The sequence below is a fragment of the Gadus macrocephalus genome, chromosome 7 (assembly GCF_031168955.1).
Source record: "Gadus macrocephalus chromosome 7, ASM3116895v1".
Lineage (NCBI taxonomy): Eukaryota > Metazoa > Chordata > Actinopteri > Gadiformes > Gadidae > Gadus > Gadus macrocephalus.
Genome location: NC_082388.1, coordinates 7,258,703 through 7,400,997, shown reverse-complemented (window position 1 = coordinate 7,400,997; position 142,295 = coordinate 7,258,703). Strand labels below are relative to the sequence as shown.

Genomic DNA, 142,295 nt, shown 5'->3' with positions numbered 1-142,295 from the left:
AATAAACCATGGGTGAATAGTTCTGTTAAATCTTGTGTACAGAAAAAAAGGCTTGCTTTTAAGAGTGGAGCAGTCTGAGTTACATGTGGCTACTAAAGAGCTGAAAATTTAAATTCTTAAAGCAAAACAGAAATGTAAGACTGAACTGGAGAATAAAATGGCTGCCAATAATCTGGGCTCAGCCTGGTCCAGCATGAAAACCATTATGGGCCTCCAGAATCAGAGACACAGCAACCGTCTCTCTCCAGTGGACTTCAAGTCGGAGTTTGCTGATGCTCTTAACTGCTTTTATAATCGTTTGGATACCCTTGATTTTAGGCTCTGACGATAAGGCCCCCAACTACTTAAATCCTGTGCAATAGAGCTGAGCTCCATATTTCATTACATTTTTAATAAGTCCTTGCAGACAAAGCATGTCCCCCAAAGCATGCCCCATGTCCCGTCCCCAAATCGAGTGGTCCAAAAACCCTTAATGATTTTAGATCGGTGGCTCTCACATCAATTATAATGAAAAATTTGGAGATGTTGGTAAGGTCAGAAATCATACGAAAAACTGAGCATTAACTGGACCCCATGCAGATTGCCTACAAGCCACATAGGGGTGTAGAGGATGCCACTGTCCCTTTGCTCCATTTACTTTTTAAACACTTAGAGGGAAGTGGGTCTCATGCTCGACACCTTTTTGCTGACTTCTCATCTGCTTTCAACACAATCCAACCCCACATCCTGGTGAGCCGGCTTTTAGAACAATTCAACCTAGATTTGAATCTTGTGGGCTGGATTGTGGATTTTTTAACTGAAAGGCCACAGAGAGTAAGGGTAAATGGAGTACTCTCTAGTCTAGACAACTCTGCTCCTCTACTGGTTCACCACAGGGAGGGGTGCTGTCACCCTTACTTTTCATCCTTTACACCAACATGTGTCAAAGTAAATATGAAAACAGGCCCATAATTAAGTATGCAGATGACTCTGTTATGGTAACTCTCCTCCAGAAAAATTAGACTAGTCATGGCCCGATAATTGAGGATTTTGTGAAGTGGTTAGAGGAGTCACATCTTCAATTGAACATATCTAAAACAAAATATATTATCATTGATTTTAGAAAACATGCTTCCCCTGCCGATGTCACAACAATAAAAACACAACCAGTGCAATATGTGGATTTGTAGAAATACCTTGGAATAATAATTTATTTTAAACTGAATTTTGAAGAAAATTGTATTGCTGTGTGTAAAAAGGGACACCAGCGTCTTCACTGTCTGAGGAAACTGTTCTTCTTCCATGTGGATGAAACCATAATGACCTTGTTTCATCGTGCTTTTATCAATTCAATTGTATCCTTTTCTTTGGTTTCATGGTTTGGTCTTTGACTTCCAAACCATGTCGCTGATTGATTTGAAGTCGCTGATTGACTGAGTTCCAACAGGAACTCAGTCAATCAGGTGGTGAAATGGTCCAGTAAGCTAATTGGAGAAACTCAGCTGAACCCGGCCTCCCTGTACACTAGACAGGTACAACGGATAACCAACTCCATTTTAGATTACCGTTTGCATCCTTTGCGTAACTCATTTCAGCTTCTCCCTTCTGGAAAAAGGTTTTCAGTTCCAAGGTCTAAAACCAAGCGTTTTAAAAACAGTTTTGTTCAAGCTGCAATCACGCTGATGAACAAGCTGTAGAAACTGCTACACTTGCACACCATTTCATTTGTATGATTATTTATTTATTTGTTGATTTTTAGATAATTTTATCGGGTTTTTACTATATCTGAATTATGTTGGTCAGCTTTAAGTGTCCAAATTTGGATTAGCACTGGAGCACTTTAATTGTTTTACCTATGTAACTGTCCCACTTGTGTTTGTGTGTATGTGATGTCTTAAACTGTGCAATGGAAGCTCACTTTTAAAATGCGAAACAAGTTTACCTATGGGCTAGTGTGGAAAAGGGTTGGGATAAAGTATTTGGGTGTATTTGTCGGAAACAAGGATTATAAAAAAAAGTAATTGGGAAAACGCATTGGAAATAGTTGAGGGAGGGGTCAGGAAGTGGAGATGCTGTCTTATAAAGGCCGGGTGCTGGTTTTAAATAATCTGGTATCATCCATGTTGTGGCACAATGTTTGGTTGTAGTCTTTTCGCTCGGTTCTCCATATCAACAGTAGGGCTAGAACCGAGCGAAAAGACTACAACCAACCCCCCTTGCAATGAGCAATGAGTCTTCCAACCTAAATCAATAGATTTACAAAATGCCAAATAAAACACGACAGAAACTGTATTTCGCTACCATAGTTGATGAAAAAAAGAAGATGAGGATGTCTGCATTTCCTTGGGAGAGTGTAGATTCAAAACTCTCCCCAGGCTATGCAGACATCCTGAATTGTAAATCCAGGGTTAGGGATTATTTACTATCCATGTTAAAAAGAAGGAATAATGCCTCAGATTGCAATTTTTTTTAAATATTGACTAAAAGGAAGCAGGATTATTACCTAATTTTTCACTTTATTTAGTTTTTACACATTTGAAGATTTTATTTAAAGTCACATTTGTCTGGTTATCTTTATTGTTGTTGTTGATCCGAAAATGATCCGACCCGTGACTCAAAAACCGTGACACGATCCGAACCGTGAGTTTTGTAATCCGTTACACCCCTAGTCACACGTCATGAAAACCTTCGAGAGGATGGTCCTGGAGCACCTCAGGCCCTTGGTGCGTGACTGCCTGGACCCACTGCAGTTTGCGTACCAGACCGACATCGGCGTGGAGGACGCCATCATCTGCCTGCTTCACAGAGCTTACACACACTTGGAGAGGTCGCAGAGCATGGTGAGGATCATGTTCTTCGACTTCTCCAGTGCTTCAACACCGTCCAGCCAGTCAGGCTGGCGGAGAAGCTCCAAGTGATGCAGGTGGATCCTGACATGGTGGCATGGATTACAAACTACCTCACGGACAGGGCGCAGTATGTCAGGCTGCGACACTGCTTGTTAGACGTGGTGACCAGCAACGCCGGCACACCCCTGTACTATCACCGTTTTTGTTCTCCCTCTACACCTCGGATTTCTGCTACAACTCCCGAACATGCCATCTGCAGAAGTTGTCTGACGACTCCTCCATTGTTGGATGCATCACAGACAATCGGGAGGAGTACAGGAAACTAGTTGAGAACTTTGTGGGATGGTGTGACGGGAACCAGCTTCAGCTCAACACCGGGAAAACCAAGGAGCTGGTGGTGGACTTCCGGCGCACAAAGAGCACCCCAAACCTGTTTCCATAAACGGGGAGGAGGTGGAGATGGACTGGTCAATAAACTGGACAATAAATTAGACTGGTCAGACAACACTGAGGCCCTCTACAGGAAGGGACAGAGTAGGCTGTTCTTCCTGAGGAGGCTCAGGTCTTTCAATGTGTGCACTAGGCTACTACGGATGTTCTACCAGTCTGTGGTAGCCAGTGCCACCTTCTTTGCTGTAGTGTGCTGGGGAGGAGGCATCGGGAGCGGAGGTGCCAGCAAGCTGAATAAGCTGGTGAGGAAGGCGAGCTCTGTGGTTGGGATGAAGCTGGACTGTGTGAAGGCTGTGACAGAGAGGAGGATGAGGGGAAAGCTGGAGGTGATCATGGACAATTCCTCTCACCCTCTCTACGCCGAGCTGAGGCAACTCAGGAGCACATTCAGCAACAGACGCACTCAGCCACGTGCCTCAAAGCGCTTGGGGGGCTCTTTTATCCCATCAGACTTTATAACACCTCAACCCCCGCTCCCAACGTCTCCAAAGCCCCAACAGCTCCTTTTTTCCCCGACCTGATTAAAGACTAAACTCCACACCTCAGGACTGACTGATGTTAACCTTTTTTTTTTTTTTCATTACCTCAGGAACCCTGCACATTTGGCACATTTATATTTTTATTATACATCATACATCATATTTATTTATTTACTCAACACACAGGTCTCCTACAAACGGATATTTACATGTATATAGTATGTTTATTTTATCTTATTCAAATCGTTTTGTACTATAATTTTATTTTAAATGAGTAGATTTATTGTATATATACTGTTTTCGCACTTATCTTGCACCTGTGAATTTCTCCAAAGGGGGATTAATAAAGGAGTATCTTATCTTATCTTATCTTTGCCGAATGCAAGGCTTCAAGATCTCCCAGACTTTTCCGTGCTCGGTGGAGGACTGCTGTTTGGCAGTAGGAGAGGTGGTCGGGTATAGCAGCATTATGTCCGCTGCCCGGATGGATGGAGCATTCGTGATTTTTGTTGACAGCGCGGCGAAAGCAAACAAAGTAGTGGAGAACGGCATAGTGGTTAAGGATTCCTTTGTGTTAGTATTTCCGCTAACTACAACTGCGGCACGGGAAAATTGTGTCGGCTATAAGGAAGTTAACGTCAAGTTTCAAATCTCCCCTGATGAGATATGTTGTGGGTTACAGACGGCAAGTCCATAGGATTTTAAAGGTCCCATGACATGCTACTTTAAGGATGCTTCAATATAGATATCAGTGGGCCCCTAACAAAGTATTTGAAGACGTTCCCAAAATTCAGCCGTGTTGCAGAATTACAGCCACTACGAGCCAGTCGCACATTGAGCTTTTCCCAAATGCGCCGTTTCGGTGTCTGTAGCTTTAATGCAAGGAGGAGGAGAGATCAGGGCGGGTCAAGAAGGAGGGTGGGGGTGTTGCCCTGAGCAGCTTGCGGCCACGGTACCATGCACTCAGTTTACAGTGGATATATCGCAATGGCGAGGCGCATACAGCCTTTGGCCGTGTTCTGTATATATTCTAGAACACTCCGGGTGCCAAAAGCTGTGTGCGTCTCCAGACGATATTATGAACTCAAACGATTATGCGGGTTCTCCGACATCTCTGGTTCTTCCACTTCCTCATCAATCTGAGTAGACTGAAACGCGACATGGAGGAGAAAAGGATGATTGCCCGCGATTGTTGACAGCGATTGTCTCCTGCCGGCAGTGGTGGATAGTAACGCAAAGTTTCGGGTAACGAGTACTTTTCACGTTGCTTTTATAAGTATGTAATTTTACTCTTACTCAAGTAAATATTTGATTTAGAATTCTACTCTTTACTCAATTACATTTTCCATTGTGCCTTCATTAAAATTAGTATTTTGATAAACACATTATCTTCGTTGACTGTACAAGCGTACACGTAAGCGATGCGCCCTCCCTAGGTTGTAACATTGTTGCGATTCCATAGCTGAGGAGACGAGTCGATGCTGCGTTCACACCAAAAGACACATTTGTGGCCCATTCGCGTTGTCGCCCAAGTTTTGTCGCGGGACAAATCATAAACTGTCAGCGCAACTTTTATCAGGCGAATTTGTCGCGCCACATCTTTTGCCCACCAACGGTGCTTCATGCCAATTCATTCTCAACCATGGCCGAGATAAACACCATTGCATGTCTTTACCTGTTGTGGAAGAGGGAGAGACGTCAGAGAACGCAGTCTATTCATAATATTGTCATGACCATGGAAGAGGCAGTGAATGAAGTATGGATTAGACAGCGATTTATTAGATACCTAATAAACCGTTGGAACACACCAGACCAGTAACCATAGCAACGCCGGTAAACAAACCCCGCGAAGCCCAATCCCTAAGAGAGCACCCCGCGCTACGGCCATCCGGAGGCGCACAGAGCTTTTGGCCGTGATATTATGTATACAATTATATACTATTATATATAGAGCTCCGGGAGTCGCAAACAGCAACAATCACTTTCTCCATGCTGCGGTTCACCCCGGACTGCACTGCAGGGAATGGTTGGCCGGTTGAACGCTGATTGGCTGTTACGTTACACACGTCAGTGGCCACGCTGTTTAACGCTGGCTGTCATCACGCTGGCTGTCATCACGCTGGCTGTCTTCACGGGAATTTCGCGTCAAAGTTGAAATATTTCGACTCGAGCAAAAATGTCGCGCTGCAAATCCACGTGAACGCGCTCGCCCGTGCCGGGCAAAAGTGTTGTGCTGCAAATCAAATCTTGTCACGGGTTTTCTCTAGCGGAAAAATTTGCCCGATTCACGGCTCTACGTTGACTTTGTATGGAATCTTGTCGCCCTTTCGCGTTTGGTGTGAACGCACGACTAGAAACGCCGGGGGGGGAGTACGGTCCACATAAAGTTTATAGAATTCTAAAGATACAATGTTACATAGGATCTGTATTCTGCCGACCACTCTAGAACTTGTTCGTCGTTGTTGTGTATGGCTGTGAGTGTGCATGCATGCTATGCGTAGGCTGAATCACAATTGCGCCAAGACAAATCTGATTGGCCAATAAGCTAACCAAGCCATCCTGGGTAGTGTTCCTACAAAGCTCTTGCCTTTTGTCAAATGAACAGAGCTGAAATCAATTTACATTTTTAATGTGTCAATTTGTTTGAAAAGACACAAGTTTTATTGTATTTTATGTATTGTATGTTTAATGAACAATACACACAATGAAGAAATGTTTTAAGAGTACATCTTTCTCTCTCTCATTCATTAACTCACGCGCTATGTATTTTTCACTGATCCAAGCACTGCAATACAAAAATGTGAAGTAACTTGTAATTTGAGTAACTTTGTAACAAAATACTTTTTTACGCTTACTCAAGTAGGGTTTCCAATTGGAATATTTACTTTTACTTAGGTAGATTTTGAAGGAAGTAAATGTACTTTTACTTGAGTTTCAATTTTAAGCACTCTACCCACCACTGCCCACCGGAGCCTCGCTGCCCGCTGCCGAGGGACCACCGCCTCGGCAGCGGGTTTAGCGGGTTCAGTGGGAACCTTAACTTCCATTTTTTCCAAAGGCGAGCGGGATACTTACGGCTCGTTTTACACCAAACCAAAGTTTTTGCCACTGGGGGACCATAGGCGGGCTAGGGGAACTCATAAATAAACGTATAAAGTCAGGTGTTTATGCTATGGGACCTTTAAATAAGAAAGATGCTGAACTGAATATAGTTTTCAGTATAAAGGTGAATGATTTTGATTATGCATTGTTTGCCAACTCTGGCACTCTGAAATGTTTTGGATGCGGGAGGTAGGGGCATCTCGTGAGACTTCACCAGAGAAAACCCCTGGAAAACAAGCTGAGCCTTCTGAGGTGACAGCAGGGACCTCCACCAATGTTTAAACGGTGAGACAGAGGTTGGCAAATGTGGAAAATCACATTCAAAGTGCTAAAAATATTGAAGGAAAAAAACGAAATGTATGAGCAGTGTGGTGAAAATCCTAAGAAAGCAACTCAAAGTGTTGAAAACGTGGAAAATTAAAAGCAGTGTGGTAAAAATCCTGAAGATACAAACCTGGGTGTGAATGTATTGTTCAGGAGGAGGGGAATAATGCAGTCAGAGAGCCAGCAGAGAGTGTTGAGGTTGGGCCCATCCCTGCTGCAGCAGAGGAATGCAGTGACATTGAGGAAGGGTTGATGGAGGAGGAAGATACTGTGTGTAAAATCCCTCTCCTTAAGAGAAAACAGGCTAGAGAAACCTGTGGCTCCAAAGCCAAGAAATCAGCGGCTAGTGGAGGGCAGGGGGAGGAGACAGAGTAACTGTCTCGTGAGGAAGAGGAGGAGCGGGCAGTCAGTCTAGTGAGGAGGAGGAGATGAAGGACAGAGCAACAGACAGTCAGTCCCTCACACACTCACCGCTGCTTTCTGCTTCTCAGTTGGATGAGTTGTACACAGTACATAGTATAAAAATGTTCTCTGAGCAAGAAGTTTATAGATTGAAGAAAAGCAGTTGGCCTGCTGTTTCTCCTCATCTGTGTGTCTCTCCTCACCAGTGGCGTAACAAGGCAACGACGGGCCCGTATGCAGGATGTTCAAGGCGGGCCTTGTTGACGGAGGGGGGGGGGGGGGGGGGGGTTCGGAGCGATTGTTGACGGGGGGGAGGGGGGGGGGGGGATACGGAAGAACTGCACACCAAAGGACCAAAGACACAATACAAACTAAAAGGCAATACCCGATCATTTAAATAGATAAAAATGTGCTTACTTACATCATAGCTGCATTTTCCGGGCTTTCCTCTGAGCGAAGTTGTCAATTAAGTCCTTCACGTCCAGGTGACGCGCACGGGCATTCTCAATTGAGAGTATCGTAAGTGGAACATTTCGAAGACCGACGGGCGGGCCCCTGATTGGCCCGGGCCCGTACGCGCCCGCATACCCTGCTTACCGATAGTTACGCCACTGCTCCTCACATTAAAGGTAATGAGTTATTTTAAGGTTTCAACACTTAATTTAAACAGGGCTAGAGATATGAGGAAGAGGGCTTGCCTGCTTGAAACTTTTAAACTTGAGCCTCCAGTCCCTCCTCCAGACTGGAGGAGGGAGTTTGAGGGCCAAGTCATTTTAAGCCATTTTAGCAGCACGAGTGCAGGAGTGGCTCTTCTTTTCTCCAGAGATTTTTGTACCCTTATTTCAAGTGGTGGTAGAGCAGGTGAAGGGGAGACTGCTGGTAGTTAAGACAAAATATGAGCGTTTTAATATTATATTTATTAATGTGTACGCCCCAAATTCTGGCCCTGACAGAGTTCAGTTTTTAATTTAACTTAATTTCGTTTTAAATCAGTGTGTGTCAGAAGATTATTTGTTTTTGGAAGGTGATTTTAACTGCACAGCTGATGACTATAATAGGAATCATACAGAACCTCATGCAACCTCTCGGAAGACAATGCTTATCACTCATGGAGACTGTTACGGCTCCAGGATGGAAGCTTGCTACGTCTAGGGGGTGTAGGGGACCCATAACACATGTTGCCGTCGAACTGACTGGAGGAACACTAAAGCAAGGCACAACAGCAAACTGAATACACTGGTGTATTTATTTGGCAAGTATTGTGCCAAGGGGAATAGGAAACTATAAGCGGAGCCAAATCAAAGAAAGCAAAATAAAGTGACAACTTCTAGTGAACACACACAACCTAGCTTATACATACAGAGGGCGGCCCCGCTTCTACCCTGATGTGATAACAGAGAACAACTACGTGATGATAGTGTAAACCCAAGGGTATCTTACCTATTCACCTAAACCCCTACGGCGTATCAAACACAAAGGAAATAAGTGACCACGACACATTCAACAAACAGGCAGACAACAGAGTGTTACAATGGAGACAACAGGTGCAAGTTAAGAGCAAATCTGCATATTGGCATTTTAACACCACTTTGCTTTTAGATGTGCATTTTAGAGAGGTTTTTATTTAATTTTGGAAAGGTTTTAGAATGAGGAAGGGGGATTTTATGTGTTTAATTAACAATGTCGGGATCATGGCAAAGTACAGATAAAGCAGCTTTGTCAACAGTACACCCTCAATGCCTCTTGTGACATCACCAAGTCTATGAAAGATCTGGAGATAGATATAGTGGAGCTGCAGAGTACTGCACAGTCCACAGGAAATGGAGGCTGTGTTGAGAACCACATATCTAAAAAAGCCGTGCTGGCAGACCTGATGGACTCCAGAGCGCAGGGGGCGCTAGTCCGCTGACGTTTTCAGAGCGTTTTTTTGATGGATTCCCCGTCCAAGTTCTTTTTCAGTCTGGAGAAAATGAACGGCCAGAGAAGACAGATCCATGCGCTGCGGTCAGAGGACGGACACCAGCTCACAGACATAGCAGACATCAGGAACAGAGCGTTGGATTTCTATGTGAAGCTGTATACCAGTGAGTACCAAGAGGATGATGCTGCTTTGACTCGTTCTCTGAGAACCTGCCCACAGTGTCAGAGGAGACCAACAGGGAGCTGGAGGGGCCCCTGAGGAGGAGATGTTTGCTGCCTTGCAGAGTGTACAGGGGGGGTAAGGCCCCCGGCATCGATGGGTTGCCCTCTGAATTCTGGGCTGAACTTAAGGAGGACATGCTGGGGGTTTTCTCTGAGAGCTTTGAGGACTCCTCTCTCCCACAGAGCTGCAGGAGGGCTGTGCTCACTCTGCTGCCAAAGAAAGGAGACCTACAGGAGATCAAGAACTGGAGGCCCGTCTCACTTCTGTGAGTAGATTACAAGCTGCTTTCAAAAGTCCTGTCCAACCGGCTGAAGTAGGTGATGGACCAGTTCATTCACCGGTTACACATTGTTTCACTTATTATGGATATTTTGGAATACTCCGGTTGTTTGGGCTAAGATGCTGGTCTGGTTTCTTTAGACCAGGAGAAAGCTTTTGATCAGGTTGAGCACCGTTACCTTTGGAAAGTTTTACAAAGGTACGGCCTCAGCCCAGGTCTGATAGCTAAGATGAAGGTCCTGTATGAGGACATTGAGAGTGTGCTAAAGATAAATGGTGTGTTATGCAAACCTTTTAAAGCAGTAAGAGGTATTCGACAAGGCTGCTCAATGTCAGGTATGTTGTATTCACTGTCCATAAAACCCATGTTGCACAATGTTCGTGGTTTTATTGATGACCTATTTTTACCTGATATTAGTTCAAATTGTATTTCATCGGCCTACGCAGATGAAATCATCATTCTTATTAAAAATCAGGAGGACATTAATAAATTGGGCAAGATTGTTTGGGAAGATCTCAGCTGCCAAAGTGAACTGGACCAAGAGTGAAGCGCTGGCAGTTGGTAGGTGGTCTGCGGGTCTGCCCCAGCTGCCGGGGGGGCTGAGCTGGAAGCTGGAAGGGGGGAGTTAAATACCTGGGGGTTCATCTGGGGGATGAACAGACTGAAAGGAAAAACTGGGAGGGTGGAGAAGGTGGAGGGGAAGCTGGCTAAGTGGAGGTGGCTGCTTCCCCACATGTCCTAGAGAGGAAGGGTCCTCATTATTAATAATCTTGTAGCGTCCACCTTATGGCACAGACTGAAATGTTTAGAACCCCCTGCTGGGCTCTTGCAAAAAGTACAAATGGTAATTTAAAACTTTTTCTGTGATAAGTTGTATTGGGTTCCTCAGAGTGTACTATATCTTCCAAAAGAAGAGGGGGGGGGGGGGCAGGGGTGAGTTCACCTGGGGAGCAGAGTGGCGGCTTTCAGACTGCAGTTTATCCAGCAGTACCTCTTGGGTCATGATGTCACCTGGAGACAGGTAACAGGCATAATTTTAAGGAAGATAGCAGGCCTATTGTTAGACAAATCTTGAATTGTGTTTTATTTTGTGTGTGTAAGTTGCTTTGGTGTATTTAAAAGCATTGACTCTTTTTAAATGGGACAGACTTGGGCCCACAGCGTCCCTGTTCTGGCTCCAGGAGGAGCCCCTGGTGTGCGGGGCTCGGCTGGACGTGCAAGACGACAGCAGCCCTGCCCTCACCCAGCGCCTGCGCTCCACTGGGGTGGTCAAGCTGAGGCAGGTGGTGGAGGAGGCAGGGCCCGGGCTCCACAACACCTGGGTCTGAGGTCCAGCCGGCACAGCAGAGACATCATGAACCAATGGATTAGCAGACTGAACACTGAGGAGCAAGAGATGCTGCGGGACTACTTCAGCGGGGCGGATGTACCGGATGAAGGGGATCCGTTTCCAGAGCTCGGTCTGTCGTTGGACCAGACCGGACTGGTGAAACCCATGGGCCTTTCCAAGTCCAGGATGGAGCTACAGTTACTTTCAGGGAAAAGTATATATAAGTACTGTGTGGTGGCTACACACAAACACAAACTGAGCAATAGGAGGGATACGGTGTGGAAGGAGAGGCTGCAGGGCTGTGTGCCTGTGTGGATGCTCCTTTACAAGCCTCCCCTATAAGAGAACAGGAGACCTGCAGTGGAGGATCCTGCAGGGGGCTCTGGCTGTGAATAGTTTCATTGCAAAAATCAACCCTACAGTGTCCGAGAACTGCCCATTCTGTGACAAAATTTAGACTCTAGTCCATTGTTATTTGGACTGCCACAGACTGAGAGTCCTTTTCCTTATTTTAAAAACAGTGTTATTAAATTGTGGAGGGGTTTAGTCAGAGGTTGTTTTTATCTTTGGTGCTGGTTACGATAAGGAAAATTCAAAAAGATTGTGTTTGTTGAATTTTGTGGTCGGTCAAGCAAAAATGGCTGTTTATAAAATCAGGAAGAACCAGGTAGAGGGGGAAGCAGGCCTTGCGCTGGCAGAAATGTTTGTGATTCTGGTGAAGGCCAGAGTCAGGGTGGACTTCAGGTACCACTCACTGATGGGCACAAGAGAGGAGTTCAGAGACTTATGGTGCTTCACCTCAGCAGTGTGCTCTGTTCAGGGGGGGAAGCTCTTTTTTAACTCTGTGTAGCCCTTTACCGTGTCATCGGCACGACTTAGCCATCAAAACAAGGGATCACAACAACTGCACTGGTGGTTAGTGAGGTCCCCACTTCACTTTAGGCGTCTTTGAGTGTTATTAATTATTATTATTCTTCATGTTTAACCTCTGTTTTCCTTTTATTCCTAGTCTGTTTTACATAGTTTTGAATGATGACTATATGCTCTGTAAGGTGACCTTGGGTGTCTTGAAAGGCGCCTCTAAATTAAATGTATTATTATTATTATTATTATTATCTAGCAGCAAGTAGCTACAATCAAGCAGCTAGAATCTAGCATCTAGTAGCAATAATCTAGCAGGTAGCATCAAGTGGCTATAATCTAGCAGATAGCATCTAGCAGCTCGTAGCTAGATGTTATATAGTAGCTGGCGTCTAGCAGCTAGCATCGAGTAGCTCGATTTTAGCTAGTCGCTAGTTTCTAGCATGAGGGATCACAGTAGCTTCTGAATCGTAGTCTATTCTTGCAAACTGTCCTCAGTGGTCGGTCATTTAATGATATTTTACCCGAACCGACCAAAGCCGTTGTTCGGGAAAACACTGTGTGTGTGCCAGTTCAACTGTAGTTAGTCAATGCTAGCTAGTAGCTAGCAGCTAGATGCTAACTAGTAGCTATATGCTCGCTAGTAGCTAGCATCAATCCTAGCTACTATCTAGTTACTACAATAAGATGACATTTACATTACATTTAGGGCACTAGCTAGGATAAAGCATTTTCGGAACTTGACGTCATCGAACTCATCCGAGATTTATGGCGGCAAATCCACAAAAGGCCTATCTTACATATTTCTTTTTTGCGTAGCCTGTTTCTCGTCCCCCCTAGAAAAGACCTGACTAAAAATGCAAGAGCACAGGGTGTTCCCAAAGTGCCATCTCCTGTGTGTGCGTGCCCTGTGCTCACACACCCACGCACCACCATGGGTAAATATTGGTTTGAACGTCTGCCATCGTTCTTGGCGGAGAACTCGGTTTTCCCTACAGTGTTTACAGTCACTCATGTGGAAGTTATGCAGCCTAGCTTCGCCTGCATAACGGTTCACACACACACTGTAGTGGGTGAGAGTGGGTGCATATCTCAAAGAAAGCAAGGCAACTATATTGATACAGCACTTTTCATACACAGGGCAGACTCAAAGTGCTTCACATACGATAAAATGAAATAATAAAATAGATACGTAAAAGAAAACAAAGGCAACATAAAAAAATACAGAATAAAATACAGCATCAAAGACACATTTTAGGAAAACAAAGTCAAGGCAACATTGAGTATTGTGTTGTATGCCATCTATTTTCTTCTTATGGTCTTCCTAAATTTGACGAGGAGCTCTCTGTTCATCGTGCTGGAAGGTGCTGCTACGTAGACTAAAGCGATTGATATTGTGAATCTCTTTCAATTGTCAAAGGGGAGGCTTTGACAATTGGCTCAGGAGGTGGAGTGGGTTGGCTGGTAACCAGAAGGTTGCTGGTTCGATCGAGTGTCGAGGGGTTCCTGAGCAAGACACCTCAACCTTATTGCTCCTGACGAGCTGGCTGTCGCCCAGCGTGTTTGACTCTGCCATCGGTGTGTGAATGATGGGTGATTGTTAGGCCATATTGTAAAGTGCTTTGAGTGGCCCCTGGTTAGAAAAGAGCTGAATAAATGCAGTGCATTTCGCATTTGTGAGGGTCATACATTTTAAGTTTCTTTGGGATGTCATAATAACTCTGATTCAGCTCATGAGCATAATTCAAATCCTCTCTATAATTAAAAATCTCAAATTGAAGACAAATTGTCATTGTGGACAGTAAGTGTACATTTTCAGTGCTTTTAAGTGTATATTTCTAAAGAGAAATCAAAGTATTCTCAGGTGAGTTTAGGCGGTACTGTGATATTTTATATTTACATTGCGAAAAAGATTCACCATTAAAACTTTAAACAAAAATGACCTAAGCTCATTCCTTACTTGAAATCTCCAAAACTATAATTTAATTGTGTTTAAATTGTGTGTTTTGTGTATTGTCAGTTCAATGCAGCCTTCTTGGCTAGGTCTCTCTTGGAAAAGAGATTTTAATCTTAATGAGACATTTACCTGGTTAAAATAAAGCTTCAATAAAAAAATTCCAATTCAAAAGTTAAGCCCAATTTCGGTGTGAGATCTATGAAATGTCTTCATTTTCAAATTTCCAATTCTATCGCAATAAAGAAATAGGTGATTGATCACAGCATTTCGTACATTAGGTTCCAGGACGTACAAATGTACAATATGTGCGTACATTATGGGACAGGACGTACAACATACAATAAGTGCAGTAGCGTACCGTGGGGTTTAAGTCACCGCCTTCAGTAATGACCTCCACCAACGGCCAACCCCCAAACACTCAGACATGCACACAAATTTCATATCAGGTGGCAACACAGCCACAATATGCGCTACTGCATAACATCCACAACAAGACTGTTGATCTTCAGCAACAACAACAGCGCACACGCACACCACTTTGCATCACCGCAGAGCTAGAGTAATGCAGCAGCATCACCATCAGATCTGTCCTTATGTCACACGCACACCACTTTGCATCACCGCAGAGCTGGAGTAATGCAGCATCACCATCAGATCTTCCCTTATGTCACTCCGCAACCAGATTGCACATCACACACATGACCCAAAAACAAGTGTTCACAGTTATTGTTATTTTCACCGGATGCTTTCGCAACTTCAACGGATTCAATAAAGTAGCCTATAGCGACAATATTAAAAGTGCAACGCCAGTTCATTAACAAAAATGAAACATACAATTAGGCCTTTATGCCACATATTTTACAACAGCTATTCCAGCCAGAATATTAAGCCCAAAGGAGTAGTAGTGAACGGGTTAATTTAATATGCTTATTAAGCGGCATCCACACAAAGCATTACCATAAGCCTACTGCCCAAATTCCAGCAATATATTTGTGTTTCAAACCATTAAAAAAAAAAGCGTTATGAACTAAAGTACCACAACAACATTATCACTCCTACACAGTGCAAAGTAAAACTCACCCATCACTAGGGGTGGGAAAAATAATCTATTCTTCGATGCATCGCGATTCTCGCTACAACGATTCTGTCTCGATGCAGATCAATTAATAATCAGAATTATTATTATTATTATTTATTTATTTTTGCCTGCATGCTGCGGGATAATTTTTGTAATCTAAAAATTAGTGAATTTATCTTCAGTGTCTATTGGCCAATCTGATTTGTCTTGACACGATTGCGATTCAGCCTATGCATAGCATGCGCGCAAACTCACAGCCAGACACAAGAACTCCTTCTAATTCAAGAGCAGCTTTTTCTTTAATGACATAGAAAAGAAAGATTAGAAAGAAAATAAAACTGAAACTTGTATTATATTGTGTTATAATGCAAGCTGTATTGATTATTGCATTGTTCATAGAAAGTCATATTTGTGACAAAATCTTTCTCTCTTATAGAATATTAGATAAGGTAATTCATCTGTTGATCATCACAAAAGTAGGAAGTGATTAGCAAACTCTGAGTAGCAAACCCAGATGTATATATATATTTTTGAAAACCACGCATGGAAATGTAAATAAAAAAATTTGTTGCATCGATAATCGGAATCGAATCGAATCGTGAGGTGCCAAGAGATTCCCACCCAGGGGCGGACTGGGGGAAAAAAGTGGCCCGGGAGTTGCTGTCAGACCGGCCCACTCAATACACGGCGCGCGGCCCACTAAGTACACGCCGCGTTGCCCACTCAATGGATCGCGCGTATCGAACAGTCAGTGGCCTTCTGGGAAAAATACCCATACACTTAACATTATTTTGGATGATTACAAAGAAATTACATCATATATGTATGTTTGTTTTTTAATAACATTTGGATCCACCAATTTGCCTGGATGGACACATGGAATAAAATGATTATTGGCTATTGTAACACTCCAAGGTAGGTATAGTTTGCTAGATGAATATGCTTAACTCTTGGCTAGTATCAGATGGTTATACAAGTATAACTACAAAGCCTTAAGGAATGAATGTCAGCAGAGAAAGACCACACAATAAAGAAACTGGAATCAGAGGGTAGAATTAGCATGAACAATATATTAGAAATGAACAGAACAGAACATACGATGGGGTGTGAACATCAGTGGTATCAGTAGTGTTGCATGCTGGGTGTGTGATTGTTTGTGTGTGTAGGGGTGCCGAAGGTGCATAACAAAACAGTAAGTTACATAACGACGTTCCCGAAATTCAGCCGTGGTGCAGAGTTACAGCCACTCCGAGCCAGTCGCACATTGAGCTTCCCCCAAATGCGCTGTTTTGGTGGCTGTAGCTATAATGCAAATGAGGAGGAGCGAGGCGGGTCAAGGAGGAGGGTGGGGGTGTGGCCCTGAGCAGCTTGCAGCCACGGTACCATTCGCTCTGTTTACAGTGGATGTATCGCAATGGCGAGGCTCACACAGCCTTTAGCCTTTAGCCGTAAATATTCTAGAACACACGGGAGTCCTGGAGCTCTATATCAAAATATTATCATATAGCCTACATAGATATCTATATCATATAATATTATAACGGCCAAAAGATGTGTGAGCCGATATTATGAATCTCAAACGACCGCGTTGGGTTCTCCGACGTTCCTGGTTCTTCAACGTCCTCATCAATGTGAAGTAGACTGAACCACGACAAGGAGGAGAAAGGGATCGTTGCCGGGCAGCGCTTAGGCACCTCCGCCTCCGGCGGTGGTCCCTCAGCGGGTCTCAAGCTGGAGACATTCGCCGCTAACAATCCCTTTCTCCTCATGGGTTGAGCGCATGCGTAGAACTGGGTGCCGCGTTGCGTGTATGTATGCAAATCCAAATTCTCTACCTCAATCCGCACAGCTGAGAACACTTCGGCTGTGTAAGAACCAATTTAGAGGTGTTTATTAATAAGGTGGAGATCTTTTCTTACGTTGGACTTCCGAAGTCTGTAAAACACATATTAGAAGACACTTAAAAAAAAATCGAAAAATAGTCACCATGAGTGTGAAGACCGATTGCGAGTAGCAGTATAAAACTCAGTCAGTGCGATTCTGATTATATAGGTATAGCTCTTGGAGAAAATTACGCTTGTGCCGCTGTGATAACCATTATAGGGCTGATGCGATGATGGGCGTGGGCCGGTACATAATAGTATTTTCGGCCATCGGCCCACCGGGGATGTCCCCGGTATTCCCGATGGCCAGTCCGCCCCTGTTCCCACCCCTACCCATCACCCATGGCCTGATGTTTTAAATCTGCCTTGGTGAAGCTGTTAAGTCTGCTATATCTGGCGCTGTTCCATGTCCCCTCACTGATGTTGAACAGCAAACACGGCGAGTAGAATCGGTTGTTCTGAACGGTGCTAGCCGTTAGCCAGTCATAGCGGCCGTAGTTGCACTCTGTAAAGTGCCGCATAAAACCTTTACCGGCCTGGGTCAGCCCATCAGGTTTCGGTGTAGGTCTTCCTCTTGAAATTAAATCTGTCTTCTCTCCAAACGATCGCCTTGAAAAAGGCAAACCAAGGAGATCAGAAACAGGAACGCTAGGTGCTGTGAAGGCGGTGGCCATAGTAGTTCACTATCAACTCTGTACCACCAACGATTCAAAATTCGCTGATGACATCACCGGGGGCCAGCGCCAGCATATTGCTGGGCCCTGGGGTCGTTCTATTACTACACATCAACATTTGATTGCCTGATTACACACGTCAGTCAAATTTATTATCCAATGGGAGGTGGCAGCTTCAGCGAAAGGGTAGCAATATTTTTAGTGCTGGCCCCGCCGGTCCATGTAACCTAGCTGTGAGGCGTTATTCAGCTGAGCTCAGCCTAATAAAAACAAACCGTTTTCCTTCTGAAAAAATATGGAATTAAGATGCGTTCAGACACAAATAATGTCGTTTTGAAAAAAAAAAATATATATATATATAATTTCGATTTTGACAGGGCCAGCAGCGAAGGCCCTGCTGGCCCTGACGGCCCACCACTGAATAAGTGTGTACATCAAGTGCCAGGACATACAAACATACAATACGTGTGTATATTAAGTGCCAAAGTGATGCTGATCAACATTGTCCATTGTTGGCCGGGGTATCCCTTTAAGTTAGCATGTGTCCCCCTAAAAACTCCCCGTAGCAGCCAAGCTATATGGCTGGTGGTGGTCGGCTGTCTTGGCTCGGCTCCCGGTCAGCTGGTGCGTGCATTTGGACCGCTAGCCCTCATGAATTAAATATGAATCCCAGCCGGGGTCTGCCTGCCTGCGCAGAACAGAACGTCCTGTTCCTGTTTGTTGTTTTTCTGGGTTTGGAGGCACTCTGCACCGATCTGATGCGTTTCCACGGGCTCGGGGTTAAGACCATAGGGACACAGTCCACCTACTATCACTGTTGTATTCGGGGAATGGGTTAACCGATAGATTGTGAAAGCTTGGCCCTTCAATTCAATTAAATTGTATTTCTATTTCACCATTACAGTCTCGAAGGGCTTACTTGCGCACTTGTTTCTATGAATATTCTTGCTGTACTGACAGGGATATATTGTGGCGTCTCTCTTTCTTCTGACAAACATACTTACTGTAAGTCTCTTGGGATAAAAGCGTCTGCTAAACGCCCTGAAGGTCAATGTAAATCGTGAACCAAACAGAGTAACTATACAGCCACCAATGTGGTCATCCAAGATCCAGCAGTCCCTACTACGTTATTGTAGGTCGTTCAGGCTGATAGATATATATATACACAGACTAGATATCTCCTTAGCGGCGCTGTTCAGTGGAATGTATGTGTCAATGCAGTCGCCATATAGCCACGGTGTAACCACCGACCTGAATGACAGAACGTCGATGGTACAGAGGTCGTTTCACACTCCTAATCACTCTTAATGACCTTATTTTAAGGCAATCTTCAAGCAGGTTGGTTTCTGGTGTTCTTGGTAATGATAATAAAAATAAATAAAAATAGATAGTTTTTCTATCTTTTTATCTCTCTATTTTTTTTCCTATCAACACATGTCTGACGTATTTCAGAAACCAGCATGCGTCATTGTTGACGCATGCTTAAAGCCAAATGCGATATCTAGTCAGTATATACATCAATGGTTCAGGCTGGAAACCAAAACACAACAACGGGGTGGAGTCCTGCCTAGTTTCCTTTTTGGTTGTTTCCGAGTTATTCTACCGAGGAAGTGGACGTAAGGAATTTTAAATAGGTTTCACATTTTTTAATTTTAAATACCATTTCTTCAGCTGCTTGGTTACATTATGTTGATGTGAAACACATTACTGATAATGTTTTTTTACAGTTTACTAATGCCGGCCCAGTTTTTGTTAAACAATGAGGCACCAATTATGCGAACTTTAGCTCTGGTATCAAACTTTACAAGGCTAAATTACGTCACATTTAGGGCGTTTAGCAGACGCTTTTATCCAAAGCGACTTACAACAAGTAGCGGTACATTTGTCTTTAGAAAGAGAAACAAAAATATATCTGTCGGTACAGTAAGGATGTTCATAGAACCAAGGGCCAAGCACTAACAATCACTAGGTTAACCCATTCCCCGTATGCAACAAAGATAGCCGCCATCGCTAAGAGCTAGCAAAGGCCGTTCAGCAAAGTCACAACTTTTCTCGGTCTTGGTTCTATGAACATCCTTTCTGTACCGACAGCGATATAATGATGCACTTCTAATGACAAATGTACTTATTGTAAGTCGCTTTGGATAAAAACGTCTGCTAAATGCCCTAAATGTAAATGTAAATGTAGATAGCTAACGTAAGATGCTACACCATGCTAAGTGCTATTCTTATGAATCTAATGTCTTGTTTGGGAGGCTACGGTCAAGGGAGCTAAAGCTTATGTTCAAACTTGTTCAAATGTCTGCCCTCTCCATTCATCCGGTCACACCTGTGATACACCGAACCTCTGAATGTAGGCGAGACATTTGATGTGTGTACACAGGTTTCACTCCCCCACCCTCCTCACAAAGCCGTGTGTGTCTATGACACACTTCCTATGTATGTGTACGTGCGTGGTATTGCTGCACACTTTAACCTATCCATGCCTTATGTGTGTGTTTGCGTGTGTGCGTGCAATCATGAGTGTGCGTGTGTGTGACACATTTCCTCACTTTCTGTCTAAACCCCTGCGTACTGTATATGTGTGCACACATAACCTATCCTTGCCCTGTGTGTGTGTGTGTGTGTGTGTGTGTGTGTGTGTGTGTGTGTGTGTGTGTTGGCGGCGTTATTTTTGTTCACCCTGCCCAGCCACTAATCAGGGTGGGGCTCCCTCCCGGGGTGTGTCCGGGTGTAATGCGCTGCTCCTATTTATAGCCTCCGTCTGCGTCTCATCCCCTGAGGGAGACGACGGATTAACAGGGCCGGGACTGTGACGCCTGGGACCCACCTCAAAGAGGGGGCAGGGGGGCTAAAGTTTGTGTATTTGTGTGTGTGTGCGCGTGTTGGTGTATTTAAGTTTGTTTGCGTGTGTGTGTGTGCGTGTCTCTGTGTGTGTGAGTTACGTACATGGTTTGTATGTCTTTCAGTGTGGGTGTATTTTGTCCGGGCTCAAGTTTGTGTATTTACGTGTGCCTGTCTGTGTGGTACTGAACAACAGGGTTGTGTGTGCGTGTGTGTATTACTGAATGTACAACACAGAATCGATCAAGCGTGGGATTCGACGGTATTTGACGGTTTGATAAACCGTACTAAAGCCCTAGGCAACTCAGTCAGACGCAGACGTCCTAAACCAGACACCTGTACACCAGAGTCCTCCATAGCGTCTGCTTGCCAGGAGGGTAGACCTGGATTTATTTTTTTACATGTATGCATACCACTCACACACCAACACACGCACGCACGCCAACAAGTGTGCACACACACACACACCAACATTATATTTGTAATACACTAAAGTATACTACTTTTTCACCTGGGGTGTCAGCCATCACATGGCAAACAAAGTTGAGTTAAAATTGTGAACTATGACTTTTTTGAGGGAAGAATAATAGTTAGCCATATCCGATTTGTCGGTTTAGACTTTTTTTTTAGGACAAAGTTGCGTTTAGTAGTTAGTAATCATGTAAAACGGTGCTCGTTTCCCCAAAATATATTCTTCCATCGCTCATTTCCGACAGCAAATTGTACTTTCTTTAAAATCTGTTTAGCCGTAAGCTACTTTTAGCCCCAAATCTAAAGTTAACCTCGTTGCAAACCCGCCCGGTGTGACTTCAACAGCAGCAAACTGCTGAGTTACATATGCACTCATGCACGCATGCACGCAGGCACACACACACACACACACACACACACACACACACACACACACACACACACACACACACACACACACACACACACACACACACACACACACACACTCAAGAATGAATAACTAAAACTTGATTAGGAGGAAATTAAGGGAACTCTCTAGCGTGACACGCAAAGGCGCGGCTGCCCTTTTTAAAACACACACACAGTGTGTATACACACTCCATCTCACACACGACAAATATGGGGTCAGAACAGTCTCATTAATAATGAATGCACAGAGAAGGATTCACAAATGTATTTTGTGATTCATATATAAATTACTCTCTTCTCACAAATACATTTCAATGCACACACAACTGGATATCGGTATGTATAAATGTAAAATAAATCCCTAAACAAAAATAAGTTCCACAAACACATTTCTGATCCACACACAAATGTGTCTTGTTTTAAATAAATGTAATATAAATCCATAAATATATAAATTAAAAATATATTTGGAATTTTCATCAAAAATGTATTTGGATGTTGTTACATTTATAAACAAACTGTTGAACTTGAATTTACAAGACGCTTTTCATTTGTGAATTTTTTTGCATTTGTGCGTGAACTGGTCTGTAATGTGTGTGTATGTGTGGATTTTTGCTTTTACTTCTTCGCCACCTAGAAATTGTTATGTACGATCATTCAAAAACCCTGTGATATCCCAGACATTTGACCAAGGGAACCGGGAGGCTCGTAGGCTGGACTTCTTCAGAGGTCGGGACTGCAGTCATGTAATTGGCTGAAAACGAGGGAGGCATCTGATTGGCTACAGAGAGTACCCAGCCATGTCAGGAGAGTCTCAAAAATCCACATATAAATACGGACCAGTTCACACACAAATGCATTCATTATTAATGAGACTGTTTTGACCCCATAGACAAAGGCCTGGCGAGGGGAATGTATGACATCACAGAAGTTGACAGAACAGATGCGTTTATGCGTTGGTGTGTGTGTGTGTGTGTGTGTGTGTGTGTGTGTGTGTGTGTGTGTGTGTGTGTGTGTGTGTGTGTGTGTGTGTGTGTGTGTGTGTGTGTGTGTGTGTGTGTGCGTGCGTGAGTCTGTTTATGCATGTTTTGGAATCTGTGTGGCATGGGCATTTCTGGTGTCAAATTTTTTCATAATGCTTTACCTAAATCAACAAATTACGCAGTTTATTATAGCTTTAAATAGCTTCCCGACTGCTGTGCTGCTTATCCCCAATCCCCAGACATCTAAAGTTCCATTCAAGTTATTTCAGAGTAAAATGAATACAAGTGAGGCAGACCTTACCTATGTGTATATATATATTAGGGATGTGCATTTCTGGCAGAAATACTATTCAATATTTGCTGAGAAGTATATGAATAAAATTCGAAAATCGGTCAATCAAGAACCCCCCCCGCACGCATGCACCTCGTATACATGCACACACATGAAACAGGGAGGGGCTTTAATGATTGGTATGATATCAATCTGTTTATTTTAACAACTGTGCCATCAACATTAAACATCCAAAATTAATTAATTAATTAATTAAGCAGAGAAATAGTCCGCCAAAGACGTTGACGTCGCTTAGCAACCCAGGACGCTGGGGTTGATAAGTTACCAGACTACTTGCGGAGTGTTACGAAAGAAAAAAATGAAATCCACTTTCCTTGACAGCGGTCATTATATGGTAAGCAGCGGTGAATTATCAAAAAATTATTCACCACCGGATGCAAGTGAACGGAGCGTTCAACAGCATTGAGAAGAGCGTGTAATAAATAGCGATAGTCACATTCATTATTCAATATTCTACTTGACTCTGACTATTTGACGATCGTTGCCCATCCCTAATATATATATATATATATATATATATATATATATATATATATATATATATATATATATCAGCAATCAGGTGGATTGCTATAAAGCTGCAGGGATGAAAGCAGACGTGGCCAGTGGGCCAGATAGGCGAACAGAGTTGGGGTCGCTGACGGTCGCGAGTCAGAGCTACGTGGGCTCTTCGTCGTGGCATTGCTCCCTCAGTGGAGGGATAGTGTTATTGGTTGCTCCCTCAGTGGAGGGATAGTGTTATTGGTTGTTTCTGTGTTAACATAGGACTCATTCATGCAATAAATGGTATATTGGTTTAAATCTTGCTACTCTCTTCCGTTCTTTAAACACCCGGTTTAATATTAATTGTTGCCCCCCCCTTCCCCCTGGACACCAACGGGGTGGGTCGTAACAATATATTTATATATATATATATATATATACACATATACATATGACTGGGGATAGGATAGGTTAATTCACTTGAGGTGGTAAACCGTCTGGTTATGTTTTTAAACCGTTTATTCTCTTGACAGAAGGACTATCTAGAAAGACTAGGCTACTTTATTTTGAGATGCCGCTGGAATCCCCATGTTTATTTCTAGTGTAAAGCAAGCAAAAAATTAATAATTTTAAAATAAGCTTCTGGGCTATAAAAATAATATCCAGACCTTTAGCCTCGAAATAAACAGCCTTGTGACGCCACTGCTGTGTGGTACTGAACAATAGGTTTGTGTGTCCGTGTGTTTGTGTATGTCCATTTGTGCGTTTGTGTGTTGGCCTATTTCTATGTATGCCCAAGTGTGTATTTCAGTGTGTGTTTGTAAGCAGTGCGCGCAGACTTGTGTGTATTACTGAATGTATCACAGCTAGTGTGTTACAATGAGTTTTACTCAGACTTGCTCCAACCCTGACTACATTTAAATCAAGGTTATACATGTTTAAGTTCACCTACACTTTCTACTTAACTTTAATTTGATTTTAAACATTATTTTATTAAAATGTCTTCCATGCAATCTTTTTAATCATCTTCTCATATGTCTTTCATCGATTCGTTCTTTTTTCAATTTTCTTAGTTGAAATCAACCTCAATAATTTGTCAGATTTCTTTTCTGTCATTTTTAAACTTTTCTCGGTCGTGGCAGATTGTGCTTGGGAGTCCCGCCCCCTCACTAGTCCCTCCCCCTCGATTATCGCCCAAGAAGCTGTCGGCTCTTATCGCGTCAGCTGTTGCCCGGCGGAGCAGAAGCGGGAACACTGTGTGCCAGATAAACACGGCTGGCTCACCACCACCACCCGTTTTGAATGGTTTTAAAGGATTGAACAAAATAAAGCTTTACAATTTCATTTTAAAATATATTTTCATTATAAGAAAATCAAACTGGTAACAAATTGGTAACAAAAACCTGCTGCTGAGTGTTTCACAAAATTATGATACAGTTTATATTATTATATGTATTATATACATTATTATTATGTTATTATTATTAACATGGTGTTAATAAAATATATTCTTTATTTGTGCTGAAATGAATAACACCATTTACGCTAAGTTGATAATATAATGCATAATTTATAATAATAATAATAATAATGCAACCTTAGAAATTGGAGGAATATCCTTGTGAAAAACGCAGAACTCAGAACCAGCAAAGGAACGACTCAAAACAAACCAAACAACGTGTAAACTCAGAACCAGAAGGCCACTGCTGACCCCTGCTGGCCAAAGGAGGGACACGACAACGATGACGCTCCCAAACCCTCATTCCCAGTTTTGATCCTAATCCGAAGCAGCTTTCTCCTGACCTTTGACCTCTGACCCGAGCAGTCCTGGTGGAATCAGGATGAGTTCAGCTGTCTCCGGAGATCCAACACCTGCCTCTCCATGTGATTGACGTCTCCGGAAAGGTGTCTGCGTATCACAAACGCATTGGTCAAACAGGTGAGGGTTAAACCGTGTGGGGGTTTCACCTGTGTACTTTTATTTTGAAACACAGGGAAACCGTGTGCTTGAATATTCATCGCATGATTTATTACGAACAATAAAGGACTATTAAAAAAAATATATATATCGATTTTTGTTTACATAATTATCAAATGAAAGGAATACTAAACTGATACAGAACCAGCGTTCTATCATTATAAAATCGCTATAATAATATAAAAAAAAAAATAATCTCCCCTCAATCTAACCCAGTCTTTCCTTGGCCCAGCTGTCCTCCTTACATTTCTACTGACCTGACGTCAAATGACGCGTTTGGCGTCAGGTCAGTAGAACGTTGCTTGCCTGCTAGAAGGGCCGAGGACTACAAACCACTGGTTCTGCAAATTTGTGAGCCCACCAATAAGGAATGAGCTCCCGCGGACGGGAGCTCGCGGATGGGATGTAAACACAATGTCCGCCATGTTTCTTCACCGCTTAGCTAGAAGAGAACTCGACACAAACCTCCGACCATGGCAGAAGCAAATTTGCAATGGGAAACAGCCGAAGTGGAGACCCGTGTATTGATTCTCGGCCATGGTGGAGAAGGAATTGGGGGAACAAACGTTGGCTCTGACTCTCTGAAGTCCAGATTCAACCGCAACTTCAGATCCATGTGGAAGGACCAGAGACATTGGAGAACCCGACTCATTTGTTTATTAATAATATCATCTAAAACGACTGCGTAGAGTTCTTCCAAATCAATCTGAAGTACACAGAACCGCGACATGGAGGTGAAAGGGATTGTAGCTGGGCTCCGGCGGGAGACAATCGCAGGCCACCATCCCTTTCTCCTCCATGTCGTGGTTCGCAGTTCCACATCAATCTGGAGTTGCAGTTCAATCTGGACTTCAGAGAGTCAAAGCCAACGATTCTTCCCGGAATTCCTTTTCCACCATGGCAGAGAATAAATTCACGGGTCTTATTTTGCAAACCCGCACCCAACCAGTCCTGCTATAAATGTATACAGACGCCCGACCCGCACCCGAAGGAAATTAGACACATTAGGGAGGGTTTTTGTTTACTCCTCTGCTCCTTAATAACATCTCCAGTACCGCTCGCAATCGCAAAATCCGTGACCGACCCGCGTTGTTCAGGTGTCCGACCCGACCACCACCCGTTTCGGAGACAGTACCTACATAATTTTTCCCCCGTTTCATCGAAATTATGCGGTTCACCCGTCGGGTACCCGAACCCGTGCAGGACTCTGGGAGAGATGCCCCCCACTACGACTCTTTACTTGTTGTGGAAGTACCAGAGACGTCCGAGAACTTAATTCACAATATCATCTGGAGGCGCACACAGCACCTCCAAACATAATATTATATAATTTAGATATAGAGCTCCAGGAGTCCGCAAACGGCAACAATCACTTCTCCTCCATGTTACGTCCCTCAGGGAGTGATCGCCGATGGGCTGTTATGTTACGTCCCTCAGGGAGTGAACGCTGATTGGCTGTTATGTTACGTTCTCAGGGAGTGAACGCTGATTGGCTGTTATGTTACGTCCTCAGGGAGTGAACGCTGATTGGCTGTTATGTTACGTCCCTCAGGAAGTGATTGCTGATTGGCTGTTATGTTACGTCCCTCAGGGAGTGAACGCTGATTGGCTGTTATGTTTGGTCCCTCAGGGAGTGAACGCTGATTGGCTGTTATGTTACGTTCTCAGGGAGTGAACGCTGATTGGCTGTTATGTTACGTCCCTCAGGAAGTGATTGCTGATTGGCTGTTATGTTACGTCCCTCAGGGAGTGAACGCTGATTGGCTGTTATGTTTGGTCCCTCAGGGAGTGAACGTTGATTGGTATTGTGGGAGTTGTCGTCTTCAATCCGCAAGCGCCAGAAATTCACTGTCTGCCTTTTCTCAGTCAAGGAGGCACAACATTCGAAACTCATCTTACTATTCGACTAAATATACAACCAACTTTCAATACAGATTCATGTCTCCACCGGTGAAGTATTCCTTTAAATACAAATTAGGTATTGATTTATAACCTTTTTTGAGCAAACGCCCCCCCCCCCCCCCCCCAGCAATATATTGTTGTTTCTCTTTCTTCGGACAAATGTACTTATTGTAAGTCGCTTTGGAAGAAAGCGTCTGCTGAACACCCTACATGTTAATGTAACTGTATACTATGCAGTATTATGACCTGTAATTTTAATGTAAATGTATAGTATGTACTAGTGTTATGACCAGTAAATGTTATTTAAATGTATTGTATGTAGTGTTATTACCTGTAGTAGGCCTGAGCCTTGTTCAGCTGACAGTGGAGACGTCTCACAATGGCCTCGTACCGTCTGTGTTGGATCTAGTGACACATCGGAGACATGGTGACGCGCAACTCACGCTTAAGCGTCTTTGGGACCGGCAATTCACTGTCTAACCCCTACCTGCTCCTTAATGACCTGTCTCTGTACAGTCTAACCCCTACCTGGTTCTTAAGTACATGCATCTGTTGTATTCACTGTCTAACCCCTACACCCCTACCTGCTCCTTAATGATCTGGGGTCTCATTTATAAAACTGTGCGTGGGATCGTTACTAAAAATGTGCGAAGCCAAGTCAAGTCAAGAAGCCAAGTTTTGCGTGCGCCAAGAAATATTCCGATTTATAAAACCCTGCGTACGCACACCGTACGCAATCTTTGCTTTATAAATCACAGAGTGCCTACAAGTGTGCACAGCTGAATCAGTTTCACGTTCCGCCCTGTACACGCCCCTTTTTAACCATAAATGGTCAATGCAAATGACCTCATGAATTCGATCTGCATATAAAACAGACTCAGATGCAAGTATTATGTCTTGTCGGAAACAATGGCAGAAGTACTGAGAAAAGCAAAAAAGCAAAATTTCACGGAGGTTGAAGTGGAGACACTTGTGGGTGAGATGAAGGCCCGAAAGGTAGTTTTGTTCGGCGGTGGGTGAGATGAAGGCCCGAAAGGTAGTTTTGTTCGGCGGTCACGTGATTGGGGATCGCCAACAACAAAAAGCGGAGTGAGTGGCAACATGTTGCTGCAGCAGTGAACTCTGTCAGTAGCACGGAGCGCACAGTCCCAGAATTAAAAAAGACATAGAGTTACAAATTTTTATGTAGCCTACCAATAAATCGTTATGGTCCCTAAATACCCTCTCCCTCCGAATCCTTCCATTTGCATGGTCCGCCAGAAGTGCCATATGGTGCAGCATTACCACGGCGCTCACCTCTGCATTTATAGGGTTACGGTAATAAGACTGACCGAGAACACCTTGGATAATCAGTTTGTAATCACCCACGTAAAATGTTCTTGAACATAACCCCTTTTTAATGCCTGATTTGTCATGAAAAGCATCAAGAGTAACGGACAACGATTGTGATGATTAGTGTGGCTTGGTTTTCCACACTTTTTAATTGACTTGATTGACATTTGATTATGTGTTTACAGTGTCACATAAAAATATTATGTTGTTGACACATGTTGGACAGATGCTTTATTCCATGCAGTCGCGCCGTCAGTGGACAGTATGGATTGACGGGATTAAATATAGAGATTTTTTTTTTATTTCTATTCTAAGGAGATGTTTCTGGAGTTATAACTGAGAAATAACGCAGTTGACTTAAATTATTCTGATTAGGATTTAACGCATGATACAGGTTGAAATTAAATGTATGAATGGCGATGAAACATAATCGTTCTTCTCACTCTACAATTCTTCGGTCTGACTTCAGTTCACCACCACACCATCTGTGTCGCCAATTCTCCTTTTCCTCCAAACCATGCGTACGCATGGGTCAGAGTTTGCTTAGGGCTGCGCACATTTTCCCGTCAAGTTGTTTTTTTATAGATCACAACCTTGGCGTGGAAAGTCACGTACGCAACTTTCAGCCCCGTTTTGTGCGTACGCAACGGTTATAAATGAGACCCCTGAATCTGTACAGTCTAACCCCCACCTGCTTCTTAAAGGGGTAGTTCGGAATTTTGGACATAGGGCCTGATTCCCAAGTGAGCATTGGTGATCTATATCACTGGAGACAGTTTTCAACACATTTCATACAGTCCTTCTAGTTGCAGAGTTTGCTCGTGCTAGGCTAGCGCAAGTCAACGGGCAATGCTAGCCTGCTATTAAAAACAGTCTTACCCACTCCACAGTACACCCGAGGTAAATCAATTATAACGCCAGACTATAGATTTAAATGTCTGTGTTGATAGAATAATGTTAGAAATAAAACTAACCTTGCATCGCATGAATCATCAAGGGACTACTTTCTCAGCAGAAGCGGAATTTTACTATGCGCTGGTTAGGTTTGTAACCGAATCACGACAGAAGAACGTAAACAGAGAAGCGTGGGACAGAAGCGCAATTGAACGACTAGGCAACATGATGGTTCAGTGTGCTTTTAGAAATTTTAGAAATAAACGGTACAGATGGGCACCACAAAGTTTCCACCAATTTCCAGTGCGAGATCCAGAAAGGACTCAACTGTGGCTTGTTGCTGCTGGCTTGGACATCATAACACCGGCTCGTACATGTACGGTTCGTTGGATACAACAAATTCCTCATAATCGTCTTCAAAAGCAGATGCATCGCTAACTCCTCCAAACGTGGGCATATCTTGTTAATTGAATACGCTTATAGAATTCCTTCGTTCACTGTACTCTGCGTTTGTAGCAATGACAGCGGCAGGTAACCTAGGTATCAGTCCGCCGCTGCCGTAGCCTACGTACAGGTATATAAACACTGCTGCTGAGACCCCGCAATTCCCTCAAAATGCAATGCAATGCAAGGTTGGTTTTATTTCTAACATTATTCTATAAACAGACATTTAGGTTTATAGTCTGTCGTTATAATTGATTTACCTCGGGTGTACTGTGGAGTGGGTAAGACTGTTTTTAATAGCAGGCTAGCATTGCCCTTTGACGTGCGCTAGCCTAGCACGAGCAAACTCTGCAACTAGAAGGACTGTATGAAATGTGTTGAAAACTGTCTCCAGTGATATAGAATACCAATGCTCACTTGGGAATCAGGCCCTATGTCCAAAATTCCGAACTACCCCTTTAAGTACATGTATCGTTATTTACTGTCTAACCCCTACCTTCTCCTTAATGACATGTCTCTGTACAGTCTAACCCCTACCTGCTTCTTAAGTACATGCATCTGTTGTATTCACTGTCTAACCCCTACCGTCTCCTTAATGACATGTCTCTGTACTGTCTAACCCAGGGGTGCCCAACCTTTTTTGACCCAAGATCTATTTTTCAAGTAGCCAACCTCCCGAGATCTACCAGTCTAGTGTCAACATTGCAAACCTACCTTCAAGCGGGGTGGGGGGGGGGGGGGACCTACGGACTTCAGTGGGGGTTTCATTCCGTCTGCACACGGCGTCTTCTCAACAATAATCAATATTATCTTCCTCCCACTCAGGGTGAAAATGGTAGGTCTTAACTCGTTTCCCCTCAGCCATGCCAACGTTTAGGACTGCGTAACTACTGTTGACGGCGTTCAACTACTGTTGACAGCGCATGCGCTACCGCGCGTATATGTCCCGCAAATATATATATATATATATATATATATATATTTTTTTTTTTTAATTATATTTTTTTTTCTTCACCCCTCGCGGTCGACTTGGGATCTATCGTCGGTCTACTGGTAGACCGCGATCGACTGGTTGGGCACCCCTGGTCTAACCCCTACCGGCTCTGTAATGGCCTGTCTGTGTATTCAATATCTAACCCCTACCTGCTCCTTAACCCCATGTATCTGCAGTGGTTGCAGTGAAGCTGATATACCTTTATCTCTTTCCTCATTTGGGCGTGGGCGTCGTTCTCCTGCCGGAGCTCCTCCCTCTTCTGGGCGGTGGCCTTCCTCAGAGCAACCAACTGCTGCTTCAGTTGGTCCTGCCCCGTCTGTGAGCGCAGAACATGGTCACTAATCACTTCATTACATGTATTTAATCACTTAATCACGTTTATTTAACCACTTAATCACATGTATTTAATCATGTCATCAAGTGATTGAGTATTTAATCACTCACTAATCCCTTAATAACATTTGTATCACTTAATCACATGTACTCCATCACTTAATCACATGTACTAAATCATTGTCATATACATGTTATACATGTAATCATGTATTTTACCCCTTAATCCAGGGGTGTCCAAACTACAGCCCGCGGCCCGCCCACTGTTTATTCCAAAAAATTATTAAAGGTCCCATGGCATGAACATCTCACTTTATCAGGTTTTCTAACATTAATATGAGTTCCCCTAGCCTGCCTATCATCCCTCAGGGGCTAAAACTTGCGTCCGGCATAAAACAAGCACTAGGTATCCTGCTCGCCTTTGACAAAGTAGAAGCTCAGGCGCGTAGATATGGAAAGTGGACAGAACCAGAGACGTCGGAGAACCCGACACAGTCGTTTGTGATTCATAATATCGTCTGGAGGCGCACACAACTTTTGGCCATGATAATATGTATCATATGATATAGATATCTATGTATTATATGATAGCTAGATATAGAGCTCCAGGACTGTAACGCAAGTGTTGCACACTTTGTTATTTGGATAACCGTTCTGCTGTTGGTGTTATGGCGCATAACACGTCAGACTCTCGTCTCTGTTATTATAACGCGACACGTAGTGGGGGTTATCTCAGCCATGGTTGAGAAGGAATTGGGGGAAAGGAACTTTGGCTTTGACTCCCTGAAGTACATGAACCACGACATGGAGAAGAAAGGGATTGTGGCCCGCGATTGTCTCCCGCTGCCGAGGCGGTGGTCCCTCGGCAGCGGGACTCCTGCGGGAGACAACTCGGTCCACAATCGCGGGCAACAATCCCTTTCTCCTCCATGCCGTGGTTCAGTCTACTACAGATTGATGTGGACGTGGAAGAACCAGAGACGTCGGCGAACCCGTGTGTGATCCCTGTCTCTAGTGTTTTGTGTGCTTTGACCGGCAGTTGGTCTGCTAATAGGTCGGAATGAAGCGGCCACCGATTATTGACAGGATGGGTACTTTATTCTACAAGACTCGTTCGTTTCATCACTAGACACAGACACACACACGCTACCGCACGCTCTCCTCGCTCGTCCACTAACTCGCTGACGACACTCACACACACACTGCCATTCTCGCGCACACACATACGCTACTCGTAACACTGTGCCTCGTTATTGCGAATCAGACGTTCATGTTTTTTCCCATCTATTTGAAAGTTAGGCTATTAAACATGTTGCATTCTATACGGCCTGATAATGTCATTATTTAAGCTACATAGCGATAATAGGATATTTGACGGAATACGAAACCTATGCAGGTCACTTTGACCGGCACCGTTTTTTCTAGCGAGAACGAGGGTTAGTGCTACCAAACTATTCAAATTACTATTATTTATTTGACATTAATATTTCCAAATACGTAAGCCTAAACCACAAAACTAGTTGAGGGGTTATGCCTACCTGCAAGCATCCTCCAACTGCAATCTTGGTTATTTATTTATTCATTTTGCTATACTTTAGTAGTATTCTTTCTGTTCAGTGTTCCAAATTATTTGTTATTAAATGGTACATTAAGTTAATTGTTATATAAGTGTTGTTTAAATAAAATGCTTTTTAAAAATGTCATGGGATGTATCGAACCGTGGGCCAAAAATTGTTATACAAACCGAATCGTGAGTTGGTGTATCGTTACAGCCCTACTATGTATAATATGATATTATTTAGATATAGAGCACCAGGACTGTAATAATAACATCTTGTGGCAACCCGTCTCTGGCACAGCGCCCCTTGAGGCCCAGGGGGCAGATCGTGGAGGCGGTGTACTACAGAGTTTCAACAGATGGCGGCAGTAAGAGCATTGGTGCCAATCATTGAACTACGGAACACCTGAGGAGCAGGTGGGGAAGCATGCTTTAAAAAGCATGCTTCCACACTCATTCAGGGCTCTCCTGGTTCGTGTGTGAGGAGAGACCAGTCTCCGTGGGTGATGTGATTCCACCTGGAGGAACAAAACCTGTGGATTCCTCCAAAGCTGGGTTTTGTTTGGTTTGATAGATATATCATTTATGTTTGAATAGAAGTATCATTTTGGCTTTAAGTAATCTCCAGTTCGTGTGCTGATTGGAAGGAGGCGGATCACTCACCAAGCCGGGTTACCACATATGGTGGAGGATGCGGGCAACTCGACCAATTTACGGACCATTTTTTAAGTGAACGCCCGACTTCCAATGGAGGCAGCTCGACCAAGTTTCAGGTTTTCCTTTTTAATGTGGTTTTTCAGTGGACGCCCGAACCCCGATGCAGAGCCCCAACGGAGCTGCAGCTGCCACCCAGAGAGAAACTGAACTCCTCCTCTTCCGAGAGGCGGTCCAACGGCTCGAGCAGGGGGCCACGCTCAACGAGAAGACCAAGCAGATCCAGGAAAGGGCCGAGGAGAAGGGCACCCTGAACGGGGAGATCCAGGACCTCAAGGACATGCTGGAGGTTAAGGAGCGCAAGGTCGATGACCTACAGAACAGGATGGAGAACCTGCAGGAACAGCTTCGGGACAAGGAGAAGCAGATGGGCAGCCTGAAATGGAGGGTCAAGTCGCTGCAGGTGGACACCTCCAGACACCGCCCTCACCACGTTGGAGGAACCCCTCACTGAGAAGGAGCGTATCATCCAGCGGTGGAAGGAGCAAAGGTTCCAGGATGACCAGGAGAAAGGTGAGGAGCTGGTGGCCACCAGGACTACCCTGGAGAGGATGAAGGTGGAGCACAAGATGGCCCTGGAGGAGACAGCCGCCAGACACAAGGCCCACAGCATGGACTGGTTCCGGGAGAGGGAGACGCTCAAGGCCCAGCTGTTGGGTTTGATGAAGGAGCTGGAAGAGAACCGCCAAGTCGCCCAACAGCTGACCTTCAACATTGGTCCCCAGCCCCAGCCAATTGAGACTCGTCAGGACAGACGGGGAGCAGCTCCACCTCGACGGGCAGCCCAGCCGAGGCGACGTGTCCGAGAGGTGGAGAGGCGGGATCGCATCCGTCAGTTCAAAGAGAGGGAGGAACGGGAGGACCAGATCCGCAAGAGGAACTGGCTGGAGGTGGAGAATCGGCGTCTGGACGCCGACTGCGTGGAGCTGCAGCGCATCAGGTTGGAGCGCCGGCGTGAACGGTGAGTGAGCGGGTCGAGCTGCGCCGGCAGCAGAAGCAGCTACGCTTCCGGCAGGACTACCGCTCCGGCAAGAGGTCCTACAGGTTCCACGGGGGACACCGGCCGGGGCGGACCAACGCCAACACCCTATCCAGCCGCGACGCGGGTTGCTGGTCAGTCAGAGGTGCCCCAAGCCTTCATCAAAGGGTGGAGGAGTGTGGCAACCCGTCTCTGGCACAGCGCCCCTTGAGGCCCAGGGGGCAGATTGTGGAGGCGGTGTACCAGAGTTTCAACAGATGGCGCCAGTAAGAGCATTGGTGCCAATCATTGAAATGCGGAGCACCTGAGGAGCAGGTGGGGAAGCATGCTTTAAAAAGCATGCTTCCACAATCATTCAGGGCTCTCCTGGTTCACCTGTGAGGAGAGACCAGTCTCCGTGGGTGACGTGATTTCACCCGGAGGAACAAGACTGCGGATTCCTCCAAAGCTGGGTTTTGTTTGGTTTGATAGTAATATCATTTATGTTTGAATAAAAGTGCCATTTTGGCTTTAAGCTCCAGTTCATGTGCTGATTGGAATGAGGCGGCTCACTCACCAAGCCGGGTTGCCCCAATCTGTGTGCCTCACCGTTGCGATACATCCTCTGTAAACAGAGCGCATAGTACCGTGGCCGCAAGCTGCTCAGGGCCACACCCCCACCCTCCTCCTTGACTCGCCTCTCTCCTCCTCATTTGCATTAAAGCTACAGACACTGGCGCATTTGGGGATAGCTCAATGTGCAACGGGCTCGTAGTGGCTGTAATTCTGCACCACGGCTGAATCGGGAACGTCTTAAAATACTGTGTTAGGGGCCCAATAATATCTATATTAAAGCATCCATAAAGTCGCACATGCCATGGGACCTTCTATATATAAAAAAAAGCTTTACAAGTAAAGTTAGAGTAAGATAGACAGGAAGGTATGGGAGAGAGAATGGAAAACATGCAGCAAAGAACCCGACCAGGCATCGAACCAGCTGCGTTAAGCAAGCCATTCTCCGAAAGGAATTCATGGTAGAGACAGCAAGTCAGTCTTATGTCCAGAAAACAAAAGCAAATTTCAAAACATGCGTTTATCATGCATAACTTGCCCCTTAGAATTCATTGACGAATTAGTGGCCCGCAAGTCAGTTTTAAAAAATGTAAGTGGCCCTTGAGCCAAAAAGTTTGCCATCCTGTCTTAATCCCTCGTATTCAATACCTTAATCACATGTCATCGAGATGAATAGGCCTGTTTATAGTCCGTAAAGTGCTGTACGTAGACACGGAGAGCCCTATCCGTAGCTTACGTGCGCATCCGATATTTTCTATCGACCGAGACGGCAAGGGCTGTGATTGGTCCTCTAACAAAATCATTTCCAGAATCACTTCTCCGGTTTGACTTTGCACCTTATTTACTTTTTACATTGTTTACTTTGCACATTAAGGACCATTAAAACACCAAATAAGATTCGAAAAGCTTTGGAAGTTTATTTACAACACTATTTAAATGGTTTGTAGTCAACATATAAGATTGACCGGGCGTCGAATTGCATTGCGTATCCAACATCCCGGCGGAGAACTTAAAATGCTCGAGGGGTCTCCGTAGTTACGTCCGTTGATTGATCCCCATTGACTTTGAATGGGGACGGACGCGCAAAGCATTGTGGATCCATGCGCTTCGATGGAGCCTTCAGTTCCGTCAAAATGTTGAACATTTTTCAACTTTTTTGGCAGCGACGGATCCATCATCCAATCAGATCCAAACACTGTGGCACTACTTGGGCTCTGAAGACCCTGGAAAGCTCCCCTATCCGTCAGCCACGCCTTCCGACGTCCTGTGACGGACGGTGCAGTGGGCACGAGGCGTTATGGAGTCCGATTACGGATTAGGAGTCGGAGTATACTTTGTCCTGAACCCAAACCTTCCCCCTTTCCCTCTACTACCTTGGCCTCCTGCACGGCCCTCCCGTTGGGGTCCTCCAGGTCTCTCCTCTGCTTCTCCCTCTTCTCCCTCAGCTCCCTGACCCTCCTCCTCTGCTCCTCCAGCGCCTGGTGGCTCTCTCGCTTGCTCTCGGCGAGCGCCACCGCCGCCCGGTGCTCCTTCATCTTCACGCGATGCACGTCAAACCCGGCTAGCGCTGAGCGGGCGCGCTCCCGTTCCTCGTCCACACGGAGCCGCAGCGCCGACGTGTGGCTGTTTGCGGTACTGCAGCGCGACCACAGTGCCTCGGAGCGCCGCTGGCACTGGTGGAGGTCCTCGTCCAGGATGAGGGTCCGACGTGTGGCAGCTCGTAGCTCCAGGGCGGAGCGCTCGCTGCGCGTATCGGCATCGTGCAGAACAGCCTGGAGGAGAAGGAGGATGGAGATGGAGGGTCTTCTCTGTCGTTGGTTCCACACATCGGCTTTTTGTTTTGCAACACACACAGTCAGTCAGTGACTGACTGACGCACTCACACAAGCACTAACTCACTCACACACACACGGAAACACACATACAGGCTGTACTTGCCTGTACTTGATTCAATATTAGTAGATGTGTTGATAGAAAGTTCCCTTTCTCTCTCTTTGGTCTATACGTCAGTCAGTCAGTCAGTCTGTCAGTCAGTCGGTCTCTCTCTCTCTCTCTCTCTCCCTCTATATAATAATAAAATATTCCAGAGAAAATAAGAGAAGTGGTTCCCTGTTCAAATGGGGGCCTTCAAAAGGCCCACATTTGATGTTTTTAAACATCAATAGCGCTGGGATATGGGCGTGACATAAAAATAATAATACCTACGATAACAATAGGTAATATCCACTGATAACAATATACATTCAACTAACTCAGTGATTTTGATTTAAGCGGAAATGGCAGAGGCCATGTTTGTATTGTTGAACTTATCTTCAAACCCATAAGACCTTATAAGGTGTTGTCCAGTATGTGGAGAAAGAAACCATTTATAACTGGTGTTAGCTTGAAACATGTGGTCAAGATGAAGCACAGACTTAAATAAAGTATATCACAGGTTACCTGAAGAGAGCTGAGCTGGTCTAGTTTCTCCTGCAGGGCCGCCATATTGGCATAGCCTTGGTGGCTGACCTCCTCTACCGCTTTGGTCAAAGAAAAAACAGCCATCTCCTCGTCTTCTGTGGATTAATTTACAATTTACACGATTTAGTTCACATTTCACACGGTTTGGCTCACATTTCACAACATGTCGTTCAGTTTTGCCCCAATAAAGGTTCCGGTCAGTTAGAGCTATTGAACTGAATCATAATTTCTTCATACTTAAAGTCTAACTTATTTGGCGTTAAACCCGAAATAGTTGAAACGAGAGAAAGTGCAGCTTGTCGATGCTCGAATTTTCTGTAGAGATACGCGAACTATCAGAACTTCAACCGTTAATTTCTTGAGCCGTCACGTGACCACAATTCCTGCGCGTGTTTGCTTATTTAAATAAAACGGAAAGTAATGGCATGAAACGGGATGCAATCAATAATTATGAATAAATAATAATACCCTTTTTCCATGACAAGTAATGCGATAACAACACTCGAGTTATTATCGTCAAAAGTCAAGACAAGCGAAAGCAACTAGCCTACATTACCCAGAGGGCTGTCGTTTACAAAGCGCGCATGCGCGTTTATTACGTCATTTCCGGATATCGTCTCACAACACAGGTTCAACGTCGCATCCAGCACCACAACCACAAAAGTCCATATCCGTCCGTTATGTCCATAACATGTAGCCTATTTATATATATTTCCTTCACATAGCTCCATGGCTATCCACATACGGTCGCTGACCCGTCGCTGGGTCGGACTGTCTACTCTGTGGAAGGAACCAACTTCGACTTACCGAAGGGGTGTTTCACCGTGGAGGAGGTCATTCACAACGAGACACGGGGGGGTACTACCCACGTGGGGTCAATCGCGTCCCCTGCACACTGACCTGGGGGACCTGTACATGAACCCATCGGTGCAGAGACACGTTGAGCGGTTGATGGAGGAGCACGCGGTTTTGGCCAATCAGCTGCAGGAGTCGTGCCTCAGCGACGCAGAGAGGCGGGGCCTCAACAAGAGACAGTTCGACCTGAGGCCCCTTGTTGAGCTGCATGAGAAGATCCGAGGGGCCCTCACAGACCTGGAAGACGTGTTGTCTCTGATGCATGGTGAGTGTGCGTGCGTGTGTCATATAGGGGTGTAAATCTCTGGTTTCATCACGATACGATATTATATCGATTCATTGGACAACGATACGATATTTGCCGATATCAAAAGTCTGCCGCGATACGATTTCGATTCAGGGGCATGCGATCGATATGAGACGATATCATATGCCCATTTAACACAACCTCTTAAAATCACATCAACTCACATCAACTTAATTATAATTTCATCATTTTATTTCTTTGCTCTTCCGGATATTTAAAACAAAAAAATAAAATTTTAATACAAATAATAAAGTGCCACATAATTGCATTTAAGTGCCAAAGGTTTTTTATGGGTTAAATTAAAGAGCCTGTAATGATCTTTCATTTTGAACGTAGACCATTCCCAACCTATCTGTGTGGATAGTTTTCTTCTAAAAACAAAACATCCCTCGGAATCATCTTGGCTGTTAAGATAAGCCGTCCGTGTTGCCAGATTGGGCACATTTCTCAGCCCAATTTGGCTACTTTTAATCACGTTAGGCTGGAGAAACTAGACATCCTCGCGCTCACACATGTGCTCGGCTCGCTGTTGCCTCGTTTAACCGGTGAATGGATACGAGCGGCTTGGCGCTTTGCGCAGAAATAGTTTCACAAACACCCGCGAAAGGAGATATATAATAATAAAAGGGTGTAATACTGCGATATGCATCGATGTTTGGCCGTTGCATCGATGCAGTTGGATCGTTCGCCAATCAATCGATGTATCGATCTACATCGATGTATCGTTACACCCCTAGTGTCATACCAATCTGACCTTTAAAATTGGCTGACATTTTTAAATATATATATTTGTTTTTGAATTCTTTAACATTCTATATATTTTTGATATTTTTGATTTTTGAAAATAACCCTTTTCTCATTTTGTTTTTGTTTTAAAAAAAACTTCTTTTTTTTTAAAACACCTATACCCCAATTTCGTTGCACTTTGTGCAATGACAATAAAGAGATTCTGATTCTGTATCGGGGATGTGTTTAAAGGGTGTGTGTATGTGATGTGTTTATAAGATGAATTGTTTGTCTGTGTGTGTGTTCATAAGATGTTTTGTCTGTGCGTATTATGTTTATAAGATGTATTATGTGTGTTTGATGTGTTTATAAGATGTTTGTTTGATATTTTTAAAAGAGATGGGTGTGTGATGTGTTTATAAGATGTTGTGGATGATGTGTTGTGTGTGTGTGTGTGATGTTTACAAGATGTCTTGTGTCTGTGTTGGTGTGTGCTATGTTTATAAGATGTGTGTGTGTGTGTGTGTGTGTGTGTGTGTGTGTGTGTGTGTGTGTGTGTGTGTGTGTGTGTGTGTGTGTGTGTGTGTGTGTGTGTGTGTGTGTGTGTGTGTGTGTGTGTGTGTGTGTGTGTGCGTGCGTGCGATGTGTTTATAACATGTATTGTAAGAACAGCTTTATTTTACCCATGATTCTGTGGTGCCGGTGTTTACTTCAGGCACGGCGGGTACGGCTGATGAAGATGTTGTGTTTGTGTGTGTGTTTATAAGATGTTGTGTGTGTGTGTGTGTGTGTGAAGTGTTTATATACGTGTGTTTGCGTTCGTGTGTGTGATTTTTTTAATAATATGTCTTGTGTTATATTTCCTGTAGGCATGGTGGGTACGACTGAGGAAGACCTTCAGATGACCCAGCTGCTGAAAGACGAAGAGGTGCAGATCTCTAACCGGATCGACGCCTTAAAAAGAGACGTGCGTCTTTCCGAATTTCCATCGCAATACCGTCACCTGATCGGAACGCTCAGTGAACGTTAAAGATCCCATTGCACGCTTTTTTAGGGTTAATAATTGCATGGACTACTAGAATAAGGTTACATGCCTGTATGTTTGAAATACCCCTTATTATTCTCACAGTGTTTATTTCTGCAAACCCAGTTCAGCGTCTATCAAAAGCGGTATGTTTTTATCATGTTGCTTTAAGGCCCCTTCTGCTGTGATTGGTCAGCAAACCCACTGCACACTACGACACTGCACTGTTTCACGCACAAACTCCCCCCGGCTCAGACATCGATTGTTATAGCTCAGCAGACGTAAAACGTTAATTTCTATTTTTTTCTCCAGTTGATCACAGGGCTCCTGCCATGTGACCCGCTGGACTCCAGTGATGTCATCTTAGAAGTGGCTGCCGGCCGCACCACAGGGGGTAAGGGTTACGTTCTTCGTTAGGGCTGTGCAATGAATTTAACTAGAGTTTTCTCAACCTCTAGTTGTAATTAAACCCATACCAATTATGTGGGAACCCCAGTCAATAATGTGCAATTTCTGAGCGCATAATATAATAACATTTTGCCGATAATATTACAACGTAGAACATTTGTTCATCCCAAATGACTCTTAAAAGCAGTGCCACCATTTAAATATTTTTTAACCATTCAGCGAACAAAAGGCAACAGGCTGATTATCATTTAGGGGGCCACTCAATGACCTGCTGCAGCGTCATCAACACTCCCACTGAAGTGAAGTGAGAAATGCCAACTTTCTACTCCCCATTCACATATAAGGTGCATTTCCTACGGAGAAAATACTACCTCAGGGGTAGTACTATTCAGGAGATTTTCAGGGTACAAATGTCAGGATATATTGTTCACACATACGGCCCATCAGGAGAATATCAGGACTTACATGTGTGTCTGAAATCAGCTAGTGTGTCAGCATTTGAATACATTATAAAGTTAGTCAATTTATGTTAACAGTGGTAATTGTTCAATGGAAAGTGTAATATACTATGCATGCAAATCAATTATTAAATAGCTTTTACTGTTATTCAGAGCTGAAAAGTGTATTGACATTTTAAAAAGCATGGCAACTACTATTGGTTAGTTGAAAATAATAAAAATCATTGAGATTAAACATCTCTTCCAGTGTTCTGGCCAAGACAGGCAGCAGTAGCCTACAGTCACGCATAGCATACACACAAAACATAAGAAGTGTAGTCTTGTGGTGGACTCAATAGACATAATTCGCCATACTGTGTTATTGACATGTTTTCGTTCTATGTTATAGGGACTGTATTTGAGTTTCCATCTAAAAGGTGATGCAAATCTTTAGAAAGTTCGCAAAAAAAGTAATTTGAATTACGTGCGTTTCCATCAAGTGGTTGGAGCGGGTAACTACCCTAGTTCTGTCTGGAGGTGGCGCTGTAGGCAAAAAATGTATGCCGACAAGTGACTGTAATAAATAAATAAATTAATTAAATGTATTATTATTAGTATAATAAATTGTAGAAATAGAAAAGCTGTAACAAATGTAACCAAAAGCGGTTAGTCCGCCAATAGAGAAGAGTAACAACAAACAACAAACATGGAGAGAGGAATTCAGCAGCAATTGGTTTCCCTTGGGCAAGTCATAACTGTTCTTTGAGGGAAATTATCATTGGCTATTTCATCCGTAGACGAAGAAATAGAGAAATTACAATGTACACAGCGGTAGCAAGGGAAATACGAGGACGACGTCCAGTGCCTTATGTATGGGAGAGCACAATAGGGTGATGACGTTACACATCGATGTCGGCAGGGTTGCTATGGCCGGTCGTTATGCGGAAATCGGAAAGACTGTCAGTCCTGTGTGTTCAAAGTTCGCTACGTCTCAGCTGTTTCGAAAAGTGTGTTTCCATCTCCCATTTTGCGAATTTACTCTCTTTCGCATTTCTCAAAAACCACCTCAAGCGAGCGGATAAACTTTTTTGCGAATTAGAGGATTTTTATGCAAATTTTGGTGTTTCCATCACCGTTTACTGATTCGATACTTCAAAGTTCGCATAAAACCAGGGGGATGGAAACGCACCTACTGTCTCTTTAAGATCACGTGACTTATTTGACGATATGCTGGTCGGTGCGATGTTTGAATTTAACAGTTATGATATGACAAAATGAACGACCTGCCGTTGCTTGTCGAGGTGAGAAATTGTCTCTTCCCTTCTTTTATCGCAATTTCTACAGTCTATAGAAAGAACGTCTTACCTGAGAGAGTTTGTCGACGGTGGAGCCGTTATGTTTAAAAACATAACGTCTTACCTGGGCGAGTGTCGCGAGCCATCTTTAGCAAATGGTGAATTGAATTGGCTTCTATGAGCTGTCGGCTTTCAGCCGCGAGCTTAGGGACCGTCTGCAAAGTGCAAAACTGAAAACGACCACAATGGTAAAAATTCAATTAAATTCAACCTTTTAGTTTTGAAAAATATATCTTCTTATTTTTGAGAATTTTTTATTTAGCAACAATTTCAATAGCATCGCCATTATTGACTCTAGATCCCCAAAACGTTTTCCATATAGGCATGGGCTCTTTATGGTCTTACTGCAACCTTAAGTTTTGAAAAACATATCTACTTATTTTTAAGGAATTTCATTTTAGCAAAAATGTCAATCAAATTTGTTTTTTTGCATAAAATAATGGTTTTAAAGATTATACTATTAATATGTTCAATCTCTCCATATTTCCCCTGCTCATTACTGTGCACAAATGTACTGTACGTACACCCTTCTGTTGCTGGCAAACATAGAAACCTCCCTGCAGGGTGCACTTTGCGAGCACACAAAAAAATTGCAAGCGGGAAAAAAACATTTCACCTCCGCTGCTGCAACTCCATCCTAGGAGAAACACTGGTGCGCTTGTGTGCAGTGTGTTTTTGCACGTGCGTGCTTGCGGTGTATGTATGCGTTCGGGCGTGCTGTGTGATTTGCAGGCTGCTTGGCACATGAGCAACCTCAGTTACTGGTGCGACAGGCCTGCTATTATAGTAGTACTATTTTGATCTTGATTTCTATTTTTGTGTCAAACGATCTAGAATATTTGTACATTATTTTCCATTTCAACATTTTCTATTTGAACATGCAATGCATCATGGGTAATAATAATACACACTCAAATTAATATTTTGGTTGTGCGTTCACACCAGGGGACATCTGCCAGCAGTTCACCAGAGAGATGTTTGACCTTTACCAGGGCTACGCCCTATATAGGAACTGGGCCTTTGACCTCCTGAACTACACCCATGCGGAGCACGGTAAGACGCCCACCCCTAGCCCCCCCGCTCTGCCCACCCGCCAGACAAGGGGCACTTTTATGTACAAAATAAAAGTTTGGAAAGTTTTTAGCCCAAACACTTCTGTTTTGGGACTCTGTCTCTCTCTCTCTGTCTCTCTGTCTCTGTCTGTCAGTCTGTCTCTGACTCTCTCTGACTCCGTCTCTGTCTCTGTCTCTCAGCATTTAAAATGCTCACCGCGTTAGCTAAATTATTGATTGAAATGGAGTTAAAATGAACATTGTGATATCTGACTTTATTTAAAGCACCAACCCATTTTTCTTGCCAGTTCAAACACTTTCAAGCCCTTTTTCTCAGTTTCCCCCTAGTTAGTTGAGTTAGTATTCACCAGATCTCGAGTATTTTCAGTAGTATATTTATTTTAAACATGTTGATAAGATGTGTGTGTGAGTTTGATTTGTTTATAAGGTGTTTGTGTGTGTGTGTGTGTGTGTTTGTGTGATGTGTTTTATAAGATTTTCTGTGTGCGTGTGTGATGTAATTAATAAGATGTCTTGTGTGTGTGTGATGTGTTTTATAAGATGTGTGTGTGTGTTTGATTTGTTTATAAGGTGTGTGTGTGTGTGTGTGTGTGATATGTTTTATAAGATATCCTGTGTGTGTGTGTGTGTTGTTACACATCTTATCAAACGATGTGTTTGATAAGATGTGTGTGTGTGTTTGATTTGTTTATAAGGTGTGTGTGTGTGTGTGTGTGTGTGTGTGTGTGTGTGTGTGTGTGTGTGTGTGTGATATGTTTTATAAGATATCCTGTGTGTGTGTGTGTGTGATGTGTTTGATAAGATGTGTGTGTGTGTTTCATGTGTTTAGAACAGGGGTCTCAAACTCGCGGCCCGGGGGCCAATTGAGGCCCACGGAATGATATTTTGTGGCCCCCTACTTGACATCAAAGTTTAGTGTTAGTGCGGCCCGCGCGTTGTTGTCAAACGCACATTTTTGCTGAGTCGCTTGCCACGCTTTTTTATCACTTGTGATAGGGTGACCAGTTGTCCCGGTTTTGCCGGGACAGTCCCAATTTTGAGTTGCATGAGTCCCGACAAAGCCAAAGGACGCTAAAATGTCCCGGTTTCCAACAACCACTATGAAATGTCCCCTGTTGTTAGCGATTACATAGCCAACGTGATCTAATTATCGGCCGATCATCAACTTAGATTGGGTCAGTTGTGCTACTTTTCTTTGTGGAATACTTGATGTGGCCCAGCCTGACACAGACTCTACCTCAAGCGGCCCCCAGGTAAGATGAGTTTGAGACACCTGGTTTAGAAGATGTCTCGTGTGTGTGATATGTTTTATAAGATGTATGTGTGTGTGATGTGTTTATAAGATGTCTAGTATGTTTAGTATATTTCTGTTAAACTAACCCCCCTCCCCCTCCCCCCCCCAACCTCAGGGGGTCTCCACCACGCGGTGGTCCAGATCCGGGGGGACGAGGTCTACCGGCACCTGAAGAACGAGGGGGGCACCCACAGGGTGCAGAGGATCCCCGAGGTGGGCCTCTCGTCCCGCATGCAGCGCATCCACACAGGCACCATGGCCGTCATCGTGCTGCCCCAGCCCTTGGAGGTACGAGACCCCCTGCAGGACCCCCCCTCTGATCGGCTGGGTGTTAAAGGTCCCAGGGCATGCTGCTTTATGGAGGCTTATATATAGGTGTTAGTGGGCCCCTAATACAGTACTTGAAGACGTTAAGGAAATTCAGCCTTGGTGCAGAATTACAGCCCCTACAGGGCGGTCCCACAATGAGCTCTCCACAAACGGGCCGGTTTTAGAGGCGGGTCAAGGAGGAGGGTGGGGGTGTGGCCCTGAGCAGCTTGCGGCCACGGTACCATGCGCTCTGTTTACAGTGGATGTATCGCAATGGCGAGGCGCACACAGCCTTTGGCCGCGTTCTGTAAATATTCTAGAAATCTCTGGGTGCTCCGGCGGGAGTCCTGGAGCTCTATATCTAAATAATATCATATAGATATCTATATCATATAATATATTATATCACGGCCAATAGCTGTGTGCGCCTCCAGACGATATTATGAATCTCAAATGACCGCGTGTGGAATTTAAGGCTGTGTAATAGTCATAGTAAAAAATTCAAAAATGACATTTAAAATAATTGAAAGGAACCAATGAAAGCGAAGGTGAACATATACGCTTTTAACCTTGACTTAAATGTAGTCAGGGTGGGAGTAAGTCTCATGAACACAGACAGAGTGGGCTCTCCCACTGGTGATGTCACTATCAGAGCTTTAAAGCACAGGCAAAGGGCTGTTAAACCTGGGGGCCCCTTTCAGTCTGCGGCTGTGGTTCTTCCAGTTCCAGCTGAGCATCGACCCCAGGGACCTCCGCGTGGACACCTTCCGCTCTAGCGGCGCCGGCGGCCAGAGCGTCAACACCACGGACAGCGCCGTGCGGATCGTGCACCTCCCCTCCGGTGAGACACACATACGCACACGAGCAAACACACACACACACACACAAGCAAACACACACCCACACACGAGTAAACTCACGCACACACAGGAGTAAACTCACGCACGCACACACACACACGCACACGAGCAAACACACACACACAAACACGAGTTAACTCATGCACACACACACACAAGTAAACTCACACACACACACACACACACACACGCACACGCACACGAGCAAACACACACGCACACGCACGCACACGAGCAAACACACACACACGCACGCGCGCAATCAAACAGGAGCAGTCTAACACAAGCAAACACACACGAGCAGACACACACACACACACACCTCCCCTCCGTTGAGACGCCGCCATAGGTCAACGAGAAGGAATCGATGCTGCGTAACCACGACGACCGATTTCAAAAGAGTCTTGGCTCTGTCGGTTTTTTCCAAGTTTATCGATTTCATCGGTTACCGCTTTCCCCGGTAACCGTTCTTCCACAGTAACCGTTCTTCTCCGGTAACCGTTCTTCCACGGTAACCGTTCTTCCACGGTAACCGTTATTCCCCGGTAACCGTTCTTCCACAGTAACCGTTCTTCCACAGTAACCGTTTTTCCCTGTGTACCGTTTTTCCACGGTTACCATTTTCCAAGATTACCGTTTTTTCCGACAGGCACGGTGGTGGAATGCCAGCAGTCGCGCTCCCAGCTGCAGAACCGTGACACGGCCATGGCCATGCTGAGGGCCCGCCTGCACCAAAGCATCATGGGTAAAGAGACTGAGGAGAGGCACCGCGCACGCAGGAAACAGGTGGGAGGAGTTAAACCACACACACACACACACACACACACACACAGACACTCGAGCAAACACACACACTCGAACACACACACACACACACACAATCGAGCAAACACACACCCACACACACACTCGAGCAAACACACACACACACTCGAGCAAACACACTCGATCAAACACACACACACACACACACACACACACACACACACACACACACACACACACACACACACACACACACACACACACACACACACACACACACACACACACACACGCACGTATACACAGGAGCACACACACACAAGCAAAACTCAACGGCGTATTGATCGGAAATCACGATTTCGGCCTCTGCCATTGGGCAGTTTGTGAAAGGTTGCAATTCTTTAAAAATTCTAATAAAATAAATGAAAGAAAACAATTATAAAGGGACGTCAGCTTAATTTATAATTATACACATACACAAGGCAAACAAATAAATGTCGTACAATAAAATAAAACTATAAAAAATAAATTGAATTCAAAAGAATCAATGAGGGCGCGCTCACACTAGGCCATCTGTACCGGTGGGGGGGATGGTACAGATTGGCTAGTGTGAGTGTGCCCTGAAAGACAAAGATTATAAAAAAGATCCAATTAATTAATAAATAAAAACTAACAAATGAACTCTAAAGGGCTCAAAAGTTTTTTTTAATCTTTTCCCTTGTTCCATCACAGGTGGGCACGCGCGCCCAGTCGGAGAGGATCCGGTCCTACAACTTCAGCCAGGACCGGGTCACGGACCACAGGACGGGCCACGTCAGCCGGGACCTCAAGGTGAGACCGGCAGAGAGGGTTGGTTCCAGTTGGCTTCTCCAAATCCTAATTTTTTGCCCCAAATTAAGCCCTGTAAATGCCCTGTGTATTTGTGCTACTTTTGTGTTTATTTCATTGCTGTTCGTTCGCTGTCTGCTTACATTTTTCTCAATATTACAAATAATAAACCTATGCATCTTAAAATGAAGGTTTAAAATCGCCGGCCGGTCCTCCAGATTGTTCATGTAGGTTGGGAACCCCTGTTATAAGCCAGGGGTGCCCAACCTGTGGTCCCTGGTCCCCAGGGGGCTGGGGGCAACACCGAGGTGGTCCGCCAAACACTTTGAAGAAGAATGCCGTTTGAATAATGAATTACCCTCTGTCTAAAAGTATATAAGTAGGCATTATCATGATTGAAATCGAAATGTGTTTCTGTATCACTATCAAACGGGTCGGAAGTATTCAGGTAGAAAAGTTCCAGAATTCCAATGGCATCTTAGAGTACAAATGGTAGTACGCATCATACGCTTATTCTGGGTTTCTATTATGAGGGAGTCCTTGGAAAATGTTCTCTCCTGTAAAAAAAAATGTGGACGGGGGGGGAGTAGTTGTGCAGCACTCTCCCACGTCCTCATCCACGGATTAGGTGCCCTTGAGCAAGGCACCTGAAACCCCCGCCTGCTCCGGGAGTGCCGGTGGGCCCCCGTGTGGGTGGACCTCTGATAAGGTCACTCCCCTGTGTGTGGATGTGTGTGTGTGTGTGTGTGTTCACCGGCTCCCAGATGGGTCTAAAGCAGAGAAAGAATTTCCCCCCAAAAAGGGACAACAAAGGATAACTTAACTTAACTTAAGGGGTCCCCGGCCTGGAGAACGTTGAGAACCCCTGTTCTGAGCGAGCCGGTCTGTTGTGATCCACCAGGAGTTCATGAAGGGAGGCGAGGCGCTGGACGAGCTGGTGCTGGACGTCCTGGAGAACGGGGAGAGAGAGGCGCTGCTGGAGCTGGTGGGGCGAGGGGCGGTGTAGAGCCGCCACTGGGAACACTGGACAGACTGGGAACTACAGCCAAGCAGGTGACTGTGGGAAGAGATTGGGGACTGTGTGTGTGTGTGTGTGTGTGTGTGTGTGTGTGTGTGTGTGTGTGTGTGCGTGTGTGTGTGTGTGCGTGTGTGCGTGTGGAGACACGCCATTGGATAAACCAATGTAATCTGATTGGATCAGGCCAGGACTTCCAACTCTGATCTGATTGGACCAGGACTACCAAACTCTGATCTGATTGGACCAGGACTACCAAACTCTGATCTGATTGGACCAGGACTACCAAACTCTGATCTGATTGGACCAGGACTACCAAACTCTGATCTGATTGGACCAGGACTACCAAACTCTGATCTGATTTGAGCAGGACTACCAAGTCTGATCTGATTGGACCAGGACTATCAACTCGGATCTTATTGGAGCAGGAATTCAAACTCTGATCTGATTGGAACAGGAATTCAAACTTTGATCTGATTGGACCAGACCAGGACTAAAACTCTGATCTGATTGGACCACGACTAACAAACTGGTTTGATGTGACGAGGACTTCATACTCTGATCTGATTAGACCAGGAGTTCCAACTCTCATCTGATTGGAGAGGACCGGGACTACAAACTCTGATCTGATTGGATCAGAATGGTACTTGAAACAATGTATGACCTCATTCTTGTCAATGAATCCGACATTATTGTAAGTTAAAGAAACTATTGTGTGTTCAATCATCCAGCTCCTTGAATTATACTGAATGAAAAGCATCAATGCAAGCTCAGCCCTCGTGTTGATTTGACTAAAGGAAAAAAAAGCTGATGTTAGAGTAACGGATGTATGTTAATACTGTTTAAAACACTACTGTATAGAAGTTTGGGGTCACCCAGACAATTTCATGCTCTCCATGAAAACTCCCTTTTATTCAACCGTTTTCAGCTGTGACAACATAATGGACAAAGGTTTTCTAATCATGTAATATCCTTTTAACACAATTAAACATTGTAGCATTAGAACACAGGAGTGATGGTGTCTGGAAATGGGCCTCTGTGTACACCTATGTAGATATTCCATGAAAAATCTGCCATTTTAAGATAGAATAATAATTTACTACATTAAAAGGAAGACTGTTTCTGATTAATGAAATTATACTCATTGAGGAAAAAAAGTGCTTTTCTTTAAAAAACAAGGACAATTCTAAGTAACCCCAAACTTTTGAACGGTAGAGAAGAGGTACATAACTCACAGAATCCATATTCATGTTTCACTTTGAACTCTTTACTTGATTTGAAAATAGTCTATTTACTTGATGGCGAGCGTGCAATTAACCAGGAAACACGGCAGTTTAAAGGGCCCCTATTTTAGTAGCACGAGTGGTGCTGATTCCCCATTAAAGGGGTGATATTATACCACCAGCCGTTAGCGTGATTAGTCGTTACAAGCCGTTTGAAAATCTGCCTTGTCCTGGGTTTCAGTGACATCACAAGTGGGAGCTTCCCCTAGATGTATGACGATAGATCAGTCTACCAGCCTGTCCAGCGGACTGTAGCAAACGTTCCTCATCGATTCGTCATACATCTTGGTGGACACGCCCACTTGTGATGTCACTAAAACAGGAAAAGGCAGATTTCCAAAATGGCTTGCAACGGCTAATCGCTCACACCTGGTGGTATTACATCACCCCGTTAAGCCATTTCAAAACGTGTGGAATAACATCACGTACACAGAAAACAAGCATGAGTCCACATCGATCTTTCATTTATTCTCTTTACATCCGGTTATAAAAACAAAGAATAGCTATTTCTTTGTGCTCCGTAGCAAACACTTCGACGCATTCATTTTGATGACCCAAGCATCGACATCATTTAGCCATTTAAAAAAAATACAAATCTGAAGGAAAAAGTAGAAAGATATTTACAGAGATAGAACCATTGCATTCCGATCAGTCAATGGTTTGAGATGGTGGGTTGGAACCACTTTTCGCTATTCTATAAATCTATATATAGATTTTTTAGCGTTAAGTCAAAGTATATCGGATGGTGAGAATCTTTAATATTCAGTTTTATTCTCTTTCGATTCATCTCATCTCACGAACTTCGGAAAAAACGCTTATGTCCCGAACTGTACGTCAAAATGTATCAGATGTTGAAAAGCTTTAATATAAGTTTTTCTTTCTTTCGAATCATCTTATCGGCCCATTAGAACTTCGGAAAAAACGCTTATGTCCCGAACTGTACGTCAAAATGTAATCGTGAAAAGCGTTAATATTCGTTTTCCTTTCTCCTTCGAATCGTCTCACGAACAAGAAAAAAAAGGTTTGGTCCCGTTCCGAGACCAAAAGAACCTTCTCCGTCGGAAACCGGCCCTCCCGGAACCGGTCTAGTCATCCTCTCCCCTCTGCCGGAGGCTCCGGGCTTTCCCGTTGTGCGTCTTGCTCTTCCTGAAGGCAGCCGGCCCGCTCTGGTCCCCCCCCAGCGAGGTGATGGTCCGCTCCCTGAACTTTGGCTTGGGCTCCGGGGGCAGCGACAGCTCGGGGCCCTCGTCAAACTCCTCCACCTGGGGCAGCTGGAGGTCCACGTTGGCGCTGGGGGGGGGAACACAGGTCAGCATTGGGGATTTAAAGATGACATATTTTACCACCAGGTGAGTGGGTGTGATTAGCCATTACAAGCCGTTTTGGAAAACCTGCCCTGTCTGATATCACAGGTGAGCGTGTCCCCCTAGCTGTATGCTGGGTAGATCAGTCTACCAGCCAGCCCAGTGGACCGTAGCAAATGCTCACTAGTGATGTCAGAAGAGGCCGGTTTTCAGAACTGCTTGTAACGGCTAATCAGACTCACGCCTGGTGGTTAAAAAAAATGGGACCTTTAAGATACTTTATAGCATTAAGTCAAAGTATATCGCCTGGTGGTTAAAAAATGGGACCTTTAAGATACTTTATAGCATTAAGTCAAAGTATATCGGATGGGGAAAAGCTATTAGTTTTTTTGTTGCAATTCATCTCATTGGCCGATAACGACTACTGCGGTACTAGTTAGGGGTGGGAATCACAGGGTACCTCACTATACGATACACAATACATGCCCCGCGATACCGATAATATCGCCTATACGATACATAACAATATATGTCCTAGTTAGGGTTAACTTAGTTTTTCAGTTACTCTTCTTTGGTTAGATAACTTCCGACTTACAATAAGTTCATTTGTCTTTAGGAAGAGAAACAACAATATATCGCTGTCGGTACAGTAAGGATGTTCGTAGAACCAAGTGCCAAGCACCAACAATCACTAGGTTAGCCCATTCCCCGTATACAACAGAGATAGCTAGGAGAAGATGCTACACAATGCTAAGAACTGTAGCATTGTGGGGGTTTTTAGTGCCAGGACGTACGACACTATCTAAAGTTTATTATCTAGAGTCTAGACCCAACCAGTGTTTATTTTAGGCGTCCCACTGGGTAGGAGACGGTCCGTGGGGTGAGGTGTGTGACGGGGGTTAGGGGGTCTTACTGGTAGGGCTGGGCGATTTGGCCTAAAAACAAGATCTCCGATTTTTTAAAACCAAACCCAATTATCGATTTTAATTGATTATTTTTCTATAAATTAAAAATATATATTTTTTAAGTTTGGATTTTATTTGAATAATAACAATGATTAACAAAAGCAAAATCTGGTTGCCAGACTTTAGTGAAACGCTAAACACTCACTTTTTTCAGCGCATGCTGTCATGTTGACATTTTAATCTTTAAAAATAAAAATATATTTTTTAAATAGTCGATTTTCCTAGATTAAAAAAAAAAAAAAAGGAAAATGGATTACTCGCCCAGCTCTACTTACTAGGGATCCTCCTCCGGCTGGATCTGCTCCCAGGTCCCGTAGGGCGTGGTCCTCCTAGGCCTCTTGGCTGGCTTCTCCTTCAGGTTCTTCTCCTTCTCCGACGCCGCCTCCCTCTTCTCCTTCTCCTCCTGGGTCTCTTCGGGTGGAGGCGTCGCCATCGTGGCCTTGTCCTCCTCCTCCTCCTTCTTCTTCTTCTCCACTCCTCCCTCCCCACCTCCCCTGCTCTCTGCTTCACCCTCGGCCTCGTCTCTCAGAGGCTCCACCTTCCTTTTGTGAGATGCCTGACAGAGGAAAACATATTGACAAAAATACTCTTCGATATTCGCAAGTATTCGAAAATCGGTCAATCAAGAACCCCCCACGCACGCACGCACGCACGCACCTCGGATACTAGGGCTTTGACTCCGAACTTCGTTATTCGAATATAATTAGAATATCAAAAAATAAATCAAAATTCGAACGAATATTAGGCAGCCATTAATATTCGAACCTGTTATGGGCAGGCCAAGAGGGAGAGACGTCAGAGAACCTGACGCAGTCTATTCATAATATTGTAATCACCACGGAAGAGGCAGTGAATGAAGTATTGATTAGACAGCGATTTATTAGAAACCTAATAAACCGTTGGAACACGCAAGACCGGTAACCATAGCAACGTCGGTAAACAAATCTCGCGAAGCCCAATCCAGGTCTTACTGAAGGCATTTAATGGTCAAAATATTAATAAATATTCTAATATTAATATTAATAAACAAACGAACTTCGAATATGATTTTTGGGCAAAAGTCAAAGCCCTATCGGATACACGCACACACAATGACACAGGGTAAGGCTTCCATGATTTGTATGAAATCAATCTGTTTATCTCAACAACTGCGCCATCAACATTCAACATCCAAATTATTTCAACGTGGGCTTAGGCAGATAGGCCTACATGCGCCGAAAACAGATCGCTGTATATTTTACTGAACACAGCCTGCATGACGGTGAACTCGACACTTCTTTAGCATATGGAAACTATGGCCAAAAAAATAACTTCATGCGGTGTGTCTTTTTACAATTTATTCGTTACCAGCATTCGTAGTGTTGACCAGCAGAGAAATAGTCCGCCAAAGACGTTGACGTCGCTTAGCAACCGAGGACGCTGGGGTTGATAAGTTACCAGACTACTTGCGGAGTGGTACGAAAGAAAAAAAAAAAAATATAGATTTGCGACTGTTCGACGATCGTTGCCCAACCCTATTGTGTCTGTTAGACATATGTGTCTGTTTGTCTTTTGTGTGTTTTATGTCTGTGTAGTGTTCATGTGTATGTGTGTGTGTTTGTATACCTGCGTGTGCGTGTATATAAGTGTGTGTTTACATACTTGTGTTCGTGTGCGTTTACATAGGCGCTTATGTGTTTATATACGTGCCTGTGCTTTTATATACGCGTGTGTGCGTGTGTTTATATACGTGTGTTCGTGTGCGTTTACATAGGCACTTATGTGTTTATATACGTGCCTGTGCTTTTATATACGCGTGTGTGCGTGTGTGTTTATACACGCGTGTGCGTGTGGGTTTATATACGTGTGTGTCTATATACGTGTGTGCGTGTGTGTTTGTGTTTCTACACGTGTGTGCGTGCGGGGTGCATGTGTGTGTCCCACCACTCCAACGCTCCCTCACCTCACAGCTGACCTGGGGGTCTTCAGCGGGCGGGTCGGTCGCTTCAGGGGCCCCTGCTGGCGTGGGGTCCGGGGCCCCGTGGGGGGGCTCCTCCCTCTCGGGGGTGGGCTCCGTGCCGGGGGCTGAAGGCTCCTCTGGAGGGGGGAGGTGTGCCGGTCGCTCCCAGCTCGACTCTGGGGGTCCACAACCGATGGAGAATGAGAGCACGATACTGAATAGTTCGTACCGCTCGGTTAAAGGGGTGATTTCATGCCTTTTCCCTTTGCTTGAGACTGTTAAATTCTCCCTCTCTCCCTCCCTACGCTGAAATTGGTTTTGCAGAAAATAACAGTGTGAGGATAATAAGTGGTATTTCTAACATACAGGCATGTACGGTAATCATATTCCAGTAATACCCCCAAATGCAATTATTAACCCTAAAAAAAGCATGATATCGCCCCTTTAAATCTTGTGATGGGGTCGTTCCAAACATAGCGGAGATGACCGTTTGCGTGGACGAGTGTTATGTTACGGTCACGCTACATGCGTCCGTTTGATTGGCTGCAGCGTGCAGCCAATCAGGTCGCTTCCTGCCAACAAAGCCGATTTGTGGATATAAATACAAAAGATCGGTGACTAAAAACAATCCTATCGATTCCACATTTCTTTAAAAAATATCACAGCCGGATTTGTCCTGCTTCTTCCTGCTTGTTATTGCAAAATGGATCCAGTAGTCGAGTGTATCTGAATAACCTCGATCTGATTGGCCCACAGATTCATCACTGCCTGAAAAGTTGAACATTTCTCAACTTTTTGACGCAGGCCACGGAGCCGAGCGAACGGACAGACCAACCATGCATTTGGAGAGCGCCCCATGCAATGAGATCCGTCGGACCGAGGTAGTGTGAATGTAAGGTCAGGGGTCGTTCTCTGGACAGGACCTCACCTCCGGTCTCCGAGTTAAAGTAATACGAGTATCCCTCAGGGCTCAACGCTTCCATCCAAGCACCCGCAGACGATCCCTAGGAGAGAAAACACATTTCCCAGCCAAAACGTCAAACCCCATCCCATAAGGCCATATTCGGTCATTGGTTCTCAAACTGGGGTACACAGATGCTCGATTTAATAGCACGCAGAAGAATTTCCAAAGCGGGCAACCGTTAATGTTGAGGCCTGGCATACATTAAGTGCCAGGAGGTACGCCATACAATAAGTGCGTACATTAAGTGCCAGGATGTACAAACATACATTAAGCGCGTATGAGGGGGTTGTTTTTAGGAGTGAAAGGGAGGAGAAAGGGCGGTGGGGGGGTACAGGTGGAGGCTATGCAGAGCCCAGGGGAAGTCGGAACAACGGAGTCCTGAGCTTTTCCTATCGGAATACATATAAGCCAATACCGATGTATCGGCGATAGGCCAATATTTCGGCCGATAAAATTGGCCAACCGAAAAATCGGTCTGAATCTTACCAGAATAGCCACGTCATACAAGCTGGTCCACAGGCTAGAGGAGGGAGAGCAGCTGATTGGCTACGAAGTCTCTCTCTCTGTGTGTGTGTGTGTGTGTGTGTGTGTGTGTGTGTGTGTGTGTGTGTGTGTGTGTGTGTGTGTGTGTGTGTGTGTGTGTGTGTGTGTGTGTGTGTGTGTGTGTGTGTGTGTGTGTGTGTGTGTGTGTGTTTTGTTGTCTACAGGGAATGGGTTAACCTAGTGATTGTTAGTGGTTGGCACTTGGCTTTGGATATGTAAATGTAATGTAAATGTCATATCTGGTACCTCATGCTGCCCCCGCTGTGATTCCTTGGGTTCCTGGAAGCCTTCAGGCCTTTCCCATGAGGATTCTGAAAGGGTAAATAACAAAAGAAGAAAAAAAAAAAAAGATCACATATAATTGTTAGAAGAGTCCCACTGAGTATTGACTGCATTTATACTGCGTTTTTCTAACCTGGGGCCACTCAAAGTGCTTTACAATGACACCCATTCATCCGTTCTTTCACACTTTCACGTACCGACGGCGAATCAACCACGCAGGGCGACAGCCAGCTCGTCAGGAGCAGTCAGGGTGAGGCGTGTCGCTCAGGGACACCTCGACACTCAGCTAGGAGGAGCCGGGGATCGAACTAGCGACCTTCTGGTCCCCTCAATGAAATCGACTCACCTCCGGTTTCCGAGTGGTAGTAGTACACATGTCCGTCTTCAGACTTCCCTTCCAGCCAGAGGTTGGCTTTTCCGGATTTTACAGCTTTCCCTGCTTTCCCTGCTTTCCCTGCTTTCCCTTTGGACGCCTTCTTTGGGGGCTTTTCCTGTTTGGGGGGTGGCTGCTGGAGCTTGGGAGGCGGGACTTCTGGTTCGTCTTCGGTAACAGGTTCTAGAAAGAGGAAGGGGTTTAGCGGAGGGGGGGCTGGGATGTCACCTGATCTGATACACCACGCACACACACACTGAAGGCATGTACACACACGCGATGAAGGTATGAAAACAAACACACGCGATGAAGGTACGAACACACACACGCAATGAAGGTATGAACACACACACACACTAGATACTAGTCTTGTATATCTGCTACAACATTTACCCATCTATATGTTATAATATGTTATCCACACACACAAGGTGAAGGTATGAACACACACATACAAACCCTAGTTTGGAGTTATTTCATATTCTTGTATGTTTACATTTCGTTATGTTATCCAACACACACAGACACAGACACACACACACAGACACACACACACCTCCCGCCTCCAGCTGCATCCTCTTCAGGTCCTCCTTGTACGCCTTCATGGCCGCCTCCTCCATGGTGGCGAACTCCTTGGACATGCGCTCGTCCTGCTTGGCCTTGTCCTGGCTCTTTTTCTTAATCTGACCGTTGGAGAAAAGAAGGTAACAGTTAAATGATTAAAAAATATAACAAGAATATGAAATAACGACAATCTAGTGTGTGTGTGTGTGTGTGCATACCGTCATCTCGGGTGTGTGTGGGTGTTGATGATCGGATGTGTGTCTGTTCATACCTTCATGTGTGTGTGTGTGTGTGTTGATGATCGGGTGTGTGTGTGTGTGTGCGTGCGTGTGTGTGTTGATGATCAGTTGTGTGTGTGTTGATCAGTTGTGTGTGTGTTGATCAGTTGTGTGAGTGAGTGACCGTCTATATTAATAATCTGAAATTCTTGTCATACCTCAGCAATTTTGAGCGACACATTCTCCTTGTGGTTCTTCCCTCTTTCGTGGAATTCAACACTCTTCGAACAAAAACGGGATTTTTAATTATTATTATTATAGTCCCTGATTTATAAAAAGGCAGGCATTGTCATAGTTCAAGATCTTTAAGACATCGCGTTCCTACTCACGGGCTTGTTGTCTGCGATCCAACACTTGCAATATTGACAGAACTTCCTCGGTTGCGATTTCCAATAATCAGCCCTGGAAATCAAATTATATTAAATTAAAAACGATGATCATTAGCAGACAGGAGCTAATGCTGTCCTGGATGAGTTATTACACTTTATTGACACAAAACAATCGGACAAGGTTTCTAAAATGTGGAGCGAGGTATTCAACTGGTTTACATTTTTTATGAACTTACATTTTATCAGTAAATCATGGGAAGAAATCCAAGCAGCCTGAAGCCCTTCTTTAGGAGTCCGCCGTGCGGTAAATTAGTGACAACACTGGCGCTCTCCGATGACGTGACCACGAGCCGTGTGACAACACCGTCGCTCTCCAACGACGCAACTACGAGTCGTTAACGTCAAATTAAGTTATTAATAAAATAATATTACATTATATTTAATAACATTTAATTAAGTTACTTAACAATTTACAAATTAAGTTCAAAAGCATTGTTGTGCTGTGTGACTACACTGTCGCTGTCTGATGAGGCGACAACGAGCGGGCCATTTAAAGTTTATATTTCGCCGATACGGCTGGGGTGAACCCTTTGAAAATCTCGCAACAACGTGGTTTTTATAGTAAAAGACATTTGATTGTTGTAAAGTTGACGCATTCACCCCTATTAGGATCAATTTGTGATTATAATCATTGCACTCGTTTATTTTTGACATCTTCCCATATGGTCTAGCGGTTAGGATTCCTGGTTTTCACCCAGGCGGCCCGGGTTCGACTCCCGGTATGGGAACACACGTTTTGACATTTTTATATCTATTATATTATGTGTTACAGATACGAATCATCTAATAACAAAATGTTTGACCAGTTATACAAAAAAATAGATGTTGAAACGGCTTAAAGGAACTAAAAGGAAATTAATTATATATAATGAATAACTACTTAATACGAGTTTTAATACGAATCTAGGGTCTCTACTCAAAACCTGCAAAATACTTATGGACATTATTACAACATATATCGTATTTCTTATTAATTAAAGCAAAATCTAAAAACACACTAATCTCCTCTCCTACGTCATCACGACGGGACGAGAAGAACCCGTGTGACGCGTGAAGGAGCGCGACTGACCTCCCGTCCGGAGCCGACATTGAAGCCTACCGCCCGGTGTGTGTGTGTGCGCGCGTGTCTGTGCGTGTGCGTCATCCTCTCTCTGTGTCAACCGGCTGAGCGCGAGGGGCTCACATGAACGGTACCATGGCTGCGAGCTCAAACAGGATAATGCTGGGCCCGCTCGTGGCCGCAATCGACCAGGGCACGAGCTCCACCCGGTTCCTGGTGAGATGATGTTTGTTGTTGTGATGTTTGTTGTTTGTGTGTTTACACTCCCAAATAGTGGTACACAGCGGAGGGTGGCTGTCAGTTGATTCAATTAATTCCATTCATTTAACGTTGACGGATGTGCAAGATCTTAAACCGCATTAAGTTGGTTAATTGGATTGACCCGACTGGATGCGTTGTCGTACGCCTAGCTCTGTGTAGAGGTGTCATAGAGCTGTTTCCTCTGTAGCATTGCTGTTTTTAGATTATGTTTAGGCCGGTGCTCACTGCTCAAGCACAACCAACATTTCTTCTGATTCATATATTTTATTAGGGCTATTATCTATATTTTCTGGGATTGTTTTTAGCCCTCTAACGCTAGATGGTGGAGGACTGGTCTGTGAGAGAAGGGGACAAACCAATACAGGTGTAATGGCCAGTGTTGTTTATAAAGTAATGTTGTTGCGCACTTTTGGACGGTAGGGGGCGCCATGCACCTTTTTAACGTTGGGTTGCCTTAGCTCAGGAGGTATAGCTGGTCGACTTGAAACTGGACGGTTGCAATTTTGATCACCGGCTCCTCCTAAGCCGGGTGTCGAGGTGTCCCTGAGCAAGGCACCTCGCCCCCACTGCTCCTGACGAGCTGGCTGTCGCCCTGCGTGGTCGACTCCGCCGTCCGTGTGTGAATGTGTCGGTGTATGGTAACTACTATCAGTCGCTATGGATAAAACCCTCTGCTAAATGCCCTGAATGTATTATAGCAGCATTTTATGTTAGGGTGAGATGGGTGTGGTTTTGCAGTGAGTTAAGGCAATGTTAAAACATTATTTATTAAAGGGGACATATTATGGGGGATATATTGGGTCTCTGGTGCTCCCACACGCATACAAACTTTGAAAAAAGTCCTCGCATGATTTTTTTAAATGAACCCCCCGCAGCAGTGCGCACACACACACACACACACACACACACACACACACACACACACACACACACACACACACACACACACACACACACACACACACACACACACACACACACTGCTACCTGGTCTGCGGGAAACACCGGACCTCATCTCAATGTAGATTGAGATGAGGTCTGGTGTTAGCCAGGCTAACTCAGACCAGGTGAGGCTGTTTAAACTAGCTGTCATCCACACGCACACTCTAGTTATGTACAATAGCGTCAAAAGTTTAGTGTCACTTAGAAATGTCAAAAAAAATGTATAAAGAAGAACACTTTCTTTTTCAACGAACATAACATTAATTGAATCAGATCAATTGATTTGTCAAATCAATCAAATCAATACAGTTTAGACATTGTTAAAGTGGTAAATGACTATTCTAGCTAGAACCAGCAGATTTTTAATGGCATATCGACATAGGTGTACAGTAGCCCATTTCTAGCCTCCATCACCCCTTTGTTCTAAAGGTACATTGTTTGATCGTGTTAAAAGGCTAATTCATGACTAGAAAACCCTTGTGCGATAATGTTAGCATAGCTGAAAACTGTCGAATAAAAGTGAGTTTTCATGGAAAACAAATGGTCTCGGTGAGCTCAAACTTTTGAACGGTAGTGTATATTGTATAAATCTTGTCATGACCGTATACTTACATTGTATGCAATTTATTTTCCTTTAGGTGTTTAACTCGAAAACGGCGGAGCTATTGAGTCACCATCAGGTGGAAATCAAGCAGAGCTTTCCCAAGGAAGGGTGAGCGATGAAGACCTCTCAAAACACTTGATTAAAGCGGATTGATTGTAATTTCAAATATGCAAGAAATACATGTCATCTATTGGTGGAAACAAAAACAAGGATATTTTTTTCATCTCATCTTCATCCGCTTATCCGGGGTCGGGTCGTGGGGGGAGCAGCTCAAGCAGGGGGCCCCAGACTTCCCTTTCCCGGCCCACATTGACCAGCTCTGACGGGGGGATCCCGAGGCGTTCCCAGGCCAGTGTTGAGATATAATCTCTCCACCTAGTCCTGGGTCTTCCCCGAGGTCTCCTCCCCACTGGACGTGCCTGAAACACCTCCCAAGTGAGGCGCCCAGTGGGCATCCTTACCAGATGCCCGGACCACCTCAGCTGACTCCTTTCTAAGTAAAGGAGCAGCGGCTCTAATCCGAGTTCCTCACGGATGGCTGAGCTTCTCACCCTATCCTTAAGGGAGACGCCAGCCACCCTTCTGAGAAAACTCATCTCGGCCGCTTGTACCCGCGATCTCGTCCTTTCGGAATTCACCCAACCCTCATGACCATAGGTGAGGATAGGAACGAAGATCGACCGGTAGATCGAGAGCTTTGCCTTGCGGCTCAGCTCTCTTTTCGTAACAACGGTGCGGTAAAGCGAACGCAATACCGCCCCCGCTGCTCCGATTCTCCGGCCAATCTCACGCTCCATCATACCCTCACTCGCAAACAAGACCCCGAGGTACTTGAACTCCTTCACTTGGGCTATGGACTCATTTCCTACCCAGAGTAAGCAATCCACCGGTTTCCTGCTAAGAGTCATAGCCTCAGATTTAGCGGTGCTGATCCTCATCCCAGCCGCTTCACACTCGGCCGCCAGCCGATCCAGTGAGTGCTGAAGGTCACAGGCCGATGATCCAATGAGGACCTCATTATCTGCAAAAAAGCAGCGACGAGATTCTCAGGCCACCGAACTGCAACCCCTCCCCACCACGACTACGCCTCGATATCCTGTCCATGTATATCACAAACAGGATTGGTGACAAGGCGCAGCCCTGGCGGAGACCAGCACCCACTGAGAACGAAACTGACTGGCTGCCGAGGACGCGAACACAGCTCTCGCTTTGGGAGAACAGAGATTGGATGGCCCTGAGGAGAGACCCCCTTACCCCATACTCCCGCAGCACCTCCCACAGTTTCTCCCGGGGGACCCGGTCATACACCTTCTCCAGATCCACAAAACACATGTAGACCGGATGGGAATACTCCCAGGCCCCCTCCAGGATCCTTGCGAGAGTAAAGAGCTGGTCCGGGGTGAAAACCGCATTGTTCCACTTCAATCTGAGGTTCGACGATCGGCCGAACCCTCCTTTCCAGCACCTTGGAGTAGACTTTACCAGGGAGGCTGAGAAGTGTGACACCTTTTTTCTAAACACATTTGAAAAGGAGTGGGAAGAAGTATACTTGTTTAATCCCTCCCCCTTTTATTAAATCAAACAACTATTAGAAACTACTACCTAGGGCTGCTCGATTATGAAAAAAATCATAATCACGATTATTTTGGTCAATATTGAAATCACGATAATTCAAACGATTATTATTGTGTTTGCGAACATGATGTATTTATTCAGCATGTCTCTCCCAAAAAACACTTTGTCACTGAGAACTTTGAATTTTCACTTAAAAAAATAAAATAACATAATGTACAGATATGTATCCAGCTGTTATATAAATAAATAATATAACAAAAATAAATTAATCGAAAATTTGATTATATTAGTTTTGTAATCTTTTGACTCTGAAATCGCGATCAAATTCGATTAATCGCCCAGCCCTACTACTACCTGTTTCCTTTAGTTAAAGGTCCCATGGCACGCTACTTCACGGATGCTTTAATATAGGTATCAGTAGGCCCCTAACACAGTACTCGAAGACGTTCCCGAAATTCAGCCGTGGTGCAGAATTACAGCTACTACGAGCCAGTCGCACATTGAGCTTTCCCCAAACGCGCCGTTTCGGTGTCTGTAGCTTTAATGCAAATGAGGAGGAGAGAGGCGGGTCAAGGAGGAGGGTGGGGGTGTGGCCCTGAGCAGCTTACGGCCACGGTACCATGCGCTCTGTTTACAGTGGATGTATCGCAATGGCGAGGCACACACAGCCTTTAGCCGTGTTCTGTAAATATTCGGGAGTCCTGGAGCTCTATGTCTAAATAATATCATATAGCTATCTACATCATATCATATATATTATCACGGCCAAAAGCTGTGTGCGCCTCCAGAAGATATTATGGATCTGAACCGAGGTAGGCTAGTAGACTGATCTATCCAGTGCACATCTAGGTGGACACCCCAACGTGTGAGGTCACTAAAACGCAGATAAAGGCAGATTTTCAAACGGCTTGTATTGGCTAATCACACTCACACCTGGGGGTGTAACATCACGGCCCTTTTTAAAACCTAACGTGTCATGTCGACGGGGCCTTAATCAATAAAGTTCTACCGTGTGCTGGAATACTATTGTCTGCTGTTTTTTGAGGTTAAGTCTGATCTCAGCCTAAGGGCTGGGTTACTTTCCAGTCATTTGGAATGGAGCACCAGTTTTGGCTGAACTCATGATTTGATACTTCAGGATTTAAATGGGTTCAAATATATAATATATATATTAAATATACATTATATTGTCAGTAAGGCACCAACAGTCAAAGTGTTTTACATATTGAATTTCGTTCTTTACATACTGAGTGTTCGAGAATATATTATTATACTATTGTTGTAATATTGCATACATTACAGAATATAAAGAGATGCCTAAAAATGTATAGTATTGGGTAATAATCACACTCTCCTGTGAGTGGTTCTGTAATAGCCCTTTTCCACTAACACGGTTCCAGTGCTGGTTCAGAGCCAGTGCCAATCCCAAACCGGTTCTTTGCTTTTCCACATGAATAATCCTGGCTCCAGGCCGGACAAACAGGTTCCAACTCAGCACCATCGCTACGCTGGTCCAGAGCCAGAACCAGTGACCGTTAGTACTGGGTTAGCGTCATTTGAACACATTCATTTTAGTATACATTTTAAGTTCCTGTTGCGTTGCTAGGACAACAGGGTCGTATGCTCTGAGGCACTGACGTGGCTCCACTCTAGCCCTAAAGTCTGTGTGTGAAATCAAGCTGGTTCTTGGGAAGTTGGCGTGTAGAACCAACACTGAACCAGCTCAAGTACCCACACCGGGTTTTCATTGTTGGTAAAAGGCGGTGTGAGAGAAATTCAGGCAAGATCCTCATTCCTGGTTATTCTTACTTCCTGGTTTATTGAGTGTGTTTTTGTGTATCGTCAGATGGGTGGAGGAGGACCCGAAGGAGATCCTGCAGTCGGTGTACGAGTGCATGGACCGCACGTGCGAGAAGCTCACCCAGCTCAACATCGACATCTCAAACATCAAAGGTGACGAAAGAAAAATAATAGTTTAAACCAGTAGACCTGGAACAATAACCTGGAAAAAAATTAAGTAATTTGTCTTTTTCAGTTGTAGAACCCCCCCCCCCCAAATCTCCTCCATTAAACCTGCTGTGTTAAAAAAATAAAAAGTTGTTTTCCTTATTAATTGTTTTTTAGATTAAACCATTGTTAGTTTTTAATTTTAAACAACCCAGTTTAAACCGTTAAACCTGTTGTGATAATGTGTAAAAAATATATATTTTTAAATTGTATAGATTTTTTAGTTTACGTTCCCACTAAGGTTCCCACTGATACCTGCTCACCTACTCCTTTGTTGTGAATCAATACTGTGTGTCATCCAACAAAGAAGACCGCAATTGAATGATCCTTATCTGGAAAATTAAGGATTTTTTGAATTGATAATAGCTTGCCAATTGATGGCAAAATCCAACTGCATGATGAGATTTAACTAACCATGAATCGTAGTCCCTCCGAAATGTGTACTATTTACACATAAAGTCACCTGATGTTTTTCTGTCGATTGTTCACGTCACTTACGACTTTGTCGTTCGGTGCGGTTATCCAAAGCCATAGATTAGGAGTTCAGTCGAGATGTGGCGTAGAAATCGTGGACATTGTAGAAATGAAAGCCCCTGGAATTACAACCACTTCGAACTCTTGACGTACATTTTTCTAACGTTAACAGTATTTGTTTGATTAATTTGCCAGCTATCGGAGTGACGAATCAGCGAGAGACCACCATCGTCTGGGACAAAGAGACCGGGGAGCCCCTATACAACGCCATCGGTAAAGTTCACCCCCGCCGGCTGTTACAGGGTTAGCCTGTGTGATAGCCTAACATGGCTGTCTTCAGGCTAAATGCTTTGGTTCTGTGTCGGGTTTAGGTGAGCAAACCAATCACAGCCCAAATTCTTTGACTGTTCTTGTTTCAGTTGTTAGTTTGACAATGTTGTCCCCCCCACTTCCACACCCCTGGTCTGACGGCAAACCCGACCCCCTTAACTAACACATTTCCTGCGGGAAACCCTGTACACGTATTAATATAATCAATTGCCCAAGTATCCAAAACCCAGCATGGTTGTCCAACTAACACGACCGTTATAAAAGTGCAGTGAAGAGTTAAAGATCAAATTTTTAGCGATAAAAAAAAAATCATTTGATGGTAGATAGTTCTAAGAATGCCAAATTGTGCTAATTTCTTAATTAGCTTGAGAGAGTTGATATGATTACCAGGCTGGGTTGATTAATCAGTGGTCAAGATCACATAAGTATCGCTCAAATCATTCACACTGAAATAATACTCAACCTAGTGTGTGTTGGGGTACATGTTGTGGTACATGCTATAAAGGGCGCTCTCCTTTGCCTCATGCGCTACAGTTTGGTTGGACCTGAGGACCCAGTCCACGGTGGAGCGGCTGATCAGCAAGACACCAGGACGCAACAAGAACCACCTAAAGGTCAGTCAGTCCGGCAGTCAGTCAGTCAGACACCGGGACGCAACAAGAACTACCTAAAGGTCAGTACGCCAGTCAGTCAGACACCAGGACGCAGCAAGAACCACCTGAAAGTCAGTCAGTCAGTCAGGACGAAACCAGAACCAGCTGAGGGTCAGTCAGTCAGGACGAAACAAGAACCTCCTGAAGGTCAGTCAGTCAGTCAGTCAGGATGCAACCAGAACCAACTGAGGGTCAGTCAGTCAGTCAGTCAGGATGAAATCAGAACCACCTGAGGGTCAGTCAGTCAGTTAGCCAGCCATCAGTAAGTTAGTTAGTCAGCCAGACAAGTAAGTTATTGAGCCAGTCATTCAGTGAGTTAGTTAGCCTGAAAGCCAGCCATCAGTCAGTTAGTAATTAGCCAGCCAGGCATTAGTGAGTTAGCCAGCCAGTCAGAGATCCAGCCAGCCATCAGTCAGCCAGTGAGTCGGCCATCATTCAGCCAGTGAGTCAGCCAGTGAGTCAGTTAGTCAGCCAGCAATCAGTCAGTCAGCCAGTGAGTCAGTTAGTCAGCCAGCAATCAGTCAGTCAGTCAGTTAGTCAGCCAGCCAGCCATCCATTCATCGGTCAGGTAGTTCCTCCCAAATAACTTATTTGTGCGTATTGTGTTTATGTCCGTGTATGTTTACGTTCTCTTCGTCCGGTGTCATGCTAATGTACTAATATGCCAAATTTCAAATATGCTAATATATTAATATGATAATATGCGTATGCTTATATGTTAAAATGCTAATTTACTAATATGCTAACATATCAATATGCTAACATGTCAATATGCTAATTCGATAACATGCTAATATGCTAATATGTCAATATGCTAACATGCTAACGTCAGCACAAGACGGGCCTGCCGATTAGCACCTACTTCAGCGCGGTGAAGCTGAAGTGGCTGATGGACAACGTGGAGGAGGTTCACCGCGCGGTCGTCTCCAAGCGCGCCATGTTCGGCACCGTGGACTCCTGGATCATCTGGGTGAGGTGCTAGATGGCCGACCTTCCCGCTCTTTTTTTTATCGCGGAAAATAATTCTCGTTGACAAATCTTCCAATTTTTAGAGGCTTTTTTTGGGGGGCTGTTTTGGGGTCTGAACATATGCTATAAAGGTGACATATTATACCACCAGATGTTAGCGTGATTAGCCGTTACTAGCCGTTTTTTTAATCTGCCTCTTCTGACATCACAGGTGGGCGTGTCCACCTAGACGTATGACGGATCGATAAGCAACGTTTGATACATGCGGCCTTCAAAACAGCTCGGAGGTTCGGATGCTCTTACGTGTCTCTACGTAAACTTTCCCTTCTTCCGAAATAAGAGTGTTCAGGAAACGCCCTTAGAAGTTCGTAGGCTATGACATAAAACCGGAAAACGGATCGTTCATGAGACTAGACTTCATAACAACAAGTATGGATGCCCGCCGGGACCTCTTTGCGTTCTTTGCTGAATCAGTTATTAGAACTGCCTGCGATGGTTGAACTTGAGCAAGAATTTATCAGTTATTAATAATTGTAAGCTATAATGGGTGTTAAGTTCGCCTCTTAATGCTTGCTGCAAGTTCACTTTAGTCTATCAATGAAATGGGCAGCCATTGTTGTGATGGATCTGGTAGTACTCGGGTAGCTTCACTTCCGCAAGAAACTCAGAGCGAAAACTTCTGACATCACGCCCAATTGTGATGTCAGAAGAGGCTGATTTTCAAAACGGCTTGTAACAGCTAATCACACTCACACCTGGTGGTATAATAAGGTCCTTTTAAGGTTGTGTTTTGATCCCCGACGTCGTCTAGTGTCTGACCGGGGGAAAGCACCAATTGCCCTCCCATCGCTCCTTCTCTCCCTCCCCTTCATTCCTTTCTGTTGATCCTTCTTTCTGTTCGTCAGCTCTCGCGCTACAACCTGAGGTCCTAGAGCGTCATAAAAAAAGATGTTGATGTTAAAAGTTTTCAATTTAGAAATGTTCAATTCAAGATGGCCGTCTTCCCGCTCATTTTTGTCATTGCGGAAAACTAATGTTTACGGTTGTGGTTGTCTGGTCGTCTAGTGTCTGACCGGGGGGAGGTCCGGGGGGGTGCACTGCACAGATGTGACCAACGCCAGCCGCACCATGCTGTTCAACATCCACACGCTGGACTGGGACCCAGAGCTCTGCAAGTACGTGGGGAGGTGGTGTAATAGTGATAGGATAAAATATGCAAATAACGGCCGATACTATCGGCCGGTATTTGCCTTTCATCTTTTTAATTTATTTCTATTCATATCTTTTCCTAGCAGGATTTACAGACAGTTCAAGAAATGTTCCTTTTTCAAATTGAGACTTTTAACATTTGTCCATCACTGCGTCATTTGTGTAATTTTTAGGATGTAAATTGAGGGAGCAAAAGCAGAATCGTTCCAAATATCGGCCCTAGAAAATTTGTATCGGCGTATCGGTCATCGGCTAATGAATATAATCGGTATCGGCATCGGCCAACCATATCGTCGATCCCTAGTTTGTAAGCCCATTGGGAAGGTCCTAGGTTCAATCCCCGTTGTCGTCCATCCTTGACAATTAGATAAATTTGTTTAGATGCAGCTTTATTAATCGCCAGTAGGAGAAATTGCTTTGTTGTAACAGCCCAGCAGCAGTGGAAGAAACGCAGGATAAAAATACAATAAAATACAAAGTACTTATGCAAAGAAAAATAGACGACAAGTTATTTTATTTGCTTTTAGTTTTCTTGGTTATTATTTAGAAAAACTTCCTGTAAATATTTTTTTCTGAGATTTTTATTTTTTTTTTTTTTTTCTAAGGTAAATGCTAAACTAAATGGTAAAGACAAGACAAACGGAACAAACAGCATATAATATTTCATTTTCATTAAGCTTATTTTTGAGAATGAATTATGATGTGTCGTTTGACCTCTGGTGCCTTTGCTCACCGGTTCGGGTTCCTCCACCAGGTACTTTGACATTCCCATGGAGATCCTGCCCAAAGTTCGGAGTTCCTCTGAGATCTACGGCCTCATGGTAAGCCCACACCGCCCTCCCACCGTTCCTTCTCCCCTTCCTCTTCATTACTCTGTTTATCGCCGTCTTATTCGTCAGCTCTCTCGCTAAACATGCCGATCGTGAGCGTAAAGTTTCCATTTAAGATTTAAAATCGAATTTTCGTCATTGAAAATTGACGATTTTTCTATTTTTATTTAAAAGTTTCATTTTAAAGGTTTCAATTGAAACTTGTAGTTTTAATTGAGGCTGTTATGGGTCAACTTTAATCCCCATGGACTCCTCGTGTGGTGATTAAACACTTTGTTTTCAAAACGGTTATGATAAAAGTATACAATTTTAGGATTGTTAATTGTATTGGGTTAGGGTTGGGTGAACTTAGTTGAGGTATGATTTACATAGAGGCTCTAGGTTATAGATGGTTACATTTAAGTATTGGGTTAAAGATGGATAAGTTAAGGTATTCGTTCTAGATATGTTGAAGTGTATGTGTGTGTGTTTGTTGGTTTGTGTGTGTGTTGAAAGAGTTACATTGTTGTTGTGCGTTTACATTTTTTGTTTGTGTGTTTATAGTTTTGCATGTGTGTTTGCTTGTGTTGAAAGTGTTAGATTGTTGTGAGCTTACATTCTGTGTTTGTGTGTGTTTATAGATGTGTGTGTGTGTGTGTTACATTTTGTGTGTGTGTTTGTGTGTTGAAAGGGTTACATTTTTGTGAGTTTACATTTTGTATTCCTCTTTAAGTACAAATCCTCTTTAAGTGCATGCTGTCTCTCTGTATTCCTTCTCTGATTGGTGTAGAAAATAGGTTCTAAGCTGGTGAGTATCAATACTTAAGGTCTCCCCGCTTGCTCAGATCAGAAACAAGTACATTTCCGGCACACACACTATGACATTATTGTTATATTATTATAAATCGTTACTAAAACCTTGTATATTTTAAGAAGATGATTGGGTTACATTTGTCGTAATTTTTCTATGTTATTTTATCTCTATGATTTTTATATGCTATTTTAAATGAATTCAACATTGGCAACATTTAATATTCATTAAGACGTTGAATATGGAGTATTGTTTAGTCTATAAGTTATTGAGTTGACTGATGTCAATATTCGCCATTAATGAAACATTAATGTCTCACAACTCGTCACAATACTAACACGCATGCACACAAGCTCGCACAGGCAAAGAAAAACAGGAACACACAAACACACTGACCACAAAGACCACACACGCACACACAAACTGATCACACACACACACACACAGACACAGACCACACACACACACACAGACCCCACGCATAGAGACACACAAGCACTCGTGCACACACACGCACACCTATATTGGTTGGAAATGTACCGGACATTTTGGCTGCATGCTAACGGCTTCCCAGACGGCGAAGCTTCTCTCCTTTCCCGCCAAAACAAACGACAAACCCTTCGTTAAATCTCCTCACTCCTGTTTTTACATGATATAAATTATTATTTTTTTACAGGAGTGACGATCTTAACGCTTTCCTTTTTCCTCTTCCTTGTGGTGTTAGAATGTGTAGGAAGTGTATATAACGGTGTATATTTAAGCAATATCACATGAGAGGGAGTGCTGTTGTACTGAATATCAGCACGGCTGTGATTCGGTGGTAGGTACGAGGCCGAAGATAATCAGGCCGAGCTGATATTCAGTACAACAGCACGACCTTGAGTGTGATAGTGCTTTATACAACAGTTCTACAAGCACCAATTTATTAGTTAACTTTATTACACGGCTCTTCTCAATGCTGTGGAACGCTCCGTTCACTTGCATGGGCCTTCCCGACTTCCGGCGGTGAATTACTTTCGATAATTGACGGTTGCTAAGCATATAATGACAGATTATGATTTGTTTGTTTATTTAATGACTTGCATTGCTCCGCCCACACAAATGGATCCGCAACTGGACCAGGACTGAAATGTTGCTAAGCACTCTACATAAAGACCGTTAATAACATTAACGGTTATTAGAAAACCTGTAAAGCGGAGTGATACGTGTATAGTTAAAAGTCCCAGCGCTGTTATACTGCACTCATGGAAGGCCTCTTGTCCTATCAAATTACTTGGTCCAACACTAACTGTTGTATAAATCAATGTATTTGTATGGGATTTTAAAGTAGCATGTAGCATAGCGTCGCTGCAAAGTGTGTTGCTGACTAGGGCTAAGGGATGGAGCCACCGCAAGAATATAAATGTGTGTCATAAATATTAGGCCTGTTAAGTCCTTTGAGACTGCAATGGTGATTAAGGGCTATACAAATAAAATTGAATATGTATATTAGTGGTGGGCCGTTAACGCAAAACTTTTATCGGGCGATAAAAAATATATCGCCGTTAATCTATTTTCAAAGTTGGGTTGGGAGCTGGGCATAGGCGTCACTTACACTGGACGCGCCCCCACCAGTTTTCGTCAAGAATCATTTTGTACCCACCGCTTGTAAAAAAACAGAACTCGAGTGGAATTATTGTAACGTGAGGGTTCGATATGTGGTGGTGGATCACTCTTTATGAGAATAAACAGCAGGCAGACGGTCGGATGACTTTCTCATAAAAAAAAAAAAAAAAGTAAAGTAAAGCGGTACTTTACTTTACTTTTCAACTCGCAACCACAACACTTCCTTGTTCGGACCCATCACGTGACTGAACTAACCAATCAGAAGCTAGAATTTAGACTGAGGTAAACGTGAGGGAATCAGAGAGGCAGATTCGACAGAATATCCTGACTGTGTTAATGTGAACATGTAAGTAATAATTGTGTAACATAAATATGTAAATGATTAACTGACTTAACATTTGAAATACATTTCTACAAATTAACTCCAATATAAATTATATTAATTTATTCTACAACTTTCAAATATTTAACTTCTAAACCTTACATTATTATGGATTATTACACGGCTCTTCTCAATACTGTAGACTGCTCCATTCACTTGCATGGGCCTTCCCAACGTTCAGCTGTCAATTATCTTTGTTTATGCTCCGTTCACTTGCATGGGCACTTCACAACTTCCGGCTGTGAATTATATTTGATAATTCACCATTGCCAAGTATAATTGACCGCTGTCAAGGTAAACGAACAGATTTTTTGCCGTTTGCCATTTTAATCTAGATCAATTTTGGAATTAATCTAGATTAAAAAAAAATATCTATGCCCACCACTAATATATACAGTTCCTTCTCAAAAAATTAGCATATTGTGATAAAGTTCATTCTTTTCCATAATGTAATGATAAAAATTAAACTTTCATATATTTTAGATTCATTGCACACCAACTGAAATATTTCAGGTCTTTTATTGTTTTAATACTGATGATTTTGGCATACAGCTCATGAAAACCCAAAATTCCTATCTCAAAAAATTAGCATATCATGAAAAGGTTCTCTAAACAAGCTATTAACCTAATCATCTGAATCAACGAATTAACTCTAAACACCTGCAAAAGATTCCTGAGGCTTTTAAAAACTCCCAGCCTGGTTCATTACTCAAAACCGCAATCATGGGTAAGACTGCCGACCTGACTGCTGTCCAGAAGGCCATCATTGACACCCTCAAGCAAGAGGGTAAGACACAGAAAGAAATTTCTGAACGAATAGGCTGTTCCCAGAGTGCCGTATCAAGGCACCTCAGTGGGAAGTCTGTGGGAAGGAAAAAGTGTGGCAGAAAACGCTGCACGACGAGAAGAGGTGACCGGACCCTGAGGAAGATTGTGGAGAAGGGCCGATTCCAGACCTTGGGGGACCTGCGGAAGCAGTGGACTGAGTCTGGAGTAGAAACATCCAGAGCCACCGTGCACAGGCGTGTGCAGGAAATGGGCTACAGGTGCCGCATTCCCCAGGTCAAGCCACTTTTGAACCAGAAACAGCGGCAGAAGCGCCTGACCTGGGCTACAGAGAAGCAGCACTGGACTGTTGCTCAGTGGTCCAAAGTACTTTTTTCGGATGAAAGCAAATTTTGCATGTCATTCGGAAATCAAGGTGCCAGAGTCTGGAGGAAGACTGGGGAGAAGGAAATGCCAAAATGCCTGAAGTCCAGTGTCAAGTACCCACAGTCAGTGATGGTCTGGGGTGCCATGTCAGCTGCTGGTGTTGGTCCACTGTGTTTTATCAAGGGCAGGGTCATTGCAGCTAGCTACCAGGAGATTTTGGAGCACTTCATGCTTCCATCTGCTGAAAAGCTTTATGGAGATGAAGATTTCATTTTTCAGCACGACCTGGCACCTGCTCACAGTGCCCAAACCACTGGTAAATGGTTTACTGACCATGGTATTACTGTGCTCAATTGGCCTGCCAACTCTCCTGACCTGAACCCCAATGAGAATCTGTGGGATATTGTGAAGAGAAAGTTGAGAGACGCAAGACCCAACACTCTGGATGAGTTTAAGGCCGCTATCGAAGCATCCTGGGCCTCCATAAGACCTCAGCAGTGCCACAGGCTGATTGCCTCCATGCCACGCCGCATTGAAGCAGTCATTTCTGCAAAAGGATTCCCGACCAAGTATTGAGTGCATAACTGAACATAATTACTTGAAGGTTGACTTTTTTTGTATTAAAAACACTTTTCTTTTATTGGTCGGATGAAATATGCCAATTTTTAGAGATAGGAATTTTGGGTTTTCATGAGCTGTATGCCAAAATCATCAGTATTAAAACAATAAAAGACCTGAAATATTTCAGTTGGTGTGCAATGAATCTAAAATATATGGAAGTTTAATTTTTATCATTACATTATGGAAAAGAATGAACTTTATCACAATATGCTAATTTTTTGAGAAGGACCTGTATATATATATATTGTGGCAGGCCGTTCTCCCAATGAGCCGGGTTCCACGTATGAATCACGCTTGGCAGTGAGGGTTAAGCCATTAAAGGCATTTATTGCAGACAACTTAAATCATACAATGAAGACGCGGTCTCTAGGGTCTCCGTGAGCCTCTAGCCGCTCGTGGACCAGAGCGCTTCCTATGTCCTTGTTCCTGGTCTCCCCCAAATGTCAGTCCTCGTGCTCCTTTTATAATGGCTCCTCGGCTTTCGGCCAGGTGTCCCCCAATCAAGCTGATTGGGGTTCGGTCTGTGCTCTCCGTCGCCGGCTGGTGGGTGACGGTGGTATCGGCCATCCAGGACCAACCCTCGGGCTGGTCCGGGCCGAGGTTTACGGGGCGGGATGCCACAATCTATATATATATATATCCTAAACATTAAACCTAAAGTAGATGAAGCCATTTTGTTGACTTGTAAATAAGAAACTCTGCGAAACCCCCATTTTGATTTAGGTTTTAGAATGAAGGGTTTTTGGATGAGGAATGGGGATCACTTATTAATGTGGAAGACCACCGGATTTAAAAAAATATGAATAGCAGTAATATATCATAGAAGGATATATGTGTCTACCACGCAACTACCAGATATATGTATATATAGATATTTTTTATAAATACCTCCCCCGCTGTTTTTCGTAGTGAATTTTCGTTTGAAATAAAAAGAAGAAAGAAAAAAATATTGCAATGTTATTTTTTTTATCGTTTCGGAATATTGTGGGATAATTTATGACTTTTATATTGGCTGAATAGGATTCCTTTTTCATATATGAATAGATCTGTGTGCATCTGTCTGTTTGTCCTTCTATGTTCTCAACTTATATCGGACCCTTTCCAAACAAATAAAACCGTTTTGGTTTATTTGCACTAATGAAACTAATGAAATCTAAAATCCAAAACGTAAAATTCGATTTTTTCTTTTTTAGAAATCGGGAGCCCTCAACGGCATTCCCATTTCAGGGGTAAGTTCATCTCTATTCATGTCCTTTTGTATTTTACTATTTACGTCCCGCGACCATCATTTGCGTCCAGCGCAAGGCCCTGACGTGCACCTCCCCAAAATTGTCACCTTTACGACGAGGCGACGCTGCAGCAAGGGCTGTGATTGGTCCGCTCACTTAAACCCGAGTCAGAACCAAATCAGGTTCACGACTGCGTCAAAGCGTCTGCATGGTCCTTTTGTTGCATCAACATGGAACCATAATCAGTCCTTTATGGCGCATTTCCACTGCAGGGTGCGGAACGGATCGGATCGCAAAGGTGCGGGTCGGATCGCGTTTCCACCGCCAAAAGTGGGCGTGACCCGGACTTTGCCGTACCCGTTCCGACCCCATTCTAGGGACTCCTCCGTTGCGGTACCCAAAACGAGACCAGACGCCTGAAAGGGTACCCTGGAATTCTAGCTACACCCCCCCTCCGTTGATTGGTCGACAGAATCGTCACTTCCGGGTGACGCGGGGATAAAAACAAACAAACAGTAGCCTCGAGGTATTATTCTTTACAATTAACATGTCGCGTAAAAAGCTTGCTTGGGCGAACAAGGAGGTGGAGACGTTCGTCTGCATTCTTGGGGAGGAAGACGTTGTTTACGATGTTTACGTAGCTGCCGCGGCGATCGACATCCGGCCTACCACCAAGTGTACTGTCGGCAGTGGAAACGCGACCTCGGAACTGAGCTGGGCTATACCGCCCCCTCCCTACCGCACCTTTGCGATCCGATCCGTTCCGCACCCTGCAGTGGAAACGCGGCATTAGTCGCTACCCACTTTTATACAATTCAAACCAAGGAAATGTGTATCTCAAAAATGGCCTCGTACACACACAATTCTCGTCATGACCTTTTTTAAACATAAATAAACAAATATTTTCATCCCTGTTTTCAAAGCGCATTACTCAAGTAATTAAAAAAATGAAGAAGTTTAAGTCAAGTATTTTATATTACATGTTTTTGGACCACACACTCTTGGGTTGTGACCCACTTTTGGGGTGTGTGTGTGTGTGTGTGTGTGTGTGTGTGTGTGTGTGTGTGTGTGTGTGTGTGTGTGTGTGTGTGTGTGTGTGTGTGTGTGTGTGTGTGTGTGTGTGTGTGTGTGTGTGTGTGTGTGCGGAGAAACACTGATCGATTTTAATTTTAGTGTCTTGGAGATCAATCGGCAGCACTGGTCGGACAGATGTGCTTCCAAGAAGGACAGGCCAAAAACACGTAAGAGTTGTCATGTGCTAGCGGTTCGGGCTGTGCAATAAATCAAATTTTAATCGTGATTTCGATTTTTGGGTCAAATGATCTCCAAACTTCTTTTTTACTGGATACAAATTTGTATCCAGACATTTCAAAGTTGTCAGTTAGAAAGTGTTATTTGGAGAGAAATGCTGAATAAATGCAGCATGTTTTCAAACTCAAAAATAATCCTTAAAATAATCGTGATTTCAATATGGACAAAAATAATCGTGACTATAATTTTTTCCATAATCTAGCAGCATTAGTTGCTAATGAGGATATTATAGGTGATCAAAGTTCGAAGTGAATGCACTTATTACTATTTACAGAGCTTTCTGTGATCCTTTCAAAGATTTTTCTGACCTTCTTATTGTGTTCATTTAATATTCTTGGTATAATTTGCATTTTAGTTTGCATTTCAAATATTGTATCCTTTTAGAAATATGAAAGCTAATTTCCTCTCTCTCTTCAGTTATGGGACGGGCTGCTTCCTGCTTCGCAACACTGGCGCTAAGGTAACGTTTTACACGATCAATACCTTATTTAATTATATCCCGAAAGCTAGCCTCTTAGGCTCACTTACAGTTTGACTGTTGATTACGGTGCAATGTCCTTGAAATGAACAAAAAATACAATTAAAGTAAACATTTGCAAATTAAATGTAAGTGTTGAATAATCAGAGGTACAAAAAGTAGTACAAAAAGTACAAAAAGCCATAGTTTTTGCTCAACCAAGTAATTAAGCATTTCGACATTTTGATCAAATGTTGCCTCAAAAGATGCAAGCTAATGCAGCTAGCTCTTATTCTGTCGACCTTGAGGCTCTGCCTCCGTTTGCCTGTGATGAACTCTACTCTGATATGACCTTTCAGCCGGTGATGTCGGACCACGGCCTTCTGACTACGGTGGCCTACAAGCTCGGCAGGGACAAACCAGCCTGCTACGCACTTGAGGTGTGTGTGTGTGTGTGTGTGTGTGTGTGTGCGTGTGCGTGTGCGTGTGTGTGTGTGTCATGTTATGTCTGTTTAAGTAGTTAATGTATGTTAACTATTAAGTTGGCCAAGGGGATAACACAATTTGTGGAATGAGGAATTACCGCATCAGTGCATTTCAGCAGCTTTGTGTGTGTGTGGCGTTGTTAAGGTATTTCTATCTTGGCTCCATCCCCTACCCCTTCTGCTGTAGTGGCTAATGACTCCCGGCCATGTAGCAAGTATTTTTGGGTCTATAATGAGGCTTTCCTGTAAATGTGTGTGCGTGTCATGTTACGTTTAAAGGGAAACTTCACCCATTTGCATTAAGCTTTGTATCATTAGAAACCCAGTTATATTTTTGAATGGTCTTGCATCATTCCATTATTTTCCCCTCAGACGGGAGAAATCCGTATGTACCTCTAAAACCTCCTGCCTTAAATGATGCAAAACGAAGATTTTGTGTCATTTAAAGCAGGAAGTGTAAAAGGGGAGGAGCTCTAAAAAAACTACAAGCACTCCTCATTTTACTACCACAACTACTCCTCGGTTTTCTACAGACCTATTACAGATCAGTGCCAGTGGGAGGGACTTGGGGGTGTATGCTATAAACAGTATAGAGAGAATTTGCACTACGGTATGGATTTTGACATTACCGTCTGACCGGTAGATCAAACGAGCACTAAAGAAGCAGCGATGTTTTACCAGAGACGCAGTCGTTTATTCATAATGTCATCCGGCGCACACAGCTTTTGGCCGTGTTCTATAAGATATTCTAGAACACTCTGGCTGGAGACCTGGAGCTCTATATCTAAATGATATAAGAAAATATATAGACAACTATAATAATATTATATATTATATCACGGCCAAAAGCTGTGTGCGCCTCGAGACGATATTATGAATCTCAAACGACTGCGTCGGGTTCTCAATCACAAGACAATCGCGGGCAACAATCCCTTTCTCCTCCATGTCGTGGTTAAGTCTACTTCAGATTGATGTGGAAGTGGAAGAGCCATAGACGTCAGAGAAACGGCTGCGTCGGGTTCTCCGACGTCTCTAGTCCTTCCACATCCTTCTGGAGTTGCAGTTCAATCTGGACTAGAGAGTCAAAGCCAACGTTTCTTCCCCCAATTCCTTCTCCACCATGGCCGAGAATCAATACACGGGTCTTATTTTGCTAACCCGCACCCGCGAATTACATTCCGAACCCGACCAGTCCCGCTATAAATTTATACCGACGCCCAAATGTGTCTTAAGGAAAATTAGACACATTAGATTGAACGTTGTGGAATTACAGTATCTGGTGTTTGGCGTGATGCTTTAGATTGCTGAGCAAAAAAAGCACATCATCCACTGTGGACGATTTTAGTTGACTCCTCTGCACCTTTAATAACCTCTCTAGCCCCGGAGAAGTCTCGCGCTGTTCAGGCGTCCGACCCGACCCGCACCCGTCTCCGACACAGTACCTATTATTTTTTCCCCGTTTCATCCAAATTGTGCGGTTCACCCGTCGGGTACCCGAACTCGTGCAGGACTCTGGCCGATATAACCCCCACTACGAGTCTTTACTTGTTGTGGAAGTACCAGAGGCGTCCGAGAACCCGACGCAGTCTTTAATTCACAATATCGTCCGGAGGCGGACACAGCTTTTGGCCTTGATATTATACATTATATTATATAGATACCTATATATTATGTTTTATTATTTAGATATAGAGCTTCCAGGAGTCCGCAAACGGCAACATGCTGCTGTTCACACTGGACTGCAGGGAGTGAACGCTGATTGGCTGTTATGTTAAGTTGTCAGGGAGTGAACGCTGATTGGCTGTTATGTTAAGTTGTCAGGGAGCGAACGCTGATTGGTTGTTATGTTACATTCTCAGGGAGCGAACGCTGATTGGCTGCTATGGCCCACTTTCAATACAGATTCATGTCTCCACTGGTGAAATTCTCCTTTAAGTTGCCCAAGTTGATAAAACCATTTGTGGAATGAGTATTTACCGCATCATTGCATTTCAGAAACTCTGTGTGTTTGATACATTGTTACGGTGTTTCTATCTTAGCTCCACCCCCTACTACACTCATGTGCCATGTCACATGACTCCCGGGCATGTAGCATGTACTTTAGTGTCTAATGCGGCTTTTCCGTAATAGTATGGAAGTGTGTCTTTTGTGAGTGTAACGCCAGCGTCTTCCCCCAGGGCTCTGTGGCCATCGCCGGGGCCGTGGTACGCTGGCTCCAGGACAACCTGGGCATCATCCAGACCTCGGAGGAGCTGGGTACGTGGCCAGAGGAGTTCCATCTGTAGGCTCTGGTTAAGGCCCAAACCCATAACCCTACCCCTAACCCTTAACCCTACCCCTACGAACTGGCACGACAACCTTTCAATACCCAGTTACCGTACGTCATTAGTAGTCGTTGACAGGGTTTTAATCTTTACATTTTTATGTATTTTTTGACACAAAATCTGTCTCTGGAATATCATAGGGGTATGGTTGTAGGGGTAGGGTGAAGGGTGTGGGTTAAGGGGTGTTAAGCTCAGTTTCAATTCTAAGACATGGTTGACGTTATGAACCGAGGAAAATGGAGGACATCTAATAAAAATCGACGGTGTGTGTTGTGTCTTTTGGTGTTTTTTTTTTGGCGTTAATTCAATTAATTTATTAATAATATATATAAATTAATATATTTGTATGCTGGAAAATCTGTTCGGCATTTAAAGGTGTTGCATGTCATATGTAGTTATATGTTATATGAAAACCTCAACCAATCGGAATAACAAATCGTATCGTGGCTTGAATTCCACTTTTGGAATTCTATTATTGTCTAGTATTGATAACGTGGTTTCTACCCCGCTAAATGCAGAAAAGATGGCCGCCTCCGTCGGTACCTCCTACGGTTGTTATTTTGTCCCAGCGTTCTCCGGACTCTACGCCCCCTACTGGGAGCCAAGTGCAAGAGGGTAAGGGGCCGTGGTAAAATGTCTTGTTTTGTATAAATAACAGCCGTCTCACAGTGGACACAAGGGGTCAAAGTGGTAAGCATTAGTACAAAATTTTTTTACTTTATTTTACTTATTTAATTTTTATTGTGTGACAATGTTTTTATGTGAAGCACTTTGAGTCTGGCTTGTGTATGCTTTATAAATAAAGATGCCATGCCTAAAGCGTACAAATTATGTTTCAATGTACAAATAAACTAACGAAGGATAACGATCAGTTATTGAAATACTTGAACCGAGCCCTATCTTTTTTGTGAATTTTGCTCATTCGAAAGCTAAGCCGTTAAATCATTGCCATAGGGCTTTAGATTTTTGGTTAAAGGTCAAAGGTGAGTGTGATTAGAGGTTACTAGCCATTTTTAAAGACTGCTTCTCGTGACATCCAAAGTGGGCGTGTCCACCTAGATGTACGACGGTTTGCTGTAGTCCACTGGTTAGGCTGGTAGACTGATCTATCCAGCGTACACCCACTTGTGATGTCGGTAGAGGATTTTCCAAAAATGCTTGTAATGGCTAATCACACTCACACCTGGTGGCATAATGTGGGACCTTATAAAGCAGAAGAAGAAAGTGTTCTGTATTTGTCAGGTAAAAAAACTTAAGCCACCAGTTTGACACCTCAGTAGCAGTCCTCCCTAGCCTGGCTATTGCCAGACCAAGCTCAATCATAGATTGAGCTTGGTCTGGGGAGGCTGCTGTCATTTTCTTCATCACAAGAGGCGTGATCGACGGGCCTAGTTCAACTGACTCTGTACGCAATAGGCTGCTTGCCGTCGCTTCCCTGTCGTCATTGTGTTAAACCAGCCAATAGCGCCCCAAGGGGAGAAGCCAGCTTGGTGATTGGCTCCTTCAAAAGCGTATCAGAAGCAGAAAGATTTACATTGCTCTTCTCCAGACCCTTCTGCAAAGCGAATTCAAATCGCCGGTAGGATGGGCTTGGGGTCTAAATCCTCACATGACTCTTCTCTGTCCCTCTCCCTCTCTGGTCAGGATCATTTGCGGGCTGACGCAGTTCACCAACCGCAAACACGTGGCGTTCGCAGCCTTGGAGGCGGTGTGCTTTCAGACGCGAGAGGTAAGATGTGTTTGCATGCGGAAAAAATCTCAAATAATTAGCAACATCTCCTGTGAACAGTGGTGAGGAAATGCTATACCATAGTATGTAGTTCAAGTTCAAGTTACTTTATTATGTACCCAAAGGTAGATTTTGTTTGCAGTATAGAGTCCTCATGCACACAAATAGGGAAAAGGAGGCACATATCAAAAATTATTATGTAGTTTTACTATTGGTTTAGTTCACCTCATCTTTAATCGGGACCTGTTAGAACTTTAGTAATTTTTGATATGTGCCTCCATGTATTTTTCCTATTTGTGGGTATAAGGACCCTATGCTGCAAACAAAATCTACCTTTGGGTACAAAATATAGTAATTTGAACTTGAACTACAGACCATGGTTTAGCATTTTCTCACCACAAATGTTGCTAATTGTTACTACATTTTCTGGGTTCTGGGTTACCATGGCGGCGCGTCTGATGCAGCGACCACTCACTCTCCCGATGATGCAGTGTTTTGTTTGTTTAAAGGGGAACTATGCAGCTTTTTTGGCTTAATTGACCTTAATATAACGGGTTAAGAGTCATTGTGATGGTTCTATTACACTTTTTGGTTTTACGAGACATGAACCTCCATTATAGCTTTATCCATGTTATACCTTTGGTGTTCCCCGCGTGTAAACATGTTTGTGAAAAGATGCTTTGTATTTTTTCTTCGTTACAAGCGTTTGCAAACAGCATTGTTATGAGTTATCGTTACGAGGCTTGATGACCCACGACGGCTCGGCCTGATTGCCCCGGTACAGCCACCACCGTCATCCGAACTTGCAATAATATTTATTTACAATGTTTATTTGCAAACATTTGCACGTAAACATGTGTCCCTAATCTTCCACACGCAGCATCTGGCTATGACAACCTTCCTGCGGGGACTGGCGACAGCATACCCTCTCGATGTCTGAATCCAACTCAACTTCCGTACACAAGTGACGTACTTGAGCAGATACATAAATATAATATTGCTGCGCAAATTGTTAATGCTATCGTTATGTATTATGTTGGCCAACACTCTTACACTGATCGTTCTGTTAAACCAAAAAAATTCTAATTTAGGATATAAAATCTCCCGTCAACTATAAAAAAGGATGGGTTTATGTTTATTGTAACACCAATACACCATTTCAAAATGTATAACCTTGTCTACTCTTTATGAACATCCACCTCGGACATGGCTCCACGCATTCGCCGGCTTCTTTGAAAACAAATGCCCATGGCTAGCGTAGAAGTGCATGGGGAAGGGTCATCTACGAGTTGTTACGACAGTGTTGTAAAATATCTACTACGAAGTTGTAGGGGGAACTGTGTGGAGAAAAGTGCGAGCGCAAACCGAGAAAACACTGAATAAATGGCCGATCCTGCATGACATCTGCAAGAGCAAGCTTTGCAACGTCTTGGACATTGCAACAGAGATACTTAAGGAGCTCGGATTACTTTGCCGTCCTGCGATCTCATCGGACTCAACTGCCACTCCTCCCCCAAAAAGGAGGCGTCGGAAGCAGTGTGCGAGGAAGCAGAAGAGGGGCAAGCATGGATGTATTCGGGCTATGCTAGCGGCTGGTCCGAATCACCGAGCCATACCATCCATCCTCCTGGCTAACGTCAATCACTGGACAATAAAATGGACCATATACGACTGCTGAGGTCAGCGAATCGTAAAGTGAGTAACTGCTGTGTGCTTGTTTTCACCAAAACACGGACTGGAGGTGGCGGGGTCTGTGTTAACATCTGGGATGTGTGGTGCCGTGACGCTGCGGTAGTATGATCATAAGGTGCCGTCCTTTCTACCTACCGAGGGAGTTTACTGCGATTTTGCCATCGCAGTGTACATCCCTCCAACCTCCACCAGCAGCGACAGGAATGCGGCACTTTGTGAACAGTATCAGACCATCAGTGAACAACAGACGGCACACCCAGATGGATTCATCCTCGCTGGAGATTTGAATCATGCTGATCTTAATACTGTCCTTCTAAAACTCTACCAGCATGTTAATTTCACAACAAGAGGAGATAACATTTTGGATATGGTCTAGACTACACACAAAGGAGCATACAAGGCCTCCTCCTTGCCCCACATCGGACTCTCTGATCACATCACTGTTATGCTCATGCCAGCCTACAGACAGAGAGTGAAAGTCTCCAAACCGGTTCGGAAGCAGGTACGTGTGGTGCCTGCCTCCTCTACTCTTCAGGACTGTTTTGGAACAACAGACTGGGAAATGTTTAAACAGGCAGCCACGTAAAACAACCAAACAGACATTGAGGAGTACACAGACACTGTTACTTCTTACATCAGGAAGTGCATCGATGATGTGACTCGCACAAAGACCATCGTCATTCGGGCTAACCGGAAGCCATGGCTGACGGGGATGTCCACCGGCTGCTGAGTACCAGAGACAACGCCTTCAAATCCGGGTATGAAACTGGCCTGAGAACAGAGAGAGCCAACCTGGCATCAGGAAAGCAAAACAGGAAAATACAAAAAAGATAACCTGCCACTTCAAAGACGGCAGAGACGCGCAGAGCCTGTGGCAGGGCTTTCAGACCATCACGGACTACGAGCCCGCGCTACAGGCGACAACATCTCTCAACTCAACAACCTCAACAGCTTCTTTGCACGGTTTGAAGCCACAAACAATACAAACCCAGAGAAAACTTCACCCACCCCCCACGATCATGCTCTGTTCCTGTCTGCTGCCAGTTTGAAGGACACCCTCCACTATCAACTCCCACAAGGCAACGGGCCCAGACAACATTCCAGGCCGTGTGTTGAACGACTGCGCAGAGGAGCTTAAGGATGTCTTCAACACAGCTTGAGACAAGCTGCTGTTCCATCACATTTCAAGGCCACCATCATCATACCTGTGCCAAAGAAACCTGCTCCATCTTGATTCAATGACTATCGCCCTGTGGCATTGACCCCCATCATCATGAAGTGTTTCGAACGGCTAGTCATGTCACACATCAAGTCCATCCTCCCCCCCCCCACCCTGGACCCCTTTCAGTTTGCATACCGAGCCAAACGGTCCACAGAGGATGCAATCTGCTCTGCTCTCCATCCAGCCCTCACCCACCTGGACTCAACAGACTTGGATGTGAGAATGCTGTTCATAGACTTCAGTTCAGCATTCAACACCATTATCCCACAACAATCATCTGTAAACTGGACCAGCTGGGGCTCCACACCTCCCTTTGCAACTGGCTGCTCGACTTTCTCAGTGAGAGGCCACAAGCAGTACGAGTCGTCAACAACACCTCCATCAGCATCACACTCAGCAAAGGGGCCAAGGCTGTGTGCTCGGTCCCCTGCTCTTCACCCTGCTGACTCACGACTGCACACCCACCTACAGTGCAAATCATACGGTGAAGTACGCGGACGTTACAACTCTGGTGGGTCTCATCACCAGGTACGACGAGACCCACTACAGGGAGGAAGTCAACCTTCTGACAATGTGGTGCAGAGACGACAACCTCCTGCTTAATGTCAGCAAAACCGAGGAGATTGTTGTTGACTTCCGGAGAGGCCACGCCGAACAGCCACCACTGATCATCGACGGTGCTGCTGTGGAGAGAGGAAGCAGCACAGTGAGGACCTCGCCTGGGCCCCCAACACTGCATCACAGGTGAAGAAAGCACAGCGGCGCCTCTACTTCCTTCGCAAACTGAAGCATGCGAAAGCTCCTCCCCCTGTCACTTTCTACCGGGGCACCATTGAAAGCATCCTGTCCAGCTGCATAACTGTGTGGGGGCGGGAGCTGCACTGAATGCAGCAGGAAGGCACTGCAACGCATGGTGAACCCAGCTGGAAGGATCATCGGTGCACAACTCCCTTCCTTGAAAGACGCATACATCACCCGCCACACCCGAAAAGCAACCATGATTGTGAGCGACGCCAACCACATGCTGGCGTCTGTTCAGCCTCCTGCCCTCTGGGAGAAGGTATCGGAGCCTCCGCGCCCGCTCCACCAGACTCACAAACAGCTTCATCCACCAGGCTGTCAAGGAAGCGAAATTCTCTCCCCTCAGCGACATCCACCAGCTGTCAGAAAGCTGAATTCCCCCCCCCCCCCAAAACAGACTGACATTTTTTTCACTACCACAACTCTAATTAACTTGTATTGAAACGTGTGCTGCTTCTCTTAGATTTTATTATCTTTCTGTCTATCTTTCTAGTATTATCCTTATCTCTTGTGCACTTCAATGCTTACTTTTAGTGTTGTCTTGTCTGTTTACTTTTAGTGTTGTCTGATCTCACCGTGGGATAGTGAGCAACGTCATCTCGATTGCTTTGTATGTCTACATGTGAAGTAATTGACATTAAGGCTGACTTTGATTAGCGGCAAGAGACTCAGGACTCACTTGTTCAGAGTTCACCTGAACTCTGCATAGCAGTTTATATAATGACTGCTTCCAGTGTTGTGTTGGTCATACTATAGAATGATTCAATGCATGTTTAGTGAATAACCCAGAACATAAGGAACTTTAAAAAAGAAAAATCGCATACTAAATCGCATGATTGGTCGAAATAATCGCAATTCGATTATTTCCCCAAATCGTTCGGCAGTAACGCAGAACACCATGTGCTGACTAGGGCTGTTCGGTTTGACGAAATCGAATTGCGATTTTGTTGATCCTATATATTCATTAATTCATTCCGTACATTTTTGATGATCATTTACGTATATCCATTCATTCAATCATTCATTCATGATGATCCGATTCGTCGCTTGCAGTCACAGGGTTTAAACGGCTCACGAACTTGGCCGTGTGCAGGGACCTGGGCTGATAGATTATGGAAAAAATGATAATCACGATTACTTTGGTCAATATTGAAATCAAGATTATTTTTCAGTATTTCCCTCCAAAAAGAAAACCTTTTTAACTGAGACCTTTGAAAAATTCCCCTTTAAAAAAATACACAAAATGTTAAACTAGAAAATAATGTACAAATATGTATCCAGCTGTTCTGTACAAAACATTTAGTGAATAAAATATATATACTTAATTAAAATTGTAAAAAATTGTTTAAACTTGGTTATATTCGTTTGGAGATTTTGACCTAAAATAAATCAGAAATCAAAATCACAAGCAAAATTCTACTAATTGCTTAGCTCTCGTCGGGACTGAGTTGTTGTTCTTGTTGTTTTCCTTCAGATCCTGGATGCCATGAACCAGGACAGCGGCATCCCACTTAGCCAGCTGCAGGTGGACGGGGGCATGACCTCCAACCGACTGCTGATGCAGCTGCAGGCCGACATCCTCTGCATCCCTGTCGGTGAGACCAGCTAGCGAGTGCTTTATTTGTAGCATCTATTAGCTCGGTTTGTAGCATCTGTTGACTTGGTTTGCATCCCCGTCGGAGAGACCAACCAGTGTTAGCTTTGTTTGTAGCATCAGTTTGCTCGGTTTGTAGCATCTGTTAGCTCGGCTTGTAGCATCCTTTAGCTCGGTTTGCATCCCTGTCAGTGAGACCAGCTAGAGTTAGCTTTGTTTGTAGCATCTGTTAGCTCGGTTTGAAGCATCTGTTAGTTTGGTTTGAATCATCTGTTGGCTTGGTTTGCATCCCCGTCGGTGAGATCAGCGAACGTTAGCTGTTGGATGTTACCAAGTGACGGCTCATTTGCATACATATGCAAATGAGCTACCGCTCCTCTATTGGACAGTGACATAAAGACTAAAGAGTCAGAGACACAGCAGAATCCATTCAAAACTTAAATGGGAACAAAGTCCTATTATCAAAATGTTGTGGTATTTCGATACTTGAGGGTTAGGGTTTTGGGGGGGGTTGTTTCCTCTGCATACCACTAATAGACGCCCCAACGTAAGATGCAGTGTCTCTGTACCTTATCTGATCGCTACTGTTATGAAGCGGTCGTCTGCGTTTTAGCTATCGAGTCATCATCGCAGAGCAGATGACCGTTAAAGTTATCGTCACCAAAACTCCCTTCTGTACTGGAGAGATTGGCAAGCGTATTGGAACGCAACAGGTCCGTCTTGTTGCTTTCCAGATGTTTTTTGGTCGACCCTTCCCTTGGAAATCCAAAACGGACAGAGGTTCAAGGCCGAGACGCGTTCGCGGTTTTGCTTTCATCACCCCTGTTTTAAAGGTTAAAGGTGAGATATTATACCACCAGGTGTGAGTGTGATTAGTCGTTAAAAGCCGAAAATCTGCCTCTTTTTGTGTTTTAGTGACATCACAAGTGGGCGTGTCCACCTAGATGTGCGCTGGATAGATCAGTCTACCAGCCTACCCAGTGGACCATAGAAAACGTTGCTCATCTATCCGTCATACATCTAGTTGGACACGCCCACCTGTCTGTCCCGAAGAGGCAGATTTTCAAAACGGCTTATGACGGTTAATCACACTCACACCTGGTGGTAGAATATGTCACCTGTTTAAGGTTAAAGGTTGTCATGGTGACGGGCGGGTGGGGTTGTTTTTTGTCTTTACGCAGTGAAGCCGTCAATGCCGGAGACCACCGCCCTGGGCGCGGCGATGGCGGCCGGCTCAGCGGAGGGCGTGAGCGTGTGGAGCCTGCGGCCTGAGGACCTGAGTGAGGTCACCTCCGAGAAGTTTGAGCCGCAGATCAACCCCGAAGGTGAGAATTCGGGATCGTTATCGGAAACTGGGGTTCGGATTAGGAGTTCGGGATCAATAACGGAAACTTGGGTTCTGATTATGAGGGAATGTTGACCGTAACTGGGGTTTGGATGAGGAGTTTGGGTACGTTAACGGAACCTGAAGTTTGGTTGAGGAGTTTGTGATCGTTAACTGAGGAAGTAAGACTTGCCCCCAACTTTTAAACAATTTTGAAGTAAATACAGACTTTTATGTCTGTATTTACTTTGCAGGTTTGAAAATGTGCAGCATTGTGACATCACAGGTGGGCGTGTCCACCTAGATGTGTGCTGGATAGATCAGTCTACCAGCCTACCCAGTGGACTGTAGCAAACGTTGCTCATCTATCCGTCACCCATCTAGGTGGACACGCCCACCTGTGATGTCACAATGCTGGACATTTTGAAAACGGCTTGTAATGGCTAATCACACTCACACCTGGTGGTATGATAGGTCCCCTTTAAATATATCGCACTTCTATTTTTTTACTTTTTCTTTATTTTATTTTACTTATCTATTCTATTTCATTACTTCAACTTGGTGGATGTTTGCTTTAGCTTTCTGCTAAATCTTAAACTTATCTTAATTTATATTTTATTTTTATTGCATGACGATGTTTTTATGTGAAGCACTTTGAGTCTGCCTCGTGTATGAAAAGCGCTTTACGAATAAAGTTGCCTTGCCTTCACAGAAACTCTGGTTCGGATTAGGAGTTTGCGATCATTAACCAAACTGCGGTTAAAATTATGAGTTTATGTGCGTGACACCGTTTTTCCTTTTGGTACACTCTCGCTCGGCAGAAAGTGAATTTCGGTACGCACGCTGGAAGAAGGCGGTGGAAAAATCCAAGAACTGGGAGACGACAGAGCCCGTCGCCAACGGCAACGGTAGGATCCGTAGATTTTATTTTTAAGTGTGCATTTTAATTAAATGTCCAATCAGGTTTGGTCCGTTTTTTGTCCAAAAATGGTACCAATTATTCCTTATCATTATTAGTTTCAATAGTCCTTGTTGATAATGACCTTATTTATTACAAAATGTTATTATTATAAAGATTATACATAAATTACCACTGAACAAGATAGGCAGAGAATGCAATATTACATTTTTCTACCCTAGCAGAGCCTTGTTACAGCCTTATATTCTTGATAATGCGCCAACGTTGGCTCAGCCTGGCTCCGCCTCTTCCGCTACATAGCTAAGATGGCTGCCGTTGAGTACCAAACATGTACATCGATCCACACTCCGCGGTTTGACTGTTTTGAGTACACCATCCGGGTCATCTCAGTACACTTCTTTTCGCCCCGATCTTAATTGGAACGCCCTACGTACTCAAACTAAGTACAGGGCTCCAGACTTATTTTTTTAACTAGGAGCACTGTGGCCCCTAACTGAAAATTTTAGGGGAGCAACCAAAACTTATTCGAAATATTCACATTTCTAATAATTGTCACTGTATTACTAATAACTATTTTGATAATAGATGCAGAAATTACAATGTGCTGTTTCAAATTCAGTGTCACATTTAATTGTGATTCTCATCTATCCCAACGGTTTCCAGGTTTGAGCATGCATGGTTTCGACAAGTACTGAAGCGACAGTTTCACGGGAGTGCGCCCGCTTGTCGTGCCGCTTGACAGGACGCTGAGCCTCCTCTCTGCCCGCTCGCCTCTCCATTGAGAATGCATTATCAGGCCGGACAAACGTGTGAAAAGCCCTTTATGGCACCTGAAGCAGAGTCCTGCACTGGTTCTGGTGACCCGCACACTTTGGATGAAACGAGTCGGGTCGGACGCCTGAACAGCGTGGGTCGGGCGCGGGTTTTGCGATTGCGAGCGAGACTTCACCGGTGCTGGATATGTTATTCAGGAGCGGAGGAGTCAACTAAAACCGTCAACAGTGGATGATGTGCTTTTTTTGCAGAGCACCAAGCCAAACACCAGATAGTGTAATTCCCACCTAATGTTTCAAATTTTCCATCGGGTGCGGGTCGGGTGTCGATATCAATTTGTAGCGGGTCTGGTCGGGCTATTGTCGGAGCACGGGTCGGATGCGGTTTGAGGTATTGCGGGTGCGGGGTTTGTAAAATAAGACCCGTGCAGGAATGACTTGCACTGGCACACTAGGCCTTTTTATTTTTTTTATCTGTCTGTGGTAGCCAGCACGCTGTTCTTTGCTGGGGCGTGCTGGGGAGGAGGCATCAAGGCTGGGGAGTCAAACAGACTCAACAAGCTGGTTAGGAAAGCCAGCTCTGTTGTGGGACTTGAGCTGGACAGTCTGGAGGTGGTGGTGGAGAGGAGGATGAGGGACAAATTCAAGTCCATCATGGGCAACCCCTCCCATCCCCTCCATGCTGAGCTGTGGCAGATGGGGAGCACCTTCAGTCACAGGTTGATGTTCCCCAGGTGCAAGACGGAGCGCTTTAGGTGCTCCTTTGTGCCGGCAGCCATTAGGCTGTTCAACAGTGCCCGATGATGATTGTGTTTGTGTATGTTTATGTGTTTGCATATGCATGTGTGTGTGTTTAGGTATGCGTATATATGTGTATATGCATCACCCATCTTGATGTTGGTTCTGTTTGTCTTGTTTTTGTCCCTATTTTAACTATAAGCGTCTACTTATGCATTAGCACTTTGTATTTATTGCATTGTTATTTTATCCTGTGTCCTTCCACTGCTGCTGGGCTGTTCTGCAACAAACAAATTTCTCCTACGGGGGATTAATAAAGTTGTATCTTATCTTATCTTAGCTGAAGGTCGGAAGAACGAGGCAATAGTTTGCTTGCTCATTGTAAACGCACGTAGCAGGTTGTGTGAAATCCTCTCCTTCACACAGACGTTTATGCGCGCTCGATAATCTCTACGACCCTCCCCCTCGACACATTAAGCACTTAGAGTGGCCATTCCCTATCCTTCTCACACTCATTGGCCTAATAAAGATTCCGGATTCATTGACGCGCCCCTTCCACGTTTGACGTGTAAAAAAAAAAGGGCAAATTTACTGGTCGCACATGCGCGACCAGATGGGAAATTCGGTCACACACACTCAAGTTTTGGTCGCCAATTGCGACCATTTGGTCGCAGTCTGGAGCCCTGAAGTATAATGAGTGCAGATAGTATGGATATTGGAACTCAGCAATGGTGACAATCCTCCAGTTTATTTTCAACCGATTGCTCCTCCCCCATCCATGTGCCGGATCTAAAATGGCCACCGGATCGCGGAACACGCCACCGTCATCAGGCGAGACCAGCATCTTCTGCAGCGTCCCGCTCGGCTTCTACATCATCGGCAGCATGCTAATGCTAGTCGGCGCCAAATACATCGCAGGTCAGTGTACACTGTGGTTGCCGTGGCGACTGAGTGTGTTGCAATTTCGGTATTAACATATGTGGTTAGTCACGACCACAGGTACAAATTGAATGTATTTTTTATTTTTTATAAATTAATGACAATATATATATTTAATCATATTAAATATATATGTTAACTAGAACCCATTTTTTGAAAGCAAGTTTCCCTAAAAAATACAAAAAATATTATTGTAATTTCTTTAAGAAAAGTATCATGAATTAATTATTAATGTCATAATGTTTTATCCCCTGTCTCATTGTAGGTCACAGCTAAGGTCAAACCCTGAGAGACCCCCGGGAGAGAGCAGAGGGGACAACGGTCTCCCGCCAAAATGACCTCGTTCCCCCCCCATAGCAGTCGTTGGTTTTCTCTCCTTCCCTTAAATTTCTTTCCGGAACCCAGAGGTGACCTCACCACCCCGGAGTGTACAGATGCTTCCTATTGGACGGAGAGTTCGGAGAGGGGGGTCGGAGCTGAGCTCCTCTGTGACGTGAAAGACGCACATAGACAATGAATGGGAATGCGCTCGCACACCAACAACACAGCATTTAGGTTAAGGTCTGAACGCGATCTGACACAGAGCTTTCTGAAAGCGTTTTGGTTTAAGTGTAAATGTGAATGGAAAACAGGGATGGGACTTATGTTTTTCGGCACTGGTTAAGAGTAATTAAGTTATTGTTATAGTTCTCGTCAATGTTAACTATTATTTGTCTGTCCTACCTTTCTGCACTTGGGTGTTCCACGAACGAGAAACAATCGTCATTCAGAGCACTTTACGTGTGTGTGTGTGTGTGTGTGTGTGTGTGTGTGTGTGTGTGTGTGTGTGTGTGTGTGTGTGTGTGTGTGTGTGTGTGTGTGTGTGTGTGTGTGTGTGTGTTTCTCTCCCCTGTCTGTGTGTGTCTCTCTCCCCTGTCTGTGTGTGTCTCTCTCCCCTGTCTGTGTGTGTCTCTCTCCCCTGTCTGTGTGTGTCTCTCTCCCGTCTGTGTGTGTAAATAGTTAGTGGATTGTTTTATTAGGGCAAACCGTCGCACATGACACTGAAAATGCATCCTGTTTCAGAATGTCGCTGTGTGTGTGCCATCGTGAAACCGCACCCAAGCATCCAGTGAATAAATGCATACAAATATATTGTGCGACATTCGATCCAGTCATTTACACAAGCGTTGTTACAACGGCAGGATTAAGGATCGATGGTGATTAAAGGGCTGTTTTGGTTACACGTCCTTGCGGACAACCTTCACTATCAAAAGAGCCATTTTTGTTCCCTCTCCCACCAAATAAAATTCATGGAGCCACCAAACCTATTCGGCCACTAAAATGGATAACACAGCACATTTAAAGTTTTATATTTAGTTAGACTACATATAAAATAACCAATAGCCGATAGTTTGTTGCATTTATAAAATGTATGGGTGTAAGATCGTTTACAAGATATTAAAACACTTTATTTTGCTATTTTAGTGTCGCAGTATCACCTTGATCTCCAGATTAAGAGGTGTTCCCTTTGAGATTTAAAAAAAAAATAGTTAAAGATAGGAGCTACTGCAGAGGGGTGAAAGAGCCACCTTCGGCTCCCGAGCCGCGGGTTATAGACCCGTAGCTAAACCACTGTGTAACTTAATTTGCATGCGATGCTATGTTCTTCCTGCTGCTATACGTAGGCCTAATCATAGCCTGGTTCCAACTTGTTTTGACAGTTGGTAAAGCCCCCAAAACATTTCCTCATGCCTGGCATCTTCAATAAGGGAGTAAACGTTCACCTGTGTGGGAGCATTTGAAAATGCCTTTGTTTTTTGACGGGTTAAGAGTTTCAAACCACCTTTGGCGCCTTTGGTCTGGTCAAAATTCTGCCTAGCTTTACTGAAGGTTCATTTAATTTAAGGGATCTAATACAATTAAAAAATTGAGCCGATAGACTTTAAGTTAAAGGTCTGTTGTATTTTTGTTCATATGGTTTTGGGGCAGTCGCATACTTTTTTTTTGGACTCTAGATCTGCGAAACTATCCCGCCCAGAATCCAAGTGCACGTCGTGAACACGTGAAGGTGCTTAAAAAAATACAAACTGGATTTACTCTTTGAACGCTGTTTCCTCCTTCCTCATATTGCAGATATCTTGTGCGGTCACGTTTGGAATGAAGAAATAGTTCTAATGAATCTCGGGTGAGTCAACTCGACGTCTTAAAGCCTCGTCTGGTTCATTCCTTTAAACAGTCATCCAGGAACACAGACAGGACCTAAGAAGAGCAGCTCGTATCAGTCATGTAAAATATTACTTTAGGCCTATACATACATCATTTTTATTTTATTTTTAAGTTATTATTTAATATTAGAATTTATTTTATTATTTCAATTCTTTTAAATTATTATTTTACCCTCCCAAAGCAGTTGGTCGATCGTATAGTTGCAGGGCACCGCGCATTATTGATTATTCTACCGCGCGACGCACGGGTGAGCCAGGCCAGCGCGAGGGGGACGCACGGCCGGGCCATGAGCCAGGCCTTGAGCGCGAGGCGGACCCACGGGGGGGTCATGAGCCAGGCGGTCAGCGCAAGGGGTACGCACGGGGGGGGCATGAGCCAGACGGTCAGCGCGAGGGGCCACACCCACACCGGGAGCAGGCTGACTGTCCGAGAGCTCATCGAGCTGCACCGGAGAACCACCGGGGCGCAACCGGTAACCACTTAGGCCTACTTTGCATTTGTTTTTTATATCTACTATCTGTATTGATTTAAAATTATTTATTTATATTATTCATATATAATTTAATACATTTATAAAATAAAATAAATATTCTATTTCGTATCTATTTTTCATATCATGCACAAATATTAGGCCTATTTGTTATATTTTATTGTAGCAACATTATAGTAAAAGCTATTAATTTTCGCACCAAACAACGCTAAACGTGTGTGTGTGTGTGTGTGTGTGTGTGTGTGTGTGTGTGTGTGTGTGTGTGTGTGTGTGTGTGTGTGTGTGTGTGTGTGTGTGTGTGTGTGTGTGTGTGTGTGTGTGTGTGTGTGTGTGTCCCTCTCACTCTTTCCTCGTTCTCCATGGATGAAGGCGAAGCGACAGAGATGCCCCCGGGACGCCCTCACTCATCCCTACATGTGGGGAGGTAACCGTCCACCTCCTGCGAACCCTGCTCTTAAACCCGGCGCCGATCCGCTGTCAACCGCCGAGGCCGCACCCTGCAAAGTCTCCCGCTGCGACCTTCTCGACGACGGTGTTTCCACGATCTGCCAGCCGTACGTCGAGCGCTCTCCGCCGCAGCGGGGCCTGGACCTACCCGCCGCGGAGCCCGAGAGTGTCGGTCGAGCCGTGAGCCTGTTTCAGTGGCAGGTGATGCGCGAGAGCGGGAGGCTGGGGGCCGTGACGGAGTCACTTTTGAGGATTCAGGACGAAGACGGAGACACGTATGTGGTTAAGAGTTTTATTTATTTAAGTTGTGAAATGGCCTCGTATTTTGAGATTGTGTCGGCAGACGCGCACGCACGCGTATTGACAAGCACATATGCATGGACACAGACAGACAGACACAAACACACATACACATAAAGACGAACACACACACTAAAATAAATAGACACACACACTAAAATAAAGAGACACACTAACATAAAGAGATACACACAGACCAACATAAAGACACACACGTAAAGCGATACACACAAACGTTGTGTTTTTATATAATTTTTGACCCTTTCCAACCTTTTGATTTATTTCCTCCTGTCATTTTCCATTCCTAGATGTCTTCACATCGCCGTGGCGCAGGGAAAGAGAGCGCTTGCCTACGCTCTAGCTAAGAAGAGCGTTGGATCCATCGACACCAACGAGAACAACGGTCAGGTCTGTAGGGCTACACTTTAAAGGCTCAGTTATGGTTCCACTTCCACTGGACACAACACAAGGACCACGCAGACACTTCGACACACTCCTGAAACTGTTTTGGATCTGCGTCGGGTTTTAGTGAGCGTAGGCTACCAATCACAGTCCTTGCTGCTGTGTCGCCTCGATGCAAGGTTAACATTTTTGGGGGGCACACCGCACGTCGGGACCTTGCGGTAGATGCACGGAGGGTCCGCAAGGACCTAAGGGGTCCGTACACATCCTTGCTTTGCGTCGACATGAAACCATAGCTAAAGCTAAGCCTTTACTCGGATCACATGAATGGTTTAGTAATTTTGGCTAAGGTGGTAGGCTCATTGAAATGTAGCATCGATGGGGTCATCGAAACGGTTTAATCTGATAAAGCATATGAATGAATAACTGATTCAAAGATTGACTGAAATTGGCACGGGAGTGGCAGTTATTTAATGTGATTTTTGAAGGCCAGGCCACGCCCTTTAATGGAAGGCCAGGATTTGTTTTGATATTTATAGTGAAACATACACTTGGATAGTTTATGTATAATAAACATTATATGTAGTTATATACATAAACATATGTATAGTCGAACATAAACATATGTGTATAACTACATAAATATTATGTATATAATTGTTTATATGCTTGAATAAGATATTTAAAGGGCAAACTTCGGGAACCATTGGCTATCGTTTGACGACAATTCAATTGGTTTTCTGGGAGAGATAAAGCCAAAATTTTGTGTAGACCTGGGCCCGTATTACAGAAACTTCCTATCTCACAAGTCTATACAAAATGTTGGGTCATCTCTATAAACTAATATCAAATTGATAAAAAGTAAAACATTAAATTTCTTTAATTTAATAAAAATTGTTGTCAGACAATGGCTGGTGGGTTCCAAGGTTGTTTTTTCCACACAAAACCAAAGCCCACTCAAACTTGATTGGTCGAAACTTCGAAACTTGTTATTTCCCTTCATTTCTCTCTCTCTTCAAAACACCGGGACCGTCTGCACGTGACAAATATAACTTAAAGTTTGATGGCGGCGCAGAACGGCATACTTCTGCTGACTGACTTAAGTAATCTGCCCGACGACACTCTTTTTATCTAATTTCCCCAGAGTGCCTTGCACATTGCGGTGATCACCAACCAGCCTTTGATCGTGCAGGACCTGCTCCTTCTGGGGGCAAAGGTCAACATTAGGGACCGCTGGGGTCGCTCTCCTCTCCACGTGTGCGCTGAGAACGGCCACGCCCTGACCCTCGAGGTAATCACAACAACGGGATGAAAAATAACTACAAACAAATATTTTATCGTAATTTTTCATTTACATTTAGGGCATTTAGCAGAAACTTTATCCAAAGCGACTTACAATAAGTAGCCTACATTTGTAATAAGAAAGATTAAGAACAATATAGCGCTGTCAGTACAGTAAGGATGTTCATAGAACCAAGTGCCAAGCACTAACAATCGGTTAACCCATACACCGTACACAACAGAGATAGGGTAAGACACTACACAACTAAGTACTATAACTAAGTACGCCATACAATAAGTGAGTACAGTAAGTGATTACAATTACAATACAAAGACGCAACACAAGACAAGGCAGTGAAGAGACTTCAAATATGCAGATATTGGTGATACATTCTGCTGGTGTGGTAACTGACTTTCTTTCACCGTGGCTTATAATGGAAAGAAAGGAGTGAGACTATGGAATAACAAACAAGGACATGTTCAGATGGACACAGATTGTAGACCTCATATAAAATCCTCCCATATTTCGTAATGTGAATTTATTGAGCAAAGACAAAAATTGAAACAGTAGATTACAAAGCTGTGAAGAAATCATCCCTGTAAATTCACTTTTCAGAATGTGTTCGGTGAAAACATCCACCTCCTCGATTGTATTCTCTGCTCTCCTCTTACGATATGTCTCTTAACCCTTATAAGGTGTTCGGGTCTGTGGGACCCGTTTTCAGTTTTTAGCTTTATAAAAGTGATACAAATAATTATTATTTTGAACTAAGATTCATTGGCTTTGGCTCATTTTCTGTGAGGAACATGAATCAGAAAACATTTTCAATGACCCCCCCCTGTATACCCCCCCCATCACATTTCTATTACACACAGGGTGTTCGGGTCCAGTGGACCCGGAGCTAGTTTAAGTGTGGAAATCATAGGTTCTGTGCACCCTCATTTTCCCTTCTTCCTCTGTGTGTGTGTGTGTGTGTGTGTGTGTGTGTGTGTGTGTGTGTGTGTGTGTGTGTGTGTGTGTGTGTGTGTGTGTGTGTGTGTGTGTGTGTGTGTGTGTGAAAGAGAGAGGGGGAAAGAGTAAAGCAGGTGAATGGGCCCTTGGTGTGAGCACCCACAGTGTGCACCCACTGTTCCCGCACAAGGTTGCAAAATTGGAGCACCCAACACTATCAAGCTTGGGGACCTGACACTATAAAAAAGCTCTGTCAGCGTGGTTCCATACCACAACTGATCAAGATGGCAAAGCAATTCTCTGTTCAGACTGCCTTACAGCTGATATTTGAAGAGACAGAGGGTTTTGATGGTGATGCAGAGGAAATAAGTTCGGAAAGTGAGGATAACATTTCAGAGTTTGAAGAGGAGGATGAGCATCAGCCAGCTCCGAAACGTAAAAGAGCCTCAGGACTAGCCCTTCAGCAGCCAGGACAAGCCTGCGAGCAGCAAGCCCCAGGACCATCCCGTGAGCAGGCAGGACCAGCCCGCAAGCAGCCAGCCCCAGGACCATCCCGTGGGCAGCCAGGACCAGCCCGCGAGCAGCCAACCCCAGGACCAACCCGCGAGCAGCCAACCCCAGGACCAACCCGCAAGCAGCCAGCCCCAGGAACAACCCGCAAGCAGCCAGCCCCAGGACCATCCCGTGAGCAGCCAGGACCAGCCCGCGAGCAGCCAACCCCAGGACCAACCCGCGAGCAGCCAACCCCAGGACCATCCCGCAAGCAGCCAGCCCCAGGAACAACCCGCAAGCAGCCAGCCCCAGGAATAACCCGCAAGCAGCCAGCCCCAGGAACAACCCGCGAGCAGCCAGGCCCAGGAAAAACCCGCAAGCAGCCAGCCCCAGGAACAACCTGCAAGCAGCCAGATGTAGGACCAGCCCGTCAGCCAAAAAGAAACGCTGTGAAGTGTGTGGACCCATGATGGACAGAGAAACACAATATATGCAACCAGTGCAAAAAATACATATGCAATACACACACAGTGAGACTCTGCCCCTCATGTGTGGTATAGTCTGATATACGTATAATGGCCGTGTTCAAAGGCTTTAATGTGTTGTTCAGACAGATGTTATTGAGTATGTTTCAATTTCTAATGATGTTGATTATTTCCCAGTTATGCCTGTTTTATGAGGCATTTCCTTATTTTGTTGCATTTTAATGCAAAAAGAAACAAAAACGAGTGGCACCTCTATTCATAAATGTGATTTAACAAAGGTAAAGTGAACAAATTTAACATATGTGTTGTTTATATTACTTGCAATTGGGATGAAGTAACCATCTGGTGAGTATTTAAAAAAAAAAAAGTTTGATTATGTTGAATTAAAAGGCCTAAAATGCAATGGGTCCACCAGACCCAGCAGCACCTCCTGTGTAACAAAAACACGAACACCCTATGAGGGTTAAAAGGCTTTGTATATTTTACACTCTATTTTAATTTGAACAGATCATCCAAACGACCCTCTGCCTCGGAAACTGCCAACCAATAAACGTGGAGCTGTTGAATTACGAAGGTGAGTGGTGCTTTATCAAGATCGAATTAAAGTAACAATTAATTAACAAAATAATAACAATACTTAGTTTTTAAGCATTATGTCAAGGAAACATGTCAGATTAAATGTAATTCAAATGTTCTGATATTTGTCTGTTAATTAGCCAGCTGCCTTCTTTTGCGCCGTAGTCGTGGGAAAAAAAGTTCTGAATTAAATTAAACCGCGTTTCCTGCCCATCTATGAACCTTTCCTAACGTTGAGCTGTTAAATCACGAAGGTTGACGACATTCTTACAAACCGGTTGAAATGTGAATTAAGTAAGAAAATAAATAAACAGATTAATAAAGATACAAGGTTTTAACATATTTCGTGGAAATGAAATGTGACCCAAATATTACAACATTAATCATTCTGTGAAGGAGCTAATTAGCATTTTATTTGCGCACAGCCTCCGAAAAAAAGTCCAGATTTAAATAAACCGAAATCTTTTTACCGTTCCTTACGCTACTGTTGTGTTTTCCTCACATTTCTGCAAATTTTCCCCTCAACCCATTAAAGGTCTGAACTCTCTGTCCATCCGTCTCTTTGACTGACCTGTCCGTCTGTCTCTCTTTGTCTGACTGTGTGCGTCTTTCTCTTTGACTAACCTGTCTGTCTGTCTGTCTGTCTGTCTGTCTGTCTGTCTGTCTGTCCCCCTAAAGGTCTGACCTGTCTGTCTGTGTCTCTCTTTGTCTGACCTGTCTGTCTATCTGTCTGTTTAAAGGTCTGACCTGTCTGTCTGTCTGTAGGCCTGTCCCCTCTCCATGTGGCGGTGACTTCCTACAACACCCTGGTCCGGGAGCTACGGCGGCTAGGGGAGGGGTGCCCGCTGGTCGCCATGGAGATCGCCCGTCGTCAAGGGCAGCTGGCCGCCTGCGTCAGGACGCTGCTGCTCATGGGCGCTCAGTGCACCACCCAGGCAAGAGGGATTCAAACCAGAGTAGAGGCCTCTCTCTCTCTCTCTCTCTCTCTCTCTCTCTCTCTCTCTCTCTCTCTCTCTCTCTCTCTCTCTCTCTCTCTCTCTCTCTCTCTCTCTCTCTCTCTCTCTCTCTCTCTCTCTCTCTCTCTCTCTCTCCCTTCCCCCCCCCTCCTCTACCTCTCTCTCTCTACCTTTCTCTCTGTCTCTCTAAACTAACCCTTTCCATCCGACAGGACCGCAAGAACGGGAAGACGGTTCTCCACCTGGCGTCGGAGGAGGCGCAGGGAGAGCTGTTCCTCCTCCTCCTCCACCACCCCTCCTCCTCCTCCATCATCAACCACAAGGTGGGGGCGGCACATCCCGACCAACACCTAGCATACCGTTCTGCACAACATAATACTCAAAGCAGTCTTAGCTCGCAATGGCATGTTTGTATCCCAAGCTCTCCTTAACAATGCAAAGAATAAATATAAAGAAACAGTATGAATCTAAAAAGAGCAACAAGGTACAGCCCAAGATTATTAAAAGGTTTTCATATTTCAATCGTGAAATTTGGCCACGGTGTGGCAACACGATACCAAGCACCAACCTGCAGAGCCCGGCACACACTAATACCCCCCCCCCCCCCCCCCAGACGTACAGCGGTAACACGGCGCTGCACATCGTCAGCTCTCTGGCGCGTGACGCCGGCGCCCTGACGCCGTTGGACACGCTCCTGAGGGCCGGGGCCGACCCGGGGGCCCGCAACCTGGAGAACGAACAGCCCGCCCACCTGGTTCCCCACAGCCCCGTCCGGGACAAGGTTCGCTGTCTCTCTCTCTCTCTCTCTCTCTCTCTCTCTCTCTCTCTCTCTCTCTCTCTCTCTCTCTCTCTCTCTGTCTCTGTCTCTCTGTTGTCAGTTATTTATATATTGGATCGGCTTTTGAATCGGGCCATGCCCTTTTATGGAAAGCCATTGCTGCCCAGGAAAGGCCTGATTTGATATTCATTGTGAAACATAAACTTGAATATCTTAGAAAGCGATTAAAAGAGCAAACTTCGGAAACCATTGGCTTTCGTTTGAACGACAAATAAATGAGTTGATTGCACCCACGCTAACGCTGACCCTAAAAAAAGAAAATAGAAAATACGATTTTTCATTTGTTCGCCCAATAATGATAATCTCTGTGACCCCCCCCCTCCACCCTCCCCGCAGGTACGGAAGATGATCAAGGGCCACAACTACTACGCGCTTTTCCTAACCGCTCCGAAAATGCATAAACGCTGTCAGTCAGACAGTCCAACGTTCTATTAAGAGATCTTCCCTCGTGGGGAAGATACCAGTCGTTTCAATGAAACATTATCACCTGTACACTACTATGTAGTGCCGATGGGGGGGGGGTGTATCGAAGGAATGTATGTTGGTGGAGGCATATGTGTTTGTGTTCTCGGACAGGGTGTGTCCTGATTTTGTATCCAAGGTGTGTGTGTGTGTGTGTGTGTGTGTGTGTGTGTGTGTGTGTGTGTGTGTGTGTGTGTGTGTGTGTGTGTGTGTGTGTGTGTGTGTGTGTGTGTGTGTGTGTGTGTGTGTGTGTGTGTGTGTGTGTGTGTATGGCCTGTTTTTGGTAATTAAGGTGTGTGTGTTTGTATATGTGCTATGTGTGTTATTCTGCATCTGTCTCTTTCTATCTCAAGTGTGTGTGTGGGTATGTGTGACTGTGTGTCCTGTTTTTACATGTATAAGGCATGTTAAGATTTTGGTGTGAGGAAATGTGTGTTTCTTTGCATTGTGAGTCTCTCTGGAGATGTTTGCTTGGTTTTTATATTGTCATGCTGAAAGAGATTACATTTTAAATTTTATCTGATGCAAATATAATATAATCCCATTATATATTTATATTTTGTAATTATGGTAATATTGAGAAGATTATAAGAATACATTTTTACAATGTGCTTCAATATGCAATGCAATTTGTGTTACTTCATGTTTTAGAAATCGTATAAAGTTGGATTTTGACCTTGCTTATTAAAAGTCTGAGATATTTGATCTCTGACTTGTTCATTTTTCTGTTATTTTGGTGTCCAGAAAGATAGCCGCATGTCTGTATTGACACAATGTATCTGGTTCGTCGTGTGATGTCTTCTTAGTTAAGTGATTTTCAGGGATAATCTTTTTTAGATATAGATATTATATTACCCTAGCACCCATATCTAGTTTGAGTACAGTTTAAAATGTATTAATGTACATTTAAAACTAATCTGAGCTGTGTTTCACTACCAAGTGAAACAGTGTCAAGTAAACAATAATGTTTAATTTACATTACTGTGGTTTTATCATTATAACATTAAATATATATATTATACATGATATTATACTAGCTTTCACTACCTAGTGAAACAAAGCCGGGCATATCAAACTGTTTATTGCCCTACCTTGAGGTGATTATCCCGTTTATTCCACTTCTTGCTTGCCAACATAATGAGGTTTGATCATGGATTATTAAATCTCAGTTTCACAATTTGAACCCATATTTAAATCTGTTTTTACCAGGGTTGGCATGGAATTTGTGGCGGTTACTTAAGTTTATTACACGGGTCTCCTCAATGCAGTGGAACACTCCGTTCACTTGCATGGGCCCTTCCCAACTTCCGGCGGTGAATTAGTAAGGGATAATCACAGAGAAGCAGGGCAATAAACAGTTTGATATGCCCTGCTCGTGGCTTCTACGAGCCGGGCATGTCAAACTGTTTATTGCCCTACCTTGAGGCGATGATCCCGTTTATTCTACTTCTTGCTTGCCAACATAATAAAACAATTCAAATACTTTAATAATTATCTCATCTCTCATCTCATCTTCATCCGCTTACCGGGGTCGGGTCGCGGGGGGAGCAGCTCAAGCAGACTTCCCTTTCCCGGGCCACATTGACCAGCTCTGACGGGGGGATCGCAATATCGCAATACCGCCCCCGCTGCTCCGATTCTCCGGCCAATCTCACGATCCATCGTACCCTCACTCGCGAACAAGACCCCGAGGTACTTGAACTCCTTCACTTGGGCTAAGGACTAATTTCCTACCCAGAGTAAGCAATCCACCGGTTTCCTTCTAAGAGTCATGGCCTCAGATTTAGCGGTGCTGATCCTCATCCCAGCCACTTCACACTCGGCCACCAGCCGATCCAGTGAGTGCTGAAGGTCACAGGCCGATGATCCAATGAGGACCACATCATCTGCAAAAAGCAGTGACGAGATCCTCAGACCACCGAACTGCAACCCCTCCCCACCACGACTACGCCTCGATATCCTTCCTGTCCATGAACCATCACCGTTGCTTCTTGCATAAAAAGCTACAGTCAGTGTTTAATTAGTTGTTTTACCTTTGAGCATTTCCTATTAAAGGCTACCGTGTAAAATGCTGCTTAGAATTAACGTTTGTATCAAGAAAGGAAAGATCCGTCCCATGGGGTTACACTTTTCGGTGGGTCGCAGAATTCGGTGTAACACCGGTGTTCTACACATCATCCCTTACATAATGGCTGGCGTTCTATACATAATCCCTTGCATAATGGCTGGCGTTCTATACATAATCCCTTACATAATGGCTGGCGTTCTATACATAATCCCTTACATAAAAGGGTTTACTTGACATTTAGTGCTTTTACAATAGGCCTACCATAAATAAAACCTTTTTACTATAGTCTACATGTGTTTTTTCGTATGATACTATATGCTTTTATATAGTTATACTATATATAGTTATAACCAGTTCTACTATATAAAAGCACTGTTTTACATAGTTAAAAACGTATATTAATGTTTAGTTATATAAAATTGCATAAAATGTGCATAACTAGTTATATAAAAGAACTAGCCTATAGTTCACTGTTACATTTTAGTTGGAGGATGTGATTTTTATGTTATTTTAGTGTCAAAAAATCACCTTGATTTCGAAACAGGTGTTCCATTTGAAAGAAAAAAATCCATTATTAATCGGTTTTTAATGGAGTGCATTGGCTAAGCGAGCCACTGCAAATTGCTGACTCCTGGTTTAAAGTATGTCTGATATTGTGAAATTCTTTGTATTTCCATGGGTGGAAGTATTCAGTACAGTAATGATTGACCCTTCTCCTACCTCAAATCTCCTCTTAGTTCAGGCCGTCACTTATTCGTTGTCGAAGAACTAATCATTGACTGCTGATACCATGCAGGTTTAACTTGAAATCTCGAAGATGTTAATATAAAACATCTATTGCTGGCTGACGTAACCCAATGGTTCAGAGCAGCGGTCCTCAACAGGGGGTCTGCGGAGGTAGGCCTACTGCAGGGGGGTCGCAAAAGTTTTGGTTGATTAGAAATTTTTCCACAAATAGAAATGTCTTTAAATACACATTAACATGAACATGAAGAACACGCTAGCCGCGTTTACACAGACACTTTTGATCCGATTTCTAATCGGATTCCTATCATGCGATCCGAATGTACTATAGATAGGCAATGGCATTTACAAAAGTGGTAAGCGAGCATCTGTATGTCTCTTGCGCACACCTGACACATCTGGACTGGCTGCGACATTTTTATGCATTTGATTTTAATGAAAGCCCAGCAGGAGAGTGCTTTTCTCTGCCTGCTCCTTCAATTAAGAAGGACAGCACAGCGATTATATCTACCCCCTCCTCCACCGCAAACGAATTTGGATGAGAGTGCGCAGCCAAGACTGTTGGGAGAGAGAGTGCTGTTATGGAAGGGATAATGTACAGAACGCCGGTCATTATCGGGGAAATAAGCGATCAGCAGAGAAATAGTCCGCCAAAGTCGTTGACGTCACTTAGCAACCGGATACGCTGGGGTTGTTAAATTACGGGACTACTTGCGGAGTGGTACCAAAAACACCACAAATTTTTGGTTCCACATTTATGTCGTAAAAATGTCCATTTGAATAGCTTTTATGCAAGTTTTCATGCAATTGACAGACAATGTTGATCTTGGCAGGTATCAGTTTATTATGTTATGTTATGTTTATGAATGGCAGTGGCATGGCCACCCTGTACCTTGCATATGTTTCAAATAAAAACATGAATATATGAACCTGTTTATTATTAGAATATCTTAGTATTGAATGCAAAACAACAAGGTACATTTATACATGGCACTATAGGACCAGTTTAATATAAAACACAATTTTATACAATATATAAGTATGGGGTCCCCCCGCTCCATCTCTCCATCAGGTTGGGGGTCCTTGGCCTGGAAAACTTTGAAGACCCCTGCTGTAGATTATGTGTCCCACGGATGAAAGCCCTTTTAAAAAAAACTAAAACCACCTTGCTAGCAAGTCAAAATGTAATCCTTCAAACACACTGGCTCTTTTGAATCAATGCCATGTGAATTGTCAAGTCAGTGAAAAACTCTCAGCCGGTCACTATTGGTGCCTTTGTGTTGCAGGTGATAGAGCTGTTAAGTATCTGTTCTGGAGACATGGGTTTGATTCCTGCCTCGGATGGTTTTGTGTGATTGACTGTATGGTGAATGAATGAGTGTGAATAACTGTCTATGTGAATTGATTGATGTGAATGACTTAATTCACAACAATTAATTTGCCCTGACAATCATTCGAAATGAACTTCTGAGAGAATTCATCCCTCCAGTTGACCCTTGTTCCCATGAACCAGCGTGGAAGAAATCGGGATTGTCCCCAGAACAGATAGGAAACAGCACCCCCACCGAGGCACCTCTTACTGGGAAATGGTCTAAGGATATAAAATTTAAAAATAACTATCAACCACCCTCTCTCAGCAAAGTGTTTAGCTGCAGCAACATATCTCCAGCAAGACCATCAGAACATCGTTTATCTCAGTTTCTCTGAGACGCACAGAGTAAAAAGCTTGAAGGTTATACTTGTAGTCTACGTTAGAATAGACTTGGAAAGAAGAAGTATAACTGTTTTTACTCTGTGCGTCTCAGTGGCGCATTTCTGTATTTGAACTCCACGCTGTCACTGTCACTGTCACTCTTCCCATCAAGCTCTTCATTGGGGTGATCTACCGTCCTCCAGGTCCCCTTCGTGACATCTATGACGAGATGGATGCCCTTCTCAGCTGCTTTCCGGAAAATGACACACCACTCGTTATCCTTGGAGTCTTCAACATTCTGCCAGAGAAGTTGCACTCACCTGAATTAACCAACTTTTTCGCCTCCTTTGACTTAACACTCTCCCCTTCTCTTCCCACACACAGGGCCGGGAACCTACTCGACCTGATATTCACAAGGTCCTGCCGCACCTCTGCTCTCTCTGTTACCCCGCTCCCCGTGTCTTACCATCACTTTGTTGCTTTTTCTCTCCCCTTGAATTCCTCTCTCCCCCCTCCTCTCTAGTCCCCACATTGTCACCATCCGCTGTAACCTCAAACCTCCTTGGCTGTCCGAATCTCTGCAGACTTATAGAGCAGTTGCGGGCAGCTGAGAGGAAATGGAAGAGATCAGACTGTCCGAACGATCTATCTCTATCTTTCCCTTCCACTGTGTCAACAGCCAAATCTGCCTTCTACGGTACCAAAATCAACTCCTCCGCCTCAAACCCCAGGAAACTGTTTTCCATGTTCTCGTCCCTCCTCACCCCTCCCTCCCCGCCACCTCCTTCCTGCCTCACTGCTGATGACATTGTTACCTACTTTACCCAGAAGGTAAGGGACATTAGCTCCTTTTATCCCTGCCACCATCCTCCCTCCTCTCATCCCCCCGTCTTTACCCAATTTATCCCTCTCACCTCCGACGAGGACAACAGAATAATAACATCTAACCATGCCACCACCTGCCCCCTTGACACTATCCCTTCCTCTCTCCTCCAGGCTTTCTCGAGCGACATCCTGCCATTTGTCACCGCGCTCATCAACTCCTCCCTCACTTCAGGCATTGTTCCAGCGTCTTTCAAGACTGCCAGAATAAAGCCTCTCCTCAAAAAACCGACCCTTGATACCACCGAAATCCAGAACTAAAGACCGGTATCTCTTCTTTCATTCCTCTCTAAAACACTGGTACGTGCCATTGCTAACCAACTGTCCTCCTATCTCTTATCTAACAACCTGCTTGACCCTCACCAGTCAGGCTTCAAGAAGGCACACTCCACTGAGACGGCTCTCCTCGTGGTGACTGAGTCCCTCTCATCGGTCGTCATTCTCCTTGACCTGTCCGCAGCATTTGACACGGTGAACCACCAGATCCTCCTTGCCACTCTCGCCGAACTTGGCATTGCGGAATCTGCCCTTTCCTGGTTCAGATCCTACCTGACGAATAAAACTTATCAGGTAACATGGAATGGCTCCTTGTCAAAACCTTGCACGCTTGAAACTGGTGTCCCTCAAGGCTCGGTACTGGTGCCTCTTCTGTTCTCCCTCTATACCAGATCTCTGGGCTCTGTAACTACATCACACAGCTTTTCCTATCACTGCTTCGCTGATGACATTCAGCTATTTCTCTCTTTCCCCTCATCTGACAAAGCCCTGATTGCAACACGCATATCGGAATGTCTGGCAGACGTCAGCATTTGGACAACTGCCCATCACCTGAGGCTTAACCTCAACAAGACTGAGCTCCACCCAGTGGTGTAGTCTACGTGTTACGCAGGTATACGCCGTATACCCACTAGGAACGCACCAGGATTTGCGTATACCCACTTAAAAATGTGCACGGATACGTATCAATCGTCTTGTGACAGATCTTTCACTTCTGTGTTTATTTTTTCGCAAATACCGGTTGGGTATAACTGCAATAAAAAACTTTTAGCAGGGGAAGTTGCCCCTGCATCTCTGCATGTTAGTTGGCGGGCCGAGCCCCTCCTTCTCGCGCTGTGATTAGCAACCCACACAGATTGAAAGTTAAACGCGGGAACAATTGGCATAACAGTTAAAACAACTGGATAAAATGATAAAAAACACAACACAAACACGTGTTTGTCCCAGGCTACAATAACATTCAACAATACAATTTGAAAAGCAAACTACACACACAGGTTCAACTTGCTGTTGCAAGTTGACCCTGCAGCAGCAGATGCCACTACCCTACGGAGACTAGCAAAGACACAACAGAAAAGTGTGTGTGTGTGTGTGTGTGTGTGTGTGTGTGTGTGTGTGTGTGTGTGTCTCCAGTCCTCCCATATTAATGTGTAAACCACATAACAAGTAGTCAACAGAAGACAATGTTTTAATCCCACTGTATATCTCCTTGTTACTTTTAGATGAGAACCCCTGGCCAGCCTTTCGGACTGGGTGTCAGGCTAGGGAATTTAAAAACAGGCATCCTTGGTTAGAGTGGAGGGAAAAAAAGTTAGGTAAATGTCAGCCAACATGCAGTTGGTATACACAATTGAAATTCATTATGTTAATCACTATGCAAATGAGAGTATAGCTAATTCATGGTCATTTTTAAGGTGCAGTAATTTCACACTTTTACACAATTCAATTACTGTATGGTATGTTAGATAACAACAGCAAGAGCTAAAATTAGAGCAAGTGAAAGATTGAAACATTAGTCTCCTGTCATCTCCTTCTCATGCACTGGTTAGCCATGGTTGTAAACAGTTCATTCAATTATTTTGAGTAGATTTTGTCCTCGTTTAGCGTGTGCTATTGCTACTATAGATATGCAAAGGACAACTTGTCATTTTTGTGTTCTATTTGTTTATACTGTTATTAAAACTGAAATCTATTCAGCTTTCCATGATTGTTGATAATCGTTACACTCTTAAATCAGCGGGTTGTAGACCCCTGCGTTGGTGAGTGTGGTGCGACACCCCATAAGCGCCACACACGTACACGTACCGGTGGGACGGGTTTGTACGAGGCTGGGAGGGAATCATCACAGTATACCAACTACAATAAAATAGACTACACCACTGGCTGCACCTAATGCCAGGGAAAGATTGCCCACACATGGACTTACTGGTCACTGTTGAGAACATCAGTGCATCTCCTTCTCCAACTGCCAGAAACCTTGGTGTGGTACTAGACAATCAGTTATCCTGCACTGCAAACATCACTCCAGTGGCCCGATCCAGCAGATTTGCACTTTACAACATCCGCAAGTTCAACCCAAGTTCTCCAATGTGACCCCCCTCTTCCGGGACCTCCACTGGCTCCCTGTAGTAACTTGCGTCAAATTTAAGACGATGGTACTGGCATACAAGGCAGTCGATGGAGCTGCCCCTGCCTACCTCCAAGCATTGGTAATGCCACACACCCCAGCTCGATCCCTCCGCTCAACTACCTCAGCTGGACGCCTGGTACCGCCATCGCTAAGAGCTAGCAAAGGTTGATCAGCAAAGTCACAACTTTTCTCGGTTTTGGGGCCTCAGTGGTGGAACGAGCTCCCCGCCGATGTCAGGACCGCAGAGTCGCTCACCAGCTTCCGCAAAAGACTCAAAACTCACCTGTTCAGAGTTCACCTCGACTCTGCATGGCCACCCAGCCCCTTCCGGCCACCATTGCATGTTGTACGTCCTGGCACTTATTTATAGTACTTAATTGTGTAGCATCTGCACACAATTAAGTACTAGCTGCCATCACTGCTGTACACAGGGAATGGGTTAGCCTCGCGATTGTTTGTACTTGCACTTGGTTCTATGAACATCGTTACTGTACTGACAGCGATATATTGTTTCACTTCTTATGACAAATGTACTTATTGTAAGTCGCTTTGGATAAAAGCGTCTGCTAAATGCCCTTAATGTACATTTAAATGGCGCAACGTAGAAGGCAGGTGTAGACTGTCTGAAGACATGATCTCGTCTGTGACATTGGTTCAAGTCCCGATAACCAAACTCTCCTTGTGTTGTTCTGTATTTTTCACTAAACAATCTATCAATCATTCTGTAGTACGACATAACATAGGAAGCACTCAACATAACAAAAACTGCTCTTTCCTTTAGGCCAGGCCTATGTGTTGAGAGGAATTGATGCATGTCTTGATATAACATCTTTATTTAACTACTGAATTGTAAAAGAATAATAAATAAAAATCTTAACAGTTCAAAAATATGCAAAATATGCAAATCGCAGCCTTTGCGATGAGCATATCGGGTTCGAGCGACTGAGATGAACGACTGAATGGCTGAAAAAACTCAATCTCATCTGAGAACTGGAGATTTGGGGCCTCTATGGATTCTGTTCTTTGCTTAGGAAATTTCCTTTCCTAACAAGATGCCCCGGAAATACTCTGAGGAAAGGTTTGAATTCTAAAAATGTGGAGGAGATATTTGTAACCCATAATCCTTAACATCATAATCCTATGGCAACAGGCCATACTTGCCGTAGGGCAATGTCCGAAAGGAAGCACCTTTTCTCCCCGCCCCGGATGACATTTTCCACAAAAGGTTAAGAAAAGGTGGCATAAAGTTTTGGAGATTTGACTTTCCAAATTGGGCCTTGGGTTCAAGGTTAAAGGTAAGAGTGTTAATGGTAACATATTACACCACCAGGTGTGAGTGTGATTAGCCGTTACAAGCCGTTTTGAAAAACTACCACTTCTGACATCACAAGTAGGCGTGTCCACCTAGATATACACTGGACAGAACAGTCTACCAGCCTACTCAGTGGACTGTGGCAAACGTTGCTCATCTATCCAGCGTATATATATATATATATAGATGGACACGCCCACTTGTGATGATTGGTGGAGAAGATCCTTTCATTGGGTGAGTAGAGATGTTGAAACCAAGATTAAACGTAGGATTTCACGAACATAACCCTGGGGATTCTGAAACTCGGGATTCAACTTTAGCGCAACAGGATTAACCCCTAAACCTAAATCTGAATCCAGGTTCATATTTAATCTAAATGAACCCATACTTGAACCAGATCAGAGACAGAATAACAAGCATTGTCGACGACTTGACTGCATTTATTAACGTCCGAGATGAGAAGCAGTGTGCTAGTCCAGCCTTTCCCAATATGTCGGAAAACCAACCACGTTTCATTCAAACATCCGAAGACAAAAATGTTAGCGGAATCATAAATACAAAAAAAATTGAGGCTCAGATTGGCTGTATCAGTCAGGCGTCCTTCATCATCATCAGTCCACCCGGACGGGTGTGTCTTTTATAAAACAGGAAGTCCCGCCCTCCTCCACAAAAACATGGTTGTTTCAGAGGAGGGTGGGACTTCCCGCTAGCCAAACAGGAAGTCCCGCCCTATTTCTTCTTCCCCTGGGTACTCGTGAACTTAACCTGATCCTGATGAAGTCCCGCCCTCCTCCACAAAACCACCCCTCAAACGGTTTTCGCAGAGGAGGGCAGGAATTCCCGTCACTCCAACAAGACATCCCGCCCATCCCAACAGGAAGTCCCGCCCATCCTGTTGGAATAACAGGAAGTCCCGCCCTACTTCTTCTTCTTCTCCTGCGTGCTCGTGAACCACTGGTCCAGCAGGCGCTTGCTGTAGTAGATCTGCCAGCCGTGCACCTGCACCGCGACCACGACGACCAGGTACATCACCGTCACCGCTGGCATGCCGAACAGGAAGCGGTACGCTTTGCCGTGGCGATAGAGCTGTTGTGCCACAGGGAACATCTCCATGGCGCCGTAGATGAGCGGAGCGACGCAGAACAGCCCGGCGCTGATCATGGCGAGCACCAGGTAGCTGATGTTGTTGCGGGGAAGGGCCAGGAGGCTCAGGGCGCAGGGCACGATGCTGAGCAGGTAGGGGTACTCCCACTGGTAGGGCTGGGCCACCAGGCGGTGGGAGACCAGGCCCAGCTGGCTCACCGTCACCTGGGGATGGGGAGAGAGCAGAGAGGGGCTGGGGGCTGGATGGTGGAGGCCAGCTGGGGTTGGATGCTAGCAAACGTAGCATCCTGATACTTTTGTAGTATCCTGCTACTTTTCATCTTATCATAATCACAATTATTTTGGTCAATATTGAAATCACGATTATTCAGGTTTGAAAACATGATAAATACATTCATAATTTCTCTCCAAAAAAACACTAACTTTGAAATCTCCCCTTAAAAGAATACACAAAATGTTGAAAAAATATAACGTACAAATATGTATCCAGCTGTTATTTTAATGAATAAAATAAATATACATAATTAAAAGAAAATATACATAAATAAAAAAAAACGTTTAAACTCTATTATATTGGTTTGGAGATCGCTTGACCCAAAAATCGAAATTACGATCAAAATTTGCGTAGCAACACAGCCCTTACCTGGGCGGCCATCAGGAGCCAGATGAGGGCATGGACGATGTTGAGCTTGCGGACTTCGGACTTCAGCGCCACACTGCGGAGTGGCAGACGAAAGCAGGGCAAGGCAGAGTTATTTATATTGCACCTTTCATACAGAAAGGCAACCCAATGTGCTTCACAAAAGTAAGAATCAAAGCAAAAGAAAAGAAAGAATAAATAGGAAAAGGGGGGGGTGTGCGTTTCATTCGCGTAATCGGGCAATCGCCCACAAAATACATTTCAAAGTGGACCGGCCCACTTCCTCAAATCGCCGGCACAACGGGCTGGGGGGGTCTAACACTGTAATATATATAAACTATAACCGCATTTCACATTAATCGCAAATAACCCGCTGCTTCGGGTTTTGTTTTGTAGGCGCGTTGAGAGGAGGAGCGGGCGAATCCGCTGTCAGTGCGTGTGCAGTATATCAGTGTTATGCGGGTTTATCCAATATGTGGTAGTGTACCCACGCACCATTGGCATGTATGCGCGCTTGTCTCTGTGAACGAGAATGACAGGGAGTAAGAGTGCTATGCGGAGATTAATGAACGGAACGATGTTTACATTTCAAGGGCTAACCCTAACCCTAACCCTTTACACAAAGTGACATAGAATTGTACTTCAGTTTTTCGTTCTGACGTGTTCCCTGCTGACCGTCTGGGATGGCTGCGCAGAGCGCTAGGAACGCCGCTCGCCATTCACTTGTTCAAATTTCCGGGATTTATCCACGTAGAACAATCCTGATTTTCCATGTATGGTAATGCTGCAACATGCTCTTCCGGAAGGTAACCAATCACAACGGAGTGGGGTTGGCAGGAGGGGGGCGAGGGGGCGGAGAAGGACGAAGCCGAGTGTTGACAAAGAACGCTGAAAGCGCCCAGGTGAGAGGAAGAGTTTCCCGAAAATAGACATCATTTTTTGTGCTGTGATTCGTGTGAGGTTGCTCCATAGGAGTCATTAATAAGAAATGAAGACAAGAAAAGTAGTATAATAGGAGATCTTTAAGCGTCTTGCTCAGGGACACACCGACACCGACGCTAGGAGGAGAAGGGGATCCAACTAGCAACCTTCTGGTTACAAGTCAACCCCGCTCTACCTCCTGAGCTAAGCCAGAGAGAAAGGTCATTTGTGTTCGGTTGACAGTCTCCTTCCATGTACCTTCATACAAAGGGGATTCAGAAGTGAATGGCTGTGTGCCGATAACACGTTTAAAATAAATCCCTACTACACTAACCAGGGCCACTTATGGAAGGTGGTAATGCACGAAGAATAAAGAATAATCAGTCCGTGAGCACAGACAGAATATTTGATGAATAAACACAACGTCTAAAACGACCTAGTTTGTAAACATTTACATTGCATTCACATTCAGGGCATTTAGTAGACGGTTTTATCCAAACTGATTTACAATATTTGATGTTTGTCCGAAGAAGGAGAAACAACAGTAAATCGCTGTCGGTACAGCAAGGATGTTCATAGAACCAAGTGCCAAGCACTAACAATCACTAGGTTATAGAGTGTGACGATATTTCGTGCCACGAAAAATATCACGATATTAAAACGTGACGAAGTGCGTCATTGAGACAGAAAATGGTTCGCAATATATATTATTTTTTTCATACTTTATTTATGGTCATAAGTTTGCACTTAAAAATGAATCGGCTAATGCCGCTTTTCCACCGACAGTACCAGCTCAACTCGCCACGACCTAGCATGACTTGGATGGGTTCCACACACGGCGTGTTTCCATCTAAAATATAGATATGTGGGCGGGTCGCATGGGTCGCATAGCACCCACGGGCGAAACTGCGCATGCTTATCCACAAGATACAAAAACAGACAGGGCTACACACAGGAGCGTCTCCACCTCTGTCACGGTCCACGGCGTGTTCTTGCACACTGATCCTGCGGTGTTCAATAATCATCACATTGACTGAACGCTGATGCTAGCATTTTAAGATGCCGGTGTGCCGAAAATGGAATCCCCGTCAGAAATCGCACCCCCTCTCCGCGTGAACGCGCGTTCTCATATTTTGTCTGTGCTTTCTAGGGTCACATCATGCATACATGTATGACCTGTAAACTATAACGTATTTAAGTTCCCCCGTAGGTCATTATCGTGAATGGGATATCTTACATTGTGGGTCACCTATAAAATGCTTTCTTGAAGTTGCTCATCTTGTGATGGTATGATATAAACACTGCTTAAAAACTATAAACCCTCTTTTCATTAGAAGAAGAAATCTTAAATATCATTTTCTGTGTTAGTGTCTCATCTTGTGAAGATATGATACAAACACTGCTATAACACGGAGAGGAGCTGCGATTTCAGACAGGGATTTCATTTTCGGCACAACACCTGGTGTCGGGCGTCAGGCTTGGACGTCGCGCTCGTCCAGTGGCGTCACTCTTTGGCCAATCAGTGGCCAGCAGCCTGTTTACGTCACACAAAAGAACCGGTTCGGCTCTCATGGACCCTCGACGGAGGTGAGACTAATGGCGCGTTTCCACCGCAGGGTGCGGGTCGGTTCAGTTCGCAAAGGTGTGGCACGGAACGCGTTTCCACCGCCAAAAGTGGACGTGACCCGGACTGAGCCACACTCGTCTCGCACTCGCCTCACAGTACTCCTCCGTTGGGGTACTGACGCCTGAAAGGGTGCCGGCAAGTTTGAGCTACACAGTTGCAAGGTATTATTCTTGACAATGAACCTGTTGCACAAAACGTTAAATTGGGGTAACAAGGAGGTGGAGACGATCCTCTGCATTCTTGGGGAGGAAGACGTGCAGAGGGAGCTTGATGGAGCAGTTTTTATTGTTTTTAATTTATTTATTGTTTTTATTGAGCAGGCTACACTGTGTCGCACTGCTATGATGTCACGATGTTTAAGTAGCTGCCGCGGCGATCGACATCCATGGAAACATAGGGAAAATGGCATTGTTTCGCATATTTGGTGTATTTCTAAAATAAACAACAAAACTTAATATATTTTCCTCATTCAAGTTTTGTTCAAAATATCGTTATAATATCGAATCGTGAAGCCAATATCGTGTATCGTATCCAATCGTGAGCTGAGTGAATCGTCACACCCCTCCTCGGTTAACCAATTCCCGCATACAACAAAGATGGCTAGGAAAGAAGCTACACAACCGAGTACTATAACTAAGTATGACACTCGATAAGTGCGTACAACATACAATATAAGTGCCAGGACGTACAACATACAAACACTTGTTTGGAATATAATGGATGTCAATAGCTGGCCCACCATCGATTTACATATACACAATATCTTACATTTACATGGCATTCCAGCCAAATACTTAAAACCTGATTGGAGCAGCACTACCACCTTTAGGCTACCATCCCATAGATAGTTATTCCTAAAAAGAACAACAGCAAAGTGCTGTCAAAGCGCTCATCAGAACCATCCCATGACCTTTTAGAGGTCGTCATACGTCACCCACCTCATCTGGTAGTGGGCGGCCACTCTCTCGCGATGCTTGAAGTCGCTACCGTCCGTTCCCGTGGCCCTGGGTCCTTCTCGCGACGCCATGGCGAGCTCACCTGCCGAGCAATATTAAAATGTTTATGAAACCAATGTCATATAAAGGTTTAGCCTTGGGTCCATTATCCAAATAAGTTTGCATAGATTTCAAAGTAATAAGGTCATTACACAAGTATAAAGTAATGAATTGACATTTTGTTGACAGCTATCTCCTCGTTATTAGCGTTAGTAACAGGTGAACCGAACTATGGCCTGCGTTGTTATCGCGAGAACACAAGTTGTGTTTCCAAAATTAACGTTAGGTACTACGAAGTCACAATTACAATTCGTTCCAGGCTTTACACCTAATCACTTTCGAGTCTTGAAAATATGTGGGTACATACAATTTAATGGTGTGGAAACTACGTTTGGTCAGATGTTAACGATAACTGTGTTGACACCAATAACAAGTGGTTAAGAGCCCAAAATAAATACCAATTGTAACTGTTATACAGCGCTATATGATAATAAAAGGATGTGCTTGTCAGCATGGAACGGACAATAGTGAAATAGGTGATAACTGTCTGACACAAATACGAAATAAAAGCGTAAACCACAAAATACTTACTTCGTTCACGAACAAAACGTAAGAGCAGCCAGGAGGACGTGCGGCGGAAGGCGGATGTGTGACTCCTACGATTCTGATTGGACGGCCGATACTCGCTTCCCATAGGTTTAGCCTCTTCTTGACGTCACATCGACAGAAAGACTGTTTGGGAACGTTTTATTTTTTTGTCCTTTATCATTATTTATTTGTTGTGAATATAAGGATGCATATAATTTAATATCTTATATATATTTCTACAAAAATTGCATTAAAAAAGGCAAGACGTACGGTAGAAAGCCGACGTGTCATGGTGCGTTCCTCAATCCTCGGACGCCGAGCTTCCGAGTCGAAAGTCGAAGATCTCCCAGCTTTCTTGCATTATTTCTCGGAGGCACTCGGAACACATCTTCACCCCTACGGTTGATTGGACGGCCGGTCCTCGCTTCCCATAGGTTGAGCCTCTTTTTGACGTCACGTCAACATTAACACTGATTGGTAAAGTTTTATATTTCACTATTTCTTTGTTTTATTTATTTGTTATGCATATGTATCGATGCATACCAATTGTAATATACTTTTTTTTATAATTGTAAATTACAATTACCTTTAAAAAAGCCGGAGTTAAAAACCCTCATACCTTGATAAGTAGAACAAGATAGAAGTTAAACCTACTTCTGATTGGGCAGCAGAGCCAAGGAATGATGGGATGCGATAATGACGCTCTCCACACACAGCCATTTAAAATACTGATAGAGGTGGACGACTTCATGGCTGCCTGCCAGAAAGGATTCTTCCTTGGTCTCCCCATGATGAAGAATAAACATTCTTGGCTTCATGGGAACTGATCTATTCATATCCATTTAGACACACTTTATCTTGAGTATCATACTTCATCAAGCCTATCATAGATATTTACAAGAAGAGCAAATCAATATCTATGTTCAATATTGAATGAAGTTGCATTTGTGTATTGCTAATATTTTATGTACTATTTATTTTACACAAGATTGAGGATATGCGGCAAAGGACCACGTGGGGATCGAACCCCGGTCACTGAGCCTTAATGGCACGCGCTCTACCCGGTGGGTGAGCCATACTGAGGAGAATAAGAATCAGTCCAATTATGATTGGTATTATGATTTTTGTAATAATGCTAATTAAAGAATAATAAAAATAATACGTTTAATCAGACATTTTAATACCATTTATTAAAATAAATAATGAGTAAATTACAGTAACAGAAAAAGGGGTTGGATGAATGGACATTCTGATGAGGCATAAAATATATATATGTTATTGTTTCACAATTATTAAAATATGAAAACCAATATTGAGTTAACTTAGGCTTGTATTCTTTTTGCTAATCAAGCATCTTGAGGATGTTTATAATGATTTATTTATTATAGTCTTGCAGGCGGTGTCTTTGTTAAATGAGTCTTTGTTTTAACATTACAGCCCAACGCTCACGGCTTCTTCCTTGTGTGTGTGTGTGTGTGTGTGTGTGTGTGTGTGTGTGTGTGTGTGTGTGTGTGTGTGTGTGTGTTGTGTGTGTGTGTGTGTGTGTGCGTGTGTGTGTGTGTGTGTGTGCGTGCGTGTGCGTGCGTGCGTGCGTGCGTGTGTGTGTGTGTGTGTGTGCGTGTGCGTGCGCGTCCGTTTCAAGTAGCCCTAAACCAAAACTCTGACTAGAGCTAGCACCTCCACTAGTAGTCCGACTAGTATCCGTTGTGTGCGTCAGTTAAAAAAGAGCCGTGTGAGGAGCTTACACACTATTATAATCGTACACACTAAGTGTGTAAGGCCTCTCTCTCTCTCTCTCTCTCTCTCTCTCTCCTCTCTCTCTCTCTCTCTCCTCTCTCTCTCTCTCTCTCTCTCTCTCTCTCTCCTCTCTCTCTCTCTCTCTCTCTCTCTCTCTCTCTCTCTCTCTCTCTCTCTCTCTCTCTCTCTCTCTCTCTCTCTCTCTCTCTCTCTCTCTCTCTCTCTCTCTCTCTCTCTCTCTCTCTCTCTCTCTCTCTCTCTCTCTCTCTCTCTCTCTCTCTCTCTCTCTCTCTCTCTCTCTCTCTCTCTCTCTCTCTCTCTCTCTCTCTCTCTCTCTCTCTCTCTCTCTCTCTCTCTCTCCAGAGAATCGCTCCCAGTCCCATACAAGTCGCATATTAGACCTAACGTTCATGAAAGAAGAGGAGATCACATAGGCATTTGAAGTAGCCTACACAGAATGTGCCTAAAGTCGTGTGAAACTGGGACGTCAGGGCAATGCATAGTCAATGGGGGTGGGGCCAGGAGTTAGGGGAGGAGCCAGGGGTAAGAGTAGGAGAGGGAGGACGTCATGTTGAGGAAAATGAAACCTAAGGTTCAGAAAAACCATAGTCACTCGACGTGCAAGCAGTTCTCTCTTTCAGGAGTAAAATCAAACAATAACTCCAACAAGGTGAGTAAAATAGCACAACTTTGATAGAAGTTAAAACCTATCTTCCCCTTACGTAATAAGACCAATAATGGAAATGCTCATGTTGGGAAAAACGGTCTGTCTAGTTACTGGACCAGATGAAATGAGACGGAGAGGTAATAAAGTCTATCGGCACGAGGACCTTGGATTTATTAAGTAAAGTGGCAACGGTTATACAGAGTCATAAAGCGTGAGAAATCGAATATGTCTAAGTCCCTAATCAGCGCTGATGGTTCGTCCAGAGCTTCGCCTCCGTGGAAGGTCTGCTGCAGAAGAAGGGCTGAGTTCCTGTGTGATACACTCTTATGCTGTATCTTCCTCTCGATGAGGTGTGTGCGTTTGAGATGTGTATGGTTCTGTGTGTCTTTGGTTGACCTTGCCTCCCAGGCTCTAGTGTATGCATGTATATCTTTTTGTGTTCCTCCTGACGGGGGAGAGTCTCACAGAGTCTCCTGCTTGTGGCCCTCCCGTTCTGAGGATGAAACGGTGCATTGTCTGAGTGTTTACCATTTGCCGGGAGGAGAGATGGGGCCTTGGTTCTGGCCTTCACCTGACCATGTTCTCATGTGTGTGTTATGTGTTGAAAATTGACTATATTGTAACGTGACTGCCATGTGTTGTGCTCCTCAAGCTAGGGTGGGAGTTAGCTATATTTATAATGTACATGTGATGTGCTCAGCAGGTTATTTTGCCCAACACTCAATACATAAACCTTGTTGTCTGTCTAGGAATGGCCTCTCCTACTTCCTGGTCTGAAGAGAACTTTTCATGTCCCATCTGTCTGGATGTGTTCAGCAGCCCAGTTTTTACACCATGTGGACACAACTTCTGCAGAGCCTGTATCACAAAGTTCTGGGATGATCAAGCCCAGTACAAATGTCCAGTTTGCAACGAGCTCTTCCACACTAGACCTGATTTGAGGGCCAATATCCTCGTATCAGAGCTGGCTGCTCAGTTCAAAACGTCTGTACGAGTGAAAGAGCAGCCTTGTGTTGAACCAGGAGAAGTTCCCTGTGACTTCTGTACTGGGACCCAGCTGAAGGCCGTGAAGTCCTGCCTTGTGTGTTTTACCTCTTACTGCCAAACCCACCTGGAGCCACATCAGAGAGTCGCTCGCCTGCAGAAACATCGGCTGGTCGAGCCTATGGACCATCTGGAAGAAAGGATGTGTAAGGAACATGACCGACTTCTGGAGCTCTTCTGCCAGACTGAACAGGTGTGTGTGTGTCTGTTGTGCACAGTGACGGACCACAAGTCCCATCCTGTTATACCTCTGAAGAAGGAATATGAAGTGAAGACGGCCCAGCTGGGGAAGATAGAGGCTGAAGTTCCGCAGATGATCCAGGAGAGAAAACAAAAGATTAAGGAGATCAAAGACACAGTAAAATTGAGCAAGAAAGACGCAGACACAGTGATGGCCGATGGTTTGCAGGCCCTCACCGCTCTGATGCGCTGCATCGAAAAGTGGCAGGAAGATTTCAACCAAACGGTTAAAGAGAAACTGAAATCCACAGAGAAACAAGCTGAAGACCTCATCAAAGGGCTGGAGCAGGAAATAGAAGATCTGACCAATAGAAGCGCAGAGGTGAAGCTGCTCTCCCACACTGAAGACCACCTCCACTTCCTCCAGGCCTTCAGAGCCCTGAAGGATCCTCCACCCACCAGGGACTGGACGACGGTGGTGGTCCGTCCTCCGTCATACGTAGGGACCTGGAGGAGATCCCTGGATCAGCTGGAGGAGACGCTGAACATGGGGATGAAGAAGCTGTGTGATGCTGAACTGAAGAGGGTCCAGCAGTATGAAGTAGATGTGACTCTTGATCCTGATACAGCTTATCCCTGGCTCATCCTGTCTGAGGATGGGAAACAAGTTCATTATAGAGGTCTAATGAACGGACTCCCAGACAACCCTAAGAGATTTCATGAAATTGCATGTGTTCTCTCGAGGCAGAGCTTCTCCTCAGGGCGATTTTACTTTGAGGTCCAGGTTAAAGATAAGTCTGTACGGTGTTTAGGAGTGGCCAGAGAGTCCATCAACAGAAAAAACAACATTGCATTGACCCCTAAAAATGGCTGCTGGGGGATATCAATCATGAAGGATGTGTTTGAATTTAGAGATGACCCTGTTGTCTGTCTCCCTCTGAGAGCTGAGCTCCATAAGGTGGGGGTGTATGTTGATTATGATGAGGGTCTGGTTTCCTTCTATGATGTGGAAGCCAGGGTTCATATCTACTCTGCTACTGGCTGCAGCTTCAGTGAGCCTCTCTATCCAATCCTCAGGGACAATTGCAGTGGTCTCCCCCTGATCATCTCACCTGTCAATCAAACAGACTAAGACACTGTTAGATATTAAAATAAACAAACAAGAACTTATATTTCCTAAATAATCTGCTATTTTAGATCTGAGAGAACTGCATTAATGTTGTACTGTTGTCAGTTACCAAGTATGAAAATAACCCTGACTATTTTAAATATAGCCCATTGTAAATTATTATATTCCACTATATTCTTTAATGTGGGTCTCAGTATATATATATTTTTATATATTATTGTAAATTGTTTCAGTTATGTAGAACAATTTTGGAGGATACGGATTTTAACATAATAATATTTACATTACTATAAGTTGTATAGTTGGTATATTTCTGAATCATGAATAAATACCCAATTCAATCTATTTTATGATGATTTAATTTAGGTAGCCCAGATTGTACAAGTGTGTAAGAACACACACACACACACACACACACACACACACACACACACACACACACACACACACACACAGATTTATTCTGTCAACCTTTATACATTACACATAATAAATAAAATAACCTTTCCCGGCAGGCAGGCCCGTCGCGAGAAGGCAAGCAAACCAAGCAATTGCTGATAATTAAAATATATGTAATCATAACATTTGATCAGAGTTTGGGCGGAGACATGGGTCATGATCTCGGCCGGGCTCAAACCGGGTACCAGTGGATCTCTCTCCAGAGAATCGCTCCCAGTCCCATACAAGTCGCCTATTAGACCTAACGTTCATGGAAGAAGAGGAGATCACATATTAAGGCATTTGAAGTAGCCTACACAGAATGTGCCTAAAGTCGTGTGAAACTGGGACGTCAGGGAAATGCATAGTCAATGGGGGCGGGGCCAGGAGTTAGGGGAGGAGCCAGGGGTAAGAGTAGGAGAGGGAGGACGTCATGTTGAGGAAAATGAAACCTAAGGTTCAGAAAAACCATAGTCACTCGACGTGCAAGCAGTTCTCTCTTTCAGGAGTAAAATCAAACAATAACTCCAACAAGGTGAGTAAAATAGCACAACTTTGATAGAAGTTAAAACCTATCTTCCCCTTACGTAATAAGACCAATAATGGAAATGCTCAATACATAAACCTTGTTGTCTGTCTAGGAATGGCCTCTCCTACTTCCTGGTCTGAAGAGAACTTTTCATGTCCCATCTGTCTGGATGTGTTCAGCAGCCCAGTTTTTACACCATGTGGACACAACTTCTGCAGAGCCTGTATCACAAAGTTCTGGGATGATCAAGCCCAGTACAAATGTCCAGTTTGCAACGAGGTCTTCCACACTAGACCTGATTTGAGGGCCAATATCCTCGTATCAGAGCTGGCTGCTCAGTTCAAAACGTCTGTACGAGTGAAAGAGCAGCCTTGTGTTGAACCAGGAGAAGTTCCCTGTGACGTCTGCACTGGGACCCAGCTGAAGGCCGTGAAGTCCTGCCTAGTGTGTTTTACCTCTTACTGCCAAACCCACCTGGAGCCACATCAGAGAGTCGCTCGCCTGCAGAAACATCGGCTGGTCGAGCCTATGGACCATCTGGAAGAAAGGATGTGTAAGGAACATGACCGACTTCTGGAGCTCTTCTGCCAGACTGAACAGGTATGTGTGTGTCTGTTGTGCACAGTGACAGACCACAAGTCCCATCCTGTTATACCTCTGAAGAAGGAATATGAAGTGAAGACGGCCCAGCTGGGGAAGATAGAGGCTGAAGTTCCGCAGATGATCCAGGAGAGAAAACAAAAGATTAAGGAGATCAAAGACACAGTAAAATTGAGCAAGAAAGACGCAGACACAGAGATGGCCGATGGTGTGCAGGCCCTCACCGCTCTGATGCGCTGCATCGAAAAGTGGCAGGAAGATTTCAACCAAACGGTTAAAGAGAAACTGAAATCCACAGAGAAACAAGCTGAAGACCTCATCAAAGGGCTGGAGCAGGAAATAGAAGATCTGACCAATAGAAGCGCAGAGGTGAAGCTGCTCTCACACACTGAAGACCACCTCCACTTCCTCCAGGCCTTCAGAGCCCTGAAGGATCCTCCACCCACCAGGGACTGGACGACGGTGGAGGTCCGTCCTCCGTCATACGTAGGGACCTTGAGGAGATCCCTGGATCAGCTGGAGGAGACGCTGAACATGGGGATGAAGAAGCTGTGTGATGCTGAACTGAAGAGGGTCCAGCAGTATGAAGTAGATGTGACTCTTGATCCTGATACAGCTTATCCCTGGCTCATCCTGTCTGAGGATGGGAAACAAGTTCATTATGGAGGTCTAGTGAACGGACTCCCAGACAACCCTAAGAGATTTCATCAAATTGCATGTGTTCTCTCGAGGCAGAGCTTCTCCTCAGGGCGATTTTACTTTGAGGTCCAGGTTAAAGATAAGTCTGTACAGTGTTTAGGAGTGGCCAGAGAGTCCATCAACAGAAAAAGCAACATTGCATTGACCCCTAAAAATGGCTGCTGGGGGATATCAATCAAGAAGGATGTGTTTAAATTTAGAGATGACCCTGTTGTCTGTCTCCCTCTGAGAGCTGAGCTCCAGAAGGTGGGGGTGTATGTTGATTATGATGAGGGTCTGGTTTCCTTCTATGATGTGGAAGCCAGGGTTCATATCTACTCTGCTACTGGCTGCAGCTTCAGTGAGCCTCTCTATCCAATCCTCAGGCACAATTGCAGTGGTCTCCCCCTGATCATCTCACCTGTCAATCAAACAGACTAAGACACTGTTAGATATTAAAATAAACAAACAAGAACTTATATTTCCTAAATAATCTGCTATTTTAGATCTGAGAGAACTGCATTAATGTTGTACTGTTGTCAGTTACCAAGTATGAAAATAACCCTGACTATTTTAAATATAGCCCATTGTAAATTATTATATTCCACTATATTCTTTAATGTGGGTCTCAGTATATATATATTTTTATATATTATTGTAAATTGTTTCAGTTATGTAGAACAATTTTGGAGGATACGGATTTTAACATAATAATATTTACATTACTATAAGTTGTATAGTTGGTATATTTCTGAATCATGAATAAATACCCAATTCAATCTATTTTATGATGATTTAATTTAGGTAGCCCAGATTGTACAAGTGTGTAAGAACACACACACACACACACACACACACACACACACACACACACACACACACACACACACACACACACACACACACACACACACACACACACACACACACACACAGAGATTTATTCTGTCAACCTTTATACATTACACATAATAAATAAAATAACCTTTCCCGGCAGGCAGGCCCGTTGCGAGAAGGCAAGCAAACCAAGCAATTGCTGATATTTAAAATATATGTAATCATAACATTTGATCAGAGTTTGGGCGGAGACATGGGTCATGATCTCGGCCGGGCTCAAACCGGGTACCTGTGGATCTCTCTCCAGAGAATCGCTCCCAGTCCCATACAAGTCGCCTATTAGACCTAACATTCATGAAAGAAGAGGAGATCACATATTAAGGCATTTGAAGTAGCCTACACAGAATGTGCCTAAAGTCGTGTGAAACTGGGACGTCAGGGCAATGCATAGTCAATGGGGGCGGGGCCAGGAGTTAGGGGAGGAGCCAGGGGTAAGAGTAGGAGAGGGAGGACGTCATGTTGAGGAAAATGAAACCTAAGGTTCAGAAAAACCATAGTCACTCGACGTGCAAGCAGTTCTCTCTTTCAGGCGTAAAATCAAACAATAACTCCAACAAGGTGAGTAAAATAGCACAACTTTGATAGAAGTTAAAACCTATCTTCCCCTTACGTAATAAGACCAATAATGGAAATGCTCAATACATAAACCTTGTTGTCTGTCTAGGAATGGCCTCTCCTACTTCCTGGTCTGAAGAGAACTTTTCATGTCCCATCTGTCTGGATGTGTTCAGCAGCCCAGTTTTTACACCATGTGGACACAACTTCTGCAGAGCCTGTATCACAAAGTTCTGGGATGATCAAGCCCAGTACAAATGTCCAGTTTGCAACGAGCTCTTCCACACTAGACCTGATTTGAGGGCCAATATCCTCGTATCAGAGTTGGCTGCTCAGTTCAAAACGTCTGTACGAGTGAAAGAGCAGCCTTGTGTTGAACCAGGAGAAGTTCCCTGTGACTTCTGTACTGGGACCCAGCTGAAGGCCGTGAAGTCCTGCCTAGTGTGTTTTACCTCTTACTGCCAAACCCACCTGGAGCCACATCAGAGAGTCGCTCGCCTGCAGAAACATCGGCTGGTCGAGCCTATGGACCATCTGGAAGAAAGGATGTGTAAGGAACATGACCGACTTCTGGAGCTCTTCTGCCAGACTGAACAGGTGTGTGTGTGTCTGTTGTGCACAGTGACGGACCACAAGTCCCATCCTGTTATACCTCTGAAGAAGGAATATGAAGTGAAGACGGCCCAGCTGGGGAAGATAGAGGCTGAAGTTCCGCAGATGATCCAGGAGAGAAAACAAAAGATTAAGGAGATCAAAGACAAAGTAAAATTGAGCAAGAAAGACGCAGACACAGAGATGGCCGATGGTTTGCAGGCCCTCACCGCTCTGATGCGCTGCATTGAAAAGTGGCGGAAGGATTTCAACCAAACGGTTAAAGAGAAACTGAAATCCACAGAGAAACAAGCTGAAGACCTCATCAAAGGGCTGGAGCAGGAAATAGAAGATCTGACCAATAGAAGCGCAGAGGTGAAGCTGCTCTCACACACTGAAGACCACCTCCACTTCCTCCAGGCCTTCAGAGCCCTGAAGGATCCTCCACCCACCAGGGACTGGACGACGGTGGAGGTCCGTCCTCCGTCATACGTAGGGACCTTGAGGAGATCCCTGGATCAGCTGGAGGAGACGCTGAACATGGGGATGAAGAAGCTGTGTGATGCTGAACTGAAGAGGGTCCAGCAGTATGAAGTAGATGTGACTCTGGATCCTGATACAGCTCATCCCTGTCTCATCCTGTCTGAGGATGGGAAACAAGTACATTTTGGACGTACAGTGAAGGCACTCCCAGACAACCCTAAGAGATTTAAAAATTCTGCATGTGTTCTCTCGAGGCAGAGCTTCTCCTCAGGGCGATTTTACTTTGAGGTCCAGGTTAAAGATAAGTCTGTACAGTGTTTAGGAGTGGCCAGAGAGTCCATCAACAGAAAAAACAACATTGCATTGATCCCTAAAAATGGCTGCTGGGGGATATCAATCCAAAAGCATGTGTTTGAATTAAAAGATGACCCTGTTGTCTGTCTCCCTCTGAGAGCTGAGCTCCAGAAGGTGGGGGTGTTTGTTGATTATGATGAGGGTCTGGTTTCCTTCTATGATGTGGAAGCCAGGGTTCATATCTACTCTGCTACTGGCTGCAGCTTCAGTGAGCCTCTCTATCCAATCCTCAGGTACAATTGCAGTGGTCTCCCCCTGATCATCTCACCTGTCAATCAAACAGACTAAGACACTGTTTGATATTAAAATAAACAAACATGAACTTATATTTCCTAAATAATCTGCTATTTTAGATCTGAGAGAACTGCATTAATGTTGTACTGTTGTCAGTTACCAAGTATGAAAATAACCCTTACTATTTTAAATATAGCCCATCGTAAATTATTATATTCCACTATATTCTTTAATGTGGGTTTTCTCAGTATATATATAAATATATTTTATATATTATTGTAAATTGTTTCAGTTATGTAGAACAATTTTGGAGGATACAGATTTTAACATAATAATATTTACATTACTATAAGTTGTATAGTTGGTATATTTCTGAATCATGAATAAATACCCAATTCAATCTATTTTATGATGATTTAATTTAGGTAGCCCAGATTATACAAGTGTGTAAGAACACACACACACACACACACACACACACACACACACACACACACACACACACACACACACACACACAGACACAAAGATTTATTCCGTCAACCTTTATACATTACACATAATAAATAAAATAACCTTTCCCGGCAGGCAGGCCCGTTGCGAGAAGGCAAGCAAATATCAGCAATTGCTGATATTTAAAATATATGTAATCATAACATTTGGTCAGAGTTTGGGCGGAGACATGGGTCATGATCTCGGCCGGGCTCGAACCGGGTACCTGTGGATCCACAGCGCCCCATACCATACTTAAATGAAACGTCATGTTAATGTAAGAAACATTATCCCACAGGATCAAAAATGTGTCCTATAACTTCTGATTGGGCAGCAGAGCCAAGGTCATGATGGGATGCGATAATGACACTCGGCAATCCACACACGGCCTATTTAAAGGGGACTTATTATACCACCAGGTGTGTGATTAGCCTTACAAGCCGTTTCGAAAATCGGCCTAATATGACATCACTAGTGGGTGTGTCCACCTAGATCTGTGCAGGGCCCCGTTTCCCGATAACGATGGATCCACGCTCGTACGATCATTCTCACGATGGATCTTGCGCAGGGGCGGATCTAGAAAAATATTCATGGGGTGGCAAGAGGGGGACAGAAGATTTTGAGGGGTGGCACCCTCTGGCAGAAGTATATACAGTATGCCGATTTAGTTAAAGCCATACTAATCAATATTTACTTGGAAAGCCCCCACATTTAGATATTTTGACTCAATAACATTATATTTAATTTATTGTGGGATGAGTAAAGCCTTACATTTAAACATAAAAGGTTTCAGACAAAATGTAATAAATTATTACTGAATAATTACAAAATCCACCTGCCTTACAACAAACACCTGCACTATTACACCAGCAGGGGTATGGGGCTAAAAATATATGCAAAGAGAGCTGCAATATGTACTTTAGCTAACAATAAGTTGGCATTGGTCCATGAGATATTCCTATCAGATGTCAATCATCAGTCCAACTTGAGTGCAAATATCACTTTATTCACCGATTCCAATAATTTACATACAATGCCACCCTAAAAGTGCGGTGACATAGAATAACTCCAAAAGTAGAGTGTATTACCTGCATGCTTGGAAGAGCCAAATGGGGATTCAGGGGAAGTGCTATCAAAGATTTCCCTCTCTTTCTTTTTTTATATCTTTAATTTCTAAATATTTAAGACCTTTTGGGTTTACCTTATTATTTTTTTTGCTCTTGATGTGAAGCTTGTTTTATTATTAATTATTGATGACTTATATTGGTTTATAAAAGTTCAGACAGGTGTGCAACCAAGTAGATTAGAGATGGCCATTTGTAAATAATTTACAGAAGATGACTTGCATTTTGTTGTCCAAGTACCTGTTACTTGGTTCAATGCAGGGACGTGCACAGGAATTTTGAGGGGCAGTTGCTCTGACCTGAAAAAAGGGCACCCCCCCCCCCCCAAAAAAACAACAACTCACAGGCTATCTGAAGGACTGAGAATAACAGGGTCTTTATTAATATATTAATACAAATAAGTAAAACACTGAAATAACTACTACTAACGATAATGCAGAAAAACATGACTTGAAGAAGAAGAACATAACATGAACACAAACATAATTAAACAACATCCTATGAAGTCAAATTGACATTTTAAATGTCACACACTTGACCACACTGATTTCGGATTTCGGAGCACATCACTACAGGGTAGAGATGTGCTCCTCTTTGCTGCCTCCTTTAGTTGTCTCTCTCTCTCCTGAATCCTCCTCTTTTCACTGGGCATTTCGGCTTCACTTAAAAATAACAAACAATACCCAAAATAGTGATTTAGGCATGAACCATTTTGAATGAAAGAATTCATGTGATGCATTACTTCCATCATTTATTCTTCTTGTTAAAACGAAATGTTAGAAACTAACTATCAGCAGACATGTAACTTAGTTTGCCTACCAAAAAATGTGTAGACTATATGATAACGGGCTGCTTGTCTGCAAGCTAGCGAGCTGTCTGATTATTTAGGCTAAACGTTACGTGGCAAACTGAGCCTGGATTTATGAAGATTGTAATTAATTTCATAAAACGTGATGATGATTGTTTGTTTGTTATACATCTCAAATTCACCTTTTCCGAGAACATCAAGGCAGTCGTCTCACAAGTGCCGGTGTTCCGGTCGTGTGCAGCGCTGCAGCTACGTAAAGCAGCTTTCACACGCTGCGCGGCAACTCGCCCCCTCCATTCATTTCAACGGGGGAAGGGCGGCAGAGGGGAGGCGGCAAAAGCGGCTGTTGCCGCGTGGCAGAGTTTGCCCTCCCCCTACTGACTTTCACTCTCAGTGCCCGAACGGAATTGAATGAGGCTACGCTTACTTTATGAAATGTTTCGAGTGGCGATTTTTATTATCTAGGCCTACATGAAATTCTGCATCCATTAAATGATTAAAAAAAAATATATATATTTTTTTTTTTTCGTCGGAAGGGCAACCTGAGTCGAGGAGGGCATATAGGCAGTTGCCCAAGCAACCTGAGCAACCCCCCTGTGCACGTCCCTGGTTCAATGACAATAAAGTTTAATATAATCAAATCGAATGACTGTTGATACAAAAGGAGGCACATGAAGTTAACGGTCAGGAAAACGATAGTTATGTTATTATAACTCTAGTTCTATGATTGTAGGCGTAGCCGTCTAGGCTTCGCCTTATGGGCTTGTCCCGTGCGCGCGCTGCGCGCGCTGAAAATTCAAACTATGCACCTATCAGCGTGGGCACCGCCCACATTTCCCACGGTATCGTGTCTATATAACGCGGTGTATACCGTCGCTCATCCTCCAAGCTTTTCTTTCAGCAATTGGAGGGTACAGCAGGTGGGAAACTAGACGGCTACGCCTACAATCATAGAACTAGAGTTATAATAACATAACTATCGTTCTATTTCATGTAGGCTACGCCGTCTAGGCTTCGCCTTATGGGCTAAGGTGAAGCTGCGAGCGGAGCCCGATCAATGTACTCCTGCTGGACCCCAGTCAAAAAGACCTAAGTCACCAGAACACATTAAGACTCAAAAAGCCAAGGAAGTGTAAAAACACAACAGCTTTATAAAAAACGAATTCCTCCTAGATCAAGCAAGGCAATGATCAAGGGAGAAAAAAGTGAGTCTGTAAAGACTCCGGCTCTATTCCGTGCTTCATGGAACCCATGAAAGGAAAAGAAAAACCAGAGCAACTAGGTTTCCATTAGGTCCGCTACCACCGGGGCAGAGCTACGGAATTCGGCTCTCCAATAATGGGACTCTCTCGGCCGTTTCTTATTTGAAGAAAAACGGCGGGAGTGCCACACTGGTAAACAAAACCACCAGACAATTGGCGAGCCAATAGAAAAACCCCCTAGCCTGTTTTTCATTTGAAAAAAGGTGGGGGAGTAAGACTGGTAATCAAGTCCAACTCGCTAGCCGGCGAGAGGAAATCCAACCACGACGCTTTAAAGAACATGTCTATATTCTTAAGCCGTAAAAGGGGTCCCGGACTCTAGCACAGAGTTGCCGAGTGAGCCCCTGGACATGTCTAACATGTAAAAATGGACAAAGGGGCCGGGGGAAGACCAAGACGCAGCCGCGCAGATGTCTTCCACCGAAACGCCCTTGAGTAGAGCCGTTGAAGCGGCCACGCTCCGTGTGGAGTGAGCTTTAACGCCCAACGGTGGCGCCAAGCCCTGCCGAGAGTAGGCTAGGCAAACACCCTCACATACCCAGCGAGAAAACCGCTGCTTAGAGAGAGCGCGGCCCCTGCTAGCGTCGCTATAACACACAAACAACTGTTGTGTGGAGCGGAACGCTGCCGAGCGATTCACATGCATAGCCAACGCCCGAACCGGGCACAGGAGATGCAACTCCGCCTCCGCCTCACTAGAATGAGGCGGGGGGTGAAAAGCCTTAAGCACAATATCCCTCGACCGAAAAGAACTATTAATGTTCTTCGGGAGGAACGCAGGATTAGGTCTGAGCAACGCGAAGGAGCTGTCCTCATTTAGCAACAAGCAACTCGGGCTGACAGACAGAGCGGTTAGCTCACCGGCCCGCTTGGCAGAAACCAAGGCCAACAAGAGCACCGTCTTAAATGACAGGGCATCCAAAGGGGCCTGAGAGAGAGGCTCGAAAGGATCCCTGGACAATCCGCGCAACACGGTGGGGAGATCCCAGCGTGGTGTAAGCACGCGTGAAACAGGCCTAACCCGTCTAGCCCCACGCAAGAATCTCTTGACCAGTGGATGGCTGAAGATCGGTCCACCATCACAGCCTGCATGGCCAGCCGAAACGGCTGCCGCATAGACCTTGATAGTGGAGAAGGCCAAACCTTTTTCCAATAAGTTTTGCAGAAACGAAAGCACGCTTCCCACCTCGCATTGAGATGGGACAGCGTGGTTCGTCTCACACCAATTAGAGAAGGCGCACCACTTCGCCGCATAGAGGGAAGAAGTAGAAGGCGCACGAGCACTCTGAATAGTGTTGATAACCGTCTCAGGCAAACCTTTGCCCTGCAGGATCAACCTCTCAGGAGCCAAACCAACAGCCGTCCCGAGACATCGGGCGGGTGGTGCACCGTCCCGTGGGCCTGTGAAAGCGCATCCGGCCTGAATGGTACTGGCCAAGGCGCCGACCGCGAGAGAGCGGCCAGCTCTGGAAACCACAGAGCTGAACGGTTCTCCGGGGCCACTAATATCAGGGACAGTCTCTCCTGTCTGACCCGTTCCAGAAGAGGAAGGATCAGCTGGAGCGGGGGAAACGCATACAAGAGAGCCCGCGGCCAAGGTGTGTGTGCCAACGCATCTACCCCCAACGGGGGAAGATCCCGAGGGCTGAGGGAGAACCACCACCTGCAGTGCGTGTTCTCCCGGGACGCGAAGAGGTCCACCTGCGCTGTCCCGAACCTCTGCCAGATCAGTCTGACAATGTCGGGATGTAACCGCCACTCGTCTCGGCGGGGACCGCCTCGAGACATGAGGTCCGCCCCAAAGTTCTGGGCGCCCGCGATATGCAGGGCTCTCAGACTGCGGAGATACTGATGAGCCCAAAGCCAGAGCTCGACCGCCTTTCGGTGGAGAGCAGGGGAGCGGACTCCCCCCTGTCTGTTGATGTACGCCGCCGCCGACACGCTGTCTGTCCTGATCAGAACGTGGCGGCCGCGCACCAGGTGAAAGAAATGCAACAGCACTTTCCTCACAGCGTCGAGCTCCAACACATTTATGTGTGCTGTAGGGGGCGTGCGCCACTCGTCTCCGACCGAGTGAGAGAGGCACGTTCCTCCCCAACCCATCAACGAGGCGTCCGTGAAGACCACTACGTAGGACGCCACCCTGCCCAGGGGAACACCCTTGAGAAGGGCGGAGGGTCCTTTCCAATATTCCAGGTCTGGCGACACCGAACGGGGGACGAGGAGCACCCTGAGCTTGTGTCGCCTGGGGTCCAACCGTTGGCGAGCAAACCACCGCTGGAGTCTGCGCATAAAAAGCAGACCCAGGGGGACCACGGGGTGGGCAGCTGCCATCAGCCCCAACAGGCGCATGGTGGACAGTGCGGTCACGTTTCTGCGAACGTGAAAACGGGAGAGCGCCGACAGGATGGCGTCTCGCCGAGGAGGCGAAAGCATCGCAGTCATGGTGGCTGAGTCTAGGCAAAGCCCCAAGTAGACTGTCTGCCGGCTGGGGAGCGGGGAGCTCTTCTCCCAGTTGATGGCAAAACCCAGGAAGGAGAGATGGTTTATCACCAACATGGTGTCCCCTCTCGCGGTCTCTTCTGAGTTGCTCAGAATAAGCAGATCGTCTAGGTAGAAGAGAATCCTCTTTCCCTGACGTCTGAGCGGTTCCAACGCCGTCTCCACACACTTCGAGAAGGTGCGCGGAGCCAGGGAATAGCCGAACGGCAGACACTGGTACTCGTACGCCATCTCCATAAAGGCAAAGCGGAGAAACTTCCTGTGCGCCTGCCGAACAGGGACGTGGAAGTAAGCATCCTTGAGATCCAGGGATGTGAACCAATCGCCCTCTCTCACACACCGGAACAATGCTCCGACCGTGAGCATTCTGAACTTCCTCATGGCAACGAATCTGTTGAACACGCGAAAATCCAGAATAGGTCTCATTTCCCCTGACTTCTTGGAAACCAGGAAGTAGCGGGAATAAAAACCTAGGTGAGACTCGTGGGGGGGGAACGACAGTGATGGCCCCCTTTACCAAGAGACGTGCCACCTCTGCTGCCAGAGCCGTGCTCGCAGCCGGGTCCCGTAGCGTGGTCTCCACCAACCCCATAAAGGGTGGGGGACGACGGTTGAACTGTATGGGATGGCCCCATCTCAACGTGGTGTCCAACCACGATGGCAGAACGCACCGCTCTTGCCAACACGCATAGCGGTTGGAGAGAGGGCGAGCCGACAGCTGAGGAAGACCGTCCAGGAATAACCCGTATTCCTCTGCCCCTACCGCCTCCACACTGCGTGTGAACCAAGGGGGGCTTGGTTCACCGCCTCCACACTGCGTGTGAACCAAGGGGGGCTTCCCACGAAAGGGAGGAGGCTCAGCGAGCGTAGGAGACGTACCAGAACTAGCAGCTGTAAAAACAACGAGCTGTCTAGACGTCGCGCTCGTGCCCGCTGAACAGGGAGCGAGCCGTCCGGCCGCAGCACCTGTGCGCATGCGCTGTCCGCAGGCTGTAGCCACAGCGCGCGGACCCATCTCCTCACCTATAATGTGGGGAACCAGGAGACCGGTACAAGCGGCCGTATCCACGGGCTCGTGCAACGAGTCTCTGATCCGTCCATGAGGCTCCAAGGGACGCCGCTTCTTAGAAGCAGGTGAACCAGAGGCCATGTGAACACGCCGTCCGACCGTCACCCTACAGCCACCGGGCTGTGAGGGGGAAATAGGCAACATGGAGGAGCGCACCACAAGCGTAGGACGCAGGTGGCCTGGGGAATATCGTTCTTTAGGTACCATGTACTGCCGTTCGGCCGAACGGTCTTTACTCTTTTCTTTAATAGGGAAAGAAAAAGTAGGAGCAAGCGTACGGAACTTCCCGGTCCGTGGCGCTGCTGCTCTCCCCGTGCGCGGCGGCTGCGGCTGCTGCACCGGGGCTGGAGTCGGAGGCGGTCCCATGGAACGCTGGGACCGGCCTAGACCGCGCTTCCTCTCAGCCTGCTGGCGGGAGGAGCCCGTGAGAATCGTCCCGAACCGGGAACGATTCTCACGGACTGACTGCTGGTGCGCGAGCACCTCGGAGAACCTGGGACCAAATAGGCCAACCGGCGCTAGTGGACCCTGGACGAGGCTGGCCCGCTCTCGTTCCGGCACCGCAGTGTGGGAGAGCCATATGACCCTTTGAATCATGGTAGCCCACGCCATATGCTGGCCGGCCGAAACGGCTATCGGCTGGCATAGCTGGAGGATGGCGCTGGAAAAGCGGGAAACCGCCAGCCATCTCGCGGCTTCCTCCGGGCCGTAGGCCTCCCTGTCAGCCGACAAGGAGACCATGGCAGAGGAGAGCAGGGCGATGTTGTTGACCGCCGCCGCGGATTGAGAGGCACAAACGAACACCCTGTCCGTTAGGCCGACAATCTGCTTCTGGAGGCGGTCGGGGGGCAGCGGCTTTTCGTTAAGGAGCCCGGCGCCCGGACAGAGAAGCGCTGCCAGGGGAGGCTCCAGGCGAGGGATCCCCCTCGCCTGAGTATCGGCCCACCCCTCCACATTGGTGAAAACCGTGTAGGATCTTACCGGAGCCTTCAGGGTCGAAGGGTCCTCACCGGCAGCAATAAACAAGTGCTGCAAAGGCGGGAACAAGGGGCACTGGGTAACCCGCCGGGAAAAAGATGGGGTGCGAAAGCACTCGCCCTGCATATCGTCAGATACGGGGGCGAGAGGCGGGACCGGCATGGGAATCCCTTTGATGGCCGCCGCCTCACCCATGATCTGTCATCCGGCGCGGACCCTCGTGTTGTATGACGGTGGCGGTTGTAACCCGAGAGCGGGAAAAACCGGACGCCGAGTCGCCGAAGACGTCGTCCAGGGAGGCGTCGATGATGCCATCGTCAACGTCAGGTCCGAACAGGTCGATGGCGTCAGCCATTTCCACCGCAGGGGAAAAGAAGAGATGCCTGGAGAGGATCCCCTCTTCAGGCAGCTCCCGGCAGGTGACACAGGAGACGGGGGCCGCCATAGCAGCCGCGGCGTGGTCGGCGCCGAGGCACCAAAAGCACGCCAAGTGCCCGTCACCCGGTGCCAGGGAGGCGGGACAGGAGGCGCATAGGAGTCCTGAAAAGGACCTAGCTCTAGGAGCGCTCTCAGGTGGCCCTGAAAAGGGCCGTTTGTCCGCGGCCTCGCCCGAGCCGCTGCCACCGGCTTGGGAGATCCGTGTTGAAGTTCTCATCTTCTTAATTGTAGTTCTCAATTTCTCGCTGATAAGCACAAGTGCTGAAAGAAAAGGGAGGATGAGCGACGGTATACACCGCGTTATATAGACACGATACCGTGGGAAATGTGGGCGGTGCCCACGCTGATAGGTGCATAGTTTGAATTTTCAGCGCGCGCACGGGACAAGCCCATAAGGCGAAGCCTAGACGGCGTAGCCTACATGAAATAGAACCAGCTGAGTGTAGAAGGGTTTGTGTTTGTTAGCGCGTCTTTAGCGCGGATTGCAATTCTTATTGCAGCCTGCAGGGTTATGCGAGAAACATACGGAGGGACGCGGTTGTTGAGCTCCGCCGCCCCACATTGCATGACACGTTAAACTCAACTAGAATCGCCACCATCAATTTGATATCAACAGAACAAAAATAGTCGGAAAGCCTACAGAAACTATAGATAGTTAATGTGAATAATCACATCATTAAAAATAAACTTGGAGCAATGATTTACTGGGGAACAATTTTTTTGGGAGAATGCTTTTGCAGGGAGTTCGCCGCCCCACCTGCCCATACGGCACGCGCCTGCTATGCAGCTATAAGGCATTCCAATCTTAACTTAAGTCTTAAACTATGATGTTTCTGTAATACACAGCCCTGCTCTTTTCTAATTATTATAATTTCTTTATAGATAGACGGTTGATCAGTATTACCTCAAGAATGTAGTCTCTCTGCCGCGCCGCTTGCTTCGTTCGTTTGGAGGACTCTCGCGCCTTCCTTGTATTCAAAATCAGTGCCGGCGGGAGTCTCGGGGAGGGGGGGGGGGGGGGGGGGGGGCAGGCGGGATGGGGCAATATTTCCTGGTTGCATTCACTTGCAGTCAGACTTTTAAAACTCGCTTTTGTAAATGTCTTGTAAAAGCAAAAAAAAAACATATATATGAATTTTGCGCTGCCAACTGGGGTGGCAACTGGGGTGGCAGCTGGGGTGGCAAGGCTTTTTTTAGGGTGGCAGTTGCCACCCCATGCCCCAGTAGATCCGCCCCTGATCTTGCGATCCATCGTCAATTTCTTTGGAGCGTTTCCCGAAACTCCTCTTTACGTGAACGCGCATTCGCTGCACTCACGACGTCGTAGGATTGTAACTGTCTACTGACACGGTGCTGAAATGGGCTCCGTAGGAGGGGGAGACGCAGGAATGTCGCAGGAAAATTGTGTTAAAAAGGGTTAAAATATATCCCCATCAAGGACAACAGCAGAGTAGCCTACAAAAAAAATAGACTGCAATTATATGAATGCTAAAGACATTAAAACACAATTGATTAGGCTTAAACCGACATATATCAGTCCTAATCCTGAATGCACTGTGCGTTTCACGGCATTTTCCCCCCTGAAATAATCCTCTTCACACCTGTGAATAACCCGGGAGACGTCCATGATGAGGAATACAACGAAGCCCACCGTCTGGCCCGGTGCATCGTTGAGCGCACGATCGGGAGGTGGAAGTTGCGCTTTAGATGCCTTCACAAGTCAGGCGGAGGGCTCCAGTTTTCGCCGGCCAAGTCATGCGCCGTGATATGTGTGACGGCTATGTTGCACAACATTGCAGCTAAGGCTGGGATGGCATTGCTTGAACCGGAGGACGTTGACGATGAGGAAGATCGGTGTGAGGACGGCCTCCCTCATAACTACGCGGCTGGTTTTCATGCGCGTCGAATAGTGATTGAGACTTTTTTTTAACCCCCTCCACCCTCCCTCATGTCACTAAACATTCCCGTCAACGTGACCAATCCCCACCATATCCCAGCCTTTTGCCTGCTCCTTTGCTTGTTTTTTATAATTTTTTTATTTCTTTATGTTTTATTTTTTTTAATTTCTTTAATTTCGTTATTTTTTATTTTTTTTAATTTGTTTAATTTAATTTTTATTTTTACATTATTTTATGCTACGTTTTATGAGTAGCCTATGTCAGTCTGCACAAATCCCCCCACTTTCTCTCACACATTTTGAGTGCCCTGCCTGCGCAAACATTTTCTGGACTGTCCCGTTTTATTTTGGCCATTTTAACATCTTTATTAATAAATTAATTAATAATCTTTATTAATTACCAAACTAAGAACATAAAGGCGCAATGCGTTTTAATAAAACGCATCCAATAGACGGAATGTCCAATGGTGTCGCCACTGAGGCTATAGCTGACGATGCTCTTAGCGTCCTACGAGTACCTACGAGCACCCCTGGAGTACTCGTTAGCTACGAGCGTTTTCAAGACGTTCGTTCCCCACGATGCTTTCGGGAAACGCGGTGAAAACTCTACGATGCCCTTTCGACGCACTTCACGATCCACTAATGCCGCTTTTCCACTGCATGGTACCAGCTCGACACGACTCGACACGACTCGACTCAGCTCGCATTTTTTGCGTTTCCACCGCGGTACCATGGTATCTGGTACCTGAAGTGGCTGCTTTTTCTAGTACCTACTCGCTCTAGGTTCCAAGCGAGCTGAGCCGATGCTAAAAGGTGACGTCGGCAGACGGCCGGCGACTGATTGGCCAGAGAGTGTGACGAAGTCACGAGAGCGACATGGCAACCATGCTGGTAACATCCATAGCAGCGCCGCAGCCAACATGTTCCACTTCTCCAACTTCTTCAACATGCCAGCTAATGCCGCTTTTCCACCGCACATGTAGCTCGACTCGACACGACTCGACACGACTCGACACGACACGACTCGACACGGTAGCAGCACGGGTGCTTTTCCACCGCAAATAGTACCTCCTGGACGTGGGCGGGGTCGGCTGCGCGAAAGGGCCGTGACGTATTTGTGTACGCGACGCAAACAACACATACGCAACCCACACATGGACAGAACCCACATAACAACAATGGAGGACATCGATCACATTACTATTATTAGCTGGCATGTTGAAGAAGTTGGAGAAGTGGAACATGTTGGCTGCGGCGCTGCTATGGATGTTACCAGCATGGTTGCCATGTCGCTCTCGTGACTTCGTCACACTCTCTGGCCAATCAGTCGCCGGCCGTCTGCAGACGTCACCTTTTAGCATCGGCTCAGCTCGCTTGGAACCTAGAGCGAGTAGGTACTAGAAAAAGCAGCCACTTCAGGTACCAGATACCATGGTACCGCGGTGGAAACGCAAAAAATGCGAGCTGAGTCGAGTCGTGTCGAGTCGTGTCGAGCTGGTACCATGCAGTGGAAAAGCGGCATAATAATAGTAATGTGATCGATGTCCTCCATTGTTGTTATGTGGGTTCTGTCCATGTGTGGGTTGCGTATGTGTTGTTTGCGTCGCGTACACAAATACGTCACGGCCCTTTCGCGCAGCCGACCCCGCCCACGTCCAGGAGGTACTTTTTGCGGTGGAAAAGCACCCGTGCTGCTACCGTGTCGAGTCGTGTCGTGTCGAGTCGTGTCGAGTCGAGCTACATGTGCGGTGGAAAAGCGGCATAATGCCGCTTTTCCACTGCATGGTACCAGCTCGACACGACTCGACACGACTCGACTCAGCTCGCATTTTTTGCGTTTCCACCGCGGTACCATGGTATCTGGTACCTGAAGTGGCTGCTTTTTCTAGTACCTACTCGCTCTAGGTTCCAAGCGAGCTGAGCCGATGCTAAAAGGTGACGTCGGCAGACGGCCGGCGACTGATTGGCCAGAGAGTGTGACGAAGTCACGAGAGCGACATGGCAACCATGCTGGTAACATCCATAGCAGCGCCGCAGCCAACATGTTCCACTTCTCCAACTTCTTCAACATGCCAGCTAATAATAGTAATGCGATCGATGTCCTCCATTGTTGTTATGTGGGTTCTGTCCATGGCTGTGTCCCAATTCCTAGGACGCATCCTTCGAAGGCTGCATTCGAAGGATGCGTCGACGCCGATTGCGTCACAGCGTCGCGCCAAGTGCTGTCCCAATTCCAAGGGTCCTTCAAATCATGGACATAATAAAGGATGGACCACGGACTGGAAAATGGCCGCCCATTCATTCCTATACAAACTGCTCAGTGGCGCGGGGTAACATACAGGAGCGATTGGCTTCCGCGTTATGCGGCCAAGACACGTGGGCTAGTCCGTGACGTACCGGATGCAGAAATATAGAACTGATACCGTAATGCACCGCTTCTTGGTCTTTGGATCTTTTGAATAAATGGATCAATACATGATGAATCACAATGATCGCAAGCAGAGGACCGTGAGAGTTATTGAGCAGCAGATGAACCGGTCCAAAAATCGGACACGTTAACGGAGCACTGAACTAGGCCCTCTCGGATGCCATTTGTTTCACTAGGACTCCTTTCAGCAGCACACCAGCGAGATAACGGCTAATAAAACGCTTGAGGTGGCGTTTTGAAATGAAAAAAATTACATTTTTTTAGGACATGGTATGAAGGTAATTATGAGCCTTTGGTTGATATCCAGACATTTTTTGCGGAGACACAATCCTCTTCCCCACTTGTATTGGAGTGGACGGCGATATCTACTTCTGGGCCGCATGAAATGACGGACCCCCGTCCACAGCCAGCTTAAACAGCTGCAATACCAGGCTTGGCCTCTGAGCACGGGTGGATTGCGGAAGTATATGCCTATCCTGGGGGCCTGCTTCAAATGCGGCCTACGAATGCAGCCTTCTTTTCCCGGATTTGAAGGATGCATCGGCTGTATCCTTCACGGCCCAACGTATCCCAAGATCCTTCACGGCCCAACGTATCCCTCCCAAGATTCATTGCGCATTCAATCAATGGAGATGGCGGAGAATGGCGATTTAAGTTCTGCATTTAAATGTAAGTATTTGGTTTCTAGTCACTCGAGTATTTAACGATACAAATGTTAAAAATACAAGGGCCCTTAAAACTTTTTTCATTAAAGTAATAGGCAATATAAGTAAGGTAACGTTACAGTTAGTGACGCTGTAACGTTAACTAAGAACACCCGTTAAGCCCTATAGTTTCAAATTTAAGAGGTTAAAATGGTTATATTTACCGAAATTGTGGCGATTATATAGATAATTTGCTATTCTGTAAGGTTAGATAAATGGACCAACGCGAACACAGGTTGTGGACCCTGGTTTTCAGACCGTAACGTTACAGACGTTAGGATTGATTACACAGTTAACTTGGTTATTTTGCTATTTAAGCTGCTTTGGTTTGGTAGTGTAAAGCAAAACTAATTCTAACATTTTGTTTTGGTTTAGGGGGCCAGCAGCATACGGCTCGATTTATTCTATTGAGGGGGGAGAATGATGAGCTGTTCACCGGGGTGAAATACTCAGCAAGTGTGGCTTGGGGGTAAAGAAACATTCGTTTATTTATATCGTAAGTTAGTTTATAAAAAATATTATAGGCCATTTATATATCTTCATTTGACCATCTTGTAAAGGTTAGTTAAATTAGCCCTCATTAAACAGCAGGACCGATACAACATCCCCAGAAATCGTTTACTACGATGTCCTATTTTGGGTTATTAAAGAAAGAAAGACAAAAAAAAGTCACAGCTCGCATCAGTACTAGACAGCACTAGAAAAACACACAAAGAAAAAGGGTGTTTTGACTTCTACTGGTTGTCTTATTATTATGGGCTTCATATAGGATGAGGGCTAATTTAAATGTAACCTTTACAAGATGGTCAAATATATATATTATAAATGGCCTATTGTTAACATGGGCTATTAACATGATTGATAAATGTGTCTCTTGTTTTCTCTGATTAATAATGTCTATGTGTTTACTGTTTAGGACAATTCTGGAGAAAATAGGCCTGCAGGGGAAGGTGTCTCCCCCGCAGGCAAAGAAAAACTTTTGCTGAAATTTGTTTTGATACTGCTCTTGTTGTTAACTGCCATGATTGATTTCCTCTGCCTTAGGATTGCAAGTATCCAGGGTCAGGAGAGGGGGTAGGTGGGAAACCCACTGCTGCCACTTGGCCCTGGTTTGTCCCCTTTGATAAGGTATTGTGACATATGCATTCCACCAACCCCCCTGTCCTAATTGCCTCCATCCCTGAGAACACACCAGGGCCAAGTACAGCAAGTACAGCAGTGGTGGATCAGGAGGTTGAGGACAAGATCAGGAGGAGGAAAGACAGCGAGGGCCAAGGTCCAGAAAGAGGGACAGAGAGGAAGACATGTTCCAGAGTCGCTCACTATCTTCCGAAAAGGACTCAAGATTCACCTGTTCAGAGTCCACCTCGACTGCATAGCCACCCTCCCCCTTCTGGCAACCATTGTACACTGTGTTGTATTGTATTATAGTACTTAACTATGTAGCAACTGCAGTAGCTGCTATCATGGCTGTAACACGGGGAATGGGTTAGCCTAGCGATTGTGGTACTTGCACTTGGTTCTATGAACATCCTTTCTGTACCGACAGCGATATATTGATGCACTTCTTATGACAAATGTACTTATTGTAAGTCGCTTTGGATAAAAGCGTCTGCTAAATGCCCTAAATGTAAATGTAAAATGTCAATGTTCCAGTTAATAAAAGAGGACATGAGGCTACAAAGGGAGGCAGAGGAGAGAAGAGCCCAGGAAAGCAGGGAAAGAATGGATAGGTTTTTCTAAATTTTGGAGCGTTTGGTGGACAAATAACTTATGTTCTGTTATATTTAACACATTGTTTATTATTATTTACATATTTATTGAAACGTACTTATTTAACTAACTATTTAACTAACTTTTTTGATTAACTATTTATTAAAACCCTTACTAACTTTTTTGTATTGACTAATGTATTCGTATATAACTTATAAAACATATACAACGATACAACTATTTACAACAAACATTCATGTGACTTTACAACAATTATTATAAAACTACTATATACAAAAACATAATGATCAATAATAATTTTTGTTGGTTTCTTTTTTTCGCGCTGTCCGGTTTAACTTCTGTTTACTAACAGGTCAGTTCAGCTGTCAGGGTTGCTAGGTGACAGGAGCAGCGCGTGGTCACGCAAGTGAAAGGGCGGTAACGGTTTGTTACGTAAACCAGAAATGCTCCGTAGGCTAGACCGTCCCATTTCTTCGGCCTTCGGAGTGTCCTTCGCGGTCTACGAAGGCCGCATCCTTCGAAGGACGCGGTCTACGAAGGATGCGTCCTATGAATTGGGACACAGCCCATGTGTCCCAGTCTATGGAAGCATATATGTAGCAAAATTCAAATGGCAATGCAATTTGGAATTACATTATGCATTTGACAATTCATTATGCAATTTTATAATGTAATTTGTAAATACGTTATTCAAAGTGTATTTTAACATGCAAAGTGACAATGCAATCCTCAATTAAATTTGCAAAAGTTATAACAATACAAATAGAATAACATTTTGTCAAATTCTTTGAGTTCCTTTATACAAATTGAAAAGCTATAGCGTCCCTGTGATTGCAATCCACTTCGCCACGCTCCGTGTGTTGCGATATTCAAATGGCATTTCAATCCGCAAAACGGAATCCAAAGAGGAATCCAAAAAGTCAATATGCAAAGTGGCAAACGTATCAGCCAATCAGCGTCTGGGCGGGAACTACGTCACTTGCTCGTAATTTCCTTGTTCACTTCTAGTTCGTCTGTGTCAGGTCACCAATGGAGATTATTGACACGCTCCGAAGTTTGGCCGATGATGTGGAGAACAATCGTGTTGAAGACACAGATGCAGTAGATAGAGTGCGTGTTCTGGGAGATAGGATAGACGACTTATCCTCACGGGTACGTTTTGACGCCAGTGTGGTAAACACAAAGATTTCCAAAGTGCTACAGGCACTGGGTGCGAAACATAGGGTCGGGAGACCCACCGTCTCCACCCACTCCTCGCCT

At 44.8% G+C, this 142,295-nt stretch overlaps 9 protein-coding genes, 2 long non-coding RNA genes and 1 other non-coding gene across 17 annotated transcripts; 8 read left to right on the top strand and 4 right to left on the bottom strand.

The window, feature by feature from the left end:
* Positions 1–16,054: 16,054 nt before the first annotated feature.
* LOC132461108 (uncharacterized) lies at positions 16,055–17,268 on the bottom strand. The gene is made up of 2 exons (XR_009526532.1): positions 17,221–17,268; positions 16,055–17,098 (listed from the first exon to the last, which is right to left on the bottom strand). It is a non-coding gene; the product is annotated as an uncharacterized LOC132461108 (long non-coding RNA).
* Positions 17,269–23,384: 6,116 nt separating this feature from the next.
* On the bottom strand, positions 23,385–38,424 carry LOC132460714 (coiled-coil domain-containing protein 122-like). 2 transcript variants are annotated; one of them, XM_060055579.1, is made up of 6 exons: positions 38,283–38,424; positions 37,455–37,570; positions 36,389–36,787; positions 31,079–31,195; positions 27,547–27,620; positions 23,385–25,244 (listed from the first exon to the last, which is right to left on the bottom strand). In XM_060055579.1, exons 1-6 carry the CDS (start codon positions 38,311–38,313, stop codon positions 25,172–25,174), a joined length of 810 nt encoding a protein of 269 aa, XP_059911562.1. In that variant the 5' UTR covers positions 38,314–38,424; the 3' UTR covers positions 23,385–25,171. The 2 variants fall into 2 exon arrangements, with proteins under 2 accessions (XP_059911562.1, XP_059911563.1); XM_060055580.1 differs by lacking the exon at positions 38,283–38,424 and adding an exon at positions 37,944–38,086.
* On the top strand, positions 38,205–49,736 carry mtrf1 (mitochondrial translational release factor 1). Of its 3 annotated transcripts, XM_060055528.1 has the most exons (10): positions 38,205–38,595; positions 40,233–40,330; positions 40,700–40,781; positions 43,533–43,640; positions 45,070–45,242; positions 45,987–46,104; positions 46,773–46,909; positions 47,621–47,719; positions 48,618–48,769; positions 48,918–49,736. In XM_060055528.1, exons 1-9 carry the CDS (start codon positions 38,205–38,207, stop codon positions 48,720–48,722), a joined length of 1,311 nt encoding a protein of 436 aa, XP_059911511.1. In that variant the 3' UTR covers positions 48,723–48,769; positions 48,918–49,736. The 3 variants fall into 3 exon arrangements, with proteins under 3 accessions (XP_059911511.1, XP_059911512.1, XP_059911510.1); XM_060055529.1 differs by having other exon boundaries at positions 40,233–40,291; positions 48,618–49,736; XM_060055527.1 differs by having other exon boundaries at positions 48,618–49,736.
* Positions 49,737–50,461: 725 nt separating this feature from the next.
* On the bottom strand, positions 50,462–57,944 carry wbp4 (WW domain binding protein 4). Of its 2 annotated transcripts, none has more exons than XM_060055532.1 (10): positions 57,792–57,944; positions 57,556–57,628; positions 57,385–57,447; positions 56,941–57,067; positions 56,358–56,567; positions 55,976–56,040; positions 55,151–55,226; positions 54,226–54,398; positions 52,559–52,839; positions 50,462–51,304 (listed from the first exon to the last, which is right to left on the bottom strand). In XM_060055532.1, coding segments are annotated over exons 1-10 (1,275 nt in total). In that variant the 5' UTR covers positions 57,794–57,944; the 3' UTR covers positions 50,462–51,099. The 2 variants fall into 2 exon arrangements, with proteins under 2 accessions (XP_059911515.1, XP_059911516.1); XM_060055533.1 differs by having other exon boundaries at positions 54,238–54,398.
* Positions 57,945–58,271: 327 nt separating this feature from the next.
* On the top strand, positions 58,272–58,343 carry trnae-uuc (transfer RNA glutamic acid (anticodon UUC)). Its single transcript has one exon. It is a non-coding gene; the product is annotated as a tRNA-Glu (tRNA).
* A 318-nt stretch (positions 58,344–58,661) lies between these two features.
* gk (glycerol kinase) lies at positions 58,662–91,745 on the top strand. 2 transcript variants are annotated; one of them, XM_060055492.1, is made up of 21 exons: positions 58,662–58,891; positions 60,517–60,590; positions 63,904–64,010; positions 64,734–64,811; positions 65,403–65,482; positions 66,354–66,491; positions 67,556–67,665; positions 68,454–68,520; positions 69,299–69,316; positions 74,273–74,308; positions 75,482–75,549; positions 76,037–76,079; positions 76,436–76,516; positions 78,739–78,817; positions 79,404–79,500; positions 80,530–80,614; positions 85,804–85,924; positions 87,105–87,248; positions 88,069–88,155; positions 90,509–90,595; positions 90,882–91,745. In XM_060055492.1, the coding sequence occupies exons 1-21, from the start codon at positions 58,799–58,801 to the stop codon at positions 90,890–90,892; spliced, it is 1,704 nt and encodes a 567-aa protein (XP_059911475.1). In that variant the 5' UTR covers positions 58,662–58,798; the 3' UTR covers positions 90,893–91,745. The 2 variants fall into 2 exon arrangements, with proteins under 2 accessions (XP_059911475.1, XP_059911476.1); XM_060055493.1 differs by lacking the exon at positions 69,299–69,316 and having other exon boundaries at positions 58,663–58,891.
* A 140-nt stretch (positions 91,746–91,885) lies between these two features.
* Positions 91,886–101,205, top strand: LOC132460689 (NF-kappa-B inhibitor zeta-like). The gene is made up of 8 exons (XM_060055534.1): positions 91,886–93,293; positions 93,681–94,033; positions 94,367–94,466; positions 95,605–95,751; positions 98,178–98,244; positions 99,012–99,525; positions 99,816–99,983; positions 100,377–101,205. The coding sequence occupies exons 1-6, from the start codon at positions 93,108–93,110 to the stop codon at positions 99,395–99,397; spliced, it is 1,239 nt and encodes a 412-aa protein (XP_059911517.1). The 5' UTR covers positions 91,886–93,107; the 3' UTR covers positions 99,398–99,525; positions 99,816–99,983; positions 100,377–101,205.
* A 9,038-nt stretch (positions 101,206–110,243) lies between these two features.
* LOC132460719 (protein jagunal homolog 1-B-like) lies at positions 110,244–115,626 on the bottom strand. The gene is made up of 5 exons (XM_060055586.1): positions 115,487–115,626; positions 114,839–114,938; positions 111,356–111,428; positions 110,514–110,916; positions 110,244–110,454 (listed from the first exon to the last, which is right to left on the bottom strand). The coding sequence occupies exons 1-4, from the start codon at positions 115,587–115,589 to the stop codon at positions 110,527–110,529; spliced, it is 666 nt and encodes a 221-aa protein (XP_059911569.1). The 5' UTR covers positions 115,590–115,626; the 3' UTR covers positions 110,244–110,454; positions 110,514–110,526.
* A 2,113-nt stretch (positions 115,627–117,739) lies between these two features.
* On the top strand, positions 117,740–120,585 carry LOC132460671 (zinc finger protein RFP-like). Its single transcript, XM_060055500.1, has 2 exons — positions 117,740–117,890; positions 118,637–120,585. Exon 2 carries the CDS (start codon positions 118,639–118,641, stop codon positions 120,241–120,243), a length of 1,605 nt encoding a protein of 534 aa, XP_059911483.1. The 5' UTR covers positions 117,740–117,890; positions 118,637–118,638; the 3' UTR covers positions 120,244–120,585.
* Positions 120,586–121,062: 477 nt separating this feature from the next.
* LOC132460673 (zinc finger protein RFP-like) lies at positions 121,063–123,268 on the top strand. The gene is made up of 2 exons (XM_060055503.1): positions 121,063–121,213; positions 121,320–123,268. The coding sequence occupies exon 2, from the start codon at positions 121,322–121,324 to the stop codon at positions 122,924–122,926; it is 1,605 nt and encodes a 534-aa protein (XP_059911486.1). The 5' UTR covers positions 121,063–121,213; positions 121,320–121,321; the 3' UTR covers positions 122,927–123,268.
* Positions 123,269–123,804: 536 nt separating this feature from the next.
* Positions 123,805–126,003, top strand: LOC132460672 (zinc finger protein RFP-like). Its single transcript, XM_060055501.1, has 2 exons — positions 123,805–123,940; positions 124,047–126,003. Exon 2 carries the CDS (start codon positions 124,049–124,051, stop codon positions 125,651–125,653), a length of 1,605 nt encoding a protein of 534 aa, XP_059911484.1. The 5' UTR covers positions 123,805–123,940; positions 124,047–124,048; the 3' UTR covers positions 125,654–126,003.
* A 13,087-nt stretch (positions 126,004–139,090) lies between these two features.
* Positions 139,091–140,989, top strand: LOC132460761 (uncharacterized). Its single transcript, XR_009526414.1, has 3 exons — positions 139,091–139,266; positions 139,677–139,770; positions 140,218–140,989. It is a non-coding gene; the product is annotated as an uncharacterized LOC132460761 (long non-coding RNA).
* The last annotated feature ends 1,306 nt before the right edge of the window (positions 140,990–142,295 follow it).

Bases quoted from the DNA above. Each gene is read 5' to 3' on its own strand.
- LOC132460671 (XM_060055500.1), top strand. From the start codon at position 118,639: ATGGCCTCTCCTACTTCCTGGTCTGAAGAGAACTTTTCATGTCCCATC.
- wbp4 (XM_060055532.1), bottom strand. The intron at 57,448-57,555 runs GTGAGTAGGAAC...TTTTGTTCGAAG, and splicing joins GGATCGCAGACAACAAGCCC to AGTGTTGAATTCCACGAAAG. The intron at 51,305-52,558 runs GTAAGTAGAGCT...TCCCCCCCCCAG, and splicing joins CAGCCGGAGGAGGATCCCTA to CGCCAACGTGGACCTCCAGC.
- LOC132460719 (XM_060055586.1), bottom strand. From the start codon at position 115,589: ATGGGAAGCGAGTATCGGCCGTCCAATCAGAATCGTAGGAGTCACACA. The intron at 111,429-114,838 runs GTGGGTGACGTA...GCCACTCCGCAG, and splicing joins GCCGCCCACTACCAGATGAG to TGTGGCGCTGAAGTCCGAAG. The intron at 110,917-111,355 runs GTAAGGGCTGTG...CCCCATCCCCAG, and splicing joins GGCTCCTGATGGCCGCCCAG to GTGACGGTGAGCCAGCTGGG.
- gk (XM_060055492.1), top strand. From the start codon at position 58,799: ATGAACGGTACCATGGCTGCGAGCTCAAACAGGATAATGCTGGGCCCG. The intron at 76,080-76,435 runs GTAACGTTTTAC...ATGACCTTTCAG, and splicing joins TTCGCAACACTGGCGCTAAG to CCGGTGATGTCGGACCACGG. The intron at 80,615-85,803 runs GTAAGATGTGTT...GTTTTCCTTCAG, and splicing joins TGTGCTTTCAGACGCGAGAG to ATCCTGGATGCCATGAACCA.
- LOC132460714 (XM_060055579.1), bottom strand. From the start codon at position 38,313: ATGACCTCCTCCACGGTGAAACACCCCTTCG. The intron at 36,788-37,454 runs GTAACCTGTGAT...CTTCTCCTCCAG, and splicing joins ACCAGCTCAGCTCTCTTCAG to GCTGTTCTGCACGATGCCGA. The intron at 27,621-31,078 runs GTATATCAGCTT...ATGTGTCACTAG, and splicing joins AAATGAGGAAAGAGATAAAG to ATCCAACACAGACGGTACGA.
- LOC132460689 (XM_060055534.1), top strand. From the start codon at position 93,108: ATGAGCCAGGCCTTGAGCGCGAGGCGGACCCACGGGGGGGTCATGAGC. The intron at 94,034-94,366 runs GTATGTGGTTAA...TTCCATTCCTAG, and splicing joins CAGGACGAAGACGGAGACAC to ATGTCTTCACATCGCCGTGG. The intron at 94,467-95,604 runs GTCTGTAGGGCT...TAATTTCCCCAG, and splicing joins CCAACGAGAACAACGGTCAG to AGTGCCTTGCACATTGCGGT.
- LOC132460672 (XM_060055501.1), top strand. From the start codon at position 124,049: ATGGCCTCTCCTACTTCCTGGTCTGAAGAGAACTTTTCATGTCCCATC.
- LOC132460673 (XM_060055503.1), top strand. From the start codon at position 121,322: ATGGCCTCTCCTACTTCCTGGTCTGAAGAGAACTTTTCATGTCCCATC.
- mtrf1 (XM_060055528.1), top strand. From the start codon at position 38,205: ATGGCTATCCACATACGGTCGCTGACCCGTCGCTGGGTCGGACTGTCT. The intron at 40,782-43,532 runs GTAAGGGTTACG...CGTTCACACCAG, and splicing joins TGCCGGCCGCACCACAGGGG to GGGACATCTGCCAGCAGTTC. The intron at 45,243-45,986 runs GTACGAGACCCC...TGGTTCTTCCAG, and splicing joins TGCTGCCCCAGCCCTTGGAG to TTCCAGCTGAGCATCGACCC.